General features: G+C 37.1%; 13 protein-coding genes and 1 pseudogene across 28 annotated transcripts; 10 read left to right on the top strand and 4 right to left on the bottom strand.

The window, feature by feature from the left end:
* Positions 1 to 6,658: 6,658 nt before the first annotated feature.
* LOC130738722 (purple acid phosphatase 17-like) lies at positions 6,659 to 9,782 on the top strand. Of its 3 annotated transcripts, XM_057590849.1 has the most exons (7): positions 6,660 to 6,803; positions 7,261 to 7,514; positions 7,849 to 8,005; positions 8,114 to 8,221; positions 8,657 to 8,784; positions 9,072 to 9,268; positions 9,351 to 9,782. In XM_057590849.1, the coding sequence occupies exons 2-7, from the start codon at positions 7,320 to 7,322 to the stop codon at positions 9,565 to 9,567; spliced, it is 1,002 nt and encodes a 333-aa protein (XP_057446832.1). In that variant the 5' UTR covers positions 6,660 to 6,803; positions 7,261 to 7,319; the 3' UTR covers positions 9,568 to 9,782. The 3 variants fall into 3 exon arrangements, with proteins under 3 accessions (XP_057446834.1, XP_057446832.1, XP_057446833.1); XM_057590851.1 differs by lacking the exon at positions 9,351 to 9,782 and having other exon boundaries at positions 6,659 to 6,803; positions 9,072 to 9,272; XM_057590850.1 differs by lacking the exon at positions 6,660 to 6,803 and having other exon boundaries at positions 6,963 to 7,514.
* Positions 9,783 to 16,163: 6,381 nt separating this feature from the next.
* Positions 16,164 to 20,010, top strand: LOC130736798 (receptor-like protein 7; the record flags this gene model as incomplete). The annotated part of the gene is made up of 2 exons (XM_057588585.1): positions 16,164 to 18,862; positions 19,609 to 20,010. A coding segment is annotated over one exon (2,613 nt), but the record flags the coding sequence as incomplete, so codon positions are not given.
* Positions 20,011 to 30,097: 10,087 nt separating this feature from the next.
* Positions 30,098 to 32,748, bottom strand: LOC130736797 (protein MAINTENANCE OF MERISTEMS-like). Its single transcript, XM_057588584.1, has 3 exons — positions 32,431 to 32,748; positions 30,917 to 31,898; positions 30,098 to 30,831 (listed from the first exon to the last, which is right to left on the bottom strand). The coding sequence occupies exons 2-3, from the start codon at positions 31,146 to 31,148 to the stop codon at positions 30,098 to 30,100; spliced, it is 966 nt and encodes a 321-aa protein (XP_057444567.1). The 5' UTR covers positions 31,149 to 31,898; positions 32,431 to 32,748.
* A 2,651-nt stretch (positions 32,749 to 35,399) lies between these two features.
* LOC130738721 (receptor-like protein 35) lies at positions 35,400 to 39,732 on the top strand. Its single transcript, XM_057590848.1, is given in 4 exon segments — positions 35,400 to 36,207; positions 36,209 to 37,998; positions 38,001 to 38,344; positions 39,410 to 39,732. Coding segments are annotated over 3 exon segments (2,505 nt in total). The 5' UTR covers positions 35,400 to 35,830; the 3' UTR covers positions 38,339 to 38,344; positions 39,410 to 39,732.
* Positions 39,733 to 44,594: 4,862 nt separating this feature from the next.
* Positions 44,595 to 48,216, top strand: LOC130738720 (receptor-like protein 7). The gene has a single exon (XM_057590847.1). The coding sequence runs from the start codon at positions 44,677 to 44,679 to the stop codon at positions 47,839 to 47,841; it is 3,165 nt and encodes a 1,054-aa protein (XP_057446830.1). The 5' UTR covers positions 44,595 to 44,676; the 3' UTR covers positions 47,842 to 48,216.
* A 5,342-nt stretch (positions 48,217 to 53,558) lies between these two features.
* On the top strand, positions 53,559 to 54,119 carry LOC130736796 (glutathione S-transferase T3-like). Its single transcript, XM_057588583.1, has one exon. It carries the CDS (start codon positions 53,559 to 53,561, stop codon positions 54,117 to 54,119), a length of 561 nt encoding a protein of 186 aa, XP_057444566.1.
* A 29-nt stretch (positions 54,120 to 54,148) lies between these two features.
* Positions 54,149 to 54,595, top strand: LOC130736795 (uncharacterized). The gene has a single exon (XM_057588581.1). The coding sequence runs from the start codon at positions 54,149 to 54,151 to the stop codon at positions 54,593 to 54,595; it is 447 nt and encodes a 148-aa protein (XP_057444564.1).
* A 476-nt stretch (positions 54,596 to 55,071) lies between these two features.
* Positions 55,072 to 56,557, top strand: LOC130735526 (uncharacterized). The gene has a single exon (XM_057587478.1). The coding sequence runs from the start codon at positions 55,131 to 55,133 to the stop codon at positions 56,433 to 56,435; it is 1,305 nt and encodes a 434-aa protein (XP_057443461.1). The 5' UTR covers positions 55,072 to 55,130; the 3' UTR covers positions 56,436 to 56,557.
* Positions 56,558 to 63,359: 6,802 nt separating this feature from the next.
* LOC130738718 (receptor-like protein 7) lies at positions 63,360 to 66,700 on the top strand. The gene has a single exon (XM_057590844.1). It carries the CDS (start codon positions 63,385 to 63,387, stop codon positions 66,505 to 66,507), a length of 3,123 nt encoding a protein of 1,040 aa, XP_057446827.1. The 5' UTR covers positions 63,360 to 63,384; the 3' UTR covers positions 66,508 to 66,700.
* Positions 66,701 to 67,547: 847 nt separating this feature from the next.
* On the bottom strand, positions 67,548 to 74,564 carry LOC130738719 (uncharacterized). Its single transcript, XM_057590845.1, has 3 exons — positions 73,450 to 74,564; positions 72,248 to 72,916; positions 67,548 to 67,931 (listed from the first exon to the last, which is right to left on the bottom strand). The coding sequence occupies exons 2-3, from the start codon at positions 72,909 to 72,911 to the stop codon at positions 67,906 to 67,908; spliced, it is 690 nt and encodes a 229-aa protein (XP_057446828.1). The 5' UTR covers positions 72,912 to 72,916; positions 73,450 to 74,564; the 3' UTR covers positions 67,548 to 67,905.
* Positions 74,565 to 75,876: 1,312 nt separating this feature from the next.
* On the bottom strand, positions 75,877 to 78,039 carry LOC130738717 (uncharacterized). The gene is made up of 2 exons (XM_057590843.1): positions 77,379 to 78,039; positions 75,877 to 76,616 (listed from the first exon to the last, which is right to left on the bottom strand). The coding sequence occupies exon 2, from the start codon at positions 76,614 to 76,616 to the stop codon at positions 76,056 to 76,058; it is 561 nt and encodes a 186-aa protein (XP_057446826.1). The 5' UTR covers positions 77,379 to 78,039; the 3' UTR covers positions 75,877 to 76,055.
* A 333-nt stretch (positions 78,040 to 78,372) lies between these two features.
* On the top strand, positions 78,373 to 86,216 carry LOC130736794 (receptor-like protein 7; annotated as a pseudogene).
* A 5,957-nt stretch (positions 86,217 to 92,173) lies between these two features.
* On the top strand, positions 92,174 to 95,028 carry LOC130738715 (type IV inositol polyphosphate 5-phosphatase 9-like). Its single transcript, XM_057590842.1, has 8 exons — positions 92,174 to 92,577; positions 92,658 to 92,824; positions 92,941 to 93,048; positions 93,292 to 93,631; positions 93,758 to 93,942; positions 94,052 to 94,160; positions 94,247 to 94,398; positions 94,561 to 95,028. Exons 1-8 carry the CDS (start codon positions 92,527 to 92,529, stop codon positions 94,694 to 94,696), a joined length of 1,248 nt encoding a protein of 415 aa, XP_057446825.1. The 5' UTR covers positions 92,174 to 92,526; the 3' UTR covers positions 94,697 to 95,028.
* LOC130738714 (pentatricopeptide repeat-containing protein At3g22470, mitochondrial-like) lies at positions 93,999 to 101,069 on the bottom strand. Of its 14 annotated transcripts, none has more exons than XM_057590831.1 (8): positions 98,681 to 101,069; positions 98,128 to 98,266; positions 97,907 to 98,049; positions 97,124 to 97,196; positions 96,794 to 96,877; positions 95,907 to 96,124; positions 94,509 to 95,830; positions 93,999 to 94,391 (listed from the first exon to the last, which is right to left on the bottom strand). In XM_057590831.1, the coding sequence occupies exon 1, from the start codon at positions 100,989 to 100,991 to the stop codon at positions 99,042 to 99,044; it is 1,950 nt and encodes a 649-aa protein (XP_057446814.1). In that variant the 5' UTR covers positions 100,992 to 101,069; the 3' UTR covers positions 93,999 to 94,391; positions 94,509 to 95,830; positions 95,907 to 96,124; positions 96,794 to 96,877; positions 97,124 to 97,196; positions 97,907 to 98,049; positions 98,128 to 98,266; positions 98,681 to 99,041. The 14 variants fall into 14 exon arrangements, with proteins under 14 accessions (XP_057446814.1, XP_057446813.1, XP_057446816.1 ...); XM_057590830.1 differs by having other exon boundaries at positions 95,921 to 96,124; XM_057590833.1 differs by having other exon boundaries at positions 94,543 to 95,830; positions 95,921 to 96,124.
* Between the last annotated feature and the right edge of the window lie 8,116 nt (positions 101,070 to 109,185).

Below are 109,185 nucleotides of genomic sequence, written 5' to 3'. Positions count from 1 at the left end.
ATAATTCAATTTAAACAAAATTACAATACATAATCCAAGTTAAGCATTTGAAAAGTAAAGCAAAATAACAATACTGCATCTGGTAAGAGTGATAGTGATCCAGGACTATAAGTTTCGGATCTCTCCAGGACTTCAAGGTTCGGACTGGTTGATAATAAAATTTGCCACCCCCTTTTTAAGACGTCCGAGAGTTGTTGTACTGGATTAATATGAAACTTCAAGATTCGGATCTCGATCTCAAACCAGATACTGTCACAAAAACAGAAACATTAAAATGCAGTGACAATAATATGGGACAAACAGACATGATTACAATACCCTTTTGGTCGCGATTCTTGGTCGCTTCTGGGTCGCACGTCTTGAGAGCTCCGAGTGTTGATGTTTTGTATTGTTCTAAAAGTGAATCTGAATTCTGTTCTAATACTAACAGAGTCCGAAAGTTGAAGTTTTGGATGAGTCTGAATGTTCAACCTCCGAAGTAAAACACGGAGGAACAATTTTGGTTTTTCCCACTTTTAAATGGGGTGGCAATTCTAAATGAAGGGGTGGGAAATCTAATTTCCCTTTTCGTTATTTGGTGGTTAGCTTTTTTTTTTTACTAATCACCTTTACTTGCTCTATTTCATGTTGAGCTTTGTTTCTAAAGCTTGTGATTAAAGCATACTTTTGCTTTCTAATTAAATAGTATGTAAGAAGAGAAAATTAGTCTATGTTACTAGTAATAAATCAATATAATTTTTCTTGCTGCTTTAGAAAACTACAAGAAAACAACAAGTTAACGAATTCCTATAAAACCCCGCAAAAGGAGGGCCAAGACTATTTGGACCATCCCCAATTACTATCCACACCATCCCCTTATGAGCAAAAATACAATTATACCCCCAATTTTAAAAAACCTAAACTGATTCAATTAAAAAAAAACACTCCACATGCACCATCTCCCTCTCTCATTCTCACGACCTTCTCTCTTCCTCTCAACTTTCTCAAATCAAAAAAACCCTAGCACCACACCATCTGTTGATTGGAACGAAGAAGGAGGGTCATACCAGGAAGAGGAAGAAGGTGCTTGAAGGAACAAGGAGGAAGAAGAAGCAACTGTAGAGTAAGCCCCCCCCCCCCCTCCCTTCATACATTTGCCTAATTTTGGGTTGCAATGGTTGAAAGCCATCATGTTCATTATCAACCTCAGAAGTTCCAGCTGGTGAGACGTCTCAAAAATAAAAACTCCTGAAGGAGGCAATTCACTCCCATCTGAGCCATATGATCCGCCACCATATTAATCTCTCTTCTAATTCCATTAAGCTCTACTATCCATTCTCTTTGAAGCCAATCATGGATCTCTACAGGGAATATAAGCATGAAAATGAAATGAACACTCTTCTCATCTTCCAAGGACGTTAATAAGTTTGAACAATCTACCTCGCAAATAAGGTCCTTGTATCCCCAACTCCAACCAAGCGCTAGACCGTCCCTAAGTGCCATGGCTTCCGCAAGTAATGCACTTCCCCCCACCAAAAGTGAATAATCTATTTAACCGTTACTGAATAATTAGTTATTTTTTTATTTTTATAATATAAGTAAAAAACAATGGATAAGGAAGAATTTTTTTATTTTATAATTAAAATAAATATTTTTATGATTTATAAACTAGTCGATTTTCTAATTAAATTTATATGATTAACTAAATAATTATTTTAGCTTTTAGTTGACCACAATAACTGATTTTAGCTTAATAGTAGCAACTACTAATTGATAAATAATAAAACCATTGTATTATCAAAATTAATTACACAATATCATCAAATTTAAATCATGAATTTCAAAAAAAAATTTAACGATCATGATTTATTCTCATATGCTCACATAAACATTATTATTATTATAAGACTAGTATTTTTTACTCGTGCGTTGCACGGGGGCATTCATTTTTATTTTGTATTGTATTTTCTTATGGTTTTTTTATTATTTATTGGTATGAAAGGAGAAAAAATAATATTATTTGCGATAATTATGTTTTTTTTTTGTCGAAGTGTTAATTTATGTTTTTAATTGTGTTTTTTTTGTCGTACGTTTTTTTATGAGTGTGTTTATTTTTTTAATTTGTGTTGTTTGTCCTTACTTATCTAATTGATGCTTTAATTTGGATTATTCTTTTGATATAACAATTTTATTGTACGTTACAGATAGAAGTAGTATTTTTTTGTAAGATCTTATTTAATATTAAATAATAATAAACTCATTTAAAATAATTTTGAGGTTAGCAGTAGAAAGCTAGTATAGAATAACATTAATGAATGAAGTTTAAGGGGAGTTTATTTTTTTTGCATCACATATTTTTATTTTTATTTTAGTATTTATTATGTATATCTTTTTTTAGTGATATCATATTTAATATTTTTTTTGGTACAATATCATATTTAATATTAAGTTTACCCCTATAACATTTTATAACTCATATGAATTAAATAATAATAAATTCACTTAAAATAACTTTGAGGTTAATAATAGAAAACTATAGACTAATTAATATTAATGGAGGAAGTTCAAAGGGAAATGGATAGTGGAATTTTTTTTATTAAATGGTCTTTAACTTTTAAATTTTATTGTTATTATTAATTATTACTTGATAATGATTCAACAAATTTAAAGTAATAATGTGTGTTATGGAATTCTCTAAGTTTTACTGTAAATTTTTTTCTATGAAATTTTATAACTCATATGAATTCAATAACATATGTGCTTAAATACAAAATTTGTTCTTTGTTAATATTAGGTTTTGCTATTCGTTATGATAAAATTAAGTTTTGGTGAAAATTATAATTATATTAACGTTGACACATAAACTTGAAAGTAATAAATATGTAAAAAGTAAATAATTCATAGTTTTGTATCTGGTTACAAATAACTTATAGTTTGTTCATACTAAACCTAATATAAAGTAGGATGAAATTAAGTTAAACCCGCCTAGATAAAATTTCCTCAATCTAAGTAAATTTGGACTTTCTCACAGAAAAAAATAAGAGAAGTTGTAAGCTACGGATACTTATTTGTGAACATGTACATCTGAAAGTTAGATCAGAAGAAAGCTTTGTATATATGCAATATGCATCTTGGAGAAATTGAGTATTAGCGGTTATTGAGGAGGACGATGCATGCAATGTAGAGTAAAGTAATGAAGAATGGAAAAAAAGTAAGAAACAACATAGTATTAGGGCCATTCATTTAGGGAAGCAATGTTAGAGGTTAAGCTCTTATGGATTATTGTTATTTAGAAGATGAAATTAGTTTTTATGTGGTATTATATGTCCTTTCTTTTATAAAATAAATTAGTACTATAAACTTTGATTTCTTCAGAGATGATCAATTAAATTGAAAATGATGTTAACTATATTAAATTATACAAAATAAAATTTTGTGGTAGGAGTAGTGTCACTTGTAGCCTCCTCAGTTTTTGAGATGCTCATTCAAGTAATCTTGTATTTATGCTTTGTGACTCTATATTTTCTAGCAGATGATTGAACCATAACATTTTGAATTGCATAACTTTGTTATGGTAACAATAAATAGTTTGAATTAGGTACCATGAAAGTGGGGAAAACAAAAAAGTGATTACATTTTCAACGATTAAGAGTAGTTCAATACTATTAACAATTTGAGGTTTATTGAAATCCCTTATTTTCCACACATGGAGAACACGAACTGTTTGAGTCATCCTACATAGCAAAAAGTTAAGCAAATCAAAGAGAAATTAATTTTTTAGGTATATCAATTTTACATGATGAAATCAAGTTGAAGATCATAATGAAATAAAAAAGCATGTTAGAACACATGTAAACATTCTAGGTCAGTACATCAATAGCTAGCCGTTGGATATATGTACTTGAAAAACTGTGTGGAAGCTTGAGCCTTTGAAGAAATAAAAGCAAATACTTCAACAAAGCTTATGTGAAGTGCGCATTTTGAATGAGTATTGACACATATTGATTTAAATAGTGGTAGAGAAAAGGGCTAGTGATAGTCTTTTTTTTCTTTTGCTAAGATCTTATTTAATATTGAGCACACATTTTTGAATTTCATAACTCATGCAATAAATTATAGTAAATTTATTGAAAGTAATTTTCAATTAATATATAGTAGAAGTCTATAGAATGACATTGATGAAAGAAGTTAAAGAGAGTTTTTTTTTATTGAGTGACCTTTAACTTTTAAGGTTTATTATTAATATTAATTATTAGTTAATTAATACCTCAACAAACCTAAACTAATAATATGTGTCTTATAGAATTCATAACCATATCACATTTAATATTTAATTATGACCTATAATAAATTTATTTAAAATAATTTTGAGCTTAATAGTAGAAACTTATATAATAACATTGATGGAGGAAGTTCAAGGGGAATATCGAACGACTGAGATTAAAAGTTTGTTGACTATCGAACGGTTCTGAAAAATCACATATGTATAATTACTTAAAAGCTCATAGGTAAAAATAAATATATGAAACATTTTTTATTGATAGACTATTATACCCTCGAGATTGCTAAACTTCTCCTTAATATTATATATAAATAAATAAATATAAATACCTTTTTGAATTTCATAACTTATAAGAAATAAAAAATAAAAAATTTATTTAAAACAATTTTAAATTAATAGTAGAAGTCTATAAAATGACATTGATGAAGGAAGTTCAAGAGGAATGATAGAGGAGTTTTTTTTATTAAGTGACCTTTAACTTTTAAGGTTTATTATTAATATTAAGTATTAGTTGATTAATACGTCAACAAACCTAAACTAATATTATGTGTCTTATGGAATTCATAACTAATATTATATTTAATATAAATTTTGACCTAAGACTCCATAACTCAAATAAATTAAATAATAATAAATTTATTTAAAATAATTTTGAGCTTAATAGTTGAAAGTTATATACTAACATTGATGTAGGAAGTTCAAGGAGAATATCGAACGGTTGAGATTAAAAGTTTGTCGAACGGTTCTGAAAATTCACATATGAAATTATATGTATAATTACTTAAAAGCTCATAGGTAAAAAAAATATGAAACATTGTTTAATCAATGAATTGTAAAAAGAGAAAAAAAGGCTTCATTGTACCGGATTAAAAGAAAAGATTATCATTTGGCTAACTTACATTGGTTGAAGATTAAACTGTCAAAGAAATAGAAGCAAACATCATACAATTGTGCAAAAAAGATAATGAAACACAATTAGAGAAATAATCAAGAGGAAATGACTTTAACAGTTTATGAAGAAAAAGTATTTTTGAAACGAAATAGAAGTTACAAACAAATCATAATAATATTGATAATCAATAGTGAAGAACAAAACATGCATAAAAGTAAAATAAAAATATGTAACTTTCATCTATTGAATAAGCGATAACAACATGCATATTGCGAATAAAGACTGAATCGTACAGGAGTGAGAGATGACGAATGAGAAAAATTAGACCGTTTGGGAAGAAACGTAGCATGAGAACAAAATCTGAAGAAGAAATGATGACGAAATCATAACAGATAAATCAAAAGGAATAAATAAGGCGAAAAGAAGAAGGGCTCTTACCGGATGAAAGATGATAAGAAGAAAAGCATCAATGCCTGAAATGAAAAGTGATGAAGAAGAAGTGACTGATGGAGAAGAAAAGACGCAAAAGAAAATTTTCTAACCTGATGGAAGATCTTCTTGTGCTGGAATGATGTTGTTGGAAAGTCCAAATCGGAGTGATTTCCTGCACATGAATGGAGATATTGAAGATCAAAATGAGAGCGATGAAAACAAATTTAAAGGGGAATGGAAAGATGTTTTATATATGAAAGAAGAAGGAAGAGACTCTTGGTGATTTTGTAATCATAATCCATAATCAGGAGTTACAAAAGTAACAAATAAAATGGTTAAGAATATGAAAATGTTGTATACAAAGGGTTTCATAAGAAAAAAGATCAACGGTTAGGATTAGAAGCAATGAATGACCAAGATTAATTTCATATTGAATTACTCACAAATTTACGTATATGACTATGGTAAAATATTCATTCATGAGTCATAGTCTATTGCATGACTATTTTACCCTCCTTGTAGCCAAACTTTACTTTTATATAATAGATATAGATAGATATAGATATAGATAGATAGATATAAATATAGATATAGATATAGATAGATATAGATACATCTCCCACACTTAAAAGAGCTCAACCCTAAGTAATCCTCTTCTAGTTTTGCTCACTTGAACAATTTCATTTGCAAGAGGCAGAATCTTGATCAAAGCCCGGTAATTCCATACCTCAACAACAATTAGAAATCTTCCTTTTTGAAAATCGAACCAAGTTAAAATACAATAGTTTACTCTGCAATTATCACCACACCTTGGACACAATTGGTTAGGAGAGTTGATCTTTGTTCGATTATGCAACTCAATAATGTGTTACATTTTTTTATGTATCCCGAGAGAGAGGGTGTGCAAATGGACCAATGTTTTCTCCCGTTATAATTTTTTTTTGGGGTAGAAACTAGAAACTAATCATTGAGAAGATGAACTGCAGGGGCAGAAAAAGGTGCACTGAATATAAAAAGAGCATCAGCATATTCTGTTATATATACCTACCTTTAAATTTGCCTTGCCTAAGAATATTCTGCGGCACATTTCGCATATGCTACCTCTAAAACCATGTTAGCCGATTCAACCGCAAACTATCATCCACTAGTTTTGGTGTTACATGCCCATGAACAGAACAGATTCTTTGGATTACCCATGATCCATCACCATTTGTTCAGGTTTCTGACAAATTCGCCCCATCTCACAATTACTGACACATTGAATCATATCTTTCAACAATTGTTTACATTATTTCTCTTTGATAATTTTGATTATTTTCCTCAACAAGGGTTTTCTTAATTGAAATGGTAATATACCTAGAACATCCTTGCAAAGCACAAGCAGTTTTGTTTGATTAAGCAAATTCCTGCAAATCACATATTAGCAGGAACCATAACATCACCTCTTTGAGGCCTTAGCTCGGGGTTTCCCGATTTTCATTTTCTTTTTCTTTATGAGGTGTACTAAAAAAACACTTTAAAAATTCTATATTACTTTTACCCTATTTTATTCTTAATCTTTTTTAATTCATTATTATTAGTATTGTTTCATTGAACTTGTCTTTTTCTTTCACTCCATCCACTTGGTATGTATGTTTCATAGTGATAACAAATATAAATATATTGCCTTCCCCAGAAGGACATACTCAGAGGCATTTTTGAATCAAGTGCTTTCATTCAACATCCAATAGAGCCATGGTAGGTCTCAGTGGAAACACCATGTTTGTGTACTTTCTCTTCACCATTAGCTTTGGCTTGTGGGTTCTTCATGCATCTGCAGCGCTTCAGAGATTTACACACACACCCAAAACTGATGGTTCTCTTGGTTTCTTGGTGCTTGGTGACTGGGGAAGAAGAGGTGAATACAACCAGTCTGAAGTTGCATTCCAGGTTTGATTATGTGATTAGTGATTATTTTTTTCCCATTCTAGGTTGCTATATATGTGTAAAATTAAACTTTAAATTATGATCATCATGCAAATTATGAAATGTGATCATTCATTCATAAGCAACTTTAGTTTTTGTAAAAGACTTATGTTACTGGGATTAGCTTCTCCCAAAATCAATTATCCTTTCAATGTGAAAAATTACCTTGTATCCAAACATGCAATTAAAGTTATATTCTTATTAGACTCTACTATAGAGTCTCTCATATTTCTTTATATAATTATATCACTCAATCTTTACATGATATAGCTGACAAAATGAGCTTGCTTGGTTACAGATGGGGAAGGTTGGAGAGAAGCTTGACATTAACTTTGTGATTTCCACTGGAGACAATTTCTATGACAATGGCCTAATTAATGAACATGATACAGCATTTGAGGAGTCATTCACCAAAGTTTACACAGCAAAAAGCCTGCAAAAGCAGTGGTACAGTGGTATGTACTCCTAACCTGAACTCAACAATGATGAGATTTGAGTATTGTAATTTGTAATGTTGACAACACCTTTACATTTTATTCAAATGTTAAGTTTTTGGCATGCAGTGTTGGGAAACCATGACTACAGGGGTGATGCAGAGGCTCAATTAAGCCCGGTCCTTAGGAAAATTGATAGCAGATGGCTTTGCCTGAGGTCGTTTATTGTAGATTCAGGTATTTGCTGCTCTTATTCAAGTTTTTCTTCTTTACATGTCATCTTCTAGCATACGAAAATCAAACCCATGTTACTTGGGTGCTTGGATCGGCATTGTCACAATTGATTTTAGATAAAATTGATTATAGTAAAAGTGGGCTGAAGTGATTTTAAAGTGAAATAATTTATGTTACTCATTTATGAAAGAAATAGATTTTGTGGAGTAATGTAGTGACATCTTATTGCGAATTGATTAGGTTTAATGCATAAGCTACTCTCTTGGTTTTAGCAGAATTGATCTTCAAATTGAAATCAATTTTCCAAAATGATTCTCAAACATCTATATTGTCATTAAAAATTGATTTTACTATATTAGAATTGATTATGAGGTTCCCCAACGGGTCGGGAACCGAACACACTGGTAGTTTTCTGATGTCTTTTTTCTTCTTCTGCAGAATTGACAGAAATTTTCTTTGTGGACACAACCCCTTTTGTACAAGAGTACTATAGGGAATCAGATGGGCACACATATGACTGGCGGGGAATTAACCCACCAAAATCTTATATTAACAACTTGTTGAAGGTATGAATAGATTGCTTTTCCAAACATACTTGTGGAAAAGCTCTATTTGATTTGGTATTTATTCTGTTCCAGATTCTAGAGCAGGGCACATGATATCTAAATTTGCTGTTGACAGTGTTTCTGCATTACAATTCTAAATTCTAGTTCTGCAAGTTTCAAATTTTAATTGGCTTCAAACTAACAAAATCTATTTCTAGTTTAATTTGTAGTGGCATTTTATTACAACTGATTATAAATGTTGCATTTAAATCAGATTGATAATGTTATTGTGGTTTGTTATATTCCAGGATCTAGAAATGGCATTGAGAGAGTCAACAGCAAAATGGAAGATTGTTGTTGGACACCATGCAATTAGAAGTATTGGGCATCATGGTGATACTCAAGAACTTATAAGCCAGCTTCTACCAATTCTTCAGGCAAATAATGTTGATTTTTACATGAATGGGCATGACCATTGTCTTGAACACATCAGTGACACAGAGAGGTAAAACTAAATCAAAGAATGTAAATATTTACTCAACAAAAAAATACATGTTTGTCTAATAGAGGATCATGTGTTGTTGCAGTCCTATTCAGTTCCTTACTAGCGGGGCGGGGTCAAAGGCTTGGAGAGGAGACATTCAAGAAAAGAACAAAAGAGGTTTAAATTTCTTCTATGATGGACAAGGTTTCATGTCAGTGCAATTGACTCAGACTGATGCAAACATTGAGTTCTATGATGTTTCTGGCAATGTTTTGCACAGAATCATTTCTTCAAAGCAACTAAAACATTCTTCCATGTGAAATTTAGACCCGGAACTAGATAGGAAAGAGAGGTATTGACAAGGCTTAGGAAATTAAACAATCCTCCTAGAAACGGATATAACTATTATCAGTGACTATTTGAAGCTATCAATGCATACGCTTAATGAGCTTCAATGCATTACTTAAGCATGTATATATGTATTGTTAGAATTTATTAAATTCAAATGAATCATGTTAGTGCTCCCTTTAGATAACTCACGATGTAAAAGAGTTTTCGGACATCCTTCATAGAGCATGTGGAAAATCCACCCCTTCACTCACCCCTTGAAAAAAAAAAAACTTCATTTGATTTAAATAATAAGTAATTAATTAACTTCATTTGTGCGACTTGGATCCTAGGTTTTAGTGACGTGAGCAATTTTGGTTTTTTTTATTAGATGAACTTCCAAAAACTATGTTTTTGTGCCCTTTATTAAATAATAAGTAATTAACTAACTTATCAGGAAAATCTATTATGACAGACGTGAGCAATGGTTCTCGCTGACGAGTCGAGTTCAGTCGCATCAGTTTTGAGACTGATTGTTTGCAGTTATTTCAGAGCTAGAGTAGGAATAGTGTTGGTACCTATGTCTATTATGAATGACTGTCGTGTTTTAGGTTCTTGTTTTAATCGTTTCCGGTTAACTTTTCGTCGTTCTAGAAACTCAGTAGCGGATTACTTAGCTCAGCATGCCGCCACCTACAGTTCTCATGTGTGGGTAGAGGAGGCTCCCACTGAGGTTGTGTCCTTGCTAGCCATTGATGTTTTGGCTTCATTGCCTATTTCTTGAGTTTAATGGAAACTACTTTAAAAAAAAATGTAAGAAAAATATTTTAATTTGTGTAACCAAACACAAATTAATTTATGTTTTTCTCGAAATCTCTAAAAAGTAATCTTTTTTTTTTTCAGAGACGGAAAAATCATTATTTTTTAATTTGAAACAAACACACTTATTTATCTTATCACGAAAAATCTATTATGATAGATGAGAGAGAAGTTAAAAAAGTAATTTTAACTAGTGTAGCCAAACACAAATCAGCTTCTTTTTCTCAAAATCTCTAAAAACTAATATTTGCTGAGAGAGCTAAATATCATTATATTTTAATGCATGTGAAACGAACACTCTAAATAGTTTAAAGAAATAACAATATTTCTGTTTTCTTAAAGCATACACAAATAACTTTAAAAATGTATAAGTGGTATTTTTTAAAAAATAAAAAATTGTATCACCAAATCAGCAATGACAAACGGCTTCTATATATAATATTCAATTTTTTTATACTCAATCAAATATTAAATATGCATTGTTATGTATGTAATCAAATTATGGTTCTATTGTTCTAATAATTTGGAGGTTATCAAACACAACATACAAAACATTAGGGTATTGTCTTATTTCATTATGTTATGTCGTAGGGGTGTACATGGCCGAGTCAACCCAATAAATCCATCCAACCCAATCTGATCCAATGGTAAAAATGCGGGTTGGATTGGGCAAACGGGTCAATCAGATGGATTTTATTACGATCCAATCATCTTTGGATCGGATATCGGATTTAGTAATAGTCCATCCAACCCAACCCGAAATCCAATCATGTAATAATAATATATTATTTAATATATATTTTTAATAATTTTAATTTTTTCCTAAGTAGGGTATGTAATTTATGGAGACTTGGAGTCATACTATTTAAGTGATTTTTAGGAGACTTGGAGACTAATTTGTTTGTAATTACTTGTTATATTTAAAAACTTGAAGTACTTGTTTAGTTATGTGTTGTTGTATAGATGCGTGTAGACATTAGTTATGAATTTATGATATAATCGCATGTTAGAGACTTGAAGTACTTGTTTTTTAATATTTTAGATTTATTTTTATTTTAAATAACGATCCAATCAATCCATCCAAACCAACCCGAAGATTGTCGGATTGGGTTGGTTCAGATTCGTAGGTGAAAATTCACAAAATCCAACGCAACCCAACCCAAACAGTTTTGATCGGTTCGGGTCTTGATTAGGTTGAAAATCCATCCAACCCAACCCATGTGCAGCCCGTTCCATTTTGTTCTATCATATTCAGTTCTGTCATAAAATGCAAAAATAGTTGGCCAAAAACTAACACTAACAAGACAAAAATCGACGCTAAAACTGATTTAGTGTCGGCTTGACACCAACATCAGAAAAGACGTTAAAAGGGTCGAAACTAACATTTATAGTCGACCAAGTGATTGACGCTATCTGTTTGTGTCTTCTCAACTGACTCTAGGCCAACACAAACTCGTAAATGCTAGAGTTGGTCTTATTGGTCGACACTATTTAGAGCCAGTTTCTATGACCAACTTTACTTTGATCGATGCTGATATAAACTGTTAATGCACAAATGGTGATGACGCACACCATTTGATAAAAGTTTACGAGACTATAAATTGGCCACTCTCAATGGAGCCAAACACTACCCCTAGATTGAAGTTACTATGGTAGTATCTTTATTTTTTTATAAGCTATCCATTAACTACAAAAGTGAATAACCAATTAAGCTGCAACTGAATTGTAGCAGTATCTCTAAATTAGAGTAATGTATGGCGTGCTCGAGAGCACAAATTTATTGTCCTAAAAACCGTTAACAAATGATGCAAGTCATCACTAAATTTGGAATAACAAACAAGCTAAAGGCTATGTTTGGCACGTTTAGCTGATAAGCTAGCTGAAAGCTGAAAAGCTAGCTGATAGCTGAAAAGCTAACTGAAAGCTGAAAGCTGATAAGCTAGCTGAAAGCTGATAGCTGATAGCTGAAAAGCTACGTAATTTGAACAAAAGTGTTTGGTAAAACTAGTTGTTGAACAAGCTGAAATTGTAAAATGACATAAAAGGACATACTTGTATAATTTTTTTTATATTTAACATTACTTTATTTTCACATTAATACATATATGATATTAATATTAAAATTATTATAAATTTTTTAATTTCCTCAAATTATTTATCATCTTAAAAATATAATATTAATTTTTACTTATTTACTTTTCTATATTTTTATTAAATTAAATAGAATAAAACAAATAATTTGTAATTTGTAATATAAAATTATTTATTTTATTCTGAAGTAGTAATTATTTCTGTGCGGGAATGATGTACATATGAGACAAATGCGATAACTGATAAATAAATAAGTTTATTTTTTGGTACATCGGAAAATGAGTAGGTAAATAGATTTAGTAGAAAACATATAAGGCTAAAGGTGAAATTTTGATAAAATAGTAAGGATAAAAATGAGAATATATTTAATAAGCTATAAGCTTTAAGCTACCTGAGATAGCTTATAGCTTAAAGCTTTAAGCTACTGAAATAAGCTCCTTCACCAAACATTTTTATAGAGCTTTTAAGCTAGTCAAATAAGCTTTAAGCTAGTCAAATAAGCTATAAGCTAGCTGAAATGACATGCCAAACATAGCCAAAGACAATATACACAACGCGGGGAAATCAAAACATAATGCACAATCATAATAAAACATCATATCAATATAATGAGCCCACATAATATCTCATTGTAAATCAAATTAATCACAACTTCAAAGTGGATCACAAATAATTGTAACATGACACAAGAAAAAATACATAATGGCCAGACACACTAGATCGTATTTCACTAACTTAATTCTGTTAGCAGCGACCGAAGATGAAATCATTGTCTCTTACATGAATTAGTTTTGGAACCTCCTTTGTTTTGAGCTAGGAGTTCCACAATCTCCGCTTTCGCACGGAAAACACATGTATAGTTGTCATTGCGGATCCAAAACACGCACTGTAACTTAACATTTCAGCATTTAGCCCAACCTACAATAACTTGCTCAACTTATGTACAAATATAACATATCCTAATACATATATATCCCAAGCCAATATAAGATAGGTTGCTTTTTTATTTTTAAATCTTTAAAATATATATTTTAGTACTAAAATCATTTTAATATGAAACAAATGCGTGCCTTTTTTTATAGGCAAAATGCATACTTAGAATGTGTTTGATTTCTCTTTGATTCAACATGAATAAAAAACACATATATTTTTTTTTGTACATGGAAAGATAAATTTATTCAGGGATTGATCCCACCCAATCCAGATATCTCTGAGGTCTTACCACTTGAGCTATCAAACTAACTAACTAGTCACAAACAAATAAAGAAATAAGATTGGCCTTAGAGTTGAAGAAATTATATCCTGTCCATAAACACACTTATGAAAAGCAGTAGTAAAGATCGATCTACCATGACATGAAGTTTCCTTTCCTCCTATGCGCGCCATTCAATCACTTCCGTGACCACCGGGAATTAAGCTAGCTAGAAGACTTAATTTGTCTTTCTCTTATCATCTCCCCTCAATCACTCAACTTAATTAGTCGTGATAAACACAAGATATATTTTTCTGCCACGAACAATAAAATGTTATGACTTCTATCCATTAATTATTTTCATGCCACATTACATACGTCAAATTGACGGAACAGAGGAAAAAATCAAATAAAATATATTGTGAGTCAAGAAGAGAAGACTATGTCTTTCTTGCAAGTCGTTGGAGTTGGAGTCATTATTATTATGAAATGTTGGGACGCAAGAAGATAAACCGGGGATCATCACATTGGGCTTACATAAGCACACCAAAGTGGATTGGACACCACATCTTTCACCCAAAACCTTAAGGCATTAGGTGTATGAGTCCTCTCATTTATAAAGTGCTCCTCACTCTTCTAATCTTCCAATGTGAGACTTCTTTACTCACACTTGAATTCCCAACAATCTCCCCCTCAAGTGTGAGTCCATCTCAAGCGGAAACCTCCAATCACTTGCACCGTCGTTGGATCTCCATCAACGGGACACGCTGCCTAGCCACCATTGATGGAAAATATTTTACTCAATTTGAGAAGTTTGTCAAGTTAAGAAATAACATCAGAATTATTATCAAAGTAGATTTCATAATTCCATTTGATGTTGTTAGAACTAGTTAGTTGCTCTATAAATATATAAGGTTCTCTGTGTAACATTTCATCATCTTTTTTATAATCAATGAACTTTTGGCATCAGTATTTCTACTCTTCAATCTCTTATGTTTGGGACCATGTGCTTGATATTCAAGTTCCTTACAGATATAAATCCTTACCAAGTATAACCAAACAGTAAATGAAGATTGAAACAAACTAGTTAATCAGTCTTACACTTAAATCAGTCAGTGGTTGCTGAAGGGTAAAATAGTAGGCATTAAATTAACCGGTGATTTGTTTTTATTTTCTTGAAAAAAAACAATTTCATGCTGCCAGATACATCATAAAACAAACAGCTGTGCGGCCTGTGCCTTTAAAGTGTGAGAAATATAGTCAATAACTAACTGGTAGGATATAGAGAAACATAACAAATAAGGAAATAATAAACATTATGACTTCTATGACATCTTTTAATTATTTTCATGTCACATCAACATTTTATACGTTAATTGTCCGGGTTAGCGTACTGTGTGCGCTTATTATGGGAAAATAATTGAAGGAAGAGAGGAAAATATCATATAAAAGATATTGTGAGTCAAGAAAACTTTGTCTTTGTTGCAAGTCGTTGGAGTCATCCATTAAAGGTGAGTGGCTTCTATGCACTTGCTTTGTGGAGCCATACATTACTTAGAGCTTCAATTATTATTAGATACTTATTGTGGTACCTTAATTTAAATGATGTAAAACATATTTATCTCTCATTTTTTTTAATTTCTTAAAACCTCTAGCACCATCATTCATGAGCATTTTAGTAGATTATCTTATTATCTTGTCGTTCGTCAAACATCAATTTACATATCTCACCCTTATTGTGGTCAATAACTCTTTTGTTCTTACATCACATACATTTTCACTTTCACCACTAAATTATGATTTAAAAAAAGCTGCAACAACCGGCATGACGTCTAAGATTCCAACAAAACTTAAAAGGTCTAATCTTCTTTCTTTTACTGGCCTTCAATTTCACAATTTCATCTAGTCAGGGTACCGTACCCAAAAAAATTTCAAGCTACCACAGAATTTGCCTTATTTATTATTATTATTATGAAATTCACCATTGACTCAAGTGAAGTCTCCCCGCAAGAAGAAGCAGAGTGTATTTAAGTTTCATCATTATTGTTTCACTTTACACACAATCTTAATTCTTAATTGACCTCTACTTTGCAAACCATCAATCATCTATGATGAAAATTAAGCCAGATTCATTAGTTTTGGTGATCATGCAATTATTATATTGGCTTTGCCTTTGTAATCACGTATTTGTGATTTCTGGTCTTTGTCTTGATGATCAGAAGTCTTCACTTCTCCAATTCAAGAACAACCTCTTATTCACGTCCGAAAGTAGCACCAAGCTGAAGTCATGGGATCCAAGTGATGATTGTTGTACATGGATGGGAGTAACATGTGACAAGAAGGGACATGTTTCTGGTCTTGATCTCAGTGAAGAATCAATCTGCGGTGGATTAGACAATTCAAGTCTTTTCAATCTCCAACATCTCATGAAGCTGAATTTGGCTTATAATCCTTTCGGTTCTTTCAATGTCCCTTTGGCGCCTCTAACTGGAACAAGAAACAGACCAGTGCTCAGTGGGTGTGATCACGGCAGATACATATATTCTAGGCTATATTCTAACATCCGGATTCAACAAGTTGAAGAATTTAGCTTACCTGAATTTGTCACATGCTGGTTTTAGGGGGCAGATTCCATCAGATATTTCTCAACTAACAAGGTTGGTTACTCTTGATTTATCTAATAATCATCTAGATACCCAAAATTTTCGAAAGCTTGTCCAAAACCTCACCAGTATAAGGCAATTGTATTTGGATGGTTTGCAACTAAGAGATGATCAAGGACAAGAATGGCGCAATGCTTTGTTGCCGCTGCGTGACCTCCAAGAACTTAGCATGGCAAATTGCAATCTCAGAGGACCCTTTGATGCTTCTTTGACAGGATTTGAGAATCTATCCATCATTATTCTTGATAAAAACAACTTTTCATCCCCTGTGCCAGAGACATTTGCCAATTTTAAGAATCTCACTACCCTCAGTCTTAGCCGTTGCAACTTGAATGGAATATTTCCACCGAAGATCTTCCAGATTGAAACATTGTCATTTATCGACATATCATGGAATGACAATCTCGATGGTTTCTTTCCAGACTTCCCACTGGGTGGATCTCTCCGTACCATAAGAGTGAGTCTCACAGACTTCTCTGGAACTCTCCCACACTCTATTGGTAACCTGAGGCACTTATCTGAATTGGATCTTATTGGTTGTCGATTTAATGAAACACTTCCCAATTCACTGTCAAACCTCACTGAACTCACTCACCTGTATTTGTCATATAACAACTTCACAGGTCCATTGCCATCATTTGGTATGACCGAAAAACTAACCCACCTCGACCTTTCTCATAATAGCTTAAGCGGTGCAATTCCTTCATCTCTTTTTAGGCTTCCATTACTAGAGGAGATTGATCTTGACGACAACCAGTTTAGTCAGCTTGATGAATTCGTAAATGTGTCTTCCTCTGCATTGACCCTCCTTGACTTGAGTCATAATTCTATTAGTGGGAGCATTCCATCATCTCTTTTTACGCTCCCATTACTAGAGAAGATTTATCTTCGAGACAACCAGTTTAGTCAGTCTCATGAATTCACAAATGGGTCTGCCTCTGTATTGAACTACCTTGATTTAAGCAACAATGATCTATCAGGGAATTTTCCAGAGTTTATCTTTCAGCTCAGTGCACTTTCAGCCCTTTACCTTTCCTCTAACAAGTTCCATGGACCATTGCAGCTAAATAGTTGTTTACCGCTTAGAAATTTATCTCATCTGGACATTTCATACAACAGCTGGTCAGTCAATGCGAATATGGCCTCTCCTTTTCCCAACCTTAGAAATCTATATATGGCATCTTGCAACTTGAAAACCTTCCCTAATTTCTTGAGAAATCAATCCACATTAAGATCTTTACACCTTTCAAGGAACCACATTCAAGGAATAGTGCCCAACTGGCTTTGGAAATTAAAAGATCTTGAAGAACTTGATATTTCAAGCAATTTGTTGACTGATTTGGAAGTGAAAAATGTTTCTTCCTTGATAAAACTTGACGTTCATGACAACCAACTACAAGGGCAAGTACCTATTTTTCTTGTAAATGCTTCCTATTTGGATTATTCCAGGAACAAGTTTAGCTCTGTTATCCCACAAGATATCGGTAAATACCTGTCTTCGGCAGTGTTCCTCTCTCTTTCAGACAATAAATTCCATGGCAACATCCCAGATTCCCTCTGCAATGCTACACATCTTGAAGTGCTTGATCTTTCAATCAACAACTTTTCTGGAACAATTCCCTCTTGTTTAATGACAATGACTAAGACCCTTGAGGTATTGAGTTTGAAGGACAACAACCTCAAAGGAGCTATCCCAGATATGTTTCCAGCTTCTTCTGCTCTAAGCACTCTGAATCTCCATGGAAATCACTTGCATGGGCCAATTCCAAAATCTCTTGCCCACTGTTCCAAATTAGAGGTACTGGACCTTGGAAAAAATCATATTGCTGGTGGCTTTCCATGCTTTTTGCAAAACATATCCACAATTCGGGTACTGGTTTTGCGCAACAACGAATTTCAAGGTTCCCTAGGATGTGGACAAGCCAATAATAAGCCTTGGAAAATGCTTCAAATTGTCGACATCGCTTTTAACAACTTTAGTAGCAAACTAAAGGGACAATATTTCACAAACTGGGAAACAATGATGCATAATGAAGATCAATCAGAGGGATTTATAGGAGAAGGATCATATTATCAGGATAGCGTGACAGTGATCAACAAAGGTCAAGAGATGGTGTTGGTTAAAATTCTTACTATCTTCACATCCATTGATTTCTCATCTAACCATTTTGAAGGACCAATACCTGAGGAGCTTATGGATTTTAAAGCACTCCATGTTCTCAACCTTTCAAACAATGCTCTCTCTGGTGAGATCCCATCATCCATAGGGAACCTGAAACAGTTGGAGTCCTTGGACCTCTCACAGAACTCATTTCATGGAGAAATTCCTGTGCAGTTTGCAAGTCTGACATTCCTTTCTTATCTGAACCTCTCCTTCAATCATTTGGAGGGGAAGATCCCAACAGGTACCCAACTCGGCCAGCATCCTGCCTGCTAGGTAGCGTTCAAAACGGGGCGCTGTCTGCTACGCTATAAGGAAATAACGTTGCGCCCTCACTAACACCAATTGGTTTTGGCGTAGTGGTAAGCGCGTGATCACCTCTTTTTCGCTCCACACCTCTTCTGGTATTTTATGCTCCAATGGTATCGATGGACCTCGGTTGATCATATATGATATCTACTATAACTTGAAGAGACATTCTTCTTGGTTTAAATAAAATAATTTCATAGGGAGTGGTGGTGTTCAGTGTTTTATTCAAAATATAAAGAGATGAGCTGATCATAAAATCAGACCATTTCAATGTCATAGGGAGTGTTAGTGTTCAATGTTTCAGTGTTTCATGCAGCCATATCCATCAGTAAAACTTTTTCATGAGAGATATAGTGATGCAATCCATGAAATCAAATTAAACATATAGGTTTGCTAATAAGTTATCAGATGTACAGGAAGATGACAAATAAGCACATTAATAGGATACCAACAAGTCAAACATGAAGAAAACAGAGTTAAAGAGAATAATATATTCACTACATTGTCATACAACTAAATCCTTCTTATTTCCGCTGAACCAGGTGTTTGCTCAAATGCTTGATTCGTATCGTTATTAGTATTATGCTGTGATGGTATAATTAGATCATAATGGCTGGATCTTGAAACTTGTATTTGTGTGAGATTGCTTCTTGTTTTGGACCTGCTTGACAATATGAGAAGAGTTTGTGACTTGAATAAGCTATCTAAAGTATGATTTTCTGTATGGGCTATCAACTAAGCTAGTTCTAATGTGGATGCTGGTTGGATTTGACTCACTTTTAATTCTTTGGTCTGATAGACAATATGCATGTTGCGGAATTGGAGGTCGGTACAATTACAATGCATCAGCAGATTGTGGAGAAGCTGGAGTGATTGCTTATGATGATCCTTCTGAGTTTATTGGGTGGGATAATGTTCATTTGACAGAGGCAGCATGTAGAGATTAAAAATTTGAAAGTGTGTGTGATTGATTGTATGAGATAGAGACAGAAAGTGGGAAACAAAGGGAGAAGACACCATTTGTGTTGGGCATTGTTAGAAATAATGTGACTTCAATTAGGCGCATTGCTGATTTAGGGACTAATTGTTACTTTAAATAAGGACTCATTCATTTCTTTCAAGAGATCCTGAATTGACTTTATAAGCACATGCTATTTTCCTTCACTTCTTTTAAAAATCACATCAAAATTTGCATAGAAAAGTAGCTTTTATCTCTAAACTTTTCTTTTATTTATTCTTTCTAAGCTAAAACTTCCATGATGTGTCATTTTAAAGTGAAAATTGCATAGACTATAAACGGTCCAAGCCGTCAGTAATCTGGCGGGTAAATACCGTGCACGATCACTAACAGCTTATTTTATTTTTTGAATGAATTGTTTAGGAGGGTAAGTTCCGTTGGTAATCTGTAAGAACCTGTTGAAAAGTCGTCGGTAAATACAGACAGTATAGACCGTTGGTAAACTATATATAGACTCTCTGTCCTCTTGACTCTTACTGAATCCTTATTTTTTAGCGTTTTCATTCATGTAAGTTCCTCTTTGTTTTATTTGTATATAATTTTGTTTATGATTTGTATATTTTGTATGTTGTTGTAGGTTAGTTTTGAATTGTGGATTAAATTTTTATTTTATTTTTTTGTTATAATATTTGCACATGAGGTTTCTTTGTTTCATTTTTGTTGAGTATTATATTGCATTTATATTTAATTCGCGTATCATGTTGCTCGATATAATTAATATTTAAAATTAAGCTTTTTTTCACACATTCCTCTAAGATGTACTGATGCGGAGTAATTAGAGCTACAATATCTCCAAAAGTTGGAGCATCCGAAGAAATCTTGCTGATTGACTTCAGTTTTACGTTTACTTATTTTAATTTCATATCTTAGGGTTATTTTGATTTTTATTAATTTCAAATCTCAGGACTATTTAGGATTTACTACTTAATTAGGATTTAGGATTTGCTATTTAAATTTAGGATTTACTATTTAATTAGAATTTACTATTTAAACAGTTGTTGTTTTCTTTTATGAGACAGTTTGAAGTTTTAGAATTTTTGGAATTAATAGAGAAGTTTTCTCTTTGTCTGTCAACCTTCGGTATTTTCCGGTATTCTCCGTATAAATCAACGAATCTTGACCTTTGAATTCTCGGTATACTGCGGGTATCAACGAGAGTTTGAATTTATCCTTCTTTTCCCAACGCACGCTGCATCATGTACCAACATGAAACATGGATAAATGAGCATTCTACCATCCCTCACGTAAGTTTGAGTATTATTTGACTTAATATCTTTATGTATTATCTTAATTGTAACATATATTATGATGCAGCGTGCGTGGGGAAAAGAAGGATAAATTCAAACTCTCGTTCATACCCGCTGTATACCGAGAATTCAAAGGCCAAGATTCGTTGATTTTCACGGAGAATACCGGAAAATACCGAAGGTTGGAGATCAAAATTCGTTGATTTTCACGGAGATAACGGAAAATACCGAAGGTTGACAGACAAAGAGAAAACTTCTCTATTCAAAAAATTCTAAACTTCAAACTGTCTCATAAAAGAAAACAACAACTGTTTAAATAGTAAATTCTAATTAAATAGTAAATCATAAATTTAAATAGCAAATCATAATTAAATAGTAAATCATAAATCCTAATTAAATAGTAAATCCTAAGATATGAAATTAAAATAAATAAACGTAAAACTGAAGTCAATTAGCAGGATTTCTTCGGGTGCTCCAACTTTTGGAGATACTGTAGCTCTAATTGCTCTGCATCATTCCCTCCAGGGTCGAAAATATTCGCCCTAAAATCCGAAGCTGTGTCGTCGTCGGAAAAAGAGTCACCAACAAAAGGAATAAGATGCGTCACATTGAACACGTTCGCTGGCGCAACGGGAGGCGTACAAGGTCGTCGGGGCGGCATGGTGCGGGGTCGGTGGGAGACGCTGGTGGCACACGGGAGAGGAAGGACGTCGGCGACGAGAACGGAAACTAGAGGTGAAGGAGCGGGAGTGCACGACGCAGGCAAGGAGCAACGTGAGATGGGATTTCCCGAGGTACTGGGTTTGTGTTTTTTTTTTTTTTTTTGAAATAGGGCAGAACTGGATCAAAGGATGATACCACTCTGATGCAGCGTGCGCGTGGGGAAAAGAAGGATAAATTCAAACTCTCGTTGATACCCGCAGTATACCGAGAATTCAAAGGCCAAGATTCATTGATTTTCACGGAAAATACCGGAAAATACCGAACGTTGACAGACAAAGAGAAAACTTCTCTATTAATTCCAAAAATTCTAAAACTTCAAACGGTCTTATAAAACAAAACAACAACGGTTTAAATAGTAAATTCTAATTAAATAGTAAATCCTAAATTTAAATAGCAAATCCTAAATCCTAATTAAATAGTAAATCCTAATTAAATAGTAAATCCTAAATAGTCCTAAGATTTGAATTTAATAAAATCAAAATAGCCCTAAGATATGAAATTAAAATAAATAAACGTAAAATTGAAGTCAATCAGCGGGATTTCTTCGGGTGCTCCAACTTTTGGAGATACTGTAGCTCTAATTGCTCCGCATCTTATCTATTATCTATTATAAATATAGTAATGTTAAAGCGCGCAATGTAACGTGGCCACTTCATTCTTCAATTCTCACACAAATTTGCCATGTCAGCTTTTTACGTGAGGTGTCCTGCTCTACCTCTTGTCAGTATCTCTAACCTGAACACCATTTTAGGTTACCATTTTGCAGTGGTGGCATCAGGATTAATTTTGCCTGTTACACAATAAACGAGTTATCAAAACTCTTTCTGCATCACATACCCTTCCTTCCGTTACACCATTCTACGTTACGATTTTACATTACCAATTTACCATTTTCCTACACGACCTCTTCTTCGTCCAGCACCCATACTCCGGTCCCAACCACAGATAGTGATTCATGTTTCTCTGTCATCGGCAAAGAGGATTACGTCCTTGCATCTCCTTCCGCAAACCCCTCCGATTCGATCTCAACCTCCCTCCCCTATTTTTCTTTGCATTCTTTCCCGTTCTTCCTCCCCGCTGCCCGTGCGTTCTCCTCTGTGTATTTTTCGTGCGACATTTTCTATGCGTTCGGCGGTAAGCCCCGGTTCTGCACAGTTTCCATGAGTTCTTCTTCATTCAACCTCTTCACGATCACACATTCTTCTCTGTATAATACAAATGCGCAATTTGCTTCTCTATTGTACAATCACTAGTCTGATGCAATCGACGATCTAATGCAAAAACCCAGTGAGACATTCACGATGGAGCTGAAGGTAAACCTTCCCTCTTCCCTTTCAATTCTCTCTACTCAACTCTTATTCTTTATGCCTCTAACACAAATCATCTGACCACTACTGGCCCTAATCCTTTTCTCTCCTTTTTATGTTTCAGCTGTGGCAAAATCAGAGCAAGACACATCGAACTCGAGGTGTTAATAAACGTAAGATTTCTCTTTTCCTCTTAGTTCAAAACTGATTTGCTAATATAATGATTAAACATGAGAGAAGCATACCAACGGTACAGGTATGATGATCAGGCACTCATCAAATTCTGTCCGCCACTCACAGTTTCTCTAAAGGTAACATTTGTGTTTGTGCATGTTCTGAATCAAATTTGGTTCATTTGTTAGAGATTGTGATTCATTAAAATTATCTCATTTTTATAAACACACTTGTAAAGTACTTGACTTTTTATCCTATCTCTAGCCTTAAAGGTCAAATAGCAAATAGCAAATTGAGAATCAAAGAATGAAGGTCTAAGGAGCCAGGCAGCTGCTATTGTAGAGCAGAATGTTTATGCAAGAAGTTGTCGTTATAGAGCATATACAACCGAGAGATATTGCAAATAACATGGCTTCTCAAATCAAGGTAGACTTATATACTACTGAGCTTTCCCTGAGGATTATTTCATTATGTTATATGACAAATATCTTTTATGATGATGCAAGACTTGGATTTTTTTTTATAAGCATGTGGGACTTGGATAATGGAAATCTTTCAGAGGAATAGTGTCGTTCATGAAGGAACGTCCAAATTACTAACAATTGTTCTTCAAGAATTTCAACGGTAAATAATTGATAATGTACGTTAGTTTAAAAAATATATATGTTTTCAGGAACCTAGAGCTACCTGTTTCTTTTCTCACAAAATAAAGGTCACTGACCTGTTTCCATTTGCATAAAGTGCTTCTTTGAAGAACATTGAATTTCTTATTGTTGTTGTTTCAATGGTACAGTTCACTTCAGTCACTAGATTTTAGTCCCAAAGAAGAGCTGGGAGTTGTCAGATATAAAATCATTGATGTGTTTTTGCTTAACCTTAGTAAGCCCAACATGTACATTTGTCCTCACTCTAACCCATTATAGCTAAAAGGATTATCATAGTTGGATATTGGAACTCCTACCGATACTTAGATTCTTAATAGTAAATAAAATGGCACCTACTTGGCAGTGGCTAGAAAGGTGCATATTCAAACTCTTGCCACAACCTTAGTTAGAGTAATTGGCAAACATGATTAACTGATTTATTAAAGATACTATATTCTATTGACCATTAATAATGATTTTGCCATGCAATTTAGTGTTGCACCATTTGTTATGTGCCTATTTTTTTACATTGTTCATTTGTGACTAGACATATAAGTGTTGCAAGCTGATATGCTAGAGCTATCTTTTGACGATGAGTGTTTTGATTTGGTTATTGAGAAAGAAACTATGGTAAATTAAATGTTTCTTTAACCTATGTTGAAACTTTCCTTCGATATTCTAAACTAATAACTAAAATTCTATCAAGTTTTTGAAGTTTTAAGGGTTAAATGTGAATTTGATAGTCTAAACTAATAAGTATAATTCCTAGGTTATCAAGTTTTGAAGTTAAGGGTTAAATATGAATATTTTATCTTTGATTTTGAAGGCCGTATCTTTTATAGAGAGTGGTTAGCCATGGAATCCAAAGAAAAACCAGGTCATGACCTCATTGAAAGGTGTTCAGTTGGAAAATTTATCTCCACAACTTTTGGCCAGGTTTACTTCATTCCCCTGGGAAGTTTCGAAGAGCATGTTTTTTTATGCATTTGCTGTTTGGATTCTATTGTGACCCATTTGTTCTCACGCTTGGAGGCTCCTTTTTGTTGTTTCTGTTTTTCATGTAGTTTTTCCTCTGTTTTCACTATTTGAGACTATCTCTGTTGCCTTTAATTCTGTTTGTATGTTGTACTAATTATCCATTGAATAAAGACGGCTGCGCCTACCGTGTGTCATTTTAGGAGTGATAAGACAAAAATAATCTTCCTTGCTCAAATTTTTCCATCTTTCTCCCTCTTCCTCAATGGGGATGGGTCGAACTAGATCTGGTTGTGTTGAGTGGTGGTGGCGGCGTTGCGGTACGCAAAGGAAGTGGTGGTGGCACTGTCAGGGGAGAGGGTTACCCATTTGTTTGCACAATTTCTTTTTGCCATGCAGTTATGGGAAACAATGGCAACCACTGTGGCGGCTAAGCATTGGAAGAGATAAGAATATTTTAGTAAATTTATATATATTTAATTAATGAATTATTATTATTGTTAGCTGATCTGGACCGTTCAAATAAAAAACATTATATCCAATGGTGGAAAGACAAACTGAAGCACCGTGGGTAAGAAAAAACTGACCCACGGTAGACGAAACCAATAAAGACACCTATTTTCGAAAAAACTTTTGGCCTGGATTCAACTATATTTCAGCCGGTCTATTGAGTGGACTGCTTTTGGTGAAACCTTTCACTAATTTGTCAAAGTTTAAGGTGCCCACTAGGGTGGACACTTATAAAAATGGTCCATGGTGGACCAATGCTTAAGAACCGTTAGATATGGAATATAGGAATATTCTTAAAATAGATGGTTAGGATTGAGTTATTGTTAAAAGGGTAAAAACGTCATATCCTCTAGCCCTAACTCAATTCTTCTCAAACTTTACTGTCAAAAACTCGGCCAACCAATCTGCACGGGAGTTGGGTTTGGGGCCTCCCCTATGGGGCTGCGCGCCCCACCCTTTTTTTTTAAACCCAAAAGTGCCCTACGGAAAGGTACTTTCCGTATTCAATTTAACTGAATACGGAAAGGTACTTTCCGTATTATATTTTGATGACTACGGAAAGGTATTTTCCGTATTTAACTCTGACAGGATTCCCCCTTTTTCCACCATTACTCCTCCCTCACCAACCTTCACCAACCCCACACCAGCCCCCCTGAACCTCCTCAATGCCTCCAGACCACCCTCTCTCTCACCCTCTCCTACCTCACTTTCATTCCCAAGCTCTCCACCACCATCCACTCCTTCATTTCCCAAGCTCTCCACCACTACAACAAGTGTTGTAGTAGAGGTAAGTCTATGTGTTTATTTGTTGTTATTTTGTAGGATTAAGTAGTGGAAGTAGTTAGATTAAGTAGTTTAAGTAGTTAGATTAAGTAGTTTAAGTAGTTAGAAGGATGGGTTTTTGAATTCTGAGTCGTGATATAATACGGATTGTTATCTTCCGTATTGAATATGGAAAGGTACTTTCCGTATTCAGTATGGAAAGTAACAATCCGTATTCGGTATGGAAAGTATATTTCCGTATTGAGTATGGAATGTAACTTTCCGTATTCTCTTCCAGGGATGACAGATTCATTTTTCTTTGGTGAGTCACAATTGATTGAAGCTGGATTTCACAATGGTCAACCTGAAGAGGCCACTACAGAGGTGCCACCACCAGCATTTGTGCCCCCGTGTATAAGTATAGATGTCTCGCATTTATTTGCAACTGATCAGGTATTCTTTGAACATATTTTTGCATTGTTTTGAGAGTGTAATATATCAATTCTTATTATGTCTTGATCACCCTTGTAATCAATTCTTATTATTATAACAGATTTTCCCTACCCGTGATGATCTTATCAATTGGGTTCATGGAATTGCGATTGAAAATGGATATGTTACGTTGATCACAAAGTCAGATTATGGTGGGAATGGAAGCAGAAAAGCTTATGTCATGTTGGGGTGCGAGAAGCATGGTAAATATGTTCCTTATAGAGACCCTGACCTTGTTGAAGGGACGAGATCACAAAAGACAGGTTGTCCTTTTAGACTAAAAGGACGACCTAGGAAAAATGGCATAGATAGAGATTGGCGGCTAAAGGTGATGGAAGGTATACACAACCATGAACCAGCTAGGTCACTACTTGGGCACAATTTTGTTGGTCGTCTAAAACCCGGAGAGAAGGAGCAAGTGGGAAAAATGACAAGGAGTTGGGTTCCACCGAGAAAGATGTTGTTGACTTTGAAGGAAAACAATCATTCAAACTTGACTACCATATCTCAGATTTATGGTGTTTGCAAGAGGTTAAGAAAATCCCTCCGCGGGGGATTGACAGAAATGCAACACTTGTTGAAGAAGTTGGACGGTGACAAGTATGTCCACTTTGAAAGACATGAGCCTGGATCGGAAGTCATTAGGGATGTATTTTGGGCTCATCCAAATGCTATCAAACTGTTCAACACATTTCCATATGTAGTGATTATGGATTGCACATACAAGACAAACAAATATGCAATTCCCTTGCTTGAGATTGTTGGACTGACTTCCACAGATAAGACATACTCCATAGCCTTTTGCTACATTGTTAATGAGGGCACAGATGACTACGTTTGGGCACTGGAGTGTATGAAGTCTCTATTAGCTGATCAAGCCATGTTGCCTAAGGTGATTGTTACTGACAGGGATCTTGCCTTATTGAGTGCTGCTAAGCAAAGCCTTCCTAACACTACACATTTATTATGCTTGTGGCACATCAACAAGTGTGTTTTGGCAAAGTGCAAACTCTATGTTGGCACAGATGATTTTGCTGAGTTGGTTATGATGAAGTGGGCAGAGGTGGTGGATGCTGCAACAGTTGAAGAATTTGAAGTGAAATGGATGCAATTGTTTAATATGTGCAAGGAAAAATACAGCAACTTTACCTCCTATTGTTCTACTACATGGTTGGTTCACAAGGAGAAATTCGCCAAGGCATGGACAAATCATGTGATGCACTTTGGAACAACAACAAGTAACAGGTAAAAAAATTACATGAGCTTAATTTATGCGTTGTTTGTTCATTTGATAGATTGTTGTTAATAAGATATCTATTTGTTGTTTGCAGGGCTGAGGGTGCACATGCCAGTTTGAAGAAGATGTTACGGGATTGCAAGGGTGACCTGGCCACTTCATGGGATGCGTCGCATAGTTTGACATGTAACCACTCTCTTGTCAATTAATTATATTTGTTATTGAAAGTGACACTTTTGTGAACTTGCAGGTTATGAAAGAATTCCATATGAGTCAATTCATCCATTCTGGAAGAGACTGAGTTGGGAGCATGTACCTGAACCTGTTGCAGATACTACCAGCAACCATATTTGCGGCATGAACCATGGAGATATGCAACCAGAAGTTGAGGCATTGACACATTATTTCAGTTCTTTGGATACTGGAGGGCAGAGTATGGTAAGGAGGAAGCTTCAAGCGATCTATTGTCCTGAAAGCAGTTCACTTTGTACTCCTACGGTTAAGATAAGGTCCAAGCGCACTCTTAAGGCGAATGAGAAAATACCACCTAAGAATAAAGCAATAGGATCCTTGACTCGTGATCTTTCAGGTTTTGAACATGTTGATAGGGAGATCAGAGAGGCAAAGAAGGTTTCACAACCACCAAAGAAGAAGAAGCGTGTGAAGAAGTCTGATACAATCTATTTCATGGGTCATTTTCCAGCCTTTTTCCACCCATATATACAAACAGTTCAGAATGTTGAGGATGATGGTAACTGTGGCTATAGAGCCGTTGCTGCATTACTCGGACTACCATCAGGTGAGGAAAGTTGGTCATGGGTTAGGGCAGCGTTGATAGAAGAACTTGAACGACACAGAGGGTTGTATGATGAAATGTGGTCCAGACATGTGGTTAATGCCTTACATTCCCGACTCACTCTTCCTCCTGGTGATCCGGCTACCGAGGATAAATGGATGCAACTGCCAGAGATAGGATACCTTGTAGCAACCAGGTTCCAAGTGGTTTTCATATCCATCTCCTCTACGGGTTGTTGGTCATACCTTCCACTAAGAGGAGAAGGTCCACCGGATGTACATCCTGTTATAGCTGTTGGTCATGTGATTAATCACTTTGTACAGGTATTTTTTGATTGAGTACACTAATATCCAATTGGTGAATTGATTTGTTGTATTTGCAAGTTATCTAATTTTATTGTTATTCTCTATAATGTAGCTCCATCTAACTCCTGGACATTTTATGCCGCCAATTGCTCTCCAGTGGGAACGGTATGTTGATCCTACATCAGTAAGCTGGTGCGCCCCATATGGTACACGTTTAGGAAGATTCACATCAGAATACGAAGCTTGGCTTGTTACTTTTGGTGTTCCTCTTATTTACCAAAGCTATGTAGACATCACCTCAGATTGACACCACACTTTTGTGTGATATTCATTTGTAAACGCTCTGTAATATTAATCTGATGGGCCTTGCCTTTATGATGTTCATTTGTTGCTTTTAATAATATTAATTTGATGGTCATTGTTATATTGATGGGCCTTATTATTTTGAATCAGCATCAGGGATAATTAACATAGACAACCACTCTGTCATCAGAGTCCTGTCATTTTCATCCACCCCATCATCAGAGTCCTGTCATTTCCAACCACCCCATCATCAGAGTCCTGTCATTTCCAACCACCCCATCATCAGAGTCTTGTCATTTTCATCCACTAAATGACGAACTTGAAACCTGACATTACTATCTACCACCAACCAACCCCAACCACACTTGTATTATCCACCAAACACCATAAATCTTTTGACCATTCTGCTATAAATCTCTCTGGGTTCTTTATTCTTCTTCATCCTTTTCTTCATGTCTTGCTTTCGAAGATAAAAAAAAACAATGGAACAAGACTGGGATGCATTAGTCCGCCGTTGCAAACGTCAAGGCAGCACTTCTAGCAGCTCTCGTCCTCTCATTCATGGGCCAGCTGGCGCCGTCCAGGCTGCCATGTATGGGCGTAGATCCAACCCTAACACACTACTCATTCCGACCCAAGAATTTGTGAGGCGTGCGCTCGAAGACAGATCAACCGAAACCGATCCTGATTTCAATTCAAATGCTTGGCTTACAGCCCTGCAATTGGTGGAATCTGCCACTCCGCTGGGCACAATCACAACGAATGTTGAGAGAGTAGAGAGTGTTGTTGCTGTTATTAAATCATGCACTCCCAATGGCTTACAGCGCTGTACCACCTCATGTAATCCTCCACAGCCTCTCCCGGATATGTAGCGGGGATCCCATGAGGGCGGAGGTGCGGCGCAAACTCAGCAAAGGCAGCATCTGCGGTCTCAGCAAGGGACCCAGACGTCTGGATCTCAGAGGGGTGTCGAGGGACATCCTGTATGAAGCCAAACTGGCGCAGAACCCTCTCTGGTAGATGCCGTCGAACAACACGGCCAAATGGCGACCGGATGTAGCCAGAATACATGGCCCTCGGATCCCGTGGTCGATGAGCCCGATGGTCCTCAAATGGGGTCCATATAACGTCATCCACCGTCAGCTCATCGAGCATGACTCGCCTCTCATCAAGGCCTGCATGCCCGACCCGGGACATAGCCCACCGCCGCGCCCTAGGCTGGTCCTGCGAGTACTCCGGATCCGCCCTACGGATAATGACGCGGTCAGAAAGGTACTCGTAGACCCATCCTAGCAGGAGCGAGCTAAAACCTCCCATCTGGGCCGTCCCCCTCCTGGACGCTCGACTAAGCTGGTCGTATAGCGTAGCGAGCGCAATCGCGCCCCACGCGTACTCGCACACTCGACCAAGATCCTCCAACATCCCTATCCAGTAGACGGTCGTATGGTAGCCTCCGCTCTTGCTAGCAAAGAGCGTGGCGCCTAGCTGGTTCACCAGCCAAATCCGTGCAGCGTCCTCATATCGGTGCTCTACAATGAAGTGAATTAAGTTAATAGTTTATAACAATACAATAATAATAGATACAAAGACAATACAATAATAATTAAGACATACCCGCCAACGCAGCCTCATACCGGGTCTGCAAGACCCCAAAGCGAATAGTCTGGGACCTATTCGTATCAAACTCAGCCTCATAAATACCAACAGATCCTCCCATCAACTGAGCACAGAGCGCTGCACACTCGTCCCTCTCCCCCCTCCCAGGCGTATAGAACCTCGACCCCATGGGGAGATGGAGAAGAGCCGACACGTCGTCCAAGGTGATAGTCATCTCCCCGAACGGCATGTGGAAGCTACTAGTCTCCTCATGCCATCGCTCCACAAGGGCCAAAATAAGGCCTGCATCTGTCACCGGGTAGCTGCAATAGGGTAGCTGATGAAGACCCGTCTGCTCAATCAACTCTCGAACCCGCCTGTGACTGTCTGAATCACCATCACAAGCAAGGTTCCAAACCTTCCCCCCAGCTGTGGCCACCTTCAACTGTCGACGGTCCACATACCGCTCGTCTGTGCGTAGGAGTGCATGCCACGCCCAGGGAGCCTTGTGATCAGCATAATGGGTGAGGAGCGATAGCTCAACAGGCCCCCCCCGGAAACGGCGGCAACCTCTGGATCAGGTCCTCCTCGCCACCCTGTGCCCCCTGCTCCCCCTGCTCTGGCGGCAGGACATCAGCATCAACAGTAGGCGGAGGAATACTATCCTCGTCAGATCCTCCCATGCCGGATGAGGCCTCGCCTGATGACTTCTCGCCGGAAGACTCCTCGCCTGAGGACTCCTCGCCTGATGACTCAACCATGGGAGAGGGCGGAGAAACAACTGTAGGTATCTCAACCGTGGGAGACGGCGGATAATCAACCAGAGGAACCTCAATCATGGGAGACGGCGGAGAAACAACTGGAGCTGAAGCCTCCACCGCCTGAGAGGTTGCAGCATGATCGCCGCGCCGGCTAGAAGCATGTAACCGCCGGTGTCTATCCTCAGTAGCCCCGACATCCTCACTAGAAGCATGAGACCTCTTTCTGTTCTTCATTCTCACTATATATTCAGAGCAAACATTCACTATATATATCATTTCAGCCATAGACAGAAACATGATGCAAGCAAATGGAAAATTCCTAGAATTTTATAAGTACATAGATGATAATCGGATCTTCTGTGGATTATGCATGCTTGGATCAACTTTTATTTTCCTAATAATCAATTATGGCATCTAGAAACTACTCACAAATGCTTTGGAAACCTTCTATAATTGATTCTGAACCCAGAATCAATTATAAGTGTTGGGTTTGGTTCTGAGATGAATACGGAAAACGTTTTTCCGTATTCAATACGGAAAACCATGTTCCATACTGAATACGGAAAACCATTTTTCATATTCAATACGGAAACCTGTGATCCGTATTTACCCAGAAACGCCATTAACGACAATGAGCTATCGGCCCTAAACCCAAACCACATTCAAGACATTTCAGCCAACAATACCTCTACACAAGCAACAATCGACTACCCTAGGGTTCAATGATTAACATAATTTCAAGTTAAATGGGGAAAATCCAAAAATCCTTACCTCTAGGTTTCAATTCTGAGAATGGGGTTGTGAAGAGCTTTGATGGAGATGATGGAACCTTTCAAGTACACGGTTCAAGCAAGGGGAGCGACAGAGATCGAAGGTTGAAGAGGGGAGAAGAGCTTGGCAAAATACGGAATGAAGTTTGAAATGGGTTTGAATAAACCCTTGCCGGTTTACATACTAATATAATACGGATATAAGACTTCCGTATTGAATACGGAAATGTTGCTTCCGTATTCTATTAAAGGGGGGCGTTCCAGTAATTTCCCCACTTTAAGTGGGGCGGGGAGCCCCATAGGGGGGGCCCCAAACCCAACTCTCAATCTGCACCTCTTCCTTTCCTTCTTCATGGCTCCGCCGCCACCACTACCACCAGTGGAACAAAACGCCGACTCCTCCTCCTACCCCGCCGCCGTCGCCTCCTCTCTCACGTCTCATAGATCTATTTCGGCACCGTTTCTCACCAAAACGTACCAGTACCAGCTCGTTCAGGACCAATCGATTGACGACGTGATTTCCTGGAACGACGATAGATCCACCTTCATCGTTTGGAACCCCACCATCAGAAGAAAACATCATAAACCCCCTTCTTTCAAAACCATCATTGCTTGATAGAATAGAAACCCATAAACTCTTAAACTCCTAATTGTGCAGGTGCTATTGAAAACCCCAAACAGACTCCATTCCAGTGATACTACTTTGTCACACCATCATGCAAAGCGAACTCGATCGGGAAGAAAATAAAGCACAAACTGATTCTAGTTTTTGAATTTTGATTTTTCTGATTTGGTTTTTCCGTTTTTTATTTGAAATTTCTGATTTCGTTTTCGTTGGATTCAGGAAGGTTATACCTGATCGGTGGGAATTCTTTTTCCACTTCTTCTTCCAGTTCTTTGTTTGATTTTTAAAATTGGGGATTTAGCTCTGCAAGTTCCAATCTGGTTGGAAAGAAGTGGGAGGAAGAGAAAAAGGGAAAGGTAAAGTGAAGAGGAAGAGGATAAGAGTAAAATGAATGGGAATAGTCAAAATTACCCTCTGGTCCACCGGTGGACCAGAATATAAGTAGCCCACCCTAGTGGGCACCAAAGTTTAGTACATATAGATTCACTTTTGATTTTTGCTATGATCATAAAACAAATGTCCTTTAGTTTTTGTATTAAGGTACTGCTACTAACCTGAAAAATGACCATTGGTTTCCGACATGGTGAATCAAATTCCTTCAAATGTCCCCAATTTTATACTTCTCTGACCAATGATGTCAATTTAAGAACTAATTTTAGTTAAAATATGTTTCATTGAAGGATCGATTTGATGTCATGTTAATCTTTCAAGGAAAAAGTTTTACTCTTCTTCTTGTGTTTTAACTATGAAGATGAAAGGATCTCTATATACCACCTTTAAGAGCTTCAAAGAGCTGCTTATTAATCTACTCCATGAAGAGTTAGAAAGTGAAGATTTTTCTTTCTAGATCAATGTTTGATGAGTTGAATTACTGAAATTCATTGTGTGAAGTTTTATTAATCAACCTTAATTTATTTATCTTGCTATTCAAAACCACTTAGTTTCAAAGAGGAATGTAATTTATTCTTAACAATTACGACAAATGTATACCGCGCAACGCGCGGGTCTTAGTCTAGTTATATTCTAATTGTGCACAAAATTTTGAGTCGTCATTTGTTGTTTCGTGAAATGTCTGGACAGCAACAATTAGAAATTTCCAATCTTAGAGCTAAGTTTGCATCTTTTAAGGCACAAATAAACGATGAACAAAAAGAGCAGAACGACGATGAAAGAGTAGAATGACAACAAAGAGAAGACTAACTGAAAATGAAAAATGAAAAAGAACTTGAATTAAAATAAATAGAAAGGGCTGACGCTTGAACTGTCACCAGTTTCCCGCGGAAGTGACCGTCGATACTTACCGATAGTTATATCTGTCGGTAATTACCAATGGTTGTAAACCATCAGTAGTAGAGTCGTTGGTAATCAACTTTCGACGAGCCAATATACCGAAGGCTCGGTGGCCGTTGGTAATACTTCATTACCAACGGTTTTTAGTGCATACCGATGGTCTTTAGCCGGCGGTAATATGTTGTTGTTATGTAGTGACCTCACCACATCACATCACGTGGCTTTGGCACAACAACAAAGACAAAGGCACATAGCTTAAGAATGTGTTAGGCATTCATGACAACCTTGAATCCCACAAGTCCAACCTCTATAAAAGGCAAGCAAGGTGAACATAAAGTACACACTATCTACTCCATATCTCATATCCCTTGATCCCCACTTTCTAACTTGAGCGTTGGAGTGTCATTGCAGTAACCCCTCCCGAGCACGACGGAGCACCATGAAGACTATCTATGATCTATCATCTTGCCATTCTTCCTCATCGGAGTTTCGTCATTCCTCTTCAATCAACACTATTATTGTAATTTGATCGGAATCGTCTGTGATCTTTGTTTTTTCTTAAGTCTAATTGATTGGCGAAATATTTTGAATATATATTGGCTTTGTTCAAACTTGAAGCATCCATTTATAAGGTCCACACATTTATGTCATATAAAACTCTAGATTCATACTTACCGTTGTCACATATTCTGAATAACATTAATTATCTGAGATATTTACCAATTACTCCTGCATGGAAATTCAAAGAAAAATATACAATAAATGAATGAATTATTTAGTTGCAACAAATATAAAATAAATTACTGCAATAGAAACGGTACAATTGAAACAATAACTGAGGGAGGCATTTCCATTCCCACAGATAATTACTCAAGTAGTGCACATTTTTTCAATTTTACTAAGTCCTAGTTGTGAAGTCAACATTAGAGGTCCAATTAGAGGCTTTAGAGCCATTAAAAAATTGACGGAACAGAGGAAAAAATCAAAGCTTCAATTAATTAAAGCTATGTACAGTTTTATTGGAGCTATACATTAATTAAAGCTTCAATTATGAAAGTCACCATTGACTTACGTATCCCCGCTATAAGAAGTTTCTTCATTATTATTTCTCTTTACACACAATCTTAATTAATCTCTACTTTGCAAACCATCAATCATCTATGATGAAAATCAAGCCAGTCCGATCAGTTTTGGGGATCATGCCATTACTATACTTAAACTGGCTTTGCCTTTGTAATCATGTATTTGTGGTTTCTGGCCTTTCTCTTGATGATCAGAAATCTTTGCTAATCCAACTTAAAAACAACCTCTCATTCCTGCCAGAAGATAGCACCAAGCTGAAGTCATGGGATCCAAGTGATGATTGTTGTGCATGGATGGGGGTAACATGTGACAAGGAGGGACATGTTACTGGTCTTGATCTCAGTGGAGAATCATTCTCTGGTGGATTTAACCATTCAAGCAGTCTTTTCAATCCCAACACCTCATGAATCTGAATTTGGCTGATAATGCTTTTGACATCCTTCCATCCGGATTCAACAAGTTAAAGAATTTAGCTTACCTGAATTTGTCACATGCTGGCTTTAGGGGGCAGATTCCATCAGTCATTATTCTAGATGGCAACGGTTTTTCAACCCCGGTGCCAGAGACATTTTCCAATTTAAAAAATCTGACTACCCTCAATCTTGGAGATTGCAACTTGACTGGAAGATTTCCATCGAAGATCTTCCGGATTGAAACATTGTCATTTATCAACATATCATTCAATGACAATCTTCATGGTTTCTTTCCAGACTTCCTCTTGGGTGGATCTCTCAAGACCATAAAAGTCAGTGGAACAAACTTCTCTGGAACACTACCACACTATTGGTAACCTGAGGTACTTATCTGAATTGGATCTTACTGATTGTCGATTTAATGAAACACTTCCCAATTCACTGTCAAACCTCACTGAACTCACTCTCCTGGATTTGTCAAATAACAGCTTCACAGGTCCATTGCCATCATTTGGAATGACCGAAAAACTAACCCACCTCGACCTTTCTCATAATAGCTTAAGCGGTGCAATTCCTTCATCTCTTTTTAGGCTTCCATTACTACAGATTATTCTTCTTTCAGACAACCAGTTTAGTCAGCTTGATGAATTCCTAAATGTGTCTTCCTCTGTATTGGACTTCCTCGATTTAAGTAACAACAATATACCAGGACCTTTTCCTGAATCTATCTTCCAGCTCACTGCACTATCAGTCCTTCGGGTTTCATCTAACAAGTTCCATGGACCATTGCAGCTAAATAAGCTTTTACTGCTCAGATTATTATTTGAACTGGACATTTCATACAACAACTGGTCAATCAATGCGTATGTGGCCTCTCCTTTTCCCCTCCTTGGCAGTCTATTTATGGCATCCTGCAACTTGAAAACTTTCCCTAATTTCTTGAGATATCAATCCACATTACTCGGTTTAGACCTTTCAAGGAACCATATTCAAGGAATAGTGCCCAACTGGCTTTGGAAGTTAAAAGATTTTGCAATACTTAATATTTCGAGCAATTTGTTGACTGATTTGGAAGAACCTATGCAAAACAATATTTCTTCCTTGGAAAAGCTTGACCTTCATAACAACCAACTACAGGGGTCAATACTTAATTTTCCTGTAAATGCTTACTACTTGGATTATTCGAGGAATAGATTTAGCTCTGTTATCCCACAAGATATCGTTAATTACTTGTCCACAAGATATTATATCTCTCTTTCAGACAACGAATTCTATGGCAACATCCCGGATTCCCTCTGCAATGCTACACATCTTGAAGTGCTGGATCTTTCAATTAACAACTTTTCTGGAACAATTCCATCTTGTTTAATGACAAAGACCGGGACACATAGGGCATTAAGTTTGAAGGACAACAACCTCAAAGGCACTATCCCAGATATGTTTCCAGCTTCTTGTGCTCTAAGCACGCTGAATCTCCATGGAAATAACTTGCATGGGCCAATTCCAAAATCCCTTGCCCACTGTTCCAAATAAGAGGTACTGGACCTTGGAAAAAATCATATAACTGGTGGCTTCCCATGCTTTTTCCAAAACATATCCACAATCCGTGCACTGGTTTTGCGAAATAACAAATTTCAAGGTTCCCTAGGATGTGGACAAGCCAATAATAAGCCTTGGAAAATGCTTCAAATTGTCGACATCGCTTTTAACAACTTTAGTGGCAAACTAAAGGGACAATATTTTGCAAACTGGGAAACAATGATGCATGATGAAGATCAACCAGGATTAGAGTTTATCCATGAGGGAACTATAGGATATATATATTATCAGGATAGTGTGACAATAATCAACAAAGGTCAACAGATGGAGTTGGTTAAGATTCTAAGAGTCTTTACATCCATTGATTTCTCATCTAACAAGTTTGAAGGACCAATACCAGAGGAGCTTATGCATTTCATAGCACTCCATGTTCTCAACCTTTCAAACAATGCTCTCTCTGGTGAGATCCCATCCTCCATAGGGAACCTGAAACAGCTGGAGTCATTGGACCTCTCACAGAACTCTCTGCACGGAGAAATTCCGGTGCAGCTTGCAAGTTTGACATTCCTTTCTTATCTGAACCTCTCCTTCAATCATTTGAAGGGGAATATCCCAACAAGTACCAACTTCAGTCATTTCAAGCTTCTTCTTTTGAAGGCAACGATGGACTACATGGTCCTCCGTTGGATGTAAAACCAGATGATAAAAAGCAAGAGTTGCTGACACAACCAGCATGTAAAAGGCTAGCTTGTACAGTTGATTGGAACTTTTTAAGTGCAGAGCTGGGATTTGCCTTTGGCCTTGGAATTGTCATTGGTCCCCTCTTGTTTTGGAAGCAATGGGCGATATGGTATTGGAAACTTGTGGACCAAATTCTTTGCTTGATCTTCCCTCAGCTATATCTTGATTATGTAACCCAGGGAGGACAGAGGTACACTGTTCTAAGGTGGTGGCGTTAATGATCAGTAAGTGTGCTAATAAGTTGTGATCTTATCTGATATCATTTCCTCTTAATTTCCTATTTATGTTGTTGTTTGGGTTTACTTGTGGTGATATGATATGTACTAGAACTTTGAAGAGACATTTTTCTTGGTTTAAAGAAAATAATGTCATAGGGAGTGGTGGTGTTCAGTGTCATAGGGAGTGTTAGTGTACAATGTTTCAGTGTTTCATGCAGCCATATCCATTTAGTTGAATGACACCCTTGACACATTGCTATAAAAAACATGTCTTATTGTTGTATATTTTTCTGTTCTGTTTTTTTACACAAACTAGCATCTATATCCTAGAGGAACTTCCAAAAAGGCATCAAATATGCTTTATAATAGAACACAAAATGAAAGAAACATATTTAGAGAGAACCACATAAACCCAGTGTACATGATGTTTCCTAAAAAAAAAAGACAAGTATCATACCACAATATTTATTTTCTTTGTCTCAGCAAGTTGACCAGCAGACTTAATAGATAATACATCAAATTCTTTTACCTGTTATTTAAAAGAAGAAACTTTTCAGGGACTGTGACTTTATGCTAAGTTGATGAAATTATAAACTGCACCTTCAATCATTAAGCATCGAAACAGAGAACATTGAAGTCACAGACTCACAGTTTCTGCACCATAAAGAAAAGTGAAGTATTGTGACACACGAAATATATAATAAAATTGTGTATTAAAGAAACTTAGTATGATTTCATATCTTAAATACATTATTATATACTAAGCAACAGTAGATTAAATGATGGCAAAGGCTCTAAGTTGATTTGTGATGTGCCATGTTGTCTGTTTTGAAAATGCCAAGTTAAAAGGCACAATATCTATTCTATTGTGAACAAAACTTAAATGATCCTAAAATTCAAGACTCATTAAATTGATGGAGAGGTTTCTCCTCAGTACCAATGCTTTTTGATCTTTCTGCAAACAATTCACTCTTGTACGTGTCAACCATTAGATCCTTGACCATTTCCCATGATGTTTTTGAACTAGTTGTAGCACTGACATTGGAAGGCTTTGAATTGGTTTTCTTACAGCAAATATACATGGAAGCCTCAGCTCAGTTAGCATTTTCTTTCTTGATGTTCAGAAGATAAATCAAGGCAAGCTAGCACATACTCAGGATAAGCTTTAAGCTTATGGGAGTTTCTATACTAAGATCACTATTTGAACTCTAATTTTCCAAAAGAAACGTACGTCCTTATAAATTTACAAGTGTTCATTTAGAAGCAAGACAAGAGAGCTTCTAGAAGCTAACTATGTTTATTTGAGGCATATAAGCTAATTTCAGCTTCTAAAATCATTTAAATTATGTGAAGCAAAAACCAGAAGCAATTATGTGGCAATTATGTTCAAAATCTTTATGTAGCTCATGGGGATGTAGATGAGAAAGGTTTAACCAGATAAGATATCAGCATTGTATCAGGAACGAAATCAAGTTTCATAAGTTTGGTCGGAAAAAAATGCATGTGGATAGATGCATATGGATACAAAACTAAGAAATGCAGATAATAACTCAATGAACATGCAATTTCAAACCCCCAATCCAGCTAGATGGAAGCAATAAGGGTAAGAGCAGAAACAACTTACACATTCTGAAATCCGAATAGATTGGATGAAGGTCTGGCTAAGATTTGATTTGAGGCTTCTTTGCCCTTTTCTGCCAATGCTGAATCACTCAAGCTTGTGAGAGAAGTGCAAATGGAGCAATCAAGAGATGAAATCACCTATGTGTGTTTGATTCACTTGATAATAATATGCAATTTGTTGTTTGATTCACATGATAATAATAAAAAAAATAAGATAAAAGATAGACCATCTGTGTGTTTGTTCCATAGTTATCGATCGCGCGGAATAGCGGCGCTATCGCGCCGTCGCGTCGCGGCGGTTCCCCGCGATTCAGATCTGATCGCGTCGCGGAACGGAGTCGCGGCCGTCGCGGCGCTATTTGCGGCCGTCGCGGGTCAAATCGCGTTCAATTGCAGTGCTCCAGGTTAAGATGGGTCGGATCCAAGGAAAATCCCCAAATTGCCCTTAAAATTATAAAATTAGGTTAAAATTTGAGGGTACTTTTGGGATTTCTCTTTTCATAAGTGAAACGTGCGTTTCACTCTTCTTCTTCTGCGATCTCCATTGCGATTTCCTTCACCTCAGGCTGCTCAGCCACCTTCGACCAGAACCAGAACCCGAACCCGAACCCGAACCCATGGCTAAAGCGCAATTTGACAAGCACCGTCCAAGCTCCGGCGATCACCACCCCTGTTTCCCTTGGGCCTCTGTTCTGTTCTGAGTTGCTCTGTTTTTTATCTTCTATTCCTCTATTTTTCTTCTTATTTATTATTCTGTTCTCAAACATACTTCTTCGGTTCTCCTCCTCTAGTAGTCCTCTCTTCTCTATCATTTCATCATGTTATGAATTTGAAGTTATATTTATCACTTTTTAGTAATTATATGTATATATTAATATTAATTATATAATATATGTGATTGTGAAAAAATCAAAATAGCGGTCATCCCGCTATCCGCTATCCCACTTTTGGGGTCGGCCGCTACGCGCCGCGATCCGGGATTGACTACTATGGTTTGTTCACATTATAATAATATGCAATTCTGAAACCTAAGTTAACATTAAAGAAAAAAAATCAGTTTGAATCAGAAAATTAGAAATCAAGCTAAGAAAAAACTCCAAATCTAAATAACTAAATCAGCATCAAACCAGATCGGAATATGATGATGAGCTCAGATCAAGTCAGATTTTCGGAAAAAACCTATAAGCAATCAGGAATACCCAAGCGAATTAAGTGATAAGTCAACTAAATACTCCTTAGTCTTTGCCAAAAGAATATAGTAAGGACTCATTTAATACGCTGTATTAAGCATTATAAATCTATCTATTGCTTAGTGCTAACATTGTATTATATAGACTTAACCATCAATAAACTCATATACATTAAGATGCTGAATTATTTAATCCATCATATATGGATGATTTAATCTATCAAATCGTGGGCACCATTGCCATCACCACCACCACGTCGCTGCCTCCATCGCCATCACCACCGCCACCCTTCACCACCGCCCTATAAAAGTGTCGCCACCCATCCCAGGCTGTCAAAATGTGGGTTGGATTGCCAAAAGTAGGTCAACTCAACTCAAATTTTGGCGGGTCAATTATAGGTCTGACCCAAGCTGAACCGCCAGCCAACTCCTAAGTGGCATTAAGATGTTTTTACACTTTACTCTGAGAGTGTTCGGTCTTTAGGAGACGCACATTTTGGGAGACCTTTTCCCTTTACCACACCCGGGTCAAATAGGATTATACCCTTAGCAGAGCATGTTTATGGTTAAACCCAAAAAAAACAAACAACAACTAAAAGTCATATCCCATTAAGTGAGGTCGTCTATATTTTTTTTTTGATAGGCAATAAGAATTATATTGAATAGAAGTACAAGGGGTACTTCAACCCAATACACAAGAGAAAAGATATAGACTAAGAACTAACATGAACAGAACAAAGATCCTAGAGTGACAGAACTACCCCACCCAATACTTCCAAGAAAATAGACTTAACAAAACAAGCCTCATTAAAACCTTGCTAGGATAAAACCCCCTTGGGAAAACCTAGCAAGGAAAAAGAGTACCAATTTTGAAAAGCCAAGGAGATATTTTCAAGGAAGCTTACAAAAAATTCTAATAACCCACCCCACACCCAGCAGCCAAGCCTAGCAACCATTTCAGTTCCCACACTGAAGTCTCAAAGAACCCTTCAAGAGATACTCCAACAGATATGTTTAAAGCTCCTGGTAGCCTTCTACTAATTATCAAAACAGAACCTGCAAACAAAAAATGAGACAGCCATGATCTTTTATTTAAATTCCAGCATCTAGTTGAGGGGAAAAAAGCTTTGGGATCACAGCATCTCCAAGCAAACCCGTGGATTTCCAATCCATTCAAAGAAAGAGACTCCAAAGGAAGTGTCATATGCTTTGATCCAAATCCAAACTCTGAATTGAATACCATCAAGCACCCTTTCAATATCCACAGATTCACCCCTAAATATCACCCCATTTCTTAAGTTCCATATAGCTCTAATAGTGGCAATCCAAATTGATGAAACAGCCTTCCTACCCTTGCCCCTCACTCCAGGAACATCATGCTGCAGAAAGTGGTGATCCACCCTGTCACAAAGCACTGTTGACAGCCCCAACCAGCTATAGACCTTCATCCAGATCCTCCATCCAACATTACAGTGCAGAAAAAGATGAGATATGGACTCCTCATCATCAGCACATAGAGAACACGTAGGACTAGTCCCTGCAGGAAGAGCGTTGCGACGCAGCAGTTCCGTCATCGTTGGAATTCTACTATTTAACACTCTCCATGAAAGGGCTACTGCATTTGAAGGTACCTTAGCAGCCCACAGCTTTGAAAAAACACCGGAGTCATTTCCCAACAAATCAGATTTACCTTGTATGAATCTATATGCTGAATTAACTATATAGATACCCGAGCCTTCTTTAGTCCAGCACCATTGATCACTTCTATTTACTGATGGGGAGAAGCACGCAATCAACCTCAACAGATCATTAACTTTCTCTAACTCCCTTTGGAGAAGCTGTCTTCGCCAAGTTAATTTCCATGCCCATGCACCATCCTTCCATTCACCCACTTCATTAATCTTGGCTTCCTGCTGAGAAGATAGCAAGAACAGTCTAGGAAATAAATTTTTAAAGGAGCCCGATCCCAACCAAGCATCTTCCCAAAACAAGAACATGCCACCATCACCCACACGACGACAGATTGCTTCATCAAACCAAGCACCGTTGCTATGATCAGAACATGCAGAATGAAGATCGCGCCACCAGCATGAATCAGAAGGTTTTACCTTGCCATTATATTTAGCCTGGAGAATTCGACACCACAGGTTATTTTTCTCCCGGAGCATCCTCCAGCGCCACTTACCTAACAGAGATAAATTGAAAAGTTTCATATCCTTCACCCCCAATCCCCCGTCTTCCTTTGGTTTACATACATTGCCCCATTTAATCCACGCAATTTTCCGTTCCTCCCCGCAACCGCCCCAAAGAAATCTTCTCAAAATGCTGTTACACCTTGCCACAATTCCCGGTGGCATTTTAAAGAAAGACAAGTAATATAGCGGAAGAGAAGACAGGACAGATTTGAGCAAACAAATTCTCCCCCCAAATGAAAGAGTCTTCCGTTTCCACTTCGATAATCGCTTCTGAATTTTGATGGATCATAATATACCATTAAAATTGATTAAGAAAAAACAAGATTTTCAGAGATATATTTTAAAAGGAGTAAAATAATATATTTAAAAATTATAAACAATTTACACAAATAATTAAGGTAAATATTTTTTTTTTTGGTTGGAAGGAGGGACTAAGCCCAAAACTAGAAACTACAAGCGGGTAGAGCGCGGGAAGGACACTCGCGAAACATCAAAAAGAAACAAATTAGAGCACCTAGGAGGTGGGCGGTCTAGGACATGGGAACCCAACTCTAAGTCATGAGCTAAGTTTGCTAGCTCATCAGCAACCTGGTTTGCATCCCGACAAATGTGAAAAAACCTCAGGTCCCAATCTCTGTTTTCCAGCCACAAATCTGCTGCACTAAACCAGCATAAGGATGATGAACATTGCAGCCCCCATTGATATGAACATTGCAGCCCCCATTGATGAGACGCACAGCCACACTAGAGTCGATTTCCACTATTACTCTACGACAGCCCTTCTGCCAAGCTAAGGGAATAATTGTGAAGATACCCCACAACTCGGCCCAAAGAACATTCGAAGATCCCAAATTCCGGCAAAATCCAAACGCGGAAGCTCGTCGCACATTATAATTATTTCAGATCAAACGATACAGCGTGTTAATACCTTTCTAATTCTTATATCTATCTAGCCAACTCTCAAAAAAGTTCATCTAAGTCCTAAACGAAAATATTTTAAACAAAATTAATTAAATTATTCTTCATGATAACTATTATTTTCAATATAATATATTTTTATCTCCTAGTGACAATCTCATTGCGGTGGTTAGTCAAAAGAAAATTTAAAAACAAATGTAGTCCAAAGAGGTTGCGCCTTATTAGTTGGTGAAGGGCATGTTACATATAAAAAATGCAGCACTAACCATGAAAGGACAAATAAGATAATGAAGAAATGAATCATCATTCTAACCGTAATGAAAGACTATAGATGTAAGGCTTTCCCACGGAAGCTGAAAGTATATAACTTAGAACTTGTACTTGTAAGGCATAGGCCATAACCATCTTCTACAATGAAAATTAATCCAGTCCAATTACTTCTGGTGATACCACTATACTGGTTTTGCCTCCATAATCACATAGTTGGTGTTTCTGGTCTTTGTCTTAATGATCAGAAGTCTTTACTACTCCTGCTTAAGAACAATTTCACGTCAGAAAGTAGCAGCAAGCTGAATTTGTGGGATCCCAGTGATGATTGTTGTGCATGGATGGGGGTAACATGTGACAAGGAGGGACATGTTACTGGACTTGATCTTAGTGGAGAATTCATCAGAGGTAGACTTGACAATTCAAGCAGTCTTTTCAATCTTCAACATCTCATGAATCTGAATTTGGCTACTAATTATTTCAATTCTACCATTCCATCTGGATTCAACAAGTTGAAGAATTTAACTTACCTGGATTTGTCATATAATAGCTTTGCGGGTGAGATTCCAACAGAGATTTCTCAACTCACAAGGTTGGTTGCTCTTGATTTATCTTCTTATCATGATTCCAGTGTTAGTGTGAATCTTGAGACACAAAATCTACAAAAGCTTGTCCAAAACCTCACCAGTTTGCGAAAACTCTATTTGGATGGTGTAAAGCTAAAAGCTCGTGCACAGGAATGGTGCAATGCTTTGTTGCCGCTGCGTGACCTGCAAGAACTAAGCATGGTGAATTGCAATCTCAGAGGACCCATTGAAGCTTCCTTGTCTGAACTTGAGAATCTATCTGTCATTACTCTTGATGAAAGCAATTTTTCATCCCCGGTGCCGGAGACATTTGCCAATTTTAAGAATCTGACTACCCTCAGTCTTAGAGATTCCAACTTGAATGGAAGATTTCCACCGAAGGTCTTCCAGATTGCAACATTGACAACTATTGACATATCAAGCAATGCCAATCTCCATGGTTTCTTTCCAGACTTCCCCCTGAGGGGATCTCTCCAGAATATAAGAGTGAGTTACACAAACTTCTCTGGAACACTACCACACTCTATTGGTAACATGAGGCACTTAACTACATTAGATCTTACTGATTGTCAATTTAATGGAACACTTCCCAATTCACTGTCAAACCTTACTGAACTCACTCACCTGGATTTGTCATATAACAACTTCACAGGTCTGTTGCCATCATTTGGTATGGCAAAAAATCTTAGCGTCTTAGACCTTTCTTATAATGGCTTAAGCGGTGCAATTTCATCTTCTCACGTTGAAGCACTGCACAGTCTTGTTCGCATTGACTTGAGTCATAATTCTATTACTGGGAGCATTCCGTCATCTCTTTTTAAGCTCCCATTCCTAGAGGAAATTTATCTAAACGACAACCAGTTTAGTCAGATTGGTGAATTCACAAATGTGTCTTCCTCTGTTTTGAGTGACCTTGATTTTAGTAACAATAATATAATAGGGAATTTTCCAGATTTTATCTTCCATCTCAGTGCCCTAGCCGTCCTCCGCCTTTCCTCTAACAAGTTCCATGGACCATTGCAGCTAAATAAGCTCAGAAATTTAATTGAACTGGACATTTCATACAACAACTTGTCAGTCAATGCGAATATGACCTCTCCTTTTCCCAACCTTAGCAATTTATATATGGCATCCTGCAACTTGAAAACCTTCCCTGATTTCTTGAGAAATCAATCCACATTATTCTCTCTAGACCTTTCCAAGAACCAGATTCAAGGAATAGTGCCCAACTGGCTTTGGGAACTAAATCTTAATGACCTTAATATTTCAAGCAATATGCTGACTGATTTGGAAGGACCTATTGAAAAGCTGAACAATGTTTCTTCCTTATCATACCTTGACCTTCATAACAACCAACTACAGGGGCCAATACCTATTTTTCCTGTAAATGTTGTCTATTTGGATTACTCGAGGAACAGATTTAGCTCTGTTATCCCACAAGATATTGGTGATTATATGTCCTCAGCGTTTTTTCTCTCTCTTTCAGACAATAAATTCCATGGCAAAATCCCTGATTCCCTCTGCAGTGCTACAAATCTTGTAGTGCTTGATCTTTCAATTAATAACATGTATGGAACAATTCCCTCATGTTTAATGACAATAACTGACACCCTTGAGGTAATAAATCTGAGGGACAACAACCTGACAGGCACTATTCCAGATGTGTTTCCAGTTTCTTGTGCTGTAAGCACGCTGAATCTCCATGGAAATCACTTGCATGGGCCAATTCCAAAGACCCTTGCCCGCTGCTCCAAATTAGAGGTATTGGACCTAGGAAAAAATCAGATTAGTGGTGGCTTCCCATGCTTTTTGGAAAACATATCCACACTCCGTGTCCTAGTTTTGCGAAACAACAAATTTCAAGGTTCCTTAGGATGTGGACAAGACAATAAGCCTTGGAAAATGGTTCAAATTGTGGATATTGCTTTTAACAACTTTAGTGGCAAGCTGAATGGAAAATATTTCACAAATTGGGAAACAATGATGCATGATGAAGGTCGACCTGTATCAGACTTTATCCACACGAAACTTACACCAGCCGTATATTATCAGGATAGCGTGACAGTTATCAACAAAGGTCAACAGATGGAGTATGTTAAAATTCTGACAGTCTTCACATCCATTGATTTCTCATCTAACCATTTTGAAGGACCAATACCAGAGGAGCTTATGGATTTTAAAGCACTCCTTGCTCTCAACCTTTCAAACAATGCTCTCTCTGGTGAGATCCCGTCATCCATAGGGAACCTGAAACAACTGGAGTCCTTGGACCTCTCACAGAACTCATTGCATGGAGAAATTCCTGTGGAGCTTGCAAGTCTGACATTTCTTTCTTATCTGAATCTCTCCTTCAATCATCTGGTGGGGAAGATTCCAACAGGTACCCAGCTTCAATCATTTCAAGCTTCTTCCTTTGAAGGTAATGATGGACTACATGGACTTCCATTGGCTGAAAAACAAGATGGTAAAAAGCAAGGGTTGCTGCAACAGCCAGCATGTAAAAGGCTAGCTTGTACAGTTGATTGGAACTTTTTAAGTGCAGAGTTGGGATTTTCTTCTGGCATCGGAATTGTCATTGTCCCCCTCTTGTTTTGGAAGAAATGGAGGATATTGTATTGGAAACTTATGGACCAAATTCTTTGTTGGATCTTCCCTCGACTGTATATTGACTATGTAACCCAGAGAGGACACACGCACACTGTTTTAAGGTGGTGGTGGCGCTAGTGTTCAGTGAGGGTGCTGATAAGTTGTGATGTGATCTGAAATCATTTCGTAACTCTATTTGAGTGGTGATATGATATGTACTAGAGCTTTGAAGAGACATTTTTCATGGTCTAAACAAAAAAATGTCATAACTCTATATGAGTGGTGATATGATATGATGATATCTTCACAAGGACAGGTAAAGCATGCAATCAAAATATGTTGAAAAAAGCTAAATTGTAAGATTAAGTGATATGCATGCACAAAGTAAATTATTGTGGGATAAAGTAAATTGTAATAACGTGTGTTCAACTTCAAACAGTTATTGGTTAAAACATTTCTGGGAATATCCACATTTGTTGAGGTAATTAATCTGATTAAGACCTTGTTTTCTTCTTGCCTCATGCTCACACTTGAATTCCTATTCCTAACTTAGCATAATTAATATTGGTGTTCTGCATTCATGGAATATAGCCCTTACCTATTTTGGAAGAACTTCTTTATGTAATATTCCATACTCTAAAGCAACAATATTAGAAACGTTAGGACCTGGAATTGTTTCCATATATAGTTTAACTCAGCAATTACATTACAAAAATGAAGAAGCAAATCAAAGAACAGAAAAAAAAAAATTGTACAATGATAATGTACAATTAGAGTTTAACCAATATGGATCAAAATGGATATTGCCACAAGAAATATTAGAGTTTAAAATTACTAGTATTGAAATTTGAAAAGCTATACTCATAAATTACTAGTATTGAAAAGCTATACTCATAAAGAGTTTAACCAGTAGCATATGTGTTAATGGTTAGCATTGCTACCACTAAAGCAGTTTAACAGTGATAGGGGAAATTTGATTTTAGTCAGCAACTAGCATTGGACTTTTGGGTGATAATTTTCACCTTAAATATAACTTCTACTAGATCCAAGACCTCTTGATGATACAGTCTCTAAATCTCTTCCTTTTGTTGGTAGGTACACTGAGATTAAAATGCATAGGAACTTGTCACTAAAAGCTAGGTTTTAAAAAGTTTGATATCTAATTCTTTTCTGTATGGATTTTGAGATTCCACTCACAAGAATCCTACCATATTTAGACTGTAATAAGAGAACAAACCTAAAATATTCTAAGCCTTTCTTATACTACTTTTGAAATTCCACTTACAAGAATCCTAGCAATTTTAGCATCTAATAAGAGAACAAAGCTGAGTATTCAACATGCAATTTATCTGTCAAAGCACCACATGTCATTTCTCAGAGTCATTTTCTCAAACATCACGTGGCAAACCACACTGATAGAAAGAGAGAGGATCCAACTCCTAACATATTGATTTAGACCCTAATTCCTCAGAATCTCCAAGCAACATGAAAACATAACATGGCAGGGAAAACAAGAAATAGAACGAAACTCATAGATTACATGAAGTTAAAATAAACCTCTAAATCGAAACAGAGCATGAAACTTCTGATGCCTATTGGTACAGAATACTAATAAATGTGAGAAATCAGATGCCTATATTTCATTCTTTGGAAAACAATATATCAACAGAAACAATAGAAGAAGAATGAAAGTCAGGCATTTTTAGAATTATTCTCAAAGAAGGCTCGCACAACATCAATGTTATAGGCTATTTCTTTCAGATTTATATTTCGAAAGATCAGCACGCAAAACTAATAACCATTCCGATAATTGAGATACATGACAGACACACATTGAAAGTAGAGGCCTATATTGGAATTCATACTTAGTTAACTAATGAAAAATGAAGTGTAAGTTCATCTAAAATCTGCAAAAAAGCTAAAGACATTACCTCTGAGTTTTTTAAACCATCTTTATATTCCAGTAGCCACTTGTGCATATATACCCTTGAGTAAAGATTAGATGAACTCAGTTAAATCATTCGAGAATAGTATAAATGAAGAAAAGCAAAATCAGGAAATAAAAGTGCATGAGATTCAGAGTATCAATTTGGATGCAAATTGAACAGAGTTCAATATTTTTTATTTTACATGAGAACTAGAAACCTTTTACTATAATTAAATTATCCTAACAGAATCTACCAGCTCAGCAGGATGAGTAATGAATATACTCCAACAGAATTCAAATGCATACACATTGATTATAAATTGAATTAAAAGAAAAATGTCATCATAAATATATCAAATATAATTCATGCCAATACCACAAATACTACTTTACAATCACAACTGTGAACTGTCCATATCACTTTCCCTTTTCTTTGAGCTACTTACAGCAATAATTCTGATTGGGTCTGAAGCAGAGTGTCCACAACAAAGAAATCAATGAAACTGATTCAGTTCAGGGTGAAACTGCAAAAAAACAATAAAAATGTTAGGCCGCCTGACGGATGCAGGAATTTAATCTAGTGAGGGCAGTATATACATATAAATACGTAAAAAAAAATTAACATATACTATTAGAAGTTTTAAAGCACATCATAATTGTTCCCTACGAGTTTTCATTTACTGTTAGGGTTCCTTCTTTCTCTACTTTGTTGTATGTTGTCCAGTGTTGAATGAAAGAAGGAGAATGGTTGAGGATTTGGGGATATTTTGTGAGCCATAGTATAAGTGTATAACCATTGGACAAAAGAAATGAGTGAAAGAATGGTGTAATACTAATATCTCATGGGCATTAGTCAAGATTCAAGAAACACCAAATAAAAAAATACTCTAAGTACAAAAGTTTCAACTTTAAGCAATGTGGGACATAAGTGAGGGCAATTTTTATCAAATGGGTCAATAAAAATCACATACTTTTACTATTTAAATTAAGTGAAGGCAATTTTTATCAAAGAGATCATAAAAAAACACAAACTTTTACTACTCAAATTTTTTTTCTAATGTATTTTACCAAATTCAAGTGAGGGCATTTGCCCTCATGCCTCTCCACTTGAATCCGTTTAGGGCATTGAAGCAAGACGCATAAGAACACTAGGGCCAAGAATCTCAGTAGCATATCAAAAGGTGAAGGAAACCTAGAGCGAGAGAGATCTGAAACAATAAATTTTAGGGAGAATATGAAATGAGAGAAAGAAAACGCAGGAACGGCATTCATGTATATTCTCCACCCCCAGAAGTTGCAACATATTGTGGCAGTTATTCTACCGCGACACGAAAGCGCCACAAGTACAGGTTTTTTTTAGTATTTTAAATATAGTTATTAATTTAAAGAGTGAAATTCATACTAAACTAAACATATAATAAAAATACAGAGAAATTAAATGAAATTGTATCTTTTGGATAAGAGTAACTTATGAAATTAAATTTATTAAACTCTTTACAAATTTATTACTAGAAATCACTTTTTTCACATTTAAATAAAGTTTCATTATTATGAATCAAAAGAAGGTAAATCAGAGGGTTCTTTGAACATAATTCAGTGGGTTGGGCTACTAAGAAGCAACATGTGCATGGTCTCTAGGTCTAGCACAAATGCTTACTTGGATTCAAAATCTACATTTCTCTTTTTAAAGTGAAAAGTACTTATTATAAACCACCATAAATGAATTTATGATTTTTAAAAATAACATAAAGTAAAATCACTATCCAATCAAATTTTAAAATCATTTTTTTATTAATTAAGTGGAAACTATAAGTTTATATATGAAGTGAAATACTATGTTTATATCTTTTCTGTAATTTTTTAAAGGATTTCAGCTATTTAATTTAATATAGGACAAAATTTAGATCCAGTACAATATGTATGGTTTGTATTTTTCTCTAATCCAAATATAACACATTTTGTTCTTTTTACTTTCTATTTTTCTTTTTAAATAAAGGTGAGTAGAGCATTAACACTTAACACTCCGGGGACAAATAAGCAATGTTTATTGCTCGTGTTCGTGAAGGTGGTGAACACAAGATTGCTGCAATATGATGGGTGGTATAGAAGGGGATGTTCCTTCTAGTGTCAAGTTGCTCGAGTTTACCATTGATTTAGTTTGTTTCCTCTTCTTTAAATATTAGATACATATAAATTATTTGTTAGATTAAACAACTTGACACTCTCAATATTTTTTCTCAATGGAGAAGATCTATACCCTTTCTCCATCACTGTTGTGGATTGCAGTGGAGTCGATAAATATGAAAAGTCTATGTCAAACTTGCAAAACAAAGTTTTAAAACTCGGGCTCAGACCGGTTAGTCTGATCGGTTAAATCGGGACTCGATCATCTAATTAGTCCGAGCCTCTTAACGTATCAGTTATGCAATTGAACCGGTAAAAATTGTATGACTCGGTCAATTTAATCCTTCAACCAAAGGTTTGAAAAGATTGATGGTGCTTAGAGCAACTCCAACGCTGGTTTCTTAACCAGGTTGGAGTTGCTAAGAAACCAAGGGCCAGTTTCTTACCCATTGGAGCAGGGTTCCTTAAGGTTCCTTAGCTAAGGAAAAGTGGGCAGAGTTGCTTCTGCAAGCAACTCTGCTTTATCAGTTTCTTAATTAAAATAACATACTTTCTCTCACATTCACTTCCAACAGATTTCAGAGGGAAGAAATAGTAGAAACAGATTGCATGAACTACCTACAATTTTATTCAAACAATAAAAATAGAAAATAATTACAAAGCTTCAGAAGATTAAATTTTTACAAAGAAAAATGAAAAAAAAATTACAGAAGCTGAAGGGTGTAAAGGAAAGCTTGATCCGGTTGTTTTTCTCCGATCTGGTGGCGGTGGCGGAGGGTGGCGGAGGGTGGAAGGCCTGTATGTCTCCGATCCAGTGCTTGAGGGGCGATTTGGGTCCGGATTGAAGCTTTGGTGGCGGCTGGGGTAAGTTTTGGTTGCGGTGGTGGGTGTTTGGTGGCGATGAGGAGACGGTGAGGCGGGTTTGGTGGCGGTGAAGGTTGTTTGGTGGCGGGTGAGTGGCGGTGAGGTGGTTTTGGTTGTGGTTGTGGGTGTTTGGTGGCGGAGAGGTGGGTTTTGTTTGAGGTTGTGGGTGTTTGGTGGCGGTGAGGAGGCGGTGAGGTGGCGGGTCGAAGGAGGTGAGGAGTTGGCCGTGAGGAAGAAGAGCAGAGGAAGAAGAAAAGAAGAGCAGAGGAAGAAGAAAGGGGAAACGGCTAGGGTTAATGAGGGAGGGAGTGATAAGGGAGTATTTATAGCCGGTCATCCAACCGTTTGGGACCGGTCCAGACCGGTTTTGACCGGCTGGACCCGGTTTTCTGCCCGTTTGGGCTTTTTTTTTTAAAATTTTTTTGAATTTACCGATTTGACCGGTTTTCTTACCGTTTTTCATCAATCTTTGGTTTTCCAGCTTATATATAGTGCAGTAGACCATTTGAAACACCAATCTTTACTCCCACAATTTCTCTCTTGTCAAAAAATTCTCAAAATTCTCAAAATGAATAATTCTTTTGAGCAATATTATCCACTCCTTCAAAATGAAACTCCTCCTACAAGTGAAGGTTTGCATCCTTCGCCTATGTTTCCACCAGAAAACCAACCTCCATAGATGATTCACCCGCAAAGTCAACAACCTATGCCAGTGTACCAACAACAAAACCAACATCCGCAGATGATTCACCCTCAAAGCCAACCTATGCCGGTGTACCAACAACAAAACCAACATCCGCAGATGTATCAACCACAAAGCCAACCTCCGCAGATGTGTCACCCTCAGAACCAACCTCGTCACACCGGTGGTAATTTTCAAAATCTTTCATATCAAATGTTTCCACAATCGTTCCACCATCAAAGCCAACCTCCATGTCAAATGGGACCATATTCACCACAAATGCCTTATCCAAACAATCCACAATATTGCGTGTATCCACCACAATACCAATTTCAAAACCAAGAACCTCCTACTGGTAGCAGCAGTTCAAAAGTCTCAGATACACAATGTGAGGCTATGCCTGATGAGCCTGAATTTTCTACTCAACGGGGTCTAGATGATATTGAGCTTGAAGAAACCGGAAAGAAACGCAACAAATGGAGTGGTAAAGATAATATACTTCTTCTTCAATCATGGCTCAACGTTTCTACCGATCCGGTCGTGGGAAATGATCAAAAGTCAACATTGTTTTGGGATAGGATCCAAGCCCAATATGAGGAGTACCGCGACCCTGCCTATCCTTCGAGGTCAGCAAACTCCTTGAAGTCTCATTTTTCTAAATTGAATGCTGATATTCAAATATTTGTCGGTTGCCACAACAAGGCTACTAGTCATTGGAAAAGTGGACACTCAGATAAGGACATCATGGCTACGGCGCATTCCATATATCACGTAGATAGGGTAAAGATTTCAAACATGAGAATGCTTGGCGGTTGGTGAAAGATGAACCAAAGTGGAAGGGAACATTTATGACAACCAGTTCAACGAGACAGAAGAAGTCAGGAGATGGGGCGTATGCAACATCGTCTGACCCGAGTGCATCAATTGAGGGCGACGAATATGAGGCCACACAACCAGCAACCCGCCCAAAGGGAAAGAAGAATATCAAAAGGAAAGCCAAAGTAGGAGACACTGCTTCAAGTGAGCCGTTATATGTTCCTAATTCTGATATGGTAGCCATCGGGAAAGCTAAAATAGACTTACTGGCGAGTTTCAAGGAGCTGAAGACCCAAGAAATGGAGATGAAGATGGAAAAAACCAAAATTAAAAAGGAAAAAACCCAAATTATGAAGGCGAAGTTGCTTAGGGAATACAGGGATATCCTTATGCAGGACACATCTAACATGAACGAGGTGCAGTTAGCAGCGCATCAGCGCTTATGTCAATACGCCATGAATGAACTAGGAATGTTTTAGTTCTTGTTGTGTTTCTTAATGTGTACCAATGTTGTGATTTTAGCATTTTTACTTATGTGTACCGCATTAGTGTAGTAATTTTAGCATTTCTACTTATGTGTACTTCATCAGTGTTGTAATTTTAGCATTTCTAATTATGTGCACTGCATCAATGTTGTAATTTCAATATTCGAGTTTTTCTTACTGTGTACTTCATCAATGTTGTAATTTCAATATTCGAGTTTTTCAATATAGCCGTTGGGGAATATATCCGTTGGAGAATATAGCCGTTGAGTAATATAGCCGTTGGAGAATATAGTCGTTGGGGAATATAGCCGTTGGAGAATATAGCCGTTGGAGAATATAGCCGTTGGAGAATATAGCCGTTGGGGAATATAGCCGTTGGAGAATATAGCCGTTGGAGAATATAGCCTTGTTGTTTCTCTTATTTATACATGTCATATTTCACTCATCTCAACATTCCAAAGTTCTTTTGTTCTCTCATCTCGTCTTCCTCCTATCAAATTACACCGATAGTTTCTCATTGTGTCATAGAATGGATCCAAACAATATGGCCGAATGGGACATTTACGACGTTGTCATTGACGAACTTATCAATGACACGACTATAGAAGATATGATGCAGGAGGAGATGGAGTTTTATCAACAACATGCGAACACTGTTAGGCCCAAGCGAACAAGAAAAGTGATAGAGAGAGATCGTGAAGCTGGGCACGAGCGGTTGTGGATGGACTACTTCTCTGAAAATCCTGTATACCCGGAGGAGCTTTTCCGGCGAAGGTTTCGAATGCGAAAGGATGTGTTCCTCAGAGTTGTAGATGCCCTTGGGTCTCATAACCCGTATTTTTTACAGTCTGTTGATGCAGTTGGAAGACAAAGTTTGACACCATTACAAAAGTGCACTGCCGCTATTCGTATGTTGGCGTACGGATCACCTGCTGACAGTGTTGACGAGTACGTTCGAATTGGTGAAAGTACTGCAATTGAGTGCCTAAAGAATTTTGTAGAAGGTGTGTGTGCAGTATTCGGTGAAACATATTTGAGGCGCCCGAACCATGAAGACATTACCCGCCTACTTCAATGGGGGGAGTCTCGTGGATTTCCAGGTATGTTGGGTTCTATTGATTGTATGCATTGGGAATGGAAAAATTGTCCAGTTGCGTGGAAAGGTCAATACACTCGAGGTGATCATGGAAAGCCCACAATCATGCTTGAAGCAATGGCATCTCAAGACTTGTGGATTTGGCATGCATTTTTTGGCATTACAGGTTCTAACAATGACATTAATGTGCTAAACCAATCTCCTGTGTTTAATGATGTTTTGAGTGGAAATGCTCCCACGGTGAACTTTAGCGTGAATGGAACAATGTATCACATGGGATACTATCTAGCAGACGGCATCTATCCCCCGTGGTCTACATTTGTGAAGACCATCTCAATGCCACAAGGAGAAAAAAGGCAAAAGTTTGCCAAAAGACAAGAAGCAGCAAGAAAGGACGTTGAACGTGCATTCGGCGTTCTCCAATCTCGGTTTGCAATAGTTCGTGGTCCATCACGCTTTTGGCATCCGAATGACATGAAGTCAATAATGTATGCTTGCATCATATTGCATAACATGATTGTTGAAGATGAGCGCAACACGTACCAAGGTAATTTTCTTTATGAACAGGTCAATAATGACATATTGGATGCTGAAGTATTAAGTGGTCCTATCCCCGCTTTTAGAAATATCTTGGAAAGAAGAGCACATCAAATTGAAAGGTCAATCCATCACCAACTTCAAGCAGACTTGGTGGAGCATATTTGGCAGCTTCCCGAAAACGAGAATAATGAAAATTAATCTTCAAGTGTTATTATGTATTTCATTTAAAATGTATTGTTGTTTATTTTTCATTGTCATGTATTTTCTTTCGTCTTTATTTCTATCATTCAATAAAATTGTTTTTGCTATAAAAAACACAATGTACTTTTTTATTTTATTTTAAGTTAATATGTCGATATTTAAATTTAGTTGTTTTAAATATTAAGTAAATTTAAATTAAATTCGTATAAATATTAATTAAATTATTTTTTAATTGATTTAGTATTAAATTTTAAATCTAAATTGTGTGAAAATAAATATTATTAATTTATGTTGTATGGTGGGACACGGGTGGGACCTTTCAAATAGTAATTTAAGAAACCATGGGTTGGAGCAAAATCTTGTTCAGTTCCTTAGGAGTTTCTTAAGTCTGATGTGGCAGTACGGGCCCACAGAAATAGTGCAGAATAGTGCTGAATAGTGTGTTAAGAAACCAGATAAGGAACCAAGGGTTGGAGTTGCTCTTAGAATGGGATCCAAAGATATTTTTTTATTTGGAATTCAGATCTAGGCACGGGTGGTATTACACTGTTACTTGTTACGGTGAAAGCAATAAATAATTAAAAATAATTAATGAGGTTGATGTCATTTTTTATTGGAAATATTAAAATTGTACCAACTATATGAATGATATTGTACCTAATGCTTTGGTCGACCACGACCATCCAAAGAGTGTTTCGCATAGTAACGTGGTTTAACAATTGTAATCTTTTATCAACTTCACGAGAGAATTGTTCTCATGGGGCTCTCTTTTATTCAATAAAATTCTTTTGCTTCAAAATAATCCCTATCTCTTATAAATTATAATAAATCATTTTTGAGTTTTAAATCTTAAAATATGATTCACTTTATAATATTGATGAAATATTAATTTTATTTCCATATTTACGCTTATATTTAATATCTAACTTAAAAAGAATTTTTCTATTTCCAAAAAATTGCTTCATATTTTTTTTTGATACATCGGAAAGATAAATTACATTCGTTAAGAATTGATCCCTTAACCTCCCCTACCTAACTCATATTTCCCCCAACTCCTACCAAATGAAAGTAATTTGAGGAATTTTTTTTTAAATTAAATTTATTTTTATTAACTAGTTTTTTAGTTATAAAAAATTAGGTAAGAGTTGTTGGAATCCCCCGTTGCTAGATCTGAATTCCCCCAGCAATTGTTGGATTTTTTTTACACTGTTACTTGACCTCAGAGCAAGGTCGTGGGTTCGAATCCCCCGGCTAACACTGGGGGGAGATTGTTGGATTTATTAATCCAGCGTCACCCTTAGGATTCGATGGGCTTAACATCCCACCCCATGGCGCTTAACATCGCAGCCCCTTGAGAACTATGTGCTATAAGGAAATAAAGTTGCGCCCTCACTAACAGCAATTGCTTTTGGCGTAGTGATAAGCGCTTGATCCAATAAGAGTGACTATAAAAAATAACAGATAAGAGAGATTCAAAATCAAAATATGAGGAAGTTCACATATAAGAGAACAATGATAAATTAAGGAATTTTTTTTTTTACAGGAGGAAAAGAATAAATTAAGGAAGTTTTAAAAAAAATTATAAATTTATTAATAATAATTAATTTTAAGTATTTTTTTAGTCATAAAAATTAGGTGAAAAAATAACAGACAGGAAACCTATCTTCTTCCTTGCATCTTTCTCTCTGATTTGTTCTTGGGTGGCCACCCCGCTGCGCCGCACCGCCCCGACGCGGTGGCAACCCTCCCTTCTTGCTCTCTTTTCCCATTTGCCTCCCTCCCTCCCGTCTCTGCCATCCCTTTTCCTCGTTTTCTCCTCTTCTCTCCTCCTCCTTCCTCGCCCAGTCCGACGTCTCCTGGGTGATCGTCATTTTTTTGTTGTTTAGGTGCTCTTCGAGAGGGTTCCAGCCTCGGCTTGTGGCGGCTGACCCTCAAGGATTGAGCCGGTAGGTGGCGACGGTTTAGAAAGGCGATGTTGGCAGCATGAGATGTGATGAGGTGGTCTCCAGATCGTGTGTTTGTTTTTGGACTCGTATGAAACCGGACTTGTTCATTATTGTGTTTGTTGGTGATGCCCGACCTCCTCTCCGAGCTTCCGATCATCGCCTTTCTTTGGTCTCAGATGGTTTTGCAGGTTTTGGAGTGACGCAGTGGAGTTTGGGATCAGCTGACTCCCTTATTGGAGCTTTGGCTATGTTTGAGGAGTTTATGAGATTTGTTGATTGCTGCGGTTGTGGTCTGGAGGTGTCAAAGACGCTGCCGGTTGTTGCGGCCTTTCTTTCTGCTTTTAGTTTTATGTCATGGGTCTCTGCTCTATAGCGTAGTGTTGGGCTTTTACTGGTGGGTCTTTGGTTTACTCTGTTGGTTGGGGTCCTTGTTTGGTGGCTATATATCAAGCAGCTTGTTTTGTCGTTTTCGATTTCAATGGGACCCTTCTAGTGGGGTAGACGCTAGGTGCTTGGCTGGGGTTTAAGCACGTTTTCGTGCTCCTATGGTCGTCTTGCGGGTTTTGCTATACTGGCAGAGTTTTTGTCAGCTTTATGTTGCTATGTTACTTTACCCATATTGAGAGATTTTGTTTCTCAATAGTCAACACTTTCTATTTATATATATTATATCCTTTTATTTAAAAAGAAAATGGCTAAAAAATATTTTTGGCCCCTGATGTTTCAAGTTTGTGCAAATTCTACCCCTACTCTATTTTTGTCGATGTTTCTATCCCTCATGTTTTCAAATTGTGCACCGTCTATCCCTCCGTCAGTCAGACGTTAAAATACTAACGGAATGAGCTGATTTGACTTTTTTTTATATATTTTTTAGACCTGCCATGTGGCAATTACAAGTGAAATTGGAAAAAAGGACATGGGAGATTCAAACTCAAGACCTGTAAGTAGCAAAACATGCATGTAATCAGTTCAGTTACATACATAATTGATATATACATCTAGCAAATTTAATTTATATCATTTCCTTTATCATCATCAACTTCATATATTCATTTTCATCTCTCAAATCCACTCATGAACCTCTCCTGAGAAAGCCCGACTGACGGAGGGCTAGACGGTGCATTGTTTGAAAACATGAGGGGTAGAAACGTCGACAAAAATAAAGTATGGACAGAATTTGCACAAACTTAAAACATCAGGGGCCAAAAATACTTTTTAGCCAAAGAAAAACAAACACAACAAAGTGAGTATTATGTAAATATGAGGAAGCTCACCTATAAGAGAATTATGATTAGTGTTCCTTCTAGTTCTAGTCATGAAAAATATCTACGCTACCCCACTTGACATGACGGTGTGTTTTATTTCCATTTTACTGTTTACGCGTTTTAGTGTGGGGCATGGGGGCGTATTCTTTTTTACTTTTGCTTTTACATTTACGACGCGTATAACGGTGGGATTTAAACTTTTGTTTCACGGTGGCTCTACAATATTAAATTGACTCTTCATTTTCATTTTTTTATATCGAAACATAAACTACACCATACAGCTATTTTGGATTTTCTCCTTCCTAATTGATGTGTTATTCAACGCTTATCGGTTGAGCAATCCTTCCAGGACGATTCCTTCATTTTTCATAATATAACATGTATCATAAATTCTTATATATATCAAATTAACAATAATTATTTGTTACATAGTTAATATAACACAATGGGCTTTATGTTCCATATTTATTTCTCACCTCCATATAGGTTGACGTTCGAATCTCCTTAGGGTTAGTAAAATCTCAGTTAGTGGACAATCATCTGCTGATCTTCCCAGCATGTCATTGACAGTGTTTTTTTTCTCATTCTACCCTTCTTTGTAATCAAGAAAAAAATTATTATAACTAGTATCTACTTAAATAGTTAATTAATAAAAATATATTATTAATATACTCAACTTTTACTAATATATAAATTTAATATTCAATAATATTAATAATTACCTTTTTCCTTGATAAAACTATAATAGGGTTAATTTAGTTTTAACAGTTTGTTAATCTTATGATTTTCATCAAAACCACTAAAATTATGATTGTTTTTATGTAGCACAACTGATAAATAGTTAGATTTTTTAACCATTCAATTGATCTCTAGGTTGTGCATATGTAGAAGTATTTGTTGGGAATTGCCTATCCACTTAACGTGATCTCAAAGTCTCAAGATATTAATTAATTTCATTGCCACTGACTGTGAAAATACTCCTTAAGCCAAAAATGAAGTTTCTACAATAAAGTTACTTTTCCATATTAAAATCAATCAAACCTAAATATTTGCTAAACAAATTATGTAGCCCTGAGTTGCTCATTGCACGGTGAGATCCAATGCAGTGAAATTCATCCCCTAAGCTAACGTTAATGTTATTTTAAGGTTAATATTTGGGTAAATAGTCAAGTTGGTCCTTGAAAGTGTCAGCCGACTTCAACTTGGTCCCTAAACTTCTAAAATGCCTCCCGCGGTCCCTGAATGTGGCAAAAGTCACTCACATTAGTCCCTGACGTTAAAAACTGAAACGGCCGTTAACGGAAACAGTGACTTGGATTATTATTATTTTTTTTTTGTCTAGGTGGACTGACAGTGGAACTGGAATGTTAGGAAAATATTTATTCGTTAAATTAGTCCCTGAATGTGGCAAATTAATCCCTAACATAAAAAAAGGAGAATTTCTATAATTGAAAACCTCTGTAATCTTCTTCCATCTTCAAGTTTAAACTTGAAAATTAAACCAGAAAGTTTTCCAATTCCAGAAAAAAAATAGAAAAACCCCTAATTATTTCTAATGTTAAATTCATCTTTGTTCATCTTCTTCTATTGAATATCAAACCCATAAATTTTTCAATTCTTCTCCTCCATTCTACAACAACTCTCCTCTCATCACAACTCAAAAGAGGGAGAAGCAAAACCCATAAACACATTCAATGAAATCTACCCAGATGCAAGCAACTCCAAGCCAACTCCCATCTAGACCTATGACGCAAACAAAAACCTTGTCCACCTCTCTTCTAGAGGATCTAATAGAGCGCTGAGAGGGAGAGTGAGGAAAATTGCTAAAGAAGGAGTTTGAAATGAGATTTGCATCCTGGAAAGAGACGAAGGAGAGAAGAAAAATGAAGCCAGAACCCAGAATCTCGCCCTTCTCCTTCCTCTCCCTCCCTCTTGGATCAATTTGGGTTCGCATGATTTGGGTTTCTCAGGATCTGGGTTAGCGACCCATCTTCCTCTTCATCTCTTTTTGACGGAACCACCTCAGCCGCGTGTCGGTGCGTGCATAAGAGTCTGGGTTTGGCGTTTGCTGGGTTTAAGTTTGAAATCTGAATTTTTTGGTTTTGAGGTTTAGAGGAACCAAGGGAGGAGAAGGTGATGTGGTGCAGTGGGGTAGAGGGGGATTTGGTGGTGGTGGTGGGGCTTCAATGGTGTTGGGTTTCTGTAATAGTGTGGCTGGTTTCGGTATGATTGGTCGTGATCTTGACGAAGAGGTGATCGTGTTGGCTCGGCATGAGGCTAATCTTGTTTATTTTTAACAGGATATTGGTATATTGTTTGATGGGGCTTTGTGGGACAGGTCCCACAATTTCTGTGTAAATTCTACTCTCCATTGTATATAATTGTACCATTTTGAAGTGCAGAATATCTTGAACTGAACTTAGTGCTTTTGGCAATTGGAATGAACTGAATTAGATTTATGTTGTTTCCCATTTGAATTGTATACTTCCTTTTTAGCACTCAATTGTGTGATTGATCTTCTTGGTTTTGTCATTTATGTAAATGCTTCTTATCATGCTTCTTTTCATTTGCAAGAGATATACTTCGAAGAATTCAGAGAAAGTGGAATTTGAAATTTTAGAAGAATTTGGTGGACATATCATAGTACCTAACAATTCGGCGGTGGTGGTGTTGTGTGAGAGAGAGGATTTGGTGGTGGTGCTTTAATGGAGTTGGGTTTCTGATTTTGAAGGTTGGGTTGGGAGGACAAAGATGAAGGTTGAGGGAGGAGAAGGAAGAAGATGAAGGCTGGGTTGTTTGATTTTGTTTTAAGTTAATTAAAGTGGCAGGGACCAATTCGACCACCATTTTTGCCTATCGGCGGTTGACACGTGTCCTGGGAATTTCATTTTTTTGGAGGAAAATATAGAATTTCCACATCAGCTCTCTTAGATGGAAAAAAAATTCCAAGTCACTGTTTCCTTTAACGACCGTCTCAGTTTTTAATGTCAGGGACTAATGTGAATGACTTTTACCACATTCAGGGACCGCGCGAGACATTTTAGAAGTTTAGGGACTAACTTGAAGGCGGCTGACACTTTCAGGGACCAACTTGGCTATTTACCCGTTAATATTCATTTTCTTTTAATTTGTTCAAAATCATTTTCATTATTTATTTTGCTTATTCTATATTCCCAAATAAAATTTTCGTGTTCTTATTTCATAAAACTAGAAACATTGGTCGCTTTCAGTTTCATGACTTTACTACAGTAATATGTAAAAAACAAATTTATCTTAATTCGATCCTGTGTTAAGTAATTTTTTTTTTTTGGTGTTTATCCTGTGTTAACTGTTAAGTATTAAGTCTTCTTGATATTAATGTTGAAAAAAATTGAAAAGTTATTACCAACAGGTAGTTCAAATGGTATATCATTGATTCTTCTTAAACAAGGTCTTGAGTTCGAGTCTTGTTGATAGAAAAACTCTGAGAAGAGCTACCCCACAATGATGTGGATTTTTCTGGCCCGAACAAGTCGGAGGACACCTGTCTCAAAAAAAATTGAAATATTAAAATATCACTACAATTAAAGAACTTAACAATGCAATCACAACGAAACTTCAACGTTGGTGACCGGTGTGTGGGGACGAAGGTGACCAATGACCATTGACCGAAGGCTTTTCTATAGGAGCTGAGAGAGTATTTAAATTCCAAAAGAACTTGTACTGGTAAGCCATAAGTCATAGCCATCTTCTTCAATGAAAATGAAGCCAGTCTCATTCTCATTAGTTTTGGTGATGCCATTATATTGGCTTTGCCTTTGTAACCACATATTCGTTGCTTCTGGCTTTTGTCTGGATGATCAGAAGTCTTTACTACTCCAATTTAAGAACAACCTCTCATTCACGTCAGAAAGTAGCAACAAGCTGAAGTTGTGGGCTCCAAGTGATGATTGTTGTTCATGGATGGGGGTAACATGTGACAAGGAGGGACATGTTACTGGTCTTGATCTCAGTGCAGAAGTGATCTCGGGTACGTTAGACAACTCAAGCAGTCTTTTCAGTCTCCAGCATCTCATGAATCTAAATTTGGCTGACAATTACTTCAACTTTCTCATTCCATCTGGATTCAACAAGTTGAAGAAATTAACTTACCTGAATTTGTCAGAAGCTGGCTATACGAGAGAGATTCCAACAGAGATTTCTCAACTGACAAGGTTGGTTACTCTTGATTTATCTTCTTTTTCTTCCTTTGCTGAATCGAATTACCAAAATCTACAAAAGCTTGTCCAAAACCTCACCAGCATACGACAACTGTATTTGGATGGTATGAAGATTAATGCCAGTGGACAGGAATGGTGTAACCTTTTGTTGCCGCTGCGTGACCTCCAAGAACTAAGCATGGCAGAGTGCAATCTCTTGGGACCCCTTGATTCTTCCTTGGCAAAACTGCAGAATCTATCAGTCATTATTCTTGATGGCAACAATTTTTCATCCCTGGTGCCAGAGACATTTGCCAATTTTAAAAATCTGACTACCCTCAATCTTGGAGCTTGCAACTTGATTGGGAGATTTCCCCTCAAAATATTCCAGATTGCAACATTATCATTTATTGACATATCATATAATATTAATCTCCATGGTTTTTTTCCATACATTCCCCTGAATGGATCTCTCCAGACCATAATAGTGAGTAACACAAGCTTCTTTGGAACACTTCCACACTCTATTGGTAACGTGAGATACTTATCTGAATTGGATCTTTCTCGTTGTCAATTTAATGGAACACTTCCCAACTCACTGTCAAATCTCACTGAATTAACTTACCTAGATTTGTCAGGTAACCAATTTACAGGTCCATTGCCATCATTTGGTATGGCAAAAAAACTTTCCTACATAGACATGTCTCTAAATGGCTTAAGCGGTGCAATTCCATCTTCTCACTTTGAAGCACTGCACAATCTTGTTCGCATTGACTTGAGTCAAAATTCTATCACTGGGAGCATTCCATCATCTCTTTTTACGCTCCCATTTCTAGATATCATTCGTCTTTACGATAACCAGTTTAGTCAGTTTGATGAATTCATAAATGTGTCTTCCTCTACATTGAGCCTCCTTGATTTAAGTAACAATAATATATCAGGACCTTTTCCTGAGTTTATCTTCCAGCTCACTGCACTATCTAACCTTTACCTTACCTATAACAAGTTCTATGGGCCACTGCAGCTACTTAAGTTTTGGGAGCTCAGAAATTTAACTGAACTCTACATTTCAGAAAACAACTTTTCAGTCAATGTGGATATGAAAAATGTTGATCCCTCACCTTTACCCGGACTTCAAGTTCTACATTTGTCATCTTGCAACTTGAAAGCCTTTCCTAATGTCTTGAGAAACCAATCCAATTTACTATATCTAAACCTTTCAAACAACCAGATTCAAGGAATAGTGCCCAATTGGATTTGGAAACTAACAAAGCTTTACAGCCTTGACATCTCAAGCAATTTGCTGACTGAATTGGAAGGAACTGTGCAAAACGTTTCTTCCATGATAGGGCTTGAGGTCCTTGACCTTCATAACAACCAACTACAGGGGCCAATACCTATTTTGTCTGAACAAGCTCTCTATTTGGATTATTCAAGGAACATATTTAGCTCTGTTATCCCTGATGCCCTCTGCAGTGCTAAATACCTTGAAGTGCTTGATCTTTCAATTAATAACATGTCTGGAACAATTCCCTCATGTTTAATGATGGTGACTGATAATGTTTATGGGCTTCAGGTATTAAATCTGAGGGACAACAGCCTCACAGGCCATATCCCAGATATGCTTCCTTCTTGTCCTTTAACCACTCTGAACCTCCATGGAAACAACTTGCATGGGCCTATCCCAAAGTCCCTTGCCTACTGCTCCACATTAGAGGTACTGGACCTTGGAAAAAATCAGATTACCGGTGGCTTCCCATGCTTTTTAAAGAGCATACCAACACTTCGTGTCTTGGTTTTGCGAAACAACAAATTTCAAGGTTCCTTAGATTGTGGCCAAACCAATTATGAGGCTTGGAAAATGCTTCAAATTGTGGACATTGCTTTTAATAACTTTAGTGGCAAACTAAAGGGAAAATATTTCACAAACTGGGAAACAATGAGGCATGATGAAGATCAACCTGTATTAGACTTTATTTACACACTTACAAGAAACCGTCAATACTATCGGAATAGTGTAACACTTATCAACAAAGGTCGAGAGATGGAGTTTGTTAAAATTCTGATACTCTTCACATCTATTGATTTCTCATCTAACCATTTTGAAGGAACAATACCAGAGGAGCTAATGGATTTCCAATCACTCATTGTTCTCAACCTTTCAAACAATGCTCTCTCTGGTGAGATCCCATCATCCATAGGGAATCTGAAACAGCTGGAGTCCTTGGATCTCTCACGCAACTCATTGCATGGAGAAATTCCAGCGCAACTTGCAAGTTTGACATTCCTTTCTTATCTGAACCTCTCCTTCAATCATCTGGTGGGGATAATCCCAACAGGTTCCCAGATTCAGTTATTTGAAGCATCTTCCTTTGAAGGCAATGATGATCTACATGGACCTCCATTGGAACCTGCTAATAACCCACCTGTCCCACCATTGCCGCCACAACCCGCATGTAGAAGGCTAGCATGTACAGTTGATTGGAATTTTTTAAGTGCAGAGTTGGGATTTTCTTGTGGCATTGGAATTGTCATCTTGTCCCTCTTGTTTTGGAAGAAATGGAGGATATGGTATTGGAAACTAGTGGACCGAGTTCTTTGCTGGATCTTCCCTCAGCTGTATCTTGATTATGTAATCAGGGGAGGACAAAGGTACACTGTTTTAAGGTGGTGGGGTTAGTGATCAGGGAGTGTGCTAATAAGTTGTTATGTGATCTTAAATCTTTCCTACTTAATTTCCTAGTTCTGTTGTTGTTTGGGTGTATTTCAAAATAGGTGTTTGCTATGGTACCTTAACCCAAATCAAGGTATGGTACCCAAAATGAGATAATTCAATAATAAAGAAGTATGTACAAGTTATTATTTTGATGTTATTTTATCGTAGTGATGCAACTTTTCATTCTTAGAGACATGCGATTTGTTGGTTGTGTTTTTTTAGGCTTTGTTCATCCGTCAATCATAGTCATTTTGCGCGCATCTCAATCATCATCGTTTATCTTTACAAGTAAACTATTTTTCATTAAAAAATAAATTTCATGAGATAAAATTAATTGAATAGTAAAATGAAATGAGAAAATGTAAAATTTACCTAAACAAATATAATAATCATCTAGTAAATTACTCAATGCGGGTACCATACCCAAAATATTTTATGGGTACCACATAATTTACCTTCAAAATATATTTAAACTCGGTAAAGTTGTGAACTTACTTAGTTCTGTATGCTTTGTTTGTACTATGTCATTGAAATAAATCAGTGCATTGTTTGATAATTAATGTATCAATGAGGAAACTTAAAAGTAATTTTGAAATTGAGAAAAAAGCAATAAATGCAAGGACAAATATGAAAAAAAATATTAATTTTTGCATAGTTAGCTTATATTTAGTGATGCCACATAGTTCTCAATGTTAGTTTATAATTAGGGACTGAGGGAGTATTAATTAATGTTCGATGTCATGTTAATGTTGTATGCTGGTCTAGTGGATAGGCAAGGCAAGAGGCATGATTCGAACACCCGACCTCCTATCATTGGCGTGCTTGACGCGTTGCTAATTGAACTACATCATCAATCATTATTATTTGGGAACATTAATAATATATAACGATTTCTGACAGAAGTTTCTCTCAGAGATATTTATCTTCACCAAGGGATGTTAATATCTCTCTGTAAAGAGACACTTGGCAAGAAAAAACAGACATACATATGTAAGAAATTGGGATCATCAAAACCAGTTTCTCTCTCATTTACATTATTCTAAATCATCATCCACTTCAGTAATGCATGAGTGAAGTGTGAGAATCATTTTTCTGTAAACTATTATCAAAGATAGGTTTGGTGTGTTAGTGCAAATCACATCAAGGTATTCAAAGTATCATGAAGGGAATTCGCCGGTTTTCTCAATTGCATCCAATATACATTAATTGGTGGGGGCGAATTGAACCTAAAAGTTAGTGTGCATACACACTTTGAATCTTCAAGGGCTTCCGTCATCAACATCCTCATCAGTCCAAGTGTTACAACATCTCCCCAACAGATTATTTCCCAAGAGATCCCTTGGATAGTAGATGAAGCTGTTACTAGGTTTTGATCACGTTACAGAGTGCTTCATAGAAAGAAAATGTTTCAGATGTTGTGTATAGATGATTCATGAATGATATCAAGGTGTGTATGTATAAGCTTGCATACCAACTATTTGATAAAGTGTCTAGATGAGTATATGTGCAAAGATATTATTATCAACCAAACAAATTTTAACTTAAAAGTTACATTTAAGATGTTAAAATATGAAAATCTCCAACCAGCTTTAGCTTTATTTTTAAAGATCTTATTTTTAACTTCAACTTATAAGTAATTTTTAAGCTTTAAAAAAACTGGGTCAAACGCTACCTTAGTTAAAAAACATGTTTTTGGGGGCTTTTTTACTTAGTTAAAAAAAAAAATTAGAGGACTAAAGTCCTTGCTTGGGTGGCTTTAGTCTTGGGCCGGCCCTGCCTGAAAGTGCTCGATCCTTAGGAGACGCACATTTAGGAAAACCTGTAGCCTTTTACCACACTCAGGACGAATATGATTATTACTTTAGAAGAGGATGTCCATGTTTAAACCCAGAAAAACAAACATCAAAAACTAAAGTCTTATTTCATTAAGTGATGTTGTCTATATGGATTTTAATATACCATCAAAATCGATTAGAAAATAGATTTTGAGAGATTTTTTTTTTGTTACATCATGGAAATGAGAGATATATTTTAAAAGAAGTAAAATAATAATATTTTTTAAAATTTATAAACAATTTACACAGATCAGATAATTAAGATATATAACTCATTATGGATAATTATATCTTCGCACCTCACTTTTGAGGTGTGGAGAGGTGGAAGAAGAGAGAGATAGGAAGAAAGGAGAGAGAAAGTAAAGATGTGATATGTGATTTGATTGATAAAAAAGAGAGAAATAAATAGAATGGAGGTGGAAAAGAAGTGGAGAGGTGTGTATATATCATAACTCTATAATTATTTCAGATCAAACGATACAGTCGTGTGCCTTCCTTTTGTAAAAAAATAAGGCATAATTGCACTTTTGGTCCCCCACGATTACAAAAGCCATGATTCTGGTCCCCAACAAAATTTTATTGCATGGAAGGTCCCCCACGTTATGCTCCGTTAGCAACTTTAGTCCGGAGCGTCAATTCCGTTAGTTTTCTAACGTTTCTCTCTCCTAGTGGCCACTAACTCATGACATGGAAAATTTAAAACGCATAAATCTATTATCTTCATCTTCTCCCCATGATCTTCATCTTCTTCTTCATTGCATACAACCAAAAACCCAGGAAAAGAATAAAAATAAAAAACACCCACACTCACACAAGAAGAAAAGTTATGTAAAGAAATTTAAAAACCCAGATCTTCAAAACCCCAAAGCTGAAGCTCGTCATCGAAATTGAAGCTCTATCTCCATCAAAGTTCCTTCCTTTTCTGTTGTGGGTTTTATTTTCTTTGGGTTTCTGAGTCTGTGTAGAGGTTTTTGAGTGTGAGTTTCGTGAGAGTTTGGGTTCTAGGTTTTTGGATTTGGGGTTTTTGGGTTTGAGGTGTGAGTTCTTTAATGGTGGATAAAGAAGTGGAAAAATCAGAGGCTGGAGGAAGTGACTCATAGACATCTGGAACACCTTTTGTTTCATTTGTAATGGTTCTTCTGGGCAACCATGTGGCTGTTCTTTGGGAAACTTGATGGCGCAGTGGAGGAAATGAATAAAGCCATTAATCAGAGAAATGTCAATAGTTGGAAAGGAGGACCAAAGGTCTCGTAAAGAAGGAGTAAAGGTCTGATTAAATTTAATTAATTTATGAGTTAGATTGTTTAATTTATGGGTTAAGAATTGCAATGATGAAGAAGAGAGAAAAATTCTGGGTTTTTAAATTTTAAGGGTTGAAGATGAAAGAAGATGATGATGAACATGTTTGAAGAAGATGAAGATCTGGGTTTTTAAATTTATTTTCATTTACATAACTTTTCTTCTTGGCCGAGTGTGGGTGTGTTTCTTATTTTTATTTTTATTTTTTTCCTGGGTTTTTTGTTGTATGCAATGAAGAAGAATATGAAGATCATATGGAAAAGATGAAGATAACAGATTTATGGGTTTTAGATTTTCCATGTCATGAGTTAGTGGCCACTAGGAGAGAGAAACATTAGAAAACTAACGGAATGGACGCTCCGGACTAAAGTTGCTAACGGAGCATAACGTGGGGGACCTTCCATGCAATAAAATTTTGTTGGGGACCAGAATCATGACTTTTGTAATTGTGGGGAACTAAAAGTGCAATAAAGCCAAAAAAAAAAAAAATAATAACGACACAGCGTGTTAATACTAAATACCTTTCTTATATCTATCTAGTCTTACTAAAAACAGTTCTTCAAAGTCCTAAACGAAAATATTCTTAAACAAAATTACTTAAATAATTCTTGATGATAACTTTTATTTTTAATATCGCCTAGTGACAATCTCATTGTGGTGGTTAGTCAAAAGAAATTTTCAAAAAGAAATTTAGTCAAAAGAAGTTACGTCTTATTAGTTGGTGAAGGGCATTTTATATATAAAAATGCAGCACTAACAGTGAAAGGACAAATAAGATAAAGGAGAAAAGAATCATCATTCTCATTGTGAAAATTTGTGTCGAACAAAATGCTACTGTGTCTGTAGGCCATAATCATCTTCTACAATGAAAATCAATCCAGTCCCATTACTTCTGGTGATACCATTATACTGGTTTTGCCACTATAATCGACTTTTTTAAGTTGGTAGTGTAAATTTGGAGTTTATTTACCAATCTGGTGCAACTTTTAAAATATTTACACAACTAATGTAAATCGCCACTAGCATCGGCGATATATATATATATATATTTTTTTTTTCATGTTTTAAAGAAATCGCCAATAGTCATGGCGATATATATATTTTTGGGTTAATGGTCAAATTGGTCCCTGTGTTTGTAGTGAGTTTTGATTTTAGTCCCTCACCGGAAAAAACTAGCCGATATCTCCCTGCAGTTGTAAGCATTTTGGTTCTAGTCTTCGCCGGAGGGTGGAGCTCCGGCGAGGTTGTCCAGTGGCATTTCAAAGCCTATGTGGCATGCCATGTGTAATTTTTAGTTAAAATTTTAATTCCATGTGTGATTTTAATTAAATTAAATTAAATTAAAATTATTAATTTAAAAATTCAAAAATTATTGAACACTAAATTATACATAGAAAAAAAAAATTAAACATATATTCACTGATTAATTATTATTCATCTTCATCATGACTTCATTTTCATCTTCATCATTTATTTCATCATCTTCATCATTTATGGGAGTTGGGTTTGGGGCCTCCCCTATGGGGCTGCGCGCCCCACCCTTTTTTTTTAAACCCAAAAGTGCCTACGGAAAGGTACTTTCCGTATTAAATTTAACTGAATACGGAAAGGTACTTTCCGTATTATATTTTGATGACTACGGAAAGGTATTTTCCGTATTTAACTCTGACAGGATTCCCCCTTTTTCCACCATTACTCCTCCCTCACCAACCTTCACCAACCCCTCACCAGCCCCCCTGAACCTCCTCAATGCCTCCAGACCACCCTCTCTCTCACCCTCTCCTACCTCACTTTCATTCCCAAGCTCTCCACCACCATCCACTCCTTCATTTCCCAAGCTCTCCACCACTACAACAAGTGTTGTAGTAGAGGTAAGTCTATGTGTTTATTTGTTGTTATTTTGTAGGATTAAGTAGTAGAAGTAGTTAGATTAAGTAGTTTAAGTAGTTAGATTAAGTAGTTTAAGTAGTTAGAAGGATGGGTTTTTGAATTCTGAGTCGTGATATAATACGGATTGTTATCTTCCGTATTGAATATGGAAAGGTACTTTCCGTATTCAGTATGGAAAGTAACAATCCGTATTCGGTATGGAAAGTATATTTCCGTATTGAGTATGGAATGTAACTTTCCGTATTCTCTTCCAGGGATGACAGATTCATTTTTCTTTGGTGAGTCACAATTGATTGAAGCTGGATTTCACAATGGTCAACTTGAAGAGGCCACTACAGAGGTGCCACCACCAGCATTTGTGCCCCCGTGTATAAGTATAGATGTCTCGCATTTATTTGCAACTGATCAGGTATTCTTTGAACATATTTTTGCATTGTTTTGAGAGTGTAATATATCAATTCTTATTATGTCTTGATCACCCTTGTAATCAATTCTTATTATTATAACAGATTTTCCCTACCCGTGATGATCTTATCAATTGGGTTCATGGAATTGCGATTGAAAATGGATATGTTACGTTGATCACAAAGTCAGATTATGGTGGGAATGAAAGCAGAAAAGCTTATGTCATGTTGGGGTGCGAGAAGCATGGTAAATATGTTCCTTATAGAGACCCTGACCTTGTTGCTGATGAAGACCCGTCTGCTCAATCAACTCTCGAACCCGCCTGTGACTGTCTGAATCACCATCACAAGCAAGGTTCCAAACCTTCCCCCCAGCTGTGGCCACCTTCAACTGTCGACGGTCCACATACCGCTCGTCTGTGCGTAGGAGTGCATGCCACGCCCAGGGAGCCTTGTGATCAGCATAATGGGTGAGGAGCGATAGCTCAACAGGCCCCCCCGGAAACGGCGGCAACCTCTGGATCAGGTCCTCCTCGCCACCCTGTGCCCCCTGCTCCCCCTGCTCTGGCGGCAGGACATCAGCATCAACAGTAGGTGGAGGAATACTATCCTCGTCAGATCCTCCCATGCCGGATGAGGCCTCGCCTGATGACTCCTCGCCGGAAGACTCCTCGCCTGAGGACTCCTCGCCTGAGGACTCAACCATGGGAGAGGGCGGAGAAACAACTGTAGGTATCTCAACCGTGGGAGACGGCGGATAATCAACCAGAGGAACCTCAATCATGGGAGACGGCGGAGAAACAACTGGAGCTGAAGCCTCCACCGCCTGAGAGGTTGCAGCATGATCGCCGCGCTGGCTAGAAGCATGTAACCGCCGGTGTCTATCCTCAGTAGCCCCGACATCCTCACTAGAAGCATGAGACCTCTTTCTGTTCTTCATTCTCACTATATATTCAGAGCAAACATTCACTATATATACCATTTCAGCCATAGACAGAAACATGATGCAAGCAAATGGAAAATTCCTAGAATTTTATAAGTACATAGATGATAATCGGATCTTCTGTGGATTATGCATGCTTGGATCAACTTTTATTTTCCTAATAATCAATTATGGCATCTAGAAACTACTCACAAATGCTTTGGAAACCTTCTATAATTGATTCTGAACCCAGAATCAATTATAAGTGTTGGGTTTGGTTCTGAGATGAATACAGAAAACGCGTTTTCCGTATTCAATACGGAAAACCATGTTCCATACTGAATACGGAAAACCATTTTCCATATTCAATACGGAAACCTGTGATCCGTATTTACCCAGAAACGCCATTAACGACAATGAGCTATCGGCCCTAAACCCAAACCACATTCAAGACATTTCAGCCAACAATACCTCTACACAAGCAACAATCGACTACCCTAGGGTTCAATGATTAACATAATTTCAAGTTAAATGGGGAAAATCCAAAAATCCTTACCTCTAGGTTTCAATTCTGAGAATGGGGTTGTGAAGAGCTTTGATGGAGATGATGGAACCTTTCAAGTACACGGTTCAAGCAAGGGGAGCGACAGAGATCGAAGGTTGAAGAGGGGAGAAGAGCTTGGCAAAATACGGAATGAAGTTTAAAATGGGTTTGAATAAACCCTTGCCGGTTTACATACTAATATAATACGGATATAAGACTTCCGTATTGAATACGGAAATGTTGCTTCCGTATTCTATTAAAGGGGGGCGTTCCAGTAATTTCCCCACTTTAAGTGGGGCGGGGAGCCCCATAGGGGCCCCAAACCCAACTCCCATCATTTATCCAAAGGTTCAAAAAAAAAATCATTCATCCAACCCCAACCTCTACCTCAAAAACCCATAAAACCACCCCACGCAACCCATGCCCAGAACTCCCTTCCTAGAACCTCATCTCCAAAACTCCATCGAACCCACCCCCACCATCACCCCCAACCACCAAAATCCCCAACCCAGAAACTCACCCTCACCTATTGAAAATCCATCGCAACCAACCCCACCCTCACCCCTAACCCCACCCAGAAATCCACCCCACCCAAATTCTGAGTCCAAAAACCCCATCCAGAACTAAAGAGAAGATGAAGGAGTAAAAATCAGAGGGGGGTGAACTGAAAGGACACACCATTCAGAATCCATTGTTGTTGATGTTGGTTGCAAGAGAAGAGAAAATAACAGAGTGTTGTTTAATTACTTAGCGGTGCAGGGGATTGGGTATTTTTAGAGGAAAGTGTGCAAAAATCAGAGGAGCGAAATTCAGAGGGTGGCCGTCGCACGATTTCCATTGCCGTCACAACCGTCACTCCTTCGTGGGCGGTGCGATGGCTGCAGATCTATCTCTCTACCAGATCTGGATGGTGGGAATTGCAAGGGGTGAGGTACGAATATAAAGATTTGGGATGGTTTTTAGGTTTTTGGGTTGGTTCTGAGATTTTTGGTGGCTGGGTGGGTGAAACGAAGATTTTTCACTAATCAGAAGAAGGTGAGAAGGTGAAACAAATTTTGATAGCTTTTAAAAGATAAGGATTTCTTTATAATAAAAGAAGAAAAGGATTCATCATCAGTTACGTACCAAGCAGTGAATAATATAATGTTTAGTTTTTTTTATTTTCTATGTACAATTTAGTGTTAAATAATTTTTTTGAATTTTTGAATTAATAATTATACTTTAATTAAATTAAACTACACGTGGAATTAAAGTTTTAGTTAAAAAGTACACGTGGCATGCCACATAGACTTTGACATGCCACTGGACAACCTCGCCGGAGCTCCGCCCTCCGGCGAGGACTAAAACCAAAATGCTTACAACTGCAGGGAGATATCGGCTAGTTTTTTCTGGGGAGGGACTAAAATCAAAACTCACTACAAACACAGGGACCAATTTAACCATTAACCCTATATTTTTCTAGTATCGCCGTCGTGATTGACGTTAACCAAATATTATATATTTGAAACTTTTTAGTGTCGCCACTAGGATTGGCCATGTCCTTTTTTTTTTATTTTAAACCATATACTGCTTATTGAATTGGCTTCCTTTTGTTTTGTTTTTTTCACTTTGACGTAGTTAATTATTTTAAAAACCTAAATATATATATATATATATAGTTAATGTTACTTGGAAGAATCTGTGTATATATAGAGGTTTAGTACTCAATAACTTAAAAAATAAATATATTAAATATATGCAGGTAAGAAAAAATAAATGCATGCATGCAATCGTGATGCCATTGTGTTTAGTATTAAATAAAAAAAAAGTCGCCAATGTTGTTAGCGTTATTGCTTAAGACAAAAAAAATTGTTTATAAAAAATTAAAATTGCCAATCCTATAAGCATTATAAGGGTTAAAATAAAAAAAAAGGACATCGCCAATCCTAATGGCGAGACTAAAAGTTCAAAATCGCCAATTATAATGGCGACACTTAAAAGAAAAAATATATAATATTTGGTTAACGCTAATCTCAACGGCGATACTAGAAAAATACATATATCGCCACGGCTGTTGGCGATTTCTTTAAAACATGAAGAAAAAAAATATATATATTGCCGATGCTAGTGGTGATTTACACTAGTTGTGTAAATATTTTAAAAGTTGCACTAGATTGGTAAATAAATTCTAAATTTACACTACCAAGGTAAAAAAGTCTCTATAATCACAATGTTGGTGTTTCTGGTCTTTGTCTTGATGATCAGAAGTCTTTACTACTCCAACTTAAGAACAATTTCATGTAACGCCCCGATTTCTCGGACGTCACGAAAAACCAAAAAAATCATGATTTTCACAAAGAATTTTCGCCGTCCATTTATTAATCTTCATTAAATGACAAAGATCCAATTATTACGAAAGTTCTCAGCGTTAAATATAAATCAAATAAACAAACGTGCGAGTAAGGAAAACGAACGATTGATATAAATCCAATAACTGAAATAATGTACGGTGGCCACACCCATGTGTGTAAACAAAACCACCCTAGTAATCTGACAAAATTGTTTACATTTGAAAATCAACTACAAGTACTTCAAAGTAAAATAAAAGCTCCAAAAATAAAACAGCGCTCTCAACCCAATCAAGGCCACTCGTTGCAGTCTGCATCTTCTCTGGCCCACATGTTGGAAGGCTCCGGCGTCTCCTCTCCTGGCTTCGGAAGCTCAACTTTCATGTCCAGGTTCCACTGCCTCAATGCCTCCAAGCTCCACCCAAACCCTAATGGTACGGGATCCATGAGTCCCTGATTCAGCTCTTGCTCGGGTGGTGCAATGGGGCTCACCGGCTCCTCCTTCGGCACCAAAAGTCCCTCTGTCGGATTCCGGTACTCGGAAGTCACTGAAGGCTCGCTCCCCTCGCCTGACTCGTAGCCTGGCCCCTCACTAGGGTCCGACTCCGAACCGCTGAGAAAATCCATCCCTAAGGGGAGTCCAAAACGGAAGGGTGCGTGAGGAAACCGAATCTTCCCTCTGATAGGCTGAGTCTCAACAATCTGCCCAGCTTGGTCTCTTTTGAAGATGGTCGCGCCGCCGACGTACACGTTCTTCTCCTGGCGGTAGTCGACACCCCAGGCCGTGTCCTCATCAAAACTATGGAGATAAATCTCCCAGTCCTGATCCACTAGCTCCTTCCGGATCACCATCTGTTGGCGTTAAGCGCCCAAACAACAAATAGCAAATAGAGAGGGTCAACTTCTGACTCTCAAATATCTCTAGTCTCTAGCATGTTATAGACAATATAATATCATCATTAATCAACAGAACATAACTAAAAGGTTAATCACATAGCCTAAGTTTCAGTTAGTCTATGCGTCCTCACTTTTCACACAACCACCTTTCACCTTGGATCCAACACCATTCGTCCAGCAGACGAACAACACCATGAGCAAAGCTCACAACATCATGGCGTTCCTTGGAACGACCACAGCACACCATGGGTCAGACACCCACAAGTCATAACATCACGGTTCAAACCGCATTCACCCTCGCGTGCAAGTTATCCGTTTTGTCTCTAACGGAACCACTGTTCTCATGGTTCATAGTCCTAACCAGACCTATGTTCCACTAATCATAATTTACTTGCATGCGAGTAAACATCATAAAATCCTAGTCTCATGTTACTACTTCAAGTAAATAGACAGGCATTTTATCTCATGTTATTGAAATTAAATAACATCATGCATAATTTCACTTAGCAAATAAGGCATACTTGAACTAGCATACATCAACTAACTAGTTCTATAGCATACTAAGAATTTATCATATTAACTTAGTAATAAATCATACATCATATCATCACTTAGCATAATATTGAATACTAATACTAAGCATGTTATCAACCACACTCGCATACAACTTCACATGCAGGAAAGCAGTAAGACTTCTCTAGACGGAAGTGCCCTCACCTTGGCTACGCTTTCCACGCGAGATCGAGTACGTTCGATCTAACCTTTCCGTGCGCGAACCTGCACGGACCAACAAACTAGGGTTAGAATTTGAAGGAAAAAGGAGCATCATTTCCCCCCTTCAAATATTCGAACCCCATCCCCTAAAACCAAACAATATTTCATCTTCTTCTTGTAAACAAGAAGAAAAAATACTTGAGTTCACTACTTCCCGAAGGAAGCAGAGCTTAGTTACTATAGGAATTATTTCCTATAGAGGTCAAGAAGAACTCTGGAGAGGGAGAGATAGAGACTCACAAAAATTTGGAGAGCTCTGAGTTGTGATTTTCCCTTCACTAGAGACTCCTATTTATAGTGGAGGGTGTGGAGGTGAAAATACAATAAAACCCTTATTTTCAGCCCAAGCCCAGGGTTAAAATATAATTTTAATAAACTTTAATTCAAATTAATTACTTAATCACCAAGAAAAATCAAAATATCCCAAGATCCCCTCCAAGATGCCTTGGCCGCCCCCCTCATCTAGGTAGTTAGGATATTTTTCTGATTTTCTCTTCAATTAAACCCTCAAATCAAGGAAAATTGGTTTAAATTTCAAAATAAAGCCCTAAACCCTAGCAACTAGAGTTTTCGGCCACTCTCTCTCTCCTTAACCAATTTTCAAAAATTAAAAACCTTCCATATTAGTTTAAATAAAATCTGAATTTATTTTTTTTTTTAAAATAAAGATGACCCAAAGCATTTATTTCATTATAAAATATCTCCAATATCTTTGCCCTTTTAAACCAAATTTTCGGCCAACATAAAAAAAAGGTATATCTCCAATTTTCAAATTCTATCTTCTCAAAATAAATTAATTCAAAATAAAAATCTGATTTAAATAAATTCCCATAACACTTTATATTTATTTAATAAATAAATAAAACTCCTCCTCCAATATAATAGATATGAGTCTCGAAAATTCCCTTTTTGCATATTTTATGCACTACCCAAAATTATGCATGTGCATGCATGCATATCGACTACTCGCGCTTTACGTAATAATTAATTACGTAATAAATTACTATACAAGCGTTATAGTAACAATTAATCAGTATTTTCTCCTTACTGAAAATAAAACATCGTACTTTTTATATTATTCTTCAATAATACAAAACATAAATAAATCCCCGGGTCTTACATTTCACGTCAGGAAGAACCACCAAGCTGAATTTGTGGGATCCAAGTGATGACTGTTGTGCATGGATGGGGGTAACATGTGACAAGGAGGGACATGTTACTGGTCTTGATCTTAGTGGAGAATCAATCTATGGTGAATTTCACAACTCAAGCAGTCTTTTCAGTCTCCAACATCTCAAGAATCTAAATTTAGCTGATAATAGATTCATCAATTTTCTAATTCCATCCGGATTCAACAAGTTGAAGAAATTAACTTACCTGAATTTTTCACAAGGTGGCTATACGAGACAGATTCCAACAGAGATTTCTCAACTGAAAAGGTTGGTTACTCTTGATTTGTCTTATTTTTCTCCCTATGCTGATTTGAATCCCCAAAATCTACAAAAGCTTGTTCAAAACCTCACCAGCATACGACAACTGCATTTGGATGGTATAGAGATAAAAGCTAGTGGACAGGAATGGTGTAATGCTTTGTTGCCGCTGCGTGATCTCCAAGAACTAAGCATGGCAGATTGCAATCTCTTGGGACCCCTTGATTCTTCCCTATTGGAGTTAGTAACTTATAAAAAGTCTACACTTATTAACTAGCTTAAGCCTTGTAGAGTAGGGTCAATGAGCTGGCATGTAGATCAATGAGCTGGCATGAGCTGGCAAGTTTGTTGAGAGTAGTTATCAGATTGTTATGACAGCTGTTAGAATCAGTTATCTTGTAGGGTAGAGTAGCTGAGCTATATAAGCTCTGGTAATCGCTTGTACATACACTTTTTGATCAATTGAGAAATAGAATGAGATTTCTCTCTGTTTGGTTTTCTATATGGTAACAACAATATGGTTATGTCTTGGATCTACAATTCTGTTTCCAAGGAAATTATTCCTAGCATCATGTTTTCTGATTCTGCTTCAGAGATTTGGAACGATCTTAAGGATCGTTTTCAGCAACAAAATGGACCACGCATTTTTCAGATACGCAAGGCAATCTTGAGTACTACTCAGGGAACTGATTCCATCAGTGCTTACTACACTAAGCTGAAGCTCTTATGGGAGGAGTTAGCCTCTTACAGACCAGTTTTCCCCTGCGATTGTGGTGCGTTGGTTCCGTTAAAGGATTTTCTTGATTCTGAGAATGTGATGTCGTTTCTCATGGGATTGAATGAGAATTATGCTTCGGTGCGCGGTCAAATCCTTCTCATGGAGCCATTACCTCCGATCAGTAAGGTTTTCTCTTTGCTAATTCAAGAGGAAAAGCAAAGGGAGGTTGGTACATCTGCTTCACCACCTCCATTAGCATTTGCAGTTGATACAAACAACACTATGCAGACCAACTCTCAAGTCTCTTCTCAAGCAAATGCAGTTCAGTATCCTTCTGGGCAAGGTTATTACAACAAGAATCAGTATCCAAAGAAGGACACACGACCTGTTTGTGCTCATTGTGGTGTTCTTGGCCACACAAAGGACAAGTGCTATAGGATAATTGGTTTTCCCCCGGGTTACAAGAAGCCTACTCAGCAGAAAAATTATCAGCAAAATACTGGTTCTGCAAACCAAGTTTCATGTCAGATGAATGATTCAGCCACTGATGAGTGCCCTCAGCTTACTATTTCTCAGTGCCAACAGTTGATCCAGTACCTTTCCACTCATCTTGCCTCTACTTCTACTTCTTCACCCTCACAGGCATCACCATCTCTTGATGTTGCAGGTATAATTCTGTCCATTTCTTCCTTTTCTTTCTTAGATATACATTCCTGGGTAATTGATTCTGGAGCTACTTCACACATTTGTCACCTTAAGTCTCTTTATCTCACTTTTAAACCCTTACACAATTCATTTGTAGTACTGCCAAATTCCACTCGTGTCTCAGTGCTAGGTATAGGAAGTGTGCAAATCAATTCATCACTTGTACTGTATAATGTACTGTATATTCCTTCATTCAGATTCAATTTACTGTCTTTGAGCTCACTGTTTAAATTATATGAATACACTGTGACTTTCAATGCTCATACCTTCTATATTCAGGACCCCAAGTCTTTAATGACGATTGGCAAGGGTAAAGTTCATAGCGGACTCTACCTTCTTCAGAGTCAACCATTGTCTTCAAAAGCTTTGTCTCAAGATCTGTCTTCTACTTTTTCAATTCCTTCAACTGTTGCTGATTCCAAAAATACAAAAACATTAGTTCCTGTTTGTAATTTTGTTTCTCATTCATGTACTTCAGTGCCTGTTTCTATTTCTCATTGTAATTCTGTTTTGTCCAATCCCACCTTTTGTACTTGGCATACTCGTTTTGGTCATACTTCCAATAAAGTGTTCAATCTGATCAATAAAAAGTTACATTTGTTGTCTTCTATTGATGATTCTTATCATTGTGCTGTTTGTCATTTGTCCAAGCAACATAGATTGCCTTTTGAATCTCATCATAATTTTTCAAGTAATTGTTTTGATCTTATCCACGCTGATATTTGGGGGCCTTTTAAACAACCAACTTATGATGGTTATTCTTATTTCTTAACTCTTGTTGATGACAAAAGTCGATTTACATGGATACATTTGTTGAAACACAAATCTGATGCTACCATTGTCATACCACAATTCTTTGCTTTTGTGAAAACACAATTCAATGTGGTTATTAAATCTTTTAGATCAGACAATGCAAAGGAATTAGCTCTAACTGATTTCTTTGCCACACATGGTGTACACCACCAATTCTCATGTGTTGAGAGACCCCAACAAAATTCAGTAGCAGAAAGAAAGCACCAGCATCTGTTGAATGTAGCTCGAGCTTTGCTTTTCCAGTCACATGTACCCATCCGTTTCTGGGGTGATTGTATTAGCACAGCTGCTTTCATCATTAACAGATTGCCAACACCAAACTTACAAAACAAGTCACCATATGAGCTGCTCTACAACAAGCAACCAGCTTACAATGATTTTAGAGTGTTTGGCACACTATGTTATGCTTCTACATTGCCCTCCACAAGAAACAAATTCACTCCTCGAGCAACTGCTACTGTTTTTATTGGATATCCAACGGGATACAAAGGCTACAAATTATATGATCCACAAAGTAAGAAGGTGTTTATCTCTAGAGATGTTCAGTTTCATGAGGACATTTTCCCTTTCAAGCATCAACCTGAACCAGATAATTGGTTGAATGATCTTGTGTATCCTCTTCCTCAACCAGAACCAACCCAATCGCAGGCATCAACACATCAACAACCAGACCAGACACAAGGAAATGATCTTTCTAATTCACCACAAGCTCCTGCAGGACCAGCCAATAATGCAAATCAGGCTCTACAGTTGCGCAGATCAACAAGAGAACACAGGGCTCCATCTTTCTTGCAAGATTTTCATTGCTACAACATGCAACATGGGTCTTCCACTGCCTACCCTTTATCACACTTTCTAGATTACAGTGCACTTGCTCCTGCGTACAAGCATTATGTGTGTCAAATAACAACTGAAAAGGAGCCGACTACTTATGCTAAAGCTGCCATTCATGACCATTGGAGAAAGGCCATCTCAGCAGAACTTCACGCAATGGAGGAGAATAAAACCTGGAGTGTGGTTCCCTTACCCTCTGGCAGAAAAAGTGTAGGCTGCAAGTGGATTTTTAAGATCAAGTACAATGCTGATGGTTCTATAGAACGATACAAGGCACGACTTGTAGCACAAGGGTTTACTCAACAACCAGGTCTCGATTTCACTGAAACATTCTCTCCTGTGGCTAAAATTACAACAGTTAGAACCCTTTTAACACTAGCAGCAATTAAGGGTTGGCATTTAGCACAAATGGATGTGAACAATGCTTTTCTGAATGGTGAATTGGATGAAGAAATCTACATGGATATTCCTAAAGGGTATCAACCATCTTTTCCCTCACAGCAAGCCAACTTGGTTTGTAAATTGCACAAGTCCATTTATGGCCTTAAACAAGCATCACGACAATGGTTTACAAAGTTCAAATCTGCCCTTTTGCCTTATGGTTTTACACAGTCAAAAAATGATTATTCTTTGTTCACAAAGGGAAGTGCAGAAACTTTTGTTGCCATTTTAGTATATGTTGATGACATTATAATTGCAAGTCCAGTTTCAAGTCTTGTACAGCGAGCAAAAGAAATTCTGTTGTCTCATTTCAAACTCAAAGATCTTGGCTCTTTGAAGTATTTCCTCGGGTTGGAGATAGCCAGGTCAAGTAGAGGAATCTATCTCTCACAAAGAAAGTATGTTTTGTCATTACTTGAAGACACAGGATTTCTAGGATCAAGGCCTTCTGCAGTTCCTATGGATCCTCTGCAAAAGTTCACTGCGGATGCAACTCTTCTTGAAGATCCTAGTTCATATAGGAGGCTCATAGGGAGGCTGTTATATCTGGTGATTTCTAGACCAGATATATGTTATGCAGTGCAAAGACTAAGTCAATATGTTTCAGCACCTACAAATGAACATTTGCAAGCAGCTCACACTTTGCTGCGGTATTTGAAGCATACTCCTGGGCAAGGAATTCTGTTCTCTGCCAAGTCTGATCTGCAATTGCATGCCTATGCAGATGCAGATTGGGCATCTTCAGAATGTAGGAAGTCAACTTCTGGCTGGTGTGTGTTTATGAGTGAGTCTCTTTTGACATGGAAGTCTAAGAAGCAGCAAACAGTGAGTCGAAGTTCTGCTGAGGCAGAATATAGATCACTTGCATCAGTCACTTGTGAGGTCATCTGGTTACAGAATTTGCTTTTAGATTTTGGCATCACAAAGCAACCAACACTCTTGTATTTTGATAATAAAGCGGCTATTCACATTGCCACCAATCCAACATTTCATGAGAGAACTAAGCATGTTGAGATAGATCTTCATTTTGTCAGAGAAAAGGTTGAGAATGGAGACTTGAAGCTTATACATGTGAGATCCAACCATCAGCTTGCAGATCTTCTCACAAAGGCATTACCAAGAGCTGCTTTCCTTCAATTGCTATCCAAGATGGGAATTACAAACATCTTCCTGCCATCTTGAGGGGGGAGTATTGGAGTTAGTAACTTATAAGAAGTCTACACTTATTAACTAGCTTAAGCCTTGTAGAGTAGGGTCAATGAGCTGGCATGTAGATCAATGAGCTGGCATGAGCTGGCAAGTTTGTTGAGAGTAGTTATCAGATTGTTATGACAGCTGTTAGAATCAGTTATCTTGTAGGGTAGAGTAGCTGAGCTATATAAGCTCTGGTAATCGCTTGTACATACACTTTTTGATCAATTGAGAAATAGAATGAGATTTCTCTCTGTTTGGTTTTCTATATTCCCTGGCAAAACTGCAGAATCTATCAGTCATTATTCTTGATGGCAACAATTTTTCATCACCGGTGCCAGAGACATTTGCCATTTTTAAGAATCTGACTACCCTCAGTCTTGGATTTTGCAACTTGATTGGAAGATTTCCCCCGAAGATATTCCAGATTGCAACATTATCATTTATTGACATATCAAACAATGGTAATCTCCATGGTTTCTTTCCAGACTTTCCCCTAAGTGGATCTCTCCTGACCATAAGAGTGAGTGCCACAAACTTCTCTGGAACACTACCACACTCTATTGGTAACGTGAGACACTTATCTAAATTGGATCTTCATGGCTCTCATTTTAATGGAACACTTCCCAACTCACTTTCAAACCTCTCTGAACTCACCTACCTAGATTTGTCAGGTAACAAATTCACAGGTCCATTGCCATCATTTGGTATGGCAAAAACACTTTCCCTCCTAGACCTGTCTAATAATGGCTTAAGCGGTGCAATTCCATCTTCTCACTTTGAAGCTCTGCACAATCTTGTTCGCATTGACTTGAGTCATAATTCTATCACTGGGAGCATTCCTGCGTCCTTTTTTACACTCACATCACTACAGGAGATTCATCTTTCTGATAACCAGTTTAGTAAGTTTGATGAGTTCGTAAATGTGTCTTCCTCTGTATTGAAATTACTTGATTTAAGTACCAATAATATATCAGGACCTTTTCCTGAGTTTATCTTTCAGCTCACTGCACTATCTATCCTTGACCTTACCTCTAACAAGTTCCATGGGCCACTCCAACTACTTAACTTTTCGGAGCTCATACATTTAATTGAACTGTTGATTTCAGACAACAACTTTTCAGTCAATGTGGATATGAAAAATGTTGATCCCTCTCCTTTTCCTAGCCTTCAAGTTCTATATATGTCATCCTGCAACTTGAAAAGTTTTCCTGATGTCTTGAGAAACCAATCCACTTTACAATATCTAAACCTTTCAAACAACCAGATTCCAGGAATAGTGCCCAATTTGATTTGGAAACTAACAATGCTTGAGGTCCTTGACCTTCATAACAACCGACTATGGGGTCCAATACGTATTTTTTCTGAAGAAGCTCGCTGTTTGGATTATTCAAGAAACATATTTAGTTCTGTTATCCCTCGTTCCCTCTGCAATGCTAGACACCTTGAAGTGCTTGATCTTTCGGTTAATAACATGTATGGAACAATTCCCTCATGTTTAATGATGATGACTAATGATTTTTATGGGCTTCAAGTATTAAATCTAAGGGACAACAACCTCACAGGCCATATCCCAGATATGCATCCTTCTTGTCCTTTAAGAACTCTGAACCTACATGGCAACCACATGCATGGACCAATCCCAGGGTTCCTTGCCTACTGCTCCAAATTAGAGGTATTGGACCTTGGAAAAAATCAGATTACCGATGGCTTCCCATGCTTTTTAAAAAGCATATCAACACTTCGTGTCCTTGTTTTGAGAAACAACAAATTTCAAGGCTCCTTAGAATGCGACCAAGCCAATTATGAGGATTGGAAAAGGCTTCAAATTGTGGACATTGCTTATAACAACTTCAGTGGCAAACTATAGGGAAAATATTTCACAAACTGGAAAACAATGGGACATGATGAAGATCAACATGTATCAGACTTTATCCACAGAATTACAATAAGCGGTCAATACTATCAGGATAGTGTAACACTTACCAACAAAGGTCTACAGATGGAGTATGTTAAAATTCTGACAGTCTTCACATCCATTGATTTCTCATCTAACCATTTTGAAGGACCAATACCACAGGAGCTTATGGATTTTAATGCACTCCATGTTCTCAACCTTTCAAACAATGCTCTCTCTGGTGAGATCCCATCATCCATAGGGAATCTGAAACAGCTGGAGTCATTGGACCTCTCACAGAACTCTCTACATGGAGAAATTCCCGTGCAGCTTGCAAGTTTGACATTCCTTTCTTATCTGAACCTCTCCTTCAATCATCTGGTTGGGAAGATTCCAACAGGTACCCAGCTTCAGTCATTTCAAGCATCTTCCTTTGAAGGAAATGATGGACTACATGGACCTCCGTTAGATGTAAAACCAGATGGTAAAAAGCAAGAGTTGCTGACACAACCAGCATGTAAAAGGCTAGCTTGTACAATTGATTGGAATTTTTTAAGTGCAGAGTTGGGATTTTCTTGGGCATTGGAATTGTCATCTTGCCCCTCTTGTTTTGGAAGCAATGGAGGATATGGTACTGGAAACTTATGGACCAAATTCTTTGCTGGATATTCCCTCAGTTGTATCTTGATTACGTAACTCAGGGAAGACAGAGGTACACTGTTTTAAGGTGGTGGCGTCAGTGATCAGTAAGGGTGCTAATAAATTGTGATGTGATCTGTAATCTTTCCTACTTAATTTCCTAGTTCTGTTGTTGTTTGGGTGTATTTCAAAATCTATTGAAATTCGGTAAAGTTGTGAACTTAGTTCGGTATTCTTTTTTTTGTACTATATGTCATTGAAATAAATCAGTGCATTGTTTGGTAATTAATGTATCGATGAGGAAACTTAAAAAAGTAGTTTTCTTTATTGTTTGGGATAGCTTAATTAGTGGTAAATGTAGAGTAGAACTAGAAGGCTATGGTAGATAAATTATTTCTTTGTATAGGAACTCTTGGATCCTCAGCCAAAACACCATTGTATATTCTCAGTAATTTAATTTGTGCTCTAGATTACTCAGTTTAGCCGCCCCTAAGTAAGATTAGCAAAGAAAACATATTTTATTAACTAGTGTTTACAATCATGATAATTTACCACGACTATGATTGTGGGTCTCATTGGCCAACATCATCAAACCGCCACAATAGCTGCAACCAGGGCTGCAATTGTAGCTTAAAATCATGTTCTTAACTATTATCAATTAACACGTGTCTCGTATATGCATCTTTCATGTGCTTCATCCATTCTCTGTCCCCCTCTATCTTATTTCTTGACAGCCGTCCAAAATCAAAGTGGTTGAAAAATCCGAGAGGCAATTGATTAAAAAAATTAATTTCTACAGCTAGAATAAGCATTTGTCAACTGGCTACATATGAAAACAACTTGTGAGTACTAGCCACATTTTAGAATGATTAAAATCCTAAAAATAACTTTTCGTACTTTGCTTTTATGGAGCGCTAACACATTGGATATGAGTGGAGACTGATTGACTGAAGACGTATTGAATTTGATATGTAACACAATGATTCAGAGTTGTATCTTGCACAACTAACAAAACAATTGGCCAAAAAGTTTTAATTGATTTTGGAGGTGAATAGCAGTTACAGGGAAAACATCAACAAAGTGCCAATCTAGTTTGAAGTTGCACTGGGGTGCTGTCTGTGGTAATTATAAATTGTCAATCCAAACATGCTCCTACATAAATTGTTCCGGCCGACTCAAGATTACAAGGCCCACTAGCTTCTTAGTAGGCCCAAAAGATCTTGCAACTAAAGCTAGTACCATAAAAGTGTATGGGATGCCTTAGATAAAGATGTTTCGTCATAACGATTGGCTGAGCGGATCGTTCCACACATTTAATGATATATCACAAGGTTATACAAATGTAAACATAATATCAGAAGATCTTCCTCAAAGCTTTCTAAAAACATCAAGTCATTAATACGATGGTAACAGAACCTATAAGCACAATTTTAGTTGTTCATTAACTTAGACGTTACTCATTATGCAAACTTTGAGTTCTTACTAGACTTTGAAATTCTCTCTTTGCTCTCTCACTGAATTGAGCGTTGAAGTGTATTTTGTAGGTACACACCCCACCTTGTTAACGCAATTGTCGTGTTAGAGAAGTCTTACAATGTCGCACACCGTCACAAGAGACGAAGAGGTTCAATCAATCTCAATTCAGGAACAACATTAGTGAAACTGTTATTTGCCCATGGAAAAGTAATTCTGAATAAATGAAAACCACTTATAATAAAGAGAAGGGGGGGGTGTGTGATACATAATAAAGTTGTGATGAATTATTTGTACGGATGAAAGTAGGTCACACTGCCAATTTGGGACCTTCCAGGGCACACAGTCACAAGGAATAAAGAGTTTCAATCAATCTCAATTTAGGAACATTAGTGAAACTGTTATTTGCAAATGGAAAAGTACTCCTTACTAAATGAATACCACTTATAAGAAAAAGAAAGGGGGTGTGTGATACATAATACTATTGCGATGAATTATTTATAGGGGTAGAAGTGGGTCAGACAGCCGACATGGTCTTATAGTCTAGCCTACATCAGGTCCAGACAAGATCAAGTTTATAAATAGACAAGGCCAAAGCTTTTTAAAAAATATATTTAGTTAAAAATGTTAAACTTACCCAGGAGGGGTAACTCAGTTGGCAACGCAGGCTGAGTGTGTGAGAAGAGCTCTCGAGTTCAATCCCCACACAATACACTCTAAGAGAGGGATGAGGAGCCTTAACTATGACTAAACCCTGAATCTAGCGGGCATCCAAAGGGTGACCGGGTACCAGATGTTTATACAAAAAAAAAATTGTCAAACATAGGCCCCTCAAAAAGCCTTAAATAATTATAATTAATATAAAATTGTTTCATTATTTCTATTATTTTTATATTAGATGTTGTGGGACCCACGATTCGTTGGTTCAAGTGGTACATGCTTGATTCCCCTTAAGTAAGGTCTCAGGTTCGAGTCTTGTGAATGAAAAAAACTCCCGCTGGGAAAGTTAGCTCCACCATGATGTAGATGTTTCCGGCTCGAACAGGGTTGCCTCCAAAGGAGGACACCTGTATCAAACCAATATTAGATGTTGTGGAGATACCTTGGGAAACTAAGAATATATTATATTTTTATAATAAATATCAAAAAATTATATCTCTATTGACTTATTTATATGTTTAAACATGTTAGATTATATAAAGATTTAACCATGTAAACATTTTCAGAATTTGACTTAGACAATATAATAATTTTAATATATTTTATCCCGTTGACCTATAAATTTGTTGACATGTTTACTAAATAAAATTCTCAATCTACTCAAATGTCTTATTATATAGCAGATTTTTAAATAAGCTATCAGGCCAAACTTTTAAAATATCCAAACTTAGACCTAAAAGAGAGTCTATAAAAAGGATCAGGCTCAGGTCTTGAAATTTTCAAGCAGATTAGGCCTATTTGAACAAAGTTCAGCCTAGGATATTCTCACCCCTAATTATTTGTATGATTTATAAGGTTGTTCTTCTGTGCAAGTATTGTTTTTTATCCGCAATCAGAAAAGAACAATAAATTGAGAAGCTCCCAGAAATAGTAATTAGTCAATAAATCATGTTCAATTGCCCAGAAACCGTAAATGCTCACTTGCTAAAAATGTTTTTGCATCTGGTTTTTCAGAACTCTATTGCATGTGACGGATTTGACAGTTATATGTATGAGGAGTATAGTGGTGATTAATTACCAGATTAGACTCTGCGAAGTGTTGATGAAGAATCTTTCCAAATATGGTGAAGCCTATAGGTAAAGGTGTGATATGTGCATAACATAAAAATGTGCTACATCTATTTGTTGCTAATTTATGAAAATAATATGAGATGGTCCATTCTTGACCAAACTAAGATTGTTTAGACAGCTCCAATTCTGCACGATGTTTTAAGTTTAACACTTGAACTTCGAAGGAGAGGAGCCCTTGAGTAGAGAGGTCACCATTTCAACATAGGTGATCATGTGATCAACTTGGTGTTTATTAATTAAACTGTTTTCAGGTTGGTGGTGGGAACTGGGCAGGGAAGGAGCCGGAGGAGAGGTTTGGGTAGGAGAATGGAGAGGTAAGGGAGAAGCTGTCCGAAAGCGGTGGAGTCATGGCTACCGTGGAAGGTGGTGTTCCTGTTTATGGGTAGAGGAAGATGAAGAAGAAGAAGAGAAATACAAAAAATTAATGATTTTTTATAGAACCAAAACTGATATAAAAAAAATATGAATTAGTCCTTCATATTATTAGCATTGTCACATGAGTCCATGATAAAATATGAGCTATGTCAATATTAATTAGGATGTCATGTTTGTTAGATAATATAGGTTTATTATATTATTTAGGTTTAAGGGTAGCTTAGTCTTTTATCATTTTAGTATTTACCTATTTATATTTGTTATGTAGCTCTCTATTATAATCTGAATATTCACAATTTAACTCTAGTCATATCACGTTCTCTCTTTCACCCTCTCATTTCTTTCTTTCTATCACTATTGTTAACAATGTTAACCTTTGAATATAAATAATTTTAAAGGGAACATACCTATAAAAGAAATTATAGGAACTATATACTAATTTAGATTTGTTGACTCCTATTTGCAGAACCAAAATATATTTAACCTTTTATTTGGCTTGTCTAAATCACTATAATGAAGAACTCCGACGCAATCCATCTCTAAAGAATTCCGATTATAACTGCCGTACAATATGAAAAAATGAAGAGATCTAATTAAATATCTTTAAAACTCATTTAGAATGCTAAACTTTTTTTGTTACAATTTAAAATGTTAAACTAAAACGATAATACTTTTTTTTTGAACGGAATGATAATATACTGAATCTATTCTAACTTTCGGCATAATCATAGCTGCTGAGCCTATATATGCTAGCAAGTAGTAACCATTCAAATTGCATTGTCTACAAGGAAATTGTTTTGATTTATAGGATATTTTATGCATGCACATGGGCATAGTGGAAAGTGGTGAAATGAAAATGACCAACAACTTGACATAAACGCCAAACATTATTAAATTTGAAGGTCATTCTATGATTAACTTAATGTTGCAAGACACTAGATTCTAGTTCTATTGGCCCTAGGTTTAGCTGACTAGCTGAGAATCAAAAACTCATGCATACACTCGGTTTTAGGTTTCATACTAAGTGGCAACAAATTGTGAGTCTGAAAGCTAGAAATTTGTCTGTATAGGATTTGGATCTTCTGCATTTCTGTGTCAGAAGTGCATGAATATTGGCTTTGATTTATATTATAAAACATATTATGTTATAACATCAAATAAATCGAGTTTTAAGAGCTAGATTGAGAACTGCACGCTCCAGCAGTTATTTTGTAACTGCAGAGGAATGAGGATCCTAATCCTCTGTGTCCTCTGTGTAAGTGTGTCAAATAACTTGTTGAGTACAATGTGAATGTGATTGAACCTTCAATTAAATTTATGAAGAGTTTCATTTATCACTTGTATTAATAAAAGACCACTCAATAGTATAAACACCATAACTAAACACCTTATTTTTTTTCTCTATCTCTCACTTTTTTTCTTTGACGGTCGAATAAAAGTTTCATTCACATGAAAACAGATCCTGCGGAAATTCCTCCAACCACACATACTCATGTGTTGTGAAGACCTTCCTAGCAAGAAAATTTGCAATTACGTTATATTGATCTCTCACTTCTTTCATCACATCATCTAGTGAGAAAAGGTTCACCATCAGTGCAAAGCTACATACTACCTCCGTTCCTATTTAACTGTTCACTTTGAAGAAAAAATTTATTCTCATGTATCTGTCCACTTAGAGTTTCAAGATAGCATAAAATGACGTTTTTCTAAAAGTATCTCCAATACTAGTTCTTAGAGGCGAGTTCTTAAGTTAAAAATTAAGAACCAAGTTCTTAAGCATTGGAGATGAGTCACGTGGACTCGTAGAGTTAGTTCTTAACTAGTTCTTATATAAGCAACTTTCTTTTATGAGTTATTAGTATAAAAAAACATTTTTCATCTCTCATCTAAATTGCTTTATTACTTTATGAGTTTTGTTTTATTGCTTTATGAAAATAAAGAGTATAAATAATGTGATGTGATGGGACCAGATGAATAGAAATAAGAACTCGAACTCAAAGTTAAGAACTTTTCTGGTTGGAGCAAATATGCAAAAGTTGTTTGAGAGTTACTTAGAGCACATGTGGCAGTACAAGCTCACATGAATAGTGCTAAGAATTACAAATTAAGAATTTGCATTAAAAATGCTCTAAGAAATACCCTTGCAGTAACAATAAATGAGGAAAGATATAATACATTCTAAAGGGTGAAATAGGAAAATAAATACTACTTTCCTGAAAATTAACAAAATTAATTGCTTTATTTAATATGTGTGTTTCTTATCTCTTTAAACAGTTAAATAGGAACGGAGATAGTAGGAATTTGGATGAAAGAATATCTTATTTTTGTGACTATTAAATAATTTTAAATCTTAATTATTTAAGTATAGATGAATAGTCCAATGGTCAAAACTCACTTCTTTCATTCTCTCATAAAAGAGCTTTCACTAAATACATCACCCATACAATCACTTATTTAACAAAAAAGCATTTTGAGGAAAAAAAGGTATTAATTGAACAATAGAAAACAATGAAAATTAAAACTAGAATCAGTCGCTTTCAATATGAGCTAAATAAAAAAAGGGGAAAACACAAATATATGCAATCAAGTTGAGGCAAAACATTCACATGAGATTCCAGGTTTCTTCTGTTGTCCCCTTGATGGCTACTTGTCCTTAACCAATTATTAATCAACTCAATCATGGCACTCAACTAGCTGCCTGCTTATAAATCCCCTTCCCCTCCCCCCTTAACCCATTCTCTTGATGCGGAGTTCCTTTCTTTTCTAGCTTTTCTCAGCTTTGGCATGCCACTTCTACACTGTAAAGAAAACCATTGGCGACCAAGAGTGCAAGAAGTAGGGTATCCCTTCCACTGTCTTTCTAATTTCAAGTGTTTTTTTTCTATATGCTTGATGACTATATATTTTGTCTAAAGATCATGCAGAGCTTCAAGCTGAACGAAAGCAAGATCCTAAGAAAGATGTTAAGCATTGGTAACTTCAAAGAGGGAAACCAGAATTCATCAGATGCCAAGCAGGAAACTTCTAGTATGAATCAAGCATATGCAAACGCAAGAAGATGCTTCTATCATCAAACCAAAAGGTAAGGGAGCCCTAACAGTGGACATTCTTAAACAATTGTTCTATATCACTTTGATCTGTTCTGGCTTTGTCTTATATCTCAAAAGCAACTCTGATTTGGATGTTATTCTGCACAAGGATATTTGTTGGTTCCTGGAATATTGGAGGCATTGAACCACCCAATAATTTGGACATGGAAGACTGGCTTGATGCAGGAAATAATTGTGCAGACATTTATGTTCTAGGGTAATACTCTCCTATTACTTGGATTACACGTGAGAATCAACTTTCAAGTGCATGTTTGAGACTCTTCCACAATTGTTTCTGAAGCTAGAATCAATTATGTGAAGAAGTTTGTGGGAGTAGCTTCCATAATTGATTATGAGAAAATGGTTGATCTAAACATGTTAATATACTCTAAATTATTGGATCCATCTCACTTCATTCATTGACCAGTATCTGATGTCATAAACATCTGTGTTATATCAGGTTCCAAGAAATTGTACCTCTAAATGCAGCAAATATACTATGTCCCCGAAACAGAAGAAATTCTAGGAAATGGAATTCTCTTATTGGGGCAGCCCTTAACAATAGAAGACCAATAAAGGGAGTTGAAGAAGATAAAATAGCAGAACCTCATAAGATATACCCTCTGCAGAAACAAATTTGTGCAGAGGGTGAGCATGAACAAGATTTCCAGTGCATCAGAAGCAAGCAAATGGTGGGAGTGTTCATTACCATTTGGGTTCAGTCTTACCTCTTACAATCTATCCGACACTTGAGTGTCTCATCTGTTGGCTGTGGAATCATGGGTTGTTTGGGAAACAAGGTAAGTTTTCACACATTATAGAGAAGTGCAAACGCATATTTTCAGTTTATTTTTTAAACGGCGAATTCAGATAGTTTTGAAATTGTAAATGAATTTTTAAACATTCTGTTTATCTTTAAAATACAGGGTTCAATATCAATTAGATTTTGCTTGCATGAAACAAGCTTCTGCTTTATATGCAGTCATCTAGCTTCTGGTGGTAAAGAAGAAGACCGAAGACAGAGAAACGTTAACGCAACTGATATTTTGTCGCGGACAAGATTCTCTACTGATACTCTGCATGACATGCCTCGAAAAATTATTGACCATGAGTAAGTGTATTCAATTGTGCATAATTGGAAACTACGACTATATAAAACACTACACAAGTTGAATACATACAATAGAACTCCATCTGAAATGGGTATCTGTCACATGCAGCCGAGTTGTCTGGCTAGGCGACTTGAACTACAGGATCTATATGCCAGACTCTGAAACACAGTCATTGATCAAGAGAAGAGAGTGGGAAACCTTGTTGAAACAAGACCAGGTTTGCATTGCAATAGTTTTGGTTTAATTAGTTAGTTACCATATTTTTCGGAGTTCAAGGTATAATACTTTGCAAATTATATATAGCTAAAGAAGGAGCTCACGGAAGGCCATGTATTCCGAGGTTGGCATGAAGGAGCGATAGAGTTTCCACCTACATACAAGTACCACCCGAACTCTAAAGATTACATAGGTTGTGACCAGCAACACATGAGCAAAAAGAGACGTGCCCCTGCATGGTAAGGAGACATGGAAAAATCATTACTTGTGCAAGTAGGGGATACTCTACTAGAAATGTTATTATCTTTAAGGAAAACAGATGATAAAAAATCCAACTTCAAATGTTTACATATGAGCCATTAGCAAGTAGGGGATACTCTAACCACAAGAAGGTACTGCAGGTGTGATCGAATAATATGGTTTGGAAAGGGAATGAAGCAAACACAATACTGCAGGAGTGAGTCAAAGCTTTCGGATCATAGACCTGTACGAGCAATGTTCAAAGCTGACATCAAGGTAGCAGCAAATTGTAGATGATTCAAAATGTTACAAGAGGCATTTCATCCAAGAGATTTGAGTTCCCGTGGTGCTATTTTCAAACGAGGTTTTAGGCAAGCATATGGTAGCAGAATTCCGTGAACGTGATTAGTTTGACAATCTGGATCAGCATTAGTATTTCTCCTTTACTTTTTACGAGAGAACGAATAGGGAAGCCAAACAAAGATATGCTCGTTGTTTTTTTTGGGAGGAAGCATACCCCCTCATTGGTGATTCAAAAGCAAAGACATTACAAGTAATTCTGCATTTATTCAATATCCCTGTGTTTAATATCATAAATAAAATTGATCCTGATATAGGAGTTCATTGTAGCTACTAGCTACTTGTTTGTAAAGGCTTTCTCACACTAGCATTTCAATTTAACCACCGCGTAGGATTGCACATAGGAGACGGTTACCCGCCCAAGTAACTAACTGACTCTAACAGACTTGAGTTATCTCTAATCGCATCCACCACATAGGATTGCACATAGGAGACAGTTACCCGCCCAACTAACTAACTGGCTCTAACAGACCTTGAGCTAACTCTAACTGCATTGGTTCTATAGCTAGGACAGGGATAAACTCTTACCTATATAACCACTCTTCAAAACAGTGGCATGACCTGCAAATATCCTTAACTTTTTACTAATAGATATAGGAAGCACTGTAATGACCACATTGTTCCTACTTTATGTTTAATCATGAAAGCCATTTCAAAAAAAAAATGTTTAATCATGATAGCAAACAAGCTAACAAAGATTATCACTATATATTTAGAAATTAAAATCATATAAGTGATTGATAAGTCCAGGATTTGCGCAAATAAGCATGTCATTACATGAGAAAACATACCCTTATATAGCAGTCTACTATATGTATGTAGATCTTAAAACTTAGAATGAGTGACTGACCCTCTCCTTGAAAAAATATATCAAGTTCTGGCTTTCGGCTCGTTTTTTTCAGTTTTTTTAATGGGTAAAACTTGAGTACAGTACTATAAGTGCTGTTACTACTGTTCTCCAATGAGAGTATGACATGTGGGTTATTTTACTCTCACTACCTCCGTTAACTCTCAGTTAACTGCTCACTCTGTCTCCCTCTCCTCCAATGCACCATAGTTTTTCCTCCATATCTGCAAAGGAAAAAAAAAATCAGTTCTGGAACAATCTTATACTCCATTGCCGATACAGATCGTGAACACCAAGGACCTGGTTGGAAGCACCTGCGAAACAAATCGATTCTCTCCCTCGGTCTTCATCATCATCTCCTCTGCCCACGCCCATGAATCTTCGATGCACACCACCGTCGCTCATGCCGTTAGAAAGTCGACCTCCGCCACCATCGCCCCGGTGAATAAAAGCCACCGCTGACGGCTATGGTTTCCTCCACCACCGTCGCACCAGAAGACACCACGAAACCCTTGAACCTGGCGCACAAGCAGAACACTTGCATCCCATTAATCCTCTTCTCTCCCTCTCTCTCTCTTTCTCTCTCAAAAGAAAACACAAAATTGATGAAGCGAAGTTAAAAGGGTGCAGACGAACGTGAGTAATTGAGGGGTGCAGGTGGGGGATTTGATAGAGGGGAGAAGAATCAGAGTCGATAACATGATGGGGATGTTTTTTTGGGCAAACAGGAACAAGGATTTCTTTTAACGTCAACGGAGTTAGTGACTAGGAATAAATTAACATGTGTCAATTTTTCATTGGAGAACAGTAATAACAGCAACTATAGTACTGTACTTAAGTTTAATCCTTTTTTAATATATATTAATGCATTCGGTTACACATTCCATCAAGATTTATTGACAAAAAAAAATTTCCCTCCAGACGACCTGTATCAGAAAGCCAATATGCAATAAGACTAGGAAGTAGAAATATCGGTCTTGTTTTACCTCAGGTATGCCTGCCCAAAAGCAGACAGAAATATATTTACGCAATGCCTTGAGGTTGAAACACAATTAATAAGGCTAACAGGAGCAAGGGGTCATAGGAAAAAAAAATTCTATTTCATTCTTATCAAACTTGATATGTAGTCTTTATATAGGATAAATGGATAATATTTCAATGATGACATACATGATTGAAAATATTACCTCAGCTTACTAATGTTGAAATTCATATCTGGTAAGTTTTCCTTTTGAACAGCTAGCATGATAGCAAGCACCAATGCAGCTCTTCTACAACAGATATTAAAACAAACAAAAATTAGATCAGAAACCGTACTCGATGCACAAAAAATTCATATGCTTGTCAAGAATAATAATTTTCAAAAAAGAAGACTATAAACTAATCATTTATAAACTTAAAAGATTGTAACGTTCAACAGTACAGAGTCTTTTCCCTGATTACAAGCTGTGCCCTTTTGCACCAATTCTCTATTTTCATCAATGACAGAGAGGAAGATGAGAAAAACAATGTAGCACCTTTTGAGACGTAAGCTTAATAAAGTCGCATTAGAAACTTTCCCAGTCCTTTCTCCTGAACATGAGGCTCAAGCTGTAATTAATACACATAAAGCACTGTAAGCTCTTTTTCCAAAATAAAGCAGCGATGTACAAATTCAAACATACTATTTACCTTTGTTTCATATTAAGAGAAAGAAAAATACCACACATATTAAGAAATGCAACTAATTTTGTTAACTTTCAGAAAATATTATTTGTTTTCCTATTTTACCGTTTCAAATGTGTTTTATCTCTTCTCATTTATTCTTCTCATAAGGGCATTATTTGGAAAAACATCAATTAATGCTCTCTTGAAATTCTAAGTGGACATATATATAAACAGTTTTTTATTTCTTCTACAATTAATATGAAATGGAGGTAATATTAAAAGATTAAGAAGAGGCTAAAGAAAGAAAAGTCAAGTTTTCACTAGAAAGTACATGCTATAGTAATGACACTCTATTCTTGCCAACATGGAATTTTAGAAAAAAAAATTGATGCCTGTTTCCCATAACTATTATTTAACAAAAAATTTCACCCTTGAATCCAGGGGCGGATGCATTCATATTGTGACGGATGCATTCATACAACTTTAATTTTTTGGATCCGTCACTGCTTTAATCTACACCAACTGACTAGTATATAGTGTTAGCCACTTTCAGTAAAAGTGAGAATAAATATCTTCAGAGATAAATCACAAAAGGAAACTAAACAGATAAAAGAACCTATTAAGGTTGGAGTCCAATGCTAACTTAACGTTACCTGTGGACTTGAGTAGAATAGAGCATAATTAATAGCTTGTGATTTTGCAAGAAATTTGGAATTGGGGTGGTAGGGAAAGACTAGGTAGCCCTTGTCAACATGAGCTGCTTTGATGAGTTATTCAATGGCTTCATGGTGAGTGCCTGCAAAATGGACCCCTATTCTTTTCATAAACATTAAACAAGAATTGGGTTTAAAAGCTAAAATAACAGATTTTTCACCTCATCTAACTGTGTTTTTCAGCTTCTAGCACCGTAAGAGAGTCTTAGGCTCCATAGCCAGTCAGCACTGAAGAGTGGAATCCGGCCGGGTGGTAAATGTCCAGGTTAATGAGGTTCAGCCCACTGCAATAAAAATCATCTGTTTTAACCAGTTTAGTGGTAGTAACTAGTACGTAAAGAAAAAATTAAATATGCTGGAAAAAAATAGACAAAAAAGCAAAATAAACTCCACTTGGTTAGTTGAATTATTAAATAGGTTAATTACTTAATTATAGGATACACAAAGGTTATTTACATTCTATTCTGATTGCAGAAACATTAATCATAGGTATAAGAGTGATACATAACAAATGAAGACAGATCAATGTCATGTCAAAATTTACAAAGTTAACCACTGGCAACAACTAAAAGTCTAAAAGTCAATAGCACACATCTATAATAGTCAGACCATTGTGGTCCAATTTATCTGACCCAAGGAAAGAAACATTTGCGAAACATTCAAACAAATCCAACATAAATAAGTAGAATTGAAATGAAAACTAAAGAAACTGACCTCATTTTATCATCTTACATGACCTCTGACAACAACTTCATGAAGAAGTTTCTCCACTTTTCAGTCTTGTTTTGATTTTCAGAATAGCAAGATTTACTTTATCCAAAAGTTATACCCTTTCAGAAGCAACCGTTTTATTCCCGACCTTTTAAAGCCGGTCCACTGCTTGATCAAAACAATCTCTATTGTCAGACTCCGTTGATAATGGTGGCAAATTTTTGGACTTCTGGACAGGACAACATCCTTTAATCAAAAGATGTTTGGAAAATCACATGCAGTTTCCAACTTCATACAAACTGTCAGCAAGCACAGTTATCTATACTCATAATGACTGGTGCTAAGTGCAGTTCCTCTGTCAGCCTCAACAATGCGCTGAAACAAGGTAATGACTGGTGTGATGTGCGTCTAGGTGATTGATAACATCAGGGGGTGGACGATCGTTATACATCACATTAACAAGGTGCCGTGCATATGGGATTCTCCCAGATTTGCACAAGCCATCAACAAGACAAATGTAAGTTACTGTATCAGGAACCAATTTTTTTTGAAGCATTTCGTTGAAAAGATTCATGGCTTCATCTATCCTTTCACTCTTGCAATATCCATGAATCATGATGGTATAACTCCGAACATCAGGTGCCAAACCCCTTTCGATCATTTGGTTAAACAATGAAATTGCCTGTTCAAGACGTTCACTTTTGCATAAAGCATCTAACAAGATACTGTACGTGATATTATCAGGGGGCAGACCATTATGGTGCATCTTATTGAGAAGCTCCCACGCAGCTGAGATTCCCCCAGATCTGCACAAGCCATCAATGAGAGAAGTGTAAGTTACAATATGAGGAACCAAATGTTTTTGAAGCATTTTTTTGTAAAGATTCATGGCATCATCTATCCTTTCACTCTTGCAATATCCATTAATCATGATGGTGTAACTCCAAACATCAGGTGAGAAACCCCTTTTAATCAGTTGGTTGAATAATGTTATCGCCGTATCAAGATGTTTGCTTTTGCATAAAGCATCTAATAAGGTAGTATAAGTGAAAATATCAGGGGACAGACCTCTAGCATTCATTTCCTTAAGAACCTCCCGAGCACTCAAGACTCCTTCCAATTTGCAAAAGCAATTAATCAGAGAATTCCAAGTCACAAGGTTCGGAACCAAGTTCCTGCGGTACATTTCGCATAAGAGATTCTTCACATCACCTAATCTTTCAACCTTGCAATATCCATCGATCAAGACGGTAAAAATCTGAACATCAGGCACAATACCCCACCGAACAGCCTTATCAAACAGCTTTCTTGCCTCATCCACGTCATTATTTAAACAATACCCGCGCATCAAAGCGGTGAAAGTAACAATGTTAGGTTCATAACCTCTTTGAATCATTTCATCAAACAGATACCGTGCGTCAAGCACCCTCCCGTTTTTACACAATGCATCAACCAAAACAGTGACGATATGAACACTTACGCGTATGCCCTCCCGCAACATCTCATCCAGCAATTCAATAGCTTCTTCCAGCCGCCCCGCACCACACAACCCATGAATCAAAGACCCATAAGTGAAACCATTCGGAGAAACCTTGTTCGCAACCATTTCACGATACAAATCCCATGCCGCATTCACAAACCCATCTCTACACAAACCATTAATAATGGTGCTATACATAACAACATTAGGCCTTAAATCATCCCTACCCCATGTCTCTATTGCCCTCAGAACCGCAATAGCTTCCCTTATTCGCCCCGCTTCACAGAACCCATCAATCAAAATCCCATAAGTAACCTCATTGAACCGAAACCCTTTCGAAAACAGTTCATCATGAACCTTCACCGCTCTCAAAACCCCACAACTCACACAAATCCCTTTGATGAGCGCGTTCAAGGTCACAGCATCAAATGGATAATACCCCCGTTTGAGAATCTTCCCGAGCACGGAGAACGCGAGGGCCACGCGACCCACGTGACAGAAGCACGTGATCAAGATGGTGAGGGTGATGACACAAGGGGTGATTCCTCTGAGCTCCATTTTGGAACAGAGTGAGATGGCGGTGGGGTAATGCTTTGATTTGACGAGGGTGGTTAGGAGCTTGTTGAACTCGAGGATGCGTGGGGGAGGGTGCGAGTTGAGCATGCGGTGGAATGAGGAAACTGCGGCGGCGGGGGTGGTGGTGGTGGTGGAGGTGGAGATTGGACGAGGGGAATAGAGGAGAAGGGTGAGGAAGGTGGGGATGCAACGGGTTTGACTATGGCGGAGTATGGTGTTCATGTTTCGGTGACGCGCTGCTCCGAACGACGGCAACATGCTCCATTCGTTTTACAAACCAGGGTAGGGAGGGACGGCGTGTTGAGCATTTGAGATGGTGAGACCAGCAAAAACGACGACGCTCAAGCCAGTTTTTTATCACTTCTCAATTTTATTTTATTTTCGTCACCACATCCAACCGCCATAAGACTTATCGTTCGTTCCGCGGTCAGCGCACTAAGCAGGACTGGCCAATGAGTTTTCTCCATTCGCAAGAGTTGAAATTCGAACCCCTAACTATATCACTTCTCAATTGAAGTGAAATCTTCACATTATAAAAACGAAAAAAGATTAATAATTCTTCACACTTTTCTCACCTCTACTAAGGAGAGATATAGATAGAGAAGAGAATGAATTGAGAAATATGAAAGGTGATGATGTATTAAGAAAAGGAAAAAAGATAAAAAGAAAAGTATGTAGAAATGAGAGGTTTCAACCCAAGAGGTGTAGCTCAGTTGGCAACGCATGTCAAGTGTGTGGGAAGAGCTCTTGAGTTCGATCCTCACACAATACACTCTGAGGGAGGGAAGAGAAGCCATAAATGTGACTAAATCACGAATCTGACGGCATCAAAATGGTGACCGGTACTAAGTGTTTATACCAAAAGAAATGAGGGGTATCATTCTTGCTTTTTGATAGACATTATGAAAAATTTAGGTAAAGTTTAGCCTATTTTTTTTTTCTACTCTTCTTCTAAAAAGAAGAATAATTTGGGCCAAACACTAAAAACTCTTTATAAAATAAGAAACTTATTTTTGTTGAAGTAAAATATAATAATGAGTTTTTTAGAAAAAACACTAAGGTAGCGTGAGACTAATCATTCGCCCCCGCGGTTAGCACACTAAGCGGACAGCCGTGAGACTAATCATTCGCCACACGGTCAGCGCACTAAGCCGGTAGGGGGCTGGCCAACAAGTTTTCTCTATTCGCAAGAGTTGAGATTCGAACCCCCAACTATATCACTTCTCAATTAAAAGTGAATTCTTCACACTATAAAATAATAATAATAATAATTCTTCACACTTCTCTCACCTCTACTAAAGAGAGATATAGATAGAGAAGAGAATGAATTGAGAAATATGAAAGGTGATGATGTTTTAAGAAAAGGAAAAAAACATAAAAAGAAAAGTACGTAGAAATGAGATGTATTGACCCAAGAAGGGTAGCTCAGTTGCTAACGCAGGTCGAGTGTGTGGGAAGAACTCTTGGGTTCGATCCACACACAATACACTCTGGGAGAGGGAAGATAACCCATAAATGTGACTAAATCCCGAATCTGGCGGCATCCAAAGGGTGACCGATACCGTATGTTTATACCAAAAGAAATAAGAGGTATCATTCTTGCTTTTCAATAGACATTATGAAAATTTTAGGTAAAGTTTGGCCTAATTTTTTTTTTTTTTTTGCTACTCTTCTTCTAAAAAGAAGAATTTGGGCCAAACACTAAAAACTCTTTATAAAATAAGAAACATATTTTTGTTCAAGTAAAATATAATAATGAGTTTTTAGAAAAAAAGCATTAAGATGAGATCCATGGGAAAAGAATTTTAGGACAACTGCGTCTTATGAATCACTTTCACAAATAACTATATGGTAACTTAGATCCCAAGCAAGAAGGAGATCATGTTTAATACTAGTTAAGAGCTACAATACCTCGATAACAAAGCTTGAGAAGTCATCCACCATTCACCATTAGTCAATCGAATTAGACCCCTAACCTAATGCAATTACAATTAGGGTGAGCATAAATTTAGCACTTGACCAAAACCTAAAGCATCAGATAAATATTTGAGGAAAATGGGCGGTTTTGGGTGTGTCTTCAAGTCAATTGGTTAAAAATATTAGTTTGGAACGGTTAACATTAGGCGGGTTCGAATTGGGAAAAATACTTTTGTCGGTGTCCGAACTCACCCAAGCATATGTAATACAATGAGAATTGAATACATTAGTGGTATTAGACTGAGATTACATAGCAGTTGTCACTCTCTCACAGTGTGCGTGTTAGTCAAATGTACTATTTTAACCACCACCCACCCAATGTAAATGTCATGCCATTAAAAGTCAAAGATGTTGAAAACAAAGTGGCATGAAAATAAAGGAACGATGCTGCATTTGTTGAAATTGGAGAAGCTGTTGGTAGCTAGCATTGGGAGAATTAATGCTTGCATTGCACCTATAAATACGAGTGCAAGGCTGAAGGAAAATAATTCCAGCAATTGTGTCCCATGGTAGAGAGCAAATCCAGCAAGATGTAGTTTCTCAAGCTTTAAGTTTTTATCTGTTGTTTTTCTTATACTCTTGTTTTAGAGTGTTGTGAGATGTTATTCAGATAGTAGCTTTGGAGAGTGTTGAGTGTACTGGGAGATTGTGGGGTGGTTGAGAGAAAGAGTCTATGTGTTGTAACAATTTTCACATAGTGTTTATTCTCTGGTTGTCGGTTTTGACAACGGCCGTGATTTTTCTCCGGATTTGGAGTTTCCACGTTAAATCCTTGTGTTGTGATTGTGTCACTGTTTTTATTTCTCTATGGAGATTTCCTAACAACTGGTATCAGAGCCATTGGTTCGGTGGGACTATTCTTAGTATGCTTTGTGGGTACAGTGTTGTGTGATACTGTGAAAGTGTTGTTTCAAAAGGTTCTGGCTAGGAAAGACTTGGTACTTAAGTGTGTCCATTGTGACTCACCTCTCTTTCCTGGGAACCTACCTGGTGTACGATTTACAGTTCGCACGGTGCCACAATGTCAAGTTATTCAAATGCTGTGAAGAGTGACATAGAGAAGTTTGATGGAAGAATCAATTTTGGCTTGTGGAAAATACAAGTCAATGATGTGTTGATACAAGCAGGATTTCATAAGGCGTTGAAAGGAAACACTTCCAACATGGAGAATGAGAAGTGGGAGGAACTAGATCTGAGAGCCGCAAGTGCAATCCGCCTATGTTTGGCTAAGAATATTCTTGCAAATGTGCAGAGTATTTCCTCAGCCAAAGAACTTTGGGAGAAACTCGAAGGGTTATATCAGGCAAAAGGCACTTCAAACTGATTGCTGCTGAAAGAACAGTTCCATAATTTACGCATGGAGAATAATATGAAAGTCTCTGATCATCTTAGTGCTCTCAATGAAATTGTCTCCGAGTTAGAAGCTATTGGAGTCGATATTGATGATGAAGATAAAGCACTAAGACTCATATGGTCTCTTCCATCTTCCTATGAGCATATCAAACCTGTTTTGATATATGGGAAGGAAACTTTGAGCTTTGAAGATGTTGTCAGCAAAATTATTTCTGAGGAAAGAAGAATGAAAAGTGAGGACAACACTTCATCAAGCTCGGCGCTAATAGCCAGAGGTGGGCCTTATGGTAAGAAGAACCAGGGAAGGAATATTACATGCTGGAAATGTGGAAGGTATGGGCATGTAAAGAAAAATTGTCCAGGTGCAGCAACATCAGAAAGGGGCTCTGAGGAAAATGTTAGCAATATCTCCCTCATTTTGGGAGAGGATGATGCTCTCTAAAATGACAAGTGTATCCTCTTGGCATTACCGCACTGCCATGGAAAAGGATAAGTTATTGCTAGCGGATTCAGAATTGCACACGGGCATTGGTTGACATTGATGCAAGGTGTGTGGTGCCGCTATGTTGGTTGCTGGTGAACTTCCGGAGAAAGTCAACATGGAAGTTGCACCATAACTTTTCAGCATGGTTTCGACATGAAGAAATTCTTGGAATGGTTTAGTTCCAAGTGAGGTATACTCTTTATGGTGGAGTATGATAGTTCTTTTGAACTATGATTGTCGGGGTAGACAATGGAAGTTATGATTGTCGGTAAAGACAATGATTGTCGATGAAGACAATGGAAGCGGAAGATGCATGTTGAGTGGGAGCACAATGTGAAGTGAGAGATTGTCAAACATGGATGTTGCATGATTGAGTGTGTGAAGACCGACTGAAGTCAATCTTCAAGTGGGAGATTGTTAGTCAAATGTACTATTTTAACCACCACCCACCCAATGTTAATGTCATGCCATTAAAAGTCAAAGATGTTGAAAACAAAGTGGCATGAAAATAAAGGAACGATGCTGCATTTGTTGAAATTGGAGAAGCTGTTGGTAGCTAGCATTGGGAGAATTAATGCTTGCATTGCACCTATAAATACGAGTGCAAGGCTGAAGGAAAATAATTCCAGCAATTGTGTCCCATGGTAGAGAGCAAATCCAGCAAGATGTAGTTTCTCAAGCTTTAAGTTTTTATCTGTTGTTTTTCTTATACTCTTGTTTTAGAGTGTTGTGAGATGTTATTCAGATAGTAGCTTTGGAGAGTGTTGAGTGTACTGGGAGATTGTGGGGTGGTTGAGAGAAAGAGTCTATGTGTTGTAACAATTTTCACATAGTGTTTATTCTCTGGTTGTCGGTTTTGACAACAGCCGTGATTTTTCTCCGGATTTGGAGTTTCCACGTTAAATCCTTGTGTTGTGATTGTGTCACTGTTTTTATTTCTCTATGGCGATTTCCTAACAGTGCGAACAAGTCATGCTTAATTTATGCTTACCCCAATGTCAATCACTCAAGTTTTTTGTTGCTTGATGGCACAACACCGTAAACTAGAGTATTAGACTTGATATCCCTGTCTCTTCCAAATTTGATTTTTTTTTTAAATTTGTGAGTAGGAAAAAGGAATTGAGTAATGTAGGTGTGAGAGAACTGCACAATCATGGTGAAATGGGAAAGGAAAGCCCGAACTTAGAAGCACGATGGTGTGGCTAGTTCGTGGCGTCAAGGAAGACAACATGCGGGTGGGCTGACGACATCACATACATTTTATTGTTGTGCACATACTTTCTGCCACCGGCAACACTCACAACGATGATCCATTGTTGTAGTGAGCGCTGGAGAGGGCTAAAAATCATGTACTTGGCATCTTCGCACTATGGTGTCGTCCAATATGCCATAACCTATTCATTCTCTCTCTCTCTCTCTCTAAATATTTACGGGTAGGGATTTGAGAAACTCAATTCCTCGATATTTGACAAAACCCCCAGATTTATCCATTTACTCGCTCAACCCAAGATTTGCCAAACCGAGGTTGTGTTTGGGCGGAAGCGGTACAATATCATGTAATCGAGTTTGGTCGTTTAGGACATTTTGAGCCCGAAGCTGACCGAAACCGACCAATGATCACCCGAAGTTAGAGTATTGATTAAAACATCTTTCCACCTTATTTTGCACGCACCTCTACATAAGTAATAGCAATGTTCAGAAAATTATGCTCGTCATGAATCGGTCGAGGTACCTGTTAAAGGTTCAATTGTCCAACTATGACTAAACCAATAATAATTAAATAATATTTACTATAATATTATAATATGTAATATATTTATACAAGATATTAAAAAATTAGTATAATTTAAATTCAAATTGTTATAGATTGTTCATCTTTTTAATTTAAATTGTTATAGATTTTTCATCTTATAAATGATTTAACTATTTTTGTATGTTTTGTAGATAAGAAAACAAAAAAGGCAACAAAAAAAAATATAATGGTGGTCAACCAGGTTTTGCACCGCTTTTAAATTGGGTTTTCATGTGTTTAGATAAGAATTTTACAAAGCAAAAGAACTAGACCCAATATATTGAATGTTAATCCTTTTTCTTTTCAATTTCTTTTCAACACTACATGCTGAAGTCTGAACCATCTAAAGCTAGGGTTTGTGATATCCTTGGGGAATTAGATTTCTCATCCCCTCATTTAGAATTGTCACCCCATTTAAAAGTGGGGAAAAACCAAAATTGCCCCTCCGTGTTTTAGTCCGGATGTTGAACATTCGGACTCATCCGAATGTGCAAATGTCGGACTCTGTTAATATTAGAACAAAACAATCAATTCAGATTCACTTTTAGAACGGTACAAAACATCAACACTCGGAGGTCTCAAGAGAAGCGACCCAGAGGTACCCAAAAGCGACCAAGAATCACGACCAAAAGCGACCAAGAATCATCTGTGTTTCATAAGCGACACTGAGGTAATTTGGTATGTTTGTATTTTGATGAGTTGATGTTGTGATTTCAAATTTAGGGTTTCAAATTTAGGTATTTTGATGAGTTGATGAGTTGATGTTTGTATTTCGAATCCCTTTTTATTTTGATGAGTTGATGTTGTGATTTCTGGGGTTTTTGGGGTTTTTGGGGTTCTCGGGGTTCTGAGGTGCGAATTTAGCATGTTTGTACTCCGAATCTTGAAGATTTGGAATTGTTCAGGTCTTCACGATTCGGAATTGATAGCTTCATAGGTAGAGACTGCTAGCTTCTTGATGAATATGTCCAGTTAGTTACCTACATTGAACACAGAACACTGATATTGAGGATTGCTAGTTTTCTGGGGGTAGAGTTTTGCCTGTAATGTCTTCCAAAGTTGTTGTTCTGCTCAAGAATTGCTTGTTTCTTCATCCATCATTTTGGTTTGCTTTAAGCACATTTGTATCTGAGTCTTGTGTATGAAAAAAAAATCTTATTGGGAGAGTCTTCCCACCAAGGTGTGGATATTTACGACTCGAAACAGAATTGTCTCCTATGCCGGATACATGTATTACACAAGAAAAAAGATATTATAATTGACTTGGCCCCATTGGCAGGTTAAACATCTGTGCATGTTTATTTTGGCATAAGTTGCTCTCTTATACTTCTAACAGTTTTGATTAGGATATTGTAGTTGACTTGATCCCTTTGGCAATTTCGCACAGCTATATCATTTGCAAGATTTGTTGAACTTGTAAGCTTCATTACTAATAAAGCAGTGCATGAAAGAAAAGTCAGAAAAATGAATCTTTGGTGTTAACTACAAAGTTAGACAGTAGTGGTTGGCTGGTTATATCGTTACATATGTTTTGTCAGTAGTTTGGTGTAGTTAGCCATCTAATCATGGTTGTTAGCTAGTCAAGGGTCTCTACCATTCGTATTTATTATTATCATCACCATAATATATGTGAGACATCATATGCATTATTTTCAATATTCCCATGTTAAGACATAGAATGTAAGTGTTCTAGTTGTATCTGTTTGCATAACGAAAATCTTATAACGTGTTTGGATTTGTGGTGAGAAGCTTCCTAATCAATCAATTCTAAAGAAAAGTTACAAAGTGTAGCCATTGGAAAGATATCTTCAACATTTCACTTCTAATCTCATATATATGTGTCGAAAGAAGAAGATCTTATTGTAGATTAGAATATATTGTAAGGATCAGATTCATTTTCCTACACATACTCGATTAATCTGTTTGTAGTCTTACATAGTTATTAATTTGTTTCATGCTTTACATAGTTATTAATCTGTTTTCATTATTTCTCTTGATAGATGATGGCGAGGACAAAGAAACATAAGAGGGTATCGTCTGAAGAGTTGGCCGATCGTCATGTCGTTCTCCACGCTTCTCGTCGGCGAGGTGATCATGATAAGGATGTGTCGACTGCTCGGAAGGGGGCTCAGAAGGGGGCTCGGAAGGCAACCACTGAGGTTCCTGCTCAGTCGACCCCTGATGTTCCTGCTCAGTCGACGCCTGATGTTCCTGCTGTGTCGACGCCTGAGGTTCCTGCTCAGTCGACGCATGAGGTTCCTGCTACTGAGGTTCCTACACAGCTTGCTCAGCCGACACCTGAGGTGCCTGCTCAGCCAACACCTGAGGTGCCTGCTCAGGTGACTCCTGATGTGCCTGCTCAGGTGACTCCTGAAGTGCCTACTCAGGTGACTCTTCAGCCTATTCCAGAGGTTCCTACTCAGCCGCTCCCCGAGGTTCCTGACCACGATACTGCTGAGCCTTCCACCGCTCGACCTGATCTTGCTGTAGTTGAGGAGCCATTGGAGTCGGAGTCTGAGCCTGAGCATGAGGCTGAGGCTGTAGAGGTAGAGGATCCGAGGAGGCCTCCGCTCCAAAGAGATCCACCATTTCCTGGTAGGCCGGTTGAGTTGTCACTTCTGCGGCATTACCCGGATCACATAGCGCTGTGGACGTGGCATACCCTGCTAGGCACCACTGACCCTCGTTATTATGAGCGAGGTGATTTGAGGCTTGCCACTGCTGGTACGAAGCTGGGGCTGATGACATGCGAGGGGGACGATTACAGGGAGGTATGTTTGATTGTGGAGAGGAGCGGACTGTATCCTCTGGTCAGGTGCAGCTATGCAGAGACGGACCCAGGGCTT

Source organism: Lotus japonicus, chromosome 2, assembly GCF_012489685.1.
Source record: "Lotus japonicus ecotype B-129 chromosome 2, LjGifu_v1.2".
NCBI classification, from domain to species: Eukaryota; Viridiplantae; Streptophyta; class Magnoliopsida; order Fabales; family Fabaceae; genus Lotus; species Lotus japonicus.
Note: the sequence above shows the minus strand (reverse complement) of the source record. Positions and strands in the feature narration are given on the sequence as shown.

What these genes read in the sequence shown, in the direction of transcription:
- LOC130738714 (XM_057590834.1), bottom strand. Translation starts at nt 100,991, where the DNA reads ATGTTGCCGTCGTTCGGAGCAGCGCGTCACCGAAACATGAACACCATA.
- LOC130738719 (XM_057590845.1), bottom strand. Translation starts at nt 72,911, where the DNA reads ATGAAGAACAGAAAGAGGTCTCATGCTTCTAGTGAGGATGTCGGGGCT. An exon ending in GGGTCTTCATCAGCAACAAG is followed by an intron (nt 67,932 to 72,247) that starts GTCAGGGTCTCT and finishes CTTTCTATGAAG; the next exon opens with CACTCTGTAACGTGATCAAA.
- LOC130735526 (XM_057587478.1), top strand. Translation starts at nt 55,131, where the DNA reads ATGGATCCAAACAATATGGCCGAATGGGACATTTACGACGTTGTCATT.
- LOC130736797 (XM_057588584.1), bottom strand. Translation starts at nt 31,148, where the DNA reads ATGCCGTTCGGGGAGATGACTATCACCTTGGACGACGTGTCGGCTCTT. An exon ending in GTATGAGGCTGCGTTGGCGG is followed by an intron (nt 30,832 to 30,916) that starts GTATGTCTTAAT and finishes ACTTCATTGTAG; the next exon opens with AGCACCGATATGAGGACGCT.
- LOC130736796 (XM_057588583.1), top strand. Translation starts at nt 53,559, where the DNA reads ATGGGACCATATTCACCACAAATGCCTTATCCAAACAATCCACAATAT.
- LOC130738717 (XM_057590843.1), bottom strand. Translation starts at nt 76,616, where the DNA reads ATGGTGATCCGGAAGGAGCTAGTGGATCAGGACTGGGAGATTTATCTC.
- LOC130738720 (XM_057590847.1), top strand. Translation starts at nt 44,677, where the DNA reads ATGAAAATTAATCCAGTCCAATTACTTCTGGTGATACCACTATACTGG.
- LOC130736795 (XM_057588581.1), top strand. Translation starts at nt 54,149, where the DNA reads ATGACAACCAGTTCAACGAGACAGAAGAAGTCAGGAGATGGGGCGTAT.
- LOC130738722 (XM_057590849.1), top strand. Translation starts at nt 7,320, where the DNA reads ATGGTAGGTCTCAGTGGAAACACCATGTTTGTGTACTTTCTCTTCACC. An exon ending in AGTCTGAAGTTGCATTCCAG is followed by an intron (nt 7,515 to 7,848) that starts GTTTGATTATGT and finishes GCTTGGTTACAG; the next exon opens with ATGGGGAAGGTTGGAGAGAA. An exon ending in GTCGTTTATTGTAGATTCAG is followed by an intron (nt 8,222 to 8,656) that starts GTATTTGCTGCT and finishes CTTCTTCTGCAG; the next exon opens with AATTGACAGAAATTTTCTTT.
- LOC130738715 (XM_057590842.1), top strand. Translation starts at nt 92,527, where the DNA reads ATGCCACTTCTACACTGTAAAGAAAACCATTGGCGACCAAGAGTGCAA. An exon ending in GGCGACCAAGAGTGCAAGAA is followed by an intron (nt 92,578 to 92,657) that starts GTAGGGTATCCC and finishes TTTTGTCTAAAG; the next exon opens with ATCATGCAGAGCTTCAAGCT. An exon ending in CGAAAAATTATTGACCATGA is followed by an intron (nt 93,943 to 94,051) that starts GTAAGTGTATTC and finishes TGTCACATGCAG; the next exon opens with CCGAGTTGTCTGGCTAGGCG.
- LOC130738718 (XM_057590844.1), top strand. Translation starts at nt 63,385, where the DNA reads ATGAAAATGAAGCCAGTCTCATTCTCATTAGTTTTGGTGATGCCATTA.